General features: G+C 35.5%; 7 protein-coding genes and 1 long non-coding RNA gene across 12 annotated transcripts; 4 read left to right on the forward strand and 4 right to left on the reverse strand.

Annotated features, from left to right (window-relative positions):
* Positions 1 to 11981: 11981 nt before the first annotated feature.
* LOC111009477 (uncharacterized) lies at positions 11982 to 36609 on the forward strand. 3 transcript variants are annotated; one of them, XM_022282567.2, is made up of 25 exons: positions 11982 to 12327; positions 12527 to 12592; positions 16132 to 16212; positions 16363 to 16462; positions 16699 to 16783; positions 16864 to 16913; positions 17625 to 17704; positions 18676 to 18735; positions 19759 to 19858; positions 19953 to 20030; positions 25668 to 25735; positions 25922 to 25990; positions 26058 to 26135; positions 26208 to 26303; positions 26439 to 26509; positions 30732 to 30809; positions 30915 to 31008; positions 32931 to 33029; positions 33493 to 33707; positions 33821 to 33935; positions 34311 to 34442; positions 34529 to 34636; positions 34722 to 34831; positions 34919 to 35020; positions 35455 to 36609. In XM_022282567.2, exons 2-25 carry the CDS (start codon positions 12554 to 12556, stop codon positions 35999 to 36001), a joined length of 2655 nt encoding a protein of 884 aa, XP_022138259.1. In that variant the 5' UTR covers positions 11982 to 12327; positions 12527 to 12553; the 3' UTR covers positions 36002 to 36609. The 3 variants fall into 3 exon arrangements, with proteins under 3 accessions (XP_022138259.1, XP_022138258.1, XP_022138260.1); XM_022282566.2 differs by lacking the exon at positions 12527 to 12592; XM_022282568.2 differs by lacking the exons at positions 11982 to 12327; positions 12527 to 12592; positions 16132 to 16212; ... (2 more) ...; positions 16864 to 16913; positions 17625 to 17704 and having other exon boundaries at positions 18695 to 18809.
* Positions 36610 to 37379: 770 nt separating this feature from the next.
* On the forward strand, positions 37380 to 43138 carry NRPB9A (RNA polymerases M/15 Kd subunit). 2 transcript variants are annotated; one of them, XM_088124510.1, is made up of 5 exons: positions 37380 to 37618; positions 37739 to 37814; positions 40594 to 40650; positions 42412 to 42570; positions 42855 to 43138. In XM_088124510.1, exons 1-5 carry the CDS (start codon positions 37590 to 37592, stop codon positions 42933 to 42935), a joined length of 402 nt encoding a protein of 133 aa, XP_087980636.1. In that variant the 5' UTR covers positions 37380 to 37589; the 3' UTR covers positions 42936 to 43138. The 2 variants fall into 2 exon arrangements, with proteins under 2 accessions (XP_087980636.1, XP_022137993.1); XM_022282301.2 differs by lacking the exon at positions 40594 to 40650 and having other exon boundaries at positions 37389 to 37618.
* A 513-nt stretch (positions 43139 to 43651) lies between these two features.
* On the reverse strand, positions 43652 to 71007 carry LOC111009483 (WD40/YVTN repeat and Bromo-WDR9-I-like domain-containing protein). The gene is made up of 25 exons (XM_022282575.2): positions 70673 to 71007; positions 70378 to 70487; positions 67946 to 68306; positions 67103 to 67257; positions 66628 to 66867; positions 61915 to 62024; positions 61751 to 61828; positions 61557 to 61657; positions 54448 to 54545; positions 54231 to 54346; positions 53964 to 54067; positions 53808 to 53885; positions 53119 to 53197; positions 52790 to 52958; positions 52370 to 52440; positions 51358 to 51438; positions 51193 to 51263; positions 50119 to 50215; positions 49955 to 50014; positions 47549 to 47603; positions 47057 to 47457; positions 45126 to 46961; positions 44431 to 45012; positions 44289 to 44347; positions 43652 to 44137 (listed from the first exon to the last, which is right to left on the reverse strand). Exons 3-25 carry the CDS (start codon positions 68299 to 68301, stop codon positions 43942 to 43944), a joined length of 5193 nt encoding a protein of 1730 aa, XP_022138267.1. The 5' UTR covers positions 68302 to 68306; positions 70378 to 70487; positions 70673 to 71007; the 3' UTR covers positions 43652 to 43941.
* Positions 71008 to 73087: 2080 nt separating this feature from the next.
* UBC32 (ubiquitin-conjugating enzyme 32) lies at positions 73088 to 75592 on the forward strand. Its single transcript, XM_022282542.2, has 5 exons — positions 73088 to 73367; positions 74086 to 74217; positions 74419 to 74503; positions 74678 to 74841; positions 74952 to 75592. Exons 1-5 carry the CDS (start codon positions 73257 to 73259, stop codon positions 75351 to 75353), a joined length of 894 nt encoding a protein of 297 aa, XP_022138234.1. The 5' UTR covers positions 73088 to 73256; the 3' UTR covers positions 75354 to 75592.
* A 1966-nt stretch (positions 75593 to 77558) lies between these two features.
* On the reverse strand, positions 77559 to 79802 carry LOC111009491 (Adenine nucleotide alpha hydrolases-like superfamily protein). The gene is made up of 4 exons (XM_022282583.2): positions 79566 to 79802; positions 79322 to 79431; positions 79108 to 79226; positions 77559 to 77939 (listed from the first exon to the last, which is right to left on the reverse strand). Exons 1-4 carry the CDS (start codon positions 79741 to 79743, stop codon positions 77852 to 77854), a joined length of 495 nt encoding a protein of 164 aa, XP_022138275.1. The 5' UTR covers positions 79744 to 79802; the 3' UTR covers positions 77559 to 77851.
* A 2169-nt stretch (positions 79803 to 81971) lies between these two features.
* On the reverse strand, positions 81972 to 87298 carry LOC111009362 (UPF0481 protein At3g47200). 2 transcript variants are annotated; one of them, XM_022282422.2, is made up of 3 exons: positions 87199 to 87298; positions 83875 to 85206; positions 81972 to 83547 (listed from the first exon to the last, which is right to left on the reverse strand). In XM_022282422.2, the coding sequence occupies exon 2, from the start codon at positions 85174 to 85176 to the stop codon at positions 83875 to 83877; it is 1302 nt and encodes a 433-aa protein (XP_022138114.1). In that variant the 5' UTR covers positions 85177 to 85206; positions 87199 to 87298; the 3' UTR covers positions 81972 to 83547. The 2 variants fall into 2 exon arrangements, with proteins under 2 accessions (XP_022138114.1, XP_022138112.1); XM_022282420.2 differs by lacking the exon at positions 81972 to 83547 and having other exon boundaries at positions 83783 to 85206.
* Positions 87299 to 89176: 1878 nt separating this feature from the next.
* Positions 89177 to 99912, reverse strand: LOC111009381 (Nucleic acid-binding proteins superfamily). Its single transcript, XM_022282444.2, has 13 exons — positions 99572 to 99912; positions 98078 to 98264; positions 97678 to 97750; positions 94564 to 94702; positions 94366 to 94475; positions 93974 to 94114; positions 93761 to 93902; positions 93513 to 93653; positions 91850 to 92010; positions 91632 to 91703; positions 91302 to 91440; positions 90359 to 90625; positions 89177 to 89628 (listed from the first exon to the last, which is right to left on the reverse strand). The coding sequence occupies exons 1-13, from the start codon at positions 99857 to 99859 to the stop codon at positions 89470 to 89472; spliced, it is 2019 nt and encodes a 672-aa protein (XP_022138136.1). The 5' UTR covers positions 99860 to 99912; the 3' UTR covers positions 89177 to 89469.
* LOC148211185 (uncharacterized) lies at positions 94786 to 98214 on the forward strand. The gene is made up of 3 exons (XR_015790898.1): positions 94786 to 97374; positions 97500 to 97746; positions 98074 to 98214. It is a non-coding gene; the product is annotated as an uncharacterized LOC148211185 (long non-coding RNA).
* Positions 99913 to 106064: the final 6152 nt, after the last annotated feature.

The raw sequence follows: 106064 nt of genomic DNA on the forward strand, positions 1-106064 counted from the left end.
TTCAAGTATCTCGACAACAATGCAATCATTTGCTTTGTTAAAGAACGGACCTAAATTGTGGTCTCTTTTCTAGGGAAGTCAATGTCGAGGCATGTTTTATTTTAAAAAAAAATCTTCATATTTAACTCTCGGTCCAATAAATAAAATACAAAATAAAATATAAAAAACACCCCACAGATGAGTAAGGAAAATAAAATTTCCTTCAATAATTGAGATAAGGGGTAATATTACATTCTTACAAAAACAAAGTAATATTACACAGTTATACCTCGTACTAAGTCAGTTTCATATGGGCCTGGCCTAACCATCCTAAGGGTCAACTTACGTTGATCCTCCAAACTTTACATTTGGATAGTTTGACAAATTTCGTTGACCCGTTTATCGCTCTAAGTAGCACTGAATTTATTGACCTGTTTATCGATCTAAATAGCACTGAGACATTCAAATTCTTTCCACCAAGGTTGGTAAAACGACCTCTATAGGATACTTACACGTATATTTTCATACGACTATTATCTGACATGTTCATCCCATAAAAGATGATGCTCATTCGATAAATTATGGACAAATTCACCTTCATATTTATGACCCCATATGAAGACCTGAATTTAGAATTAGAGATGTTCATTCGAAATGTCGGATGATGTGACCCCATTTAGATGCGATGAGTTCTTAGCTATTGATGTAGACATAACGAGAAAAAAAATGTAAAAATGCATGATGTCTGCAATCTTTCAACCGTCAGCATGGTTGCCTCCCCTTCAGAGGTTAGCTTTCGTTTTCAACGCCGGTAGAAGAGAATTACATCATATTATTCTGGTTGTGAAGGGAATAGGTTGCTTGGTGAAAGGTTTTGATGACCTAATGAAATTTTCTCTAACTCTCCGAACGATATCTTCTGTCGGGCATCATTTCTCTCCATAGTTGTTTGGATCTTTAAGTCTCTCCATAACATTGCAATCATTTGCTTTGTCGAATAATGGACCAAAATTGTAGTCTCTTTTTCAGGGAAGTCTTGCAAAATCAATGGCTAGTTGATGAGTTAGTGTCAGGGAACGAATGAAATTTTTGAATTTGACCGAACCGTGAGCAATGTCGAGCCATGTTTTACTTAAAAAAAATCTTCACATTTAACTCTGGGTCCAATAAATAGAATACAAAATAAAATATAAAAAGCACTCCACACATGAGTAAGGAAAATAAAATTTCCTTCAATAATTGAGATAAGGTGGGTAATATTACATCTTAAAAAAACAAATGTAATATTACACAGTTATATATCTTTAACTTTCTAAGTCACTTTCATATGGGTATGGTCTAACCATCCTAAGGGTCATGTTAACCCTTCAAACTTTTCATCGGAATAGTTTGACAAATTTCATTGACCCGTTTAACGCTCTAAGTAGCATTGGGTTCATTAACCCGTTTATCACTCTAAGTAGCATTCGGTTCGTTGACCCATTTATTGCTCTAAGTAGCACTTGGATATTTGAATTCTTTCCACCAAGGTTGGTGATTGCAGTTTCAAATTCATGCAATAATTTCACCCCAACCGTGATCAAAAAAAATCTTAAATTTTGAAAATTTAATATTATCAATATATGATGTAAACATGACTCATCTATTATTCTTCTTCTTTTTCAATAATGTTGAGAGAAATCCAAATAAGTTATTAAAAATGTTTAGAATTTTTATTAAATTAAAAAGATTGATGACATTTAAAAAATATAATTGGATTAGATTAGACATAAAAAATTTAATTGGAAAAAGATAACTAAGGAAGGATTAAGAAAAAATAGTGATCATTTTATTTTTTTTGTTTAATCTATTAACGGAAGAAATATGAAAAAAAAAACATAGATCATCTATTTTGATATATTGTCAACCATATTCAACGATGTATAGTAAAAATAACTTGTCAAAGGTTATCACGTGATATAACATTTGATTATAGCTCAAGTGGATAAAGGTACATATTATTATTCATAAGGTTCATATTTCGATCTCCCATCCTACAATTATTGAACTAAATAAAATACGATGAGGTAGTTAATGACTCCTTAGTATTTTAAGGGGAAAAATTGATACCTTAAAACTTTGCAAGTTGTATCAATTTTAAATTTGAAGTTTCAATTTCATCCAATTTAATTCCCAAACTTAGATATATGTTGCAATTTTTACCATTTATTCAAATATCTAAATTAAATCATTTCCCCTCTCTTATGCTTTCTAAACTCCTCTAAAAAATCTCTCCCCATTCTCAGCCTATTGTCGACAAAGCGTCCTCTTCCTCCTCCTCTTCAAGCAAGCAAAAATCAGAAAATGATTTTTCAAAGATTTTAGCCGAGCATAATTCAGCTGAAGCCCATTTGGCTAAGGTTGAAGATCGACTCAAAAATTGGTCTATCCCCAAGATAGATCCAAACCAGGTATACAAAATAAATACCTTCAATTTCTCCCAGCAAGACGTCATCGTCATCACCGAGGAGAATGTGGCTATGAAGGATGAATTCACGGAGATCACTCTTTTCCCTGAAGAAACCCTCTTCAAAGTCAGAAACAAGTTCAAATACCTCCATATTGGATGTGTTCAAGTAGCCTTGAAACCTCTCTTCAGAGAAGGCTTAGATGTTCCAGTTTATCTCGCCCTTCGAGATAGGAGACATCTCAACTTCACTCCCTCTCTTCTAGGGATCGTCGAATCAAATCTGGTTCAAGGACCAGTTTACTTCAACTACAAACTAGGACTTACCGTCTCCCTCCAGGACAAGAACATTATGGACGTACTATACCTAGATGTTCATTCCGAAGGTCTGGAGCTAAAAGATGGATCTCTTCCATTTGCTGTTTCATATCGCATCTATTACAAATTGATGCATACAAACCTTTCTCCAAAAGCACTTGGTGTCTCTCCGAAAGGCTACACCATGCTAATGGAAGTCAATCTCGAAAAATCTTCGATGACCATTCCGAAGACGCTTCAATGGGATGAAATCTCTAGAAACACTATCTGGAGACTTCAAGGAGTATCTGCCCCCGCTAGAAGAATTAATACGGAGGCATCAATTACCTAATTTCCAGACGGAAATGTCGAGGTACAATTCAATTCTGAGGCAAGATATCCCAGAATTAGAGAAGTTATGAGTAGCCGCCCAAGTATATCTTCAGATACTAGGTCGGTGAATACTGCTAACAGATCTTTTAAAAGATCTGAATCTATGCGAGCGTCAGTAGATTTCACTCATCCAATCCCTGACGTTCACTACGAAGAAGAATCACTCTCTCCAACCCAATCCGATATGGAAAGGAGAACTGAATCTGCCTTCAATCAAATAAACGTCATCTCAAAAACAGAGGAACGTTATAAAGAATTATACAGCAAGTACATCGACATGTGGATTGCTGCTCCCAAAGAAACAAGGAAACCCGTCATGACTCTTGGCGATTTCACCTCAAAGATACAAGACGAGAGCTAGTAAAAAACGAAGCTCTAGTAAAAAAGCTCCAAGCTGATGGACAGGTAGCGGTCATCAGAAATGGCACTGTTTGGGTAACTGCCAGAGGCAAAGAGATAGCTTCCACCTTTCCCCCGGAAGAAGAAGCTACATTCTCTCACCCGGTGATACCTGTCATAAAGATGGTGTCTTCACCCTATAAAACAATAGATGAAGACAAAGTCCAAAAAGTTGGTGTTAGAGAAATAAAAAATATCCAGCATCAACTCAACTACTCAAACAAGATCCTCTTTGAGGTATCTAAAGCTGTAGAAAGAATTGAGAATCCAGTTCTTCCTACCGTCTCTAAGATCCCAGGGATCCCTCCAGTAGACCCCTGCCAGCCAATCTTTCGACCAAATAGTTTTAAGATTGGACCTCTCAAAGAAGACCCCTCAGATCTTTTTGCTGAGATCAACAGAAGACTTTCTTCTTTATCCCTTAATAAAGGAGAATCTTCTCAGAAAACCGAGGCGGCCAAAAGTATAAATGTAGTGACCACCATACCCACTACATCTCAGGCCTCATCCTCAACAATACTTCCGGTTACCATGCACACGGAAGTAAAGAACCATTATCCAAGACCATCTCCTCCAGATATGGGATGGGACGATCTCCGCCATGACCAACGGACTTATGACGGATCTTCTATAATTACTTGGAACATCGATGGGTATTCTGAAGCTCAAATGATGAATACTTTTCAAGAAATGATGATGGCAGCCACTGCCTTCAGCACCAAGAAATCGATTTTACAGACAGCCCACATCCTTATCTCGGGCCTTTCTGGAAACCTAAGAAGCTGGTGGCATAACCAGCTAACCGACGAAGATAGAACGAAAATCCTGACGGCGACTAAATCGATTGTCAAGCAGGAAGGTTCTAATGCTATGCAGATTGATGAGCCAGATATGGTAAATCAATTAATCTATGCTATGACCAAGAATTTTATTGGTAGCACTCAAGTATACTCATATCTCAATGCCGAAGCTCTTTTAAGCCTTCGATGCCGAAAGATGAGTAACTACAAATGGTATAAAGACACCTTCCTGGCACGTCTTTACACTATTACGACATGCGAAGCAGATATCTGGAAGCAAAAGTTCGTTGAAGGACTTCCATATTATATTGCTCAAAAATTCTACCAAACTTCGGTAACAAACTCTGCAACTAATCGTATCGATTGGGCGGAGTTAACATTCAGAGACATTAACGCCACGATTCAACAGATATGCGTTAATCTCTGTCTTGAGAATAGGCATACAACCAAAGTCATCAAAGATCCCGACTACCGAAAGGAATTGGGAACTTTTTGCAAACAATATGGTCTTGACAATAGACCTGAAGAAGAACGGAAGAAGAAGAAGAAATCTTCCAACAAGCGACTCTTCAACAGGAGCAAATCAAAGGATTCCGAATTACCAAGGCGTAAACGAAAATATTACAACAGGAACAAAGGAAAGAAGGATTATTCTAAGAATCGTCCTCATAAGTCCTCTGTTGTCTGCTACAGATGCAACCGCAAAGGACACTATTCCAGTAAGTGCCCTTTGAAGGACAAAATCAACTCTCTGACTATAGATGAAGAAACAAGACAATCTCTTCTCTATGCCATCAGAAGCGAAGAAGAAAGCTCTTTGAGTTCCGAATATTCTACCGACAATGATGAGATCAACCTCATAAACGAAGAAGATTCTGATGAAGAGACATTCTATTCTCAAAGTGATTCCTCTGAAGAAGATGGAATTATTCCTTGCACTGGCCATTGCGCGAGAAAATGCCACGGCCATATCAATATCATCAGTAGAGATCAAGAGGTCATCTTTGATCTAATTGATAGACTACCCGATGAAGAATCCAAGAGAATGTGCCTTGTGAAACTTCGGGAAAGCCTTGAAGCAGAAGCTCTTCAAAGGAAACCAGATTATAACCTAATAGAATACTCTTTCCAAGATATTCTAAAAAGGGTCAAAAGAGAACCCAAGAAGCCGATCCAAATTGAAGATCTTCACACTGAAGTGAAGGATCTTAAAAAAGAAGTTGCTAGTAATAAGCAACGACTTTCTACTCTTGAATTCGCCTTTGGAAAATTCCAAGAGTCAGAAGCAACAGAAGGAGAAACCTCATCATCAAGACCTGAACAAACTTTACAGATTGGTTCACCAAACGGGATCAATTACATCAGTAAAGTTCAAAATCAGAAGTGGATGTCCAAGATTATGTTCAAAATCCGAGACTTCTAATTAGAGACGTTCGCTCTTATCGACTTTGGAGCCGATCAGAACGTTATCCAAGAGGGATTGGTCCCTTCAAAATACTTTGAAAAAACCAAAGAAAGTCTCAGCGAAGCCGGTGGAAATCCGTTGAATATCAAATACAAATTATCAAAGGTCCACATCTGCAAAGACGACGTGTGCCTTATCAATACCTTCATCCTGGTCAAAAACCTCAATGAAGGAGTAATTCTAGGTACCCATTTCTTGACTCAATTATATCCTTTTTCAGTCACTGATAAAGGAATTGTGTCAAAGAAGTTCAACAAGGAAATTATCTTCGAATTCAGTCAGCCAATAATTCCAAGATATATTTCGTCCATTGAATAAGACATTAGTCTTTATATCAACAGTATCGCCAAGAAGGAAAAGCAGATTGAATTCCTTCAAGACTATATAAAGACTTGCAAGGTGGCAATTCAAATCAACATGCCATCCGTTCAGCAAAAAAAAAAATAAAAAAATTTCCTGAAAAAGCTAGAGAAGGAAATTTGTTCAAACATCCCGAATGCATTCTGGGATAGAAAAAAGCATATGGTGAATATGTCATACGTTGATGATTTCAAAGAGGCCGAAATTCCTACTAAGGCTCGGCCCATTCAAATGAGCAAAGATCTGGTAAAGACTTGTACCAACGAGATAACAGATCTTCTAAAAAATGGGCTAATCAGTCCTTCCAAAAGCCCATGGTCATGTTCGGCCTTTTATGTCAACAACCAGGCCGAAAAGGAACGTGGAATTCCTAGGCTCGTTATAAACTACAAGCCTCTCAACAAAGTCCTAAAATGGATTAGGTATCCTATACCTAACCGACAGGATTTGCTAAAAAGGATCACTTCCGCGAAGGTGTTCTCAAAGTTTGATTTAAAATCTGGGTTTTGGCAAATTCAGATTCATCCAAACGACCGATACAAGACGGCCTTCAATGTTCCATTCGGACAATATCAATGGAACGTCATGCCATTCGGATTGAAGAATGCTCCATCCGAATTTCAGAAGATAATGAACGATATCTTCAACAAATACCAAGAGTTCACAATAGTATACATTGATGACATTCTGGTATTCTCAAACACTGTGGATCAGCACTTCAAGCATCTCCAGTTGTTTCTCAATATCATCCGAACAAATGGTCTTGTGGTATCCCAACCAAAGATTAAATTGTTCCAAACAAAGATTAGATTCCTCGGATATGATATTAATCAAGGAATCATCAAACCAATCGAAAGGTCTCTGAAATTTGTGGATAAATTTCCAGACGTTATACAAGACAAAACACAACTACAGTGGTTTTTGGGTTGTGTGAATTATATTGGAGACTTTATTAAAGATCTCCGTACAATCTGTTGGCCACTCTATGACAGATTGAAAAAGAATCCAAAGCCTTGGACTGTAGAACATACACGCGCAGTCCAATCCATCAAAGCGCTGACAAAAAGCATCCCATGCTTATCCTTAGTGGAAGAACAGACGCACCTCATTATTGACATCGACGCCTCAGAAATCGGTTACGGCGGTGTTCTCAAACAGGAAGTTAACGGAAAAATCTCCATAATCCGTTATCATTCAGGAATATGGAATAATGCCCAGAAAAACTATTCCACGGTGAAGAAAGAATTATTAGCAATAGTACTTTGCATTCAAAAGTTCCAGGGAGATCTTATCAACAAAGATTTCACTGTACGAACTGACTCAAAAGCAAGCAAATACATCTTCGAAAAAGATGTAAAGAATCTTGTCTCAAAGTAAATCTTCGCAAGGTGGCAGGCGATATTATCTTGCTTTGATTTCAAAATTGAGCCTATAAAAGGAAGTGAGAACTCCCTTGCTGATTATCTCTCAAGAGAACATCTCTTTAAGAACACAAATTCAGCACTGACCTCCCTTCCTCAAGATGGAACCTCCTCCAGGCCGGAGACGGCCAAACTCTCAGCGGCCTCCGCCGCAAAACACCCAGCGGCCTCCGCCGCAAACCAATCAGCGACCTCCATCGCCAAGAAATGATTCAAACATTTCTCCACAAACAGTAGCATTCTCTTCAAGGGCTGCTATCTCAAAGGGCAAAAGGCCAATTACTCAAACATTTGTACCATCTCCGATGAGTGCATAAAATTATGCTATGGATATCCAGTTTGAAACGGTATCCAGGCGTCAGCAAGGTTCTTCCCAGAGAGCCTTGACTATTCAAACAGGCCCTCCGAGCCTTCCAACCCCTTCAAGCACGTTGTTACGCCCTCGCGGCAATACAACGAGGAACAGGCGCCCTGCTACGACAGCCGCTGCTTCCAGACCTACGATTCCGAGGAACCCTTCCTCGTTTTCTCAAATAGTCAGGCCAAAGGTTTTTCAACCAAGGCCTCCCATCACTGGTTATTTCACCAAAACTACCCTGGTGGACTCAACCATTTAACCAGAGTTCGATGGACCTTCGGTCCAAGAAGTCTGCAAACAAATATTTCCTCATGGCTTCAATTTCCTGTCAGGATCTTCAAAAGTCCCGAACTTACTATGAGTTTATTCTGGTAGATTCAAAGTCTGCAGAAATAACTCGTGTTCCAGACAGAAATGATCCTTCTTGGACCATTTACTCAAAACTCAGGATCTTCCGCATTCTTACCCCTTCCTCGTGGAAACATGGTATGTTTGTAGGGAAGAGACTGTCAGTAACCTTCCAGCCTCAAACATACAATTACCGAGACTACATGAAAGCTTGGTATATTGTTTTCTGGTTACAAGGTTACAACCACTCTTGATTTGTGACATTCTGTAAGCAAGCTTACAAGTCTCACTTTCCAGTTTGGTTTCAAACTTGGTAGAACTACTTTGGACTCTCCGACGAAATTTTTTCGGTAGAAGTTCAGAGATCTTACCACCTATTCCAACAAAGTATCTATTCGTCTCCCCTCTCTAAGACGTTTAGATTTGCTTTGTACTTTCAAATACCATGGATCTTTTGTTGGAATTTCCAGCTAGGACCCAGTGGAAACTTCAAAGCGTTGAGCAAAGCTTTACGCATCAAATTGTGGGAAAAATTCGATTATTCCTACCTAGAATCAGACAAGATGAAGGATTGGTTAAAGACCAACGTTCATCTACAAGACGTCACAAGGCAAGAAGATGAAACCTTCCTTCTGGCGAAGAATTCAATCATGAGTTCACTTGCTGGAGCCGGATCTCAAGCCGACTTCAACTCGGTCCTCAATACCGTCGCAGTTCAGATCTCTGACCCCGACGATGTTCAGACGGATGTAGATTCCTCCGCCTCTGTCAACGATGATGCCGTAGACAACGAAGAAGACTTCGATCCCTTCGAAGGATACGACATCAACGACCCATATCTAGATTCTCAGCCTAGCTGAAACTAGATATTTCAATTGTTTAATTTAATTTTATTATGTAAATTAATTTGTTTAAATTTCATTTAGAATTTTGGATAAGATCATTGTATTCCGATCTTATCATCACTATCCCAGTCTGTTTTTGTGAATGACTTGCAGAAGAAATCATGATACAGTAGATGACATGCTTCTGATGTGGAATAACCAACCACAAGGCAACGCAGGTAGCGTATAGGATTGACTCAGTTGAGAGGATTCCATATCTCACAAGGCAACTCTAGTCGAAAATCTATGGTGTTCCTTGGGCAGTGAAAGGCGGGAAGCCGAGAGTAAGACCTTGGATGGAACGGCCTAATTAGAAACCAGAGAAGCCTTTACGATTGATATACAGAATCCGCAATCCTCGCTAAATCAGAAGAAGTCGGGTGACTTCGTCAGATTTCTAAAGCAAGTATCCAGTCCATCAACAGTCATATCAGCCTTTACTTTAAGCCTTTTGTTTATTTTGTCAGTTTGTAATGATTTTCGCTTTACTTTATTTCTTTTCCTACTTTTTCAAAGATAAGATGCCTCTTGTCGGCCATGCTTATCTTTACTTTTTTAAAGTAGATTCCAAAGAGATAAGATGCCAGTCAATGACTTGTCTTGTCGGCCAAACCTTATCTCTTTAGGTTGTATCAAATTATGTTGAGACAAGTGTCAAGACAATAATAAGAAATCAATAATTGTACCCTGGTACAATAATTGGTTCTCTTCTATATATAGCACTTGGCTAATATTTTGTGTTTTTATTATCTCATGATACCATTTGTGATTTCAAGGCGTCTGTTTCATAACAATTGACTTGAATAAAATCAACATCGATATTGTAGAAAGTAAATAAATGAATAATTATTTAATGAGAGATTTAATAGTCATTTGTCTGAAGTCATCATTAATTGTGATACAAATAATCGAATAAATTATAGTATATAAGTCAGACGGTACAAAACAAAAATCATGCTAGTGTTTGCCTTAAGCAATATCATAACATCAATGAAATACCAAGAGACTTATTGAATAGAAACTAAATATAATCCCAATTCAAAATATTATATATATATATATTTTTTTTTTTTTTTACTTTCAAATATTAAATATACCTAACTAAAGTTAATGAGGGTAAACATGTAGTTTAACATTTTATTAAACAAACAAATATTTGTTAAATCAATCCATAATTAAACAATAAAATTCAAAAAAATATTATCAAATAATCATATAAAAAGAAAAAATTGAATCATTTACTGTGCAAAACCTTTTTTATTCACGAGTTTTGAAAAGAGAGACATTAGAGATAAAAGTGGAAGAGAGAACTACAAAGAAAAAAAAAAAGTTATATTAGCACACGAAGATTCAAAATTTTTATTTTTTCGTCCAAATAAAAAAAAAAAATCAAACCGCATTAATTCTTTGCAATCATCTCATTGGCCACCAATGATTGGAGGGAATTTTTCACCATCCTCTCCTCCAAAATTCCCGCACGTGTTAATCTCATTTCTCACGTGCGAGCAAACCACGGAAACAGGAGTCCGTAACGCTGTGGGACATGGGCCCCACCCATCCCCACTGACTTCCGACTTTGATTTGATGGCAAAAAGAAAGCGCGTCAATTTTCGAGGATTCATTCTTAGTGGCACGTTCGACATTTCATAGTCTCACCAATGGCAAAACCGACCAACCATACAATTTATTATTATTATTTAGAGAAAATACTTTTTTTGTTTTTTATTTTCCGGAAAAAAGGAACAGCGGGGAGACCACACAACTTCACCGGTTACGGCAGCAAGAAGACGGAGAGAAAAAAAGAATAAAAAATGCATCACAACGTGATATCTTTTTACAACTCAGTTAGAAAAGTCTAATCATCTTCTAATTGATGTTTAGGAATCATTTAGAAATAATTTTAATTGACCAAAATATCTATTTTAAAACTTTAAATATCAAATCAACACATATTCTAAACTTTATAGATTAAAAGTATTCGTTTTTTAAACTTTAGAGACTAAATATTAATATCTACTCTAGACCTCACCAAAAATATATTTTTTCTTATAACCATTGTTGTAATTTTTTTTAGTTTAACCATTTTGCTTGGTAAGATATCTAATCATATTAAATATGAAACTAGCCATGCCCAAATTACATAGCTCAACTTGGTAAATAATTAATGACCTCTCTTAGATTGGAGCTTCAACCAATTCAACCAAAATATGATAAAGGTACCTATTGCTTTTCTTGAAGTTTTAAGGTTCAATTTTCCACCCTCGTATTTGTATCTAAAAAAAATTAATTTTGTGTCAATTCGAGCATAACTTGAATAGACAAAATATACCTTAATACTATCCCAAAGGTTAATGGTTCGATCCACCGCTTCACAATTATTTAAACAAAAAAATCCATTTTGTACAATTTTTTACCTTTAATAAATTGATAACATGACTGTGTAAAGAGTACCCATAACACACATATTCAAACTAAGGTCAAAGACAAGCATTGAGTAAACATATGTTAGATGATAAAGAACATAGTAAATATCAAAATGATTAGTTTTCAATATACATAGCCACCTAACAAAACTCGACTGGATTTTTAGTACAACGTTCGAGGATGGTTAATGCATATATCAAATTTCTACCGCCACCGCTATAGAACTGCACAATATTAGAATATGCATAATAAAAACATATACTGAAAATTTTAATAAGGAAATAAATAATTGTAAAGTTTTAGGAACTAAATGGGAGAGTGGAAAATGAAATTTAAATGTATATTATTATTAAAAACTCTGGGTTGCGTAGTAGTTCGTTCGGGGGATGGGACGGCCGCACTGCCACAAAATTATAATTTTAAAATTCTAAGAAGAATAAAAGAGGAGCGAGAGAGAGAGGGGGGAGAGAGAATAGCCGCGAGAGAGAGAGAGAGAGCTGCGAAGCTTCACACTGCTTCTTCGTCTACGGCTGTTTTAGGGTTTTTGTATCGACCCCTCTCCCCGTTGAACTCTTGTTTCTCTTCCAATTTCCTCTCGTCCCACCTCTTTCTCCAAACCCTAATTTCAAATTTCCCCTCTGGATTCAGTTCCTTCTAATTCGTCTTTCATTTCGATAGTCGGAGCCAAGTTTTCTTACACGACGTACAATGGGCGCGCTGGAGAGATCACAGACCAACTCCAATTCCATGCAGGTGAGCTTTTCTACACTAAACTGATAAACCTCTACTTTCGGTCTCTCCAACTCAAGTTACCCTATCTAGCTTCCGTTTTCCCGTTTTGGAGCTTGAGTCTGGTCTTTCAGTGTCTTATTGTAGATTTTAGTTTCGTTCTTCTGCTCCCTTTTTACGAGCTAGCAATTTTCAATACGGCTTAATTTAGACCTTTTTTCAGTGAACTAGCTGTTTGCGTGCGGTTAGGATGGCTTTTGTGTGGAACTATGTGCTGGCGCTTCTCAAAGTTTGTATTTTGGTTAATCAGGGTTTTACGTAGCATAATGAATTGTAGTTGGTTGAACTATGAATGCTATTCTGGGTTGTGAAGATGGGTGGGGGTTCCACATTGAGGAATGCTTGGGAACCACTAGATATATATCTATATCATACAATTATTATATCAGTTTGAATTGGTCGGCAATAGTGCAACAAGAGTAGAAGGCAATCTGGGTTTATGGTGATGTCAACATTGTCAACGATAATTTTGGCAGCATGTCGAGATTGAGAAGTGGCACTATACTCTTACTCTCCCTCTCGCATTCCCCTTTTTTAGCTCAACTCAGCTCTCCTCTCTCTTTAATTGTCTTTATTGGCTCGAGTTTTGTTCTTATTCTTTAGGATTTGGTTGTTTAGCTCTAATGGCTTGAAAGAATTTTATCTCACTCTTTTAGACGGACAAGAGTTCAGAGTAGTCACAAAATATGAAAAAACATAAGATACCCATTACTATTATTAGTAACGAACTCCCTACTCGCTTTACTAAAAAGGGACCGTGGAAAGAAAGAATAATGCCTAATAACGTTTCATTCCCAATTGGAGGACATTAGGCAAAGAAAGACTTATAGCTACCTTATGAGGGTGTTGTAACAGAAGGGTCATCCTTGAATTGATTTGTCGGGATGGTGATTATACCTACTTATTGGGGGTGTTGTAACAGAAGGGTCATCCTTGAATTGTTTTGTCAGGATGGTCCTGATGCCTACTTATGGGAGAATCATTGGGTGGGTGATAATTCTTTGTGCTCTTTATTCCCTCGTCTGTATCACTTATCTGACATGAGATTGCATTATGTGGCCATTGTGATAGAGTCAAGGGGGATTGAGTTGTCTATTTCATTGGGTTTCAGTTGACCCTTGACGGACAGGGAGTCTTTTGAAGTTTATGCGTTGCTCCTTCTGCTTAGAGATGTTCCTTTTATTCGAGGAAGGAAGGATTCTCGAGTTTGGTCCCCTAGCCCATCCAAGGGGTTCACTAGTACTTCTTTATTTCATCTGTGTCTCTCTCTCTTCCCATGTGTGGCTATGCTTCTGTGCTATTTTGTGAGGGATTTTGTTTGAGAGAAATAATATAATCTTCAAGGGGGTGGAGAGAACTAGAGGGTATGTTTGTGAGCTTATTAGATTTAATACTTCACTGTGGGGGTCGGTTTCGAAGTTGTTTTGTAATTATCAGGAGTTATTATTTTGGATTGTAGCCCCTTTCTTTAGGTGGGCCTCCTATTGTTGGGCTGGTTTTTTTGTATGCCCTTGGACATGTGTTATTTTATTCATTTTTCTCAATGAAAAGTTTAGTTGCTCATAAAAAAAAAACAGAATGTTCATCATTTTGCTATCTCTCATGACCTTGTCACTAGAAAATTGGAAGGCAAAAAATCCACCTCTATAGTTTCAAATGTGAAACGGTGCTAAAGCAGGACTCATGACTACGAAAGGTGATTGCCTAGGAAACACGGACACACATTTTTGGGCGAAGTATCTGTGTCGGACACGTGTCCGACACGGATACGCCCGGACACGTGCCAGACACGTATCAGACACGCATTTTGGCGTGTCTGATTTTTTTTTTTTTTTTTAAATCGGACACGGCTGGACACGGTATGGACACGGGATGGACACGGGATGACAGTTTTGTGGGTTTTCTGAGCCCAAATAAGAAGGTCCAATGCCCATTAGTAATTAAAAAAAAAACAAATAAATGATAAATAAACTAATATCCACCCACGAAAATGAAACACACCACCCACTCCACGAAGCCGACGCCGACGACGCAACCCTGCCCTCTGTTTTTCTTTTTTGCTTCTTAGGTAAACCTAATAACCTAACTTTTTTATTTTTCAACCCTCTGTTTTTCTTTCATTTTCATATACTAAAAACAATTCTCATTTTTTAAACTGCTTTTTGAATTTTGACCATTTTATTTCACTAAATTTAAACTTTATTTTTCTTAGTACCTGCATTTTGTTTCTGTCCCTTTCTTTTTTTTTACAAGGACTTGGTCTCTGTAAAAAAATATTAAAAAACTTTTACAAGGACTTTTTAAATATTTTTTGTGTTAAATTTACATATATCCTAAAAAAAATTAAAAAAAAACGTATCCCAACGTGTCCGTGTCCTAATTTTTTAGGAATTGACGTATCGTCGTGTCCTATCGTGTCCGTGTCCGTGTCCCGTATCCGTGTCCGTGCTTCTTAGCTACTCAATCAAGACTTGAATCACCTTGAAGTAAGTCCAGAGTGTACATGATTATTTTTTTTCCTAAGTATTACGAGGGGATGAAAGTGGGTCTAAGGTTTTAATTTCAAAAGACCATGTCTATAGTATATGGGCTTTATCAAACTTCTTTATTGTTTGGTTTGAAGATGCTTTGGCAAATTTGGGGATCATTCCAACCACTCTAAGATCTTCATAAAGATATGTGCTTGTTTGGATTCTTATGGGTTGGAAAAATCATTACTCTTTCCTTCAGAGTGCAGACTCTTCAGTCTTCACATAAGACTCAATCCCAATAGATTTCTCCAAGGATTGGTCTTTTGAACTTTGGTCAAGGAGCCTTTTTCTTTTTGCGTGTGTGTGGGGCTAAGAAACTGATATTTCATTGATGGTATGAAATATACAAGAGAACTCCAAGGTTGGATTACAAAAAGACCTTCTAGCTTGATCACATTTAGACTAATTAGTAAAGACACCTTAAAGCTCGAATGTTATAAGAAGTTTATTTGGTGGTGGTTGAGAAATGTAGGGCTTGTTTGGTAACATTCCCGTTTATGTTTCTATTTTCTCATTTTTAATAAAGAAAAATGTAAGAAAAATAGAATTGCATGGTCCCAACATCCATGGATTTAAGAATGACAACACTATATTTTTATTTATGTTTTGGAACTAACTGGAAATGGAAACAAGAAACTTGTTTTTGTTGTTTCCAAAATTTATATACAATTTTGAGAATGTTTATGTGAAACAAGAAACATAAATAGTTGTCAAAGGCTTAGATTTCTTAATAAAATCGGAAACGAGAAACAAGAAACGGGAACGTTACCAAACGAGCCTATAATAACTAAACATCTACATTTGTGTTGAACAACTTTTAGCATAGGAGGGCCTTAACATTGGAAAATTACCTTTGTTGTTTTTAGTAATTTCTTTTTCATGATGATTGGAAAGGTAAAATGCTCTTTTCTCTCTCATCTCCTAGGAAATTTCTTTCCTCATTAGCAGCTGTTCATCGAGATTGATTTTAGCTTAAGGTTTGAATCAATTTAGGTAAAGTTCAAGACTTGTTTTCTTTATGGATTGAGCGGTTGAATTATGGAAATTAATAGGTGTTGTATTGAGATCAAGCATTTCTATACTTGGATTGAAAATGAGTGTTTTTTTTAGTTCAAGATATGATAAAATGTAATCTTGCCTCTCCAATTATCTCATTTAGTGTGGTTTGAGAAGTTATTTGTTGAGTTGATGCCATGCCAATAATTATTAATTTAAAAATTTGAAAACACTTTTTCAGCGTGTTAAGGTATACCGATTGAATGATGATGGAAAGTGGGATGACCAAGGAACAGGCCATGTCACTGTTGACTATATGGAGGTTTGTTGATTTTTTTGGGTCTGATTGATGTTTCTGAAATATTGAAGGGACCCTGCTGCACTGTGGATTTTTTTATATAAAATTTGTAATCATTACAGATTCTTCCACTTAGCCAGATCTTTTGTTTAAATTTATATGTTATTATCATAGAGATCAGAGGAGTTGGGGTTGTTTGTTATTGACGAGGAAGACAATGAGACATTACTTCTGCATCGTATCAGCTCAGATGATATCTATCAAAAGCAAGAAGGTACTTCTAAATTATTCCCCAAGTTGAGCTTGTTAGGCACAATATAAACCATCATCCAAATCACTCTGGTTGTGGTTTGGAGGTTGTGGCATATTGTTCCCCTTTCCCTTGTTAGGAATACTATGTTCTTATTAAAAAAAAGAAAAGAAAAGAAAAGAAGCAAACCAGCACAATGAGTCCAAGGGGTTAGAGTTAAATGTGGAATAACACAATTTGAATAAATATTTGATCTGCAGATACTATTATTTCATGGAAAGATCCAGAATATTCAACAGAGCTAGCACTTAGTTTTCAAGAGGCTACAGGATGCTCTTTCATTTGGTGACAACTAATTTTCCCCTTTTACTTTCTGTAAATTTTCTCTTTGCATTAAGTATATTTCTAATATGCTCTTTATTCAGGGATAATATCTGCAGCGTACAAAGGAATCTTCATTTTAGTACTCTTAGCAGTAAGTGTATATAATCTTAATACGTAGCCTTCAAATCTCGTGTACCTTGTATTAATCACCACCATTTTAGCTATTGCTGTTCAGGTGCTTTCAAGTGAATGAATTATAGGTTGATCTAATTACTAGTAATGGCTATCTGATCTTTCCCTTTGTATGAGTCTAAATGTTATTCACATATATGTCTTTTCCTTTGTATTAGAATTTAATATCTTCAAGACCATGAGATATTTAAAGCTCCACTAAGATTCAAATAGTTCGAATCACCATGGTCAACCTAATGGTTATAAGGTCTTGTAAACTGAGATGTTTTGAATTCATGGGTTGAAATTATGACTGACTCCTTATTGAGGATATTGTATTTTGTAGTTTTTCATTTGGCATAGGCAGTTGAAGCTAACGCCCTATAGATTGAACAAAAAAAATTACAAATAGTATCTTTCTTTGCATTCAAAGGTCATAAAAATAGAAAGGCATGAATTGCGCAAGAAGTTGTACGTACTACATCTACAATTACCATTGGCACTAAACTTGAATGTTTGTTGTTACATCATCATCATCTTCTCCGTCTTTTTTTTTTGGTTTTAATTTTTGTAATAATGCGCTTAATGTTTTATTATTTGTTGAGAAATAATGTACAAAATATTAATCTTTCTGTTTATCCTTTTTCTTGATGAGCATTATGTATGCTAGTCTGACTTTTGGTATGTGCAGATGAGACATTTCATAGTGTGAATAGCGAGCTAAGGGAGCTTCCCGCCGTTGACCTAACTACACTTCCGCTAATACATAAGGTGTTGACAGATGTTTCTATTGTCTTTATTTTTCTTCTCCTTGGTCTTTTTCTCCCATCTCTCTTCTTTTATGGATGAGTAGCATGCATTGTAATTGAGGTTTAGATAATGTTGATGTTAAACATTAGGATTGTAATTGCTAAGGGACTATCTGATGGTTATATTGTTATCTTTTTCCTGATTCTAAAAGATACACGTTCCTGCGATGATGTCCTTTAGGGTTGTTTCTTTTGTTTTTTAATTTTTAGTTTCTCAATAATTCAAAGTTTAATAATGATCATAGTAATATTAATAATAATAATTATTCTCTTTCATATTTTTAAATAAGTTTTTGAAATTCTAGCTAAGTTTTATAAATGGATACAGATTTTAAAATATTTTTTTAGTTTTTGAAATCTGGCTAAGATATCAAAAATGTTTCTAAACTATAGATTGGAAAGTAAAGGAAATTACGGTCCTAAACAAGAAAATATTTAAAAACAGAAAATAGGTATAAATTGGCCCTTAGTGATTTATGTCCACTTGATAGCCTTGGTTTTACACTTCTTTTTTTTCTCTATATTTTTAACTATACAGTGTTTTAGAATAGCTTTCTACATATAAATTTCTGAGGTTGTAATGCTCTCTCTATCTGAATCGAAATATTTCTTCAATGTTCAAAATTGAATAAATACTTACTATACCAGCATATTATGAATCAATGATTTTTTGGCCAGTGTGATTTATTCGGTCTTTCCATTTGGCAAGCATTACTAGGTTCTTTCACAATCTTCCAGTATTGGAAAAATTTATCTAATTTTTTGTTCCCATTGGATATGTGTCTGTATATACATGTGTTCACATATATACACATAGAGATAATAAATATTGCAATATCAAAAAACAACCATATAGTTGTGTTGAGATTTTATTGTTCAGTAACTAATGTGTACAATCCTTTAGTTTAATATATCAATATTTATTTTGTGTAGACTGTGGTTGAGAGTGGAATTGCAGATCAAATGAGGTTGACAGAACTCTTATTGAATGATGTAAGAGCTTGAACTCTATGGATTTGGTACTTTGGCTGTTAGTTCATGTCAGTTTTGAAGAGAGCATGTTGGTGGTAAGCAAGCTGCCTGGTTTAGGTGTGGTGTTCGGTAGATAGATTCTAAAAGATCTTTTTGACAAGTTTCTCTATTATTTCTTGTGAAGTTAAAAGGATTGAGGGATTATGTGGAAGTATGTAGTTTGTTTTGCTTCTCTTTGGAGTTCTTGTTCCAAAACATTTTGTAATTATAATCTCCAAGTGTTTCCAATTGAAAAGCCTTTTCTTTTAAATAAAATTTTTGGGAGGTTTTTATCATAAATCAAAATTACATATCTGCATGTCTGCATCTGTTGATGGGACCAAGGATGTGTTTGGGAGTGATGGTAGAATGAGTGATTTTGAAAAAAAGAGATTTAAGTATAATTGATTTTCCAAAATCACCATCTAAGTGATTCCTTAAAAATCAATTTAAAGTGATTTGGAACTTCCATGAAATCAAATTTTTAATTTGCTAAACATGATCAATGGAAAGGGAAAGTGATTTTGACAATGATGGCCAAAATCACTCCCAAACATACCTCAAGTCTTTGTGAGTTCCCATAACCTTTTTATGTCATTGAGTTGCATGTCTTGGATGCCTAAATTTTTTTATTGATAGGTTTGTGAATGATAATAGACTTTGGTTTTGGTCTTCTATGGATTTATAGGCATGATATAACAGTTGTGGTGATATAAACCTTTGACAATACCGTCTTTAAAAGTTTTCCTGTGATGTCACAGATTTTGCGCTGAAGGAATTAACATGTGATTTGTGAAAATATAATTTCCTATCCTCCTTGGCTTTAAATGTGTTCATTCTTTTCACTGTTGGGTCTATGAATTTTTGTTTTCTGGGTTTCTTACTAGATTAGTTTCTTTTTTTAGATAAAGAAACTAATGAAGCTTTTTTTAGATTAGTTACTAGATTAGTTTCTAATTAGTATTGTGAAATTTTTCTGAATGAAACTACATTGTCATAATGCAGCAAGACTTTTTCAGAAAGCTGATGAACCTTTTCAGAATATGTGAAGACTTGGACGATACCGATGGTCTTCACATGATATTTAAAATAGTTAGAGGAATTGGTTAGTATGAGTTTTACCTTCTCTTTGTTATCATGGCTCATTTGGTGCTGGTACTGATAAAAAGTTTTTTTTTTGTTTTATTTAAACTCTTCAGTTTTGCTCAACAGTCCACAAATATTTGAGAAAATATTCAGTGATGAGATGATCATGGATATTATTGGTTCTCTTGAGTGTAAGTTCTTCTGTTGCTGAAAAACCTGACTGAATTTTGAATATTTCGAGTTATTTGGGGTTGGTAAATAATGCATTTGGATGATGCTGTCACTGTCATGCTTTTGGAATAGTCATTTAATTAAATACCAATTACCATTCTGTATTCAAAGGTTTTGTATGCTTCCTAACCTACAGACGACTCCCCTTTTTTGGTAAATGATTGATGATATATGCCTTTGTATCTTCATATCTTCATAATGATAACTTTTCAAATGTTCTTTGAATTTGGTTTCAAAAGATGCGCTGAGGTTTTACTAAAACTAATTTTCAAAAGTTTGAAGTTTGAAGTGTGAGTTTTTTGTTTTTTATGTGAATTTGGAATGTTTTGTTGTGTTTTGAGGTGGTCATGCTTGTGGACCGTGGTGGATGTTCCTTCACTTATTCGTTCCATTTGTTTGCATCTTTTTCTACTTCTTGTATTGACTGATTGCTCTATTTTATCTTTACTTGTATTAGGTAGACCTTCCTTGTAGGACCAGGCTTTGTTTTACTTTAGATTGCTTTACATGCCAAAAAAAGAAAAAAAAGAAAAAACAGAACAAAGAAGAAGAAGAAGAAGAAGAAGACAGCAGTATATGCATGTATTGATTGTGGGGAACGTTATTACTTAACTTCCATAGTATTATAGTAGTTCTAAAAAACTGACCATGGAAAAATGCTGCCACATCACTGCCAGCCTTTGTTCCCTTATTATTTAAGCTTTCTTGCAGACTGTACTTGGCCTTTACTGGCTAAAGTTGGCTAGAGGTTCTTCTGGCTTGATCCCTGTTAATGTTCCTGGCCTTTTCTTTTTCTTTTCCCTCTTTCTTTTGATTCAGAACCGACACTAAAATATGTCTCTTAATTAAGATGCTTGATGTATTGTTAGCCTTGATATTGAAACCCATGGCTATTTTTTAGTTATTAGAACTACGACTAACAATTTAGTTGTTAGGCTTTAACGGACTGTGTTTAACTTGAATAAAATAGCTAGCCTACTGCTGTAACAAAGGATGGATTAATTAATAAAATTTTCCTGTCCTGGTTTACACCATTTTGGTATCAGAGCAGCCTCGATTCTAAGGGCCTGATGGCAGAAAAAAACCAGCAAATATGTTCGGAAAAGAGGCGGATATTTTTGGATTGGGGACATCATCTCCACTCACAATTATTTCTCCAAGGACTACAACCAATCACATGCTGGTTGTTGAGGAATTTACGGATTCCAAGGACTGCTTCCAATTGCTTGCTGTTGGTTGAGGAATTCGTGGTTGAAATCCAGTGCCTACTAAACACCATAGCTAGGCAGATTGACCAATTAGTCCTGAATCAAACAAAACATCATCCACAAGGAGTGCCAATCTGAGTTTAGGTTGATTGGTTAAGACACTTATCTCTGATCGAAAAGTCGTTAGTTCGAATCCCTACTCCCACATGTTGTTGTATTAAATACAAAATATCATCCACAAGAAGCAGTAGAAAAGGAAGCCAATAATGCCCAAAATATTAGGCTGCAAGAAGATTTCGAGAATAAGTAAATAATCCATCAGAAGTTGTTAGAAACCATCCTCCTTATGAACAGCCAATTGGACGCAACAAAAACCAAATCTTTGATCAAGAATCCAATTCTTCGAGTGACGAAGATTTTTTTTTTGTCTCTGTAGAATAAGCTGGTCAAGCTTGTTGCTTTGAAATTAAGGGTTGAATCTTTGGATTGGTGGGAACAACTTGAAATAAATCTCGTTGATATGGGAAACGACCTATATGTAGCTAGCCACACATGCAAAGATTGATGAAAGACCATTTCTTGCCTGATAAATTTGAATTGCTACTTTAATACCAATACCAACAGAGTCAACAAGGAGTAGATCCATTGCTGATTATACTCGAGAATTTCAGCATAAGAATTTCAGTGGTTAAGTCTTGAAACAACATGGCTGAGAACGAGAATCATCAAGTCGGAAGCTTTGTTGATGGCCTAAAGGAGGATATTCAAGATCAAGTCGATCTTTAACCTATAAGTTATCTATCCAAAGCAATAACCTTGGCAACCATAATTTAAAAGAAGCTTAAACGAAAGCAATTAGCCCAAATATCAAAACAAATATCTTGGGAAAGACAATATAGAAAGAATTATACCGATATCACCAAAATTTTCAAGGTTCTACCTAACCAGCAACTGAAGGACAAAATTCCCATACGACAAAATCAAGCCACAAATATCCGAGGTGTCCAGCCAGCAAAGAAAAGTAGTACACATCAATAGAAGGGACCCAGTTTGGGAAAATGCTTTCGATGTGGACAAGTAGGCCACCTTTGAAGGGACCCAATGAAGGACTCCTTGAATGGTTAGTCATGCCTTTTGGTTTGTCTAATGCCCCGCATATATTCGTGAGGTTAATGAATGGGGAGAAGAAAGACTGAAAGAAAAAACAAGACCATTATGGTTGGGGAGGACCTAATTTCATGAGGGCTGGTGGGATAATTTTTTTTGGTCTTTCTTCATTGCGTATCCCGCTAGTGTCCCTGTTGTTTCCCAATGTATGCCCACATGTTCGATTTAGAAAAAAAAGGTGGACACTCTTATTTAGAGTGTCGGATGTGTGTCTAAGTGTGTCGGTGTCCGACACTGACACTTCAACTTTTTTAACGTGTTTGTGTTACCTAGAGGACAACAATAAAATACTTTCTTCTCTTTGATTTTACACCAACTTGTATAAATACCTAGCCTACTGCTGTAGCAAAGAATAGGCATTAATTAATAAAATTCTCCCTTCAAACCCAAACTCCTGTCTTATTCTAGGAATTGCATATTACTCAATGTATCTATTATTTTCTGATAGAACCCTAAATATATTGAAAGATAAAAGATAAACGAACTACAATAGCTACCAAGTATTAGAGGTACTTGGGCCCTCCCCTCTTGAGATATCACTCAAGCCAAAACCATACTCACTCATTGGATACCTTCATCCTTACACCCACACTCTATTTATAACACTCTCCCTAACTACTTTCCTATCTAATTACTAAGGTACCCTCAATACCCTAATAATATCCCTTTATTACCCTACGGACCAATCCTATCATTTTCATCCCTTGTTCTTTAACCTTCAACAATTTCTAGGTTGCTAAATTATATAATCTAGGGAACAAATCAGCCAACAACCTATTTTTTGTTCCTTTATCAAGCCAAAAAAGAGTGTTATTCCACTCCCTAACTTTTGATCTCAATTCAAAAATTAAAGAGTCCAACTTTGTTATGTTTATTCATGTACTCCTTTCTTTTGACCATACTCTTTTTCAGAAGTGAAACAATGTTCTACCATCTCATTAATACTCTCAATTAGATTTCTCTAAAGTGTTAGAGATACACTTTCATTACGCCACAACCACGTAGCGAATCGATTCTTATTTCTCTTTGGTTCTACTTATGCCAGACCACCTTGAGTATAGGGAGGACACACTTATGCATTTAATGCAGTCTCCACCAAGTTTAGCTCCCTCCCATTGAGAATATCTAATCAGCATGTTTATCTTGAAAGTGACTACATTTAAGACAGGAGTGGTTGGCTAAAATAGCCTGAAGGTTAGGTGACTTCCTTTTGAACAAATATATGTCCTCCATTTGGTGAATCTTCAAAAATTTTTTTTGAATCAGTCCCTAACAGAGATTGACTGGGGAGAATTCTCAAACAACATAATTTCGGAGTAGTTCATGAAGACAACCTACCTTGCAAGTTGCAACCTCACAACTCCTCTATTGTTTGGGTTTTTCTTTTACTGATGTTGATACCAGCTGATACCAGCTACTTCAGACGTATCTTTAACCCTGAAACTACCTCACAGGTCTTTTCCAAACCCAGAAGATTTTTATTTTCTCTTCATCCAGAAATTGGAGGTTTTCAGGCCCCTCTTATATCATAACCATACACTCTTATACCAATATCTTTTGATTGCTTTAAAGAAGAAGCTTATACTTTCCTATAGGCTTTAAGCCCGCCCAAATATTTCTTCCTTAAAAGCTTCACTGGGATTACCACCCTTCTGACATTAAAGTTCATCTGAAGAATTTTAACTCTCTTATAAAATTAAATCCTTCCTCTCTCTCTCTCTCTCTCTCTCTCTTTTTTTTTTGAAAAGAAACTATTTCATTGGTTGGAATATGTATACAAAAGGGAGAGACCCATAGTGGGCTACAAAAAAGCTCTCTAATTAGATAAGAGAGAGGCATAACTATAGTGAGGGGAGCATTTACACCAAGAAACAACCAATACAACTATAGAATCAAATAGATGATGAGAAGAGTGCTCCCTTTCTTGAAAAATTCGATGATTTTGTTTCAGCCAAACAGTCAATAGTAACGCCTGAACAAATGAAGCCAAAGGCAAAGCATTTCCTTTTTGAAGAGGCGACTAGTGAGAGTATAAGCCAATAATTGAGGGATATCCTGAGGTAGAGCAACCGACCATCCAAAAAGAGAGAGAAGCTTTTTCCATAAACTAATGGCTAAGTTACAAGAGACAAATATGTGTCCAATGGATTCTCCATGTTGCTTGCATAAGGTGCACTAGTGAGGGAAGATATTTATAAAGGGGGCATCCTTCTTTGTAGCTTGTCTTGTGTGTTGATAGCATGGAGGCTAGATTCCCAAAGAAAGAACTTAATCTTCTTGGGGTAGTGATCCTTCCAAATAGTGCTGTACAAAGAGGAGGAGGCCGGTGTGATAGCTGATCGATGGATGTCTTTTAGGAGGGAGGAGGTACTGAATTGGCTGTGAGATTCCAATCTTCGAATGACAGCATCCTTGTTGGTTGAGAGATGAGATGAGGAGAGATTGTGCAAAAGAGATGCCAACTCCACAATCTTAGCCTCCTTGAGATTCCTTCGAAATTTGATGTCCCAAGAGCTATCAGCAGAAGACCAAAAATCATGAACCGCCCCCGATTTTTGGTTATGTAAGGCAAAAAGATGGGGAAAAGTGTTGCAGAGGGGTTCATTAGTGAGCCAAACATCTTCTTTCCAATCACCAAAAAGGTAAGAAGACTTTGAAGGGAGAATATGTTATCACATTTAAAAGATAAGGACTTACCTCACTTTAACTATCCCATATTAGAGGATAGTAAGACAATAGTTAGAGTTAATTATAGGGGTGAAAGACCATCTAATTTCCTAAAACTTGTCTAACAACCCTTCAAGAAATTGGGGTATCAGGCAGTTTTCATAAGATCGTTTAATTTTCTAGAACTCGTCTAACAATCCTTTAAGAAATTGGGGTATCAGGTAGTTTTTATAATTTTGGTTGTCTAGCGATTACTTCATCTTTTTTTTTTTTGTTCATTATTGCTCTAATTACCATGTATAGTAATTTGCAGACGGTCTCGTATTGTATTAGGCAGTTTTTCTTATCTTGCTCTAGGTTGATCTTTTATGACTTTGTTGCTATGTCTACCAGTGAGTCCATGCAATTTTTGAATGAGGTATAAGTTATCTCCACATTTGTTCATCTTGTTTGCCCCATTCTAATCGATAAATTTTTTGAGACATTCAATCCGTGTTTTATAGTTTCTTTGTTATTTACTAATATTTGATTGATTTTTTCTGATGTGTGTTACAGACGATCCTGAGGTTCCACATACGCAACACTTTCGTAATTTCTTGAAAGAGCATGTTGTATTTAAGGAGGTGAATCTTTGATACCTTCCATGTCTTATTTTGGTGGGGGACCGAGGGTTGCATGGAATCATCATGCTTGAATATTTGAAGTGCACTTTCCCAGATTTATCTTCATCTAGGAATCATCATGCTTGAATATTTGAAGTGAACTTAGTTTTCAGATTTATCTTCATCTATTTGCAATCTATCTTGTAGGCTATTCCAATTAAGAACCCCCTTGTTTTGTCAAAAATACATCAGACGTATAAAGTTGGCTATTTAAAGGTATGGGCCCTTGAACTTTATCTTTTCTGGCCTCTTTTGTCATTTAATTATTTCCCATCTATTTCAGGATGTTGTTTTGACACGAATATTGGATGACTCCATGGTTGCAAATCTGAATTCTATAATTCATGCCAACAATGCAATTGTAAGATTTAGAAGGTTGATTAAGCTTATTAGAATTTTTTAACATTGTTTTGAAGGCGGTCTTCTCTTGCAGGTTGTTTCTTTATTGAAGGATGATAATACCTTCATTCAGGAATTGTTTGCTAGGTTGAGATCGCCCGCCACATTTGATGACTCTAAAAAGGACTTAGTGAGTATTGGTTATATATCATTTGCATTTTTCTCTGGGTGTTATTGTAGTCTCCTATTATGCATTGATGTCTCAATGGATAATCTTGCACGAAGTTAAAATATGTTATTCTTCTAATATGAGTTTATGCTTCAGGTATATTTTCTGCATGAGTTTTGTAGCTTAAGCAAGAGCCTCCAAATGGTACAACAGCTCCGATTGTTCAGGTAAATAGTTTTTGTGGATTATTCAAGAATTGAAGTCGAGTTGCTTTATAAAAGAAGATATCAGGTAAATAGTTTTTGATTTTAATGTTACAAAGTTAAGTGACCTATCAAAGTTTTTCCCATGTAACTCTTCTCTCTCTCCATGAGAGTCGGGAAAGACCCCACCCTCATTGTGACGGTAGAGAGAGATTTGTTTTAGAAGGAAAAATTTAGGGAGTTGTGGGGTAAATTCAACAAAGTGAATTTCTAGTTAGGCTGGTGGCATGGGCAGAGAATAGAGAGTGGAGTTCAACTAAGGTTGGGTGACAATTCTGGATGTTCCTGTCACCTTATAATTCAAAAATTTGTTTGGAGTTTGGCGTCTTTGTTGAGGCCTAAAGGGAGAGTAGGAAGCCATTTTCATGGGTGAATTGTGGGAAGAAGATATCTGAATCAAGGCCGCTGGAAGAAGCGACAACTTTATACTTGAGAAGAAGGGTTTAGAGGGCTTCCTTGTGGGGAGAAAGAGAACTCGTCCGTTGCAGTTGCATTTATAATTCGCAGATGATACTCTCTTCTTCTATTGAGAAAAAGAAAGTTCCTTTATTATTATGAACTGTTTGCTTTTGTTCTTCGAAGTGATTTTGAGTCTTAAGATTAACAAAGGTAAGAGCTCTTAGAATTATGGCCTAAAGGAAGTCCTAGGCAAGAAGATGAGAAATCTTGGATCTCAAACCCACCAGGGATGCCCAATAGGAAAGTTTGGACTTTTGTTGTGGAAAACGTTCAAAAGCGTCTCTCTCCCAACTTCTTATTTTTCTTGTTAAAGTATATATTAGTATGTTTTACATTCTTTTAAATAATATGTATTCATTTTTCCTTTACCTTCCCCTTCTAGGATTTGGTCAACCTTGTATATTTGTCTATATATAGACTTTAGTAATAAGAATGAGACGTATCAGGTTCTCTCAAACCTTAGTTTCTACATGGTATCAGAGCTCTAGGTTTCTTCTAAAATTTTTTCTGCCCATTAGGGTTTTGATGCCCATTAGGGTTTTGTGCACATTAGAGTTTCGTGCCCATTAGAGTTTTGTATTGCTATCCAGCAAAACTCACTACTACCACCGCCGCCGCTGCCGACCACTGCCGACCATCGCCGCCGACCACCGCTGCCGTCGCTGCTGCCGACTGCGGATCACCGTCGTTGTCGTCGCCCACCGCTGATCATTGCTGCCGCCGCCGCTCGCCGTCGTTTGCTGATTCGCCAACGCTGCTGTTTTCCAATTGCTATTTGTGGGTTTCGTCTCGCCGTCCTTCGCATCTTTGTCGCCGCCAGTCGTCGTGCGCTTCCGTCATCGCCAATCGCTTTCGCCCCTCTGGTTGTTGTGGGGTAGCACTTAGGGTTTTTGGTTTCAGAAAACACCTGATCCGGTTCAAGAGGTCCAGTTCAACCGGTTTGGTTTCAAGAGGTTTGGTTCGTCTGGTTTAGGTTAGGTTCGGTCTGGTTCGTCACATTCCGATTCGGTTTGGTTGATTTATACCGGTTCTGGTCCGGTTCGTTTGTTTCGGTTCAATTGGTTTGGTTCACTTGGCTCTGTTCGATTGGTTTGGTTCGATTCCTTTCCTCCTTCAGATTTGGTTTGGACTGTTTCAGTGTAGTTTTTGTTTGTGTCCATATTGTTGAAGTTATGATCGAGAAGAAATTAATGATAAAGATAATTCCAACAGTATCAAGAGTCATTGATGGCATCATCCTCTAATCCAATTACTGTCATTGCTGATTCAGGTAATACCAATAAATGTCTTATGTCCTCCGCGTCAAAATGGGTCATTGACTCTGGTGCTATGAATCATATGTCAAGTAACTCCAATTTATTTGCTATCTTTTCACCATCTACATCTTTACCTAATGTTACAATAGCGGATGACACCACTTCTCCTGTTCTTGGCTCTGGCACACTTCATCTCTCCAAAACTCTTTCATTGACCTCTATTTTAAATTTGCCACAACTTTCTTTTAATTTGATCTCTGTCAGTAAACTTACTCGTGATCTCAATTGCTGTGTCTTATTCTTTCCTGGTTATTGCTTATTTCATGATCTTACAACGAAGAAGATTATTGGTAAAGGGCATGAATCTAATGGCCTCTACACGTTTGATACACAAATACCTACAGCCACCGTTCGCACTCGAGTGCCAACTCCTTTCGAAGAACATTGTCGTTTGGGTCATCCATCTCTTTCCGTGTTAAAGAGTCTCCGTCCTCAATTTCATAGTTTACATTCTTTAGATTGTGAGTCATGTTAATTTTCTAAGTTTCATCGTCTCAGTTCATATCCTAGAGTCAATACACGAGCTAATGCTATTTTTGAATTAGTCCATTCTGATGTTTGGGGTCCTTGTCCTATTGAGTCCAAAAATGGATTTCGGTATTTTGTTACTTTTGTTGATTTCTCTTGTGTAACTTGGTTATATTTGATGAAACATTGTCTGAGTTACTTTCTCATTTCCGTAACTTTCATGTTGAAATTCGAACTCAATTTGGTGGCTCTCTTAAAGTTCTACAGAGTGATAATGCTAAGGAATATTTTTCTGGTGCTCTTGGCTCCTATTTAAGTGAGCATGGTATTATTCATCAATCCTCATGTGTTGATACTTCGTCTCAAAATGGAGTTGCAGATAGGAAAAATGGACATCTTCTCTAAATAGCAAGGGCCTTAATGTTCCAAATGCATGTTCCAAAATACCTTTTGGGCTGATGCTGTTTCGACGGCTTGCTTCTTGATTAATCGTATGCCTTCGTCAGTTCTTAAGGGTGAAATACCTTATCGTACTCTTTGTCCTACGCAACCTTTATTTCCTATTAAACCTAAAATATTTGGTTGGACTTGTTTCGTTCGGGATGTTCGCCTCCAGCTCACCAAATTAGACCCTAAGTCCTTGAAATAGCAATGGATTATATTTTAAAAAATTTATTGATATTAATTAATAATAACTTCATAAAATTAAAAAATTAAAAAATTAAAAAATTAAAAAATTAAAATCAATTTAGAATATTTTATAACAAAATCACATTAACTAATAAAAGTTGTATAAATTTTTATTAGAAGAAAATGATTAGTAGTATAAATGAAAAAGAAATAATCAATGTATAAAATAATTAATTAAAAAAGTTATAGATCTCGTTAATAAATGAGAGAAAAAGTAAAAGTAGTAAAGTAATTATAATAAATATGAGATCCATAGAATAAGGAATGAGAATGAGATTGATAAAGGTGTAGATGAGGAATGAGATTGTCCCTTTTTAGGGAATGAGATTACCAAATTTGAGGTGGGTTCTATCATTTGGCTCCATTCCTACTCATTAGTGAAGAATATTAAAGGAAATATCAAAGGAAATGAAAAGATTGATTCCCATTTTTTGGATTTCCATTCCCTTCAATGGCCTTAATCTTTTGATTGTTCCCTCACTTTTCGCTAAAGTAGAAGTTTCAATAAAGATCAAGTTTTTTGCCTTGCAACATAAGAAAGTTAATGTGTTGGACCGTATTCAGAGATGTTCTTCCTTTTTGTTGGGTCTCCTATGTTGGGTCTCCTATGTTGTGTTCTTTCTAAAAGTGCCTTTGATAACCTTGACCATATTCTGTGGAGTTGCCACTTTGTCCAGTTAATTGGGGTTGGTTCATGGAGTCTTTTGGGGTTTCCTTGACTTATAACTCGGAGTGTAGAGTAATGATGAAGGATTTGTTAACGTTTCCTCCTTCTCGGGATAGAGGAATTATCTTTCGGCGAATTTTCTCTTCTTTCTCCTTTTTCTTTGTTTCTTTTTATTTTGTGAGGTATTTGGCTTGGGAGGAACACTAGATTTTTTGGGGTTGAGTGGTTTCGGGATGAGATTTTGAGATTGTTAGATTTCATATCTCTATGTGGGTGTCATGAACGCTTTTTATAGTTATTAGTTAGGTGGTATTCTTTTGGATAGAGGTCCCTCCTTATAGACTTATTCCCTTTTGTCTTTTTTTTTTTTTTTTTTTTTTTGTGTATGCCCCTTGTATTTTATTTTATTTTATCTCAACGAATCAAAAAAGTTCTAATGTTACAAAATTAGCTGCTGCCTGTTGGTTTCATCTGAACTGACATAGGCATGTCCCATGCACTTGATGCTGTTCTAGTTATAACTGATTTCTGAAATCCATTCTTATTGGTTTTTGTGTTTATTTGTCTTGAACTCAAATTTCTATAGGGACCTTATGAATGAAGGTATTTTTGACATCATTACTGATGTATTACAAAGTGGAGATGAAAAGCTCGTTTTAACTGGGTAAGTGCTATAATGACCGAATTTAACCTTCCTCTTGTCTGCATTTGATTCTTAATCCACTATTATTTTTCTTCACCTAGTAAAAATATTGGTTTATGGATGCAGGACAGATATTCTCATTCTTTTCTTGAATCAGGATCCAAATCTTTTGCGTACTCATGTTGTTCGACAGGAAGGATTTCCACTTTTTGGACTGCTGGTATGCGCGATGAAAGTTTTTTTTCCTCATTTTAGTGTGTGAACAAAGTTCTTGGCCAGAAATTTAGTGCCTGCCTAGCAATAAAAAGAAGGAAACACATTAGTTGTCAACTAGGTAGCATGGACACGCTAAAAATGTCAAAGTGTCAGTGTTTGACACACAAGATTACAGTGTCCGTTTTTTTTAATAATCAGACACGGGGAGACACACTGGTGACACAGCTGTGAAGGACATGTAATTGCAAGAAAAAAAAAAATCAGCCCACAACCACACGTAATTAAGATATTTTAAAATTTGAACCCACAGCCCATTTGGCCCAGCCTTGCCTACTCGAGTTTTACTTTTTTCTTTCAGTCTTTCTCTTTCCTCTCAGATTTTATTTTTTTTCATTTTCCCCCCTTTCCCTTTTTCTGTTTCTTCTCCTTTGCACCTTCACCTTGTGATTCGGCCATTTCTTTTTTGACATCCACAAAAGGAAAACAAAGAAAGCAAGGTATTTTTTTATTTTACTATTTTTTCATTCGTATCTATTTTGAATATATACTGGAAATAGTATGTTAGTTTAATTTAGTATTAGATACTGGATATGTCTACTTTAAAAGAATTAAATATTAAAAATATTTCAAAATATGCGTGCGCGCACACATATATATGTTCAAAAAAATTAATGTGTCCTAGTGTGTCGTGTACTACTTTCAAAATAGATACTGGAAATAGTATGTTAGTTTAATTTAGTATTAGATACTGGATATGTCTACTTTAAAAGTATTAAATATTAAAAATATTTCAAAATATGCGTGCGCACACACATATATATGTTCAAATAAATTAATGTGTCCTAGTGTGTCGTATACTACTTTTTTAGAAATTGAGTGTCGTATCCGTATCTGGGCTTCTTAGGCTGTTGAACTCAGAAAAAAGAAAGTCTATCAATAGTTCTATTTTTCTTATTGGAAAGAAGTTTCTTATAAGAAAGAGGTGAAGGGTTCATCAGATGGGTTATTGGAATGTATTTTTGTTTATTTTAGTAATTCTGAATCAAGTTTCTGTGTCTGCTGCTCCAAGTTCTTTAGTCAATTGTTTGTCAAGGATCACAGTTTTCTGATTCATTCTTGTTAATTTACACTATCCATAGATTATGTGATTAAGCAAAAATGGCAATCTTGTTCTCCCTTGATTAAGGATTTTGGTTTTTACATGAATGATTTCATGATTTATTGCTTCTAACAAATTGTTGTGCTCATTTTTGGATATTGTAATATATAGATTGTGGTCTCTCGGGCCCATAAGTGGGAATATTCCCAAAACATTTTTTGATTGAAGAGCCGAGACTTTCATTAGTAAAAACTACAAAAAGAGGGGTAGAAAAGCCATCCACCCACTGAAGTCAATGTGTAGGAAGCTTACGAAAGTTGGTCCAATTAGCGTTGGTAAAAACAAGAATAGAATGACGAAGTAAATTTGAAAGGCAGCGTATGAGGAACCCTGAAGAGATGATCTCCCAGATTTTTTTGATAACTGCTTGACCTATTCACAAGAATATGGTGATTTTTATCCCTCCAAACCTCCGAAATTGGTTTTTTGATTGCTGCAGTCCAAATTATCTTAGACTTGTGCCTAAAAAGATGTCACGTAAAAGTTGCTAAATTCTTGTGCTTAATTTTAGTCAGCTAGCATCAAAGAGACGAAGTACTTAGAAACGTCTTAACATATGCGAGCAAAGGGGTAATTAAAAAACAAAATGGCCTCCTTGGAAATGCATCATGCATGATAAGGTAGGATTGTTCTTCAAGTCATTGGGAATTGGTCTTTCTGAATCCTCTGACACCCAGTTCTTATTAATGATGCTTGTCACGTGCAGAAAGAGTTACCAGGACACTCTTTTTTCTTTTTAATTACGATATCATCTTGTTTAATTGCAGGTTAAAGGCATGGTAACAGATTTTGGGGACAACATGCACTGCCAGTTTCTTGAAATTCTCCGCAATCTATTGGATACATATGCATTGTCTGGAGTTCAGGTGTCTTTTTTAACATTTTCTCCCAATAATATCCTATCTAATTTTATTTGAACGTAAGTGTAGTTGAGTTACGTTTTAAAAAATCCCATCCTGTTTTGCTTAGTTTTCTATACTCCAAGTAAGTATCAGGGCATCCCACTGCAAATTTGTTGTTGCTGATTTATGATATATTGATTTTTAAACTTATTTAGTTTTTTCTTTTAATCATAACGGATATATTATGTTTGTTTCGAGTCGCAGTGGCAACACATTTGAGTTTATTTACGCAGGTGTAACATTTTGATTGCTGATTTCTATTTTCTTATATTTCTGCTGAAATCTTGGAAAAACTTGTCAGTAAAACTTTCATGTAAGAAGTGGTTTTTTTTTTCTTGTTCATCTTTTTTTGTTTTTTTTTTTTGCGATTGCTTCAATTGTTCTCCGTCTATTTTGTCATGGAATATGCTACTGTTTTCATTTGCAGAGAGATACAATTATTGAGATTTTCTATGAGAAGCATTTGGGCCAATTAATAGATATTATAACAGCATCGTGTCCAACAGAAGGTTTTCAATCAACAAAGAAAATTGAAGGCGCTGGTGTAATACTGGGGGATACTAATAGCGTGAAGCCTGAGATTCTGTCAAATATATGTGAATTACTTTGCTTTTGTGTTCTCCAACACCCGTATAGAATTAAGTAATCTTTATACCCTACCCTTCTGCAATTAATGAAATTGAGTTCCCTCTACCATCTATTTTTTATATAGTTCTAAAACTACATGAATTATTTTTCTTATTCTTTTCTTGCAGGTCTAATTTTCTCCTAAATAATACTATAGATAAGGTGGTGTTACTAACACAACGAAGGGAAAAATACTTGGTTGTTGCTGCAGTTCGGTTTATTCGTACTATTCTTTCCCGCCATGTAAGTGTGAAGGTGTAATTATGAATCAAAGTCATCAAAAAGCTATCCTTTAAATTTGTCAACCAAAAATGTCTGGATTTAGCACATTACGAATCTAACCATCCCACTCTATAGTTGAAGTGGTCGTGGAAAGTATAGACAAGGAATGATCATTAGTGCCAATTTATTCTGTTAATATGTATGAAGAATGCTGATAATATGTATTCCGTTATTCCATTCCTTGCTGGATGAAATCTATTTTTCATCCTAGAGCATCCCCTTGCTTTTCTACTTATTGTCCTTGATATCTTTTTTATCCATCTCTCGCCCAATTGGCAGTCCATTAGTATTTACCGTGTGTAATCCACCTAAATCTTTTACTCTGTTAATCTGCAGGATGAACATCTAATAAATTATTTTGTCAAGAACAACGTTCTCAAACCTATTGTAGATGCTTTTGTTGCTAATGGAAGTCGGTATAATCTGCTTAATTCTGCTGTTCTAGAACTTCTTGAATATATAAGGAAGGTACATGCCTTTTCATCGTTTTTCTTTTTCTGGAACTCAGTTTGTCTTTTAAAGGACCGAACATTCATGCCTTGTATATCATGCAGGAAAATTTGAAATTATTGGTTAGATATATAATTGATTCATTCTGGAATCAGTTGTCCCAATTTGAAAATTGGTCTTCCATTCAAGCTCTAAAAGTTAAATATGAGCAGGTAAACTGTCGTCCTGCCTGGTTGGCTCCATCTCTTCATGTTATTTAAATTTATATTTCCCCCCATCTGATATATGTGCTTGCAGTGCCTTGAAAATTGTGAAACAAAAGGCACCCCAAACACGTTAGATCCTCGAAAAAGAAATGATGAACGTGCTCTAGAGAAAGAAGAGGAAGACTATTTCAATGAGGACAGGTAATCAATTTTCTTGGTTCTCACTGTCTCAAACTAGAGCATTTCTATCAGGATTTGCTTCCATTTGACTAACCAATCCCGATGCAGTGACGAAGATGATACTGCATCTGCATCTGTTGCTCCCAAACAAAAAGTACCATCTCAGCCTGCTTTATCTAATGGCGTTACTATAAGCTACCCACCAGCAAGGTATTGTCATGGTGTCCCTCATATAGTGAGTTTAGGATGACTTTAAAGTAAAATGCTTATTCTATACACCTTTTGAAGCACTAATAAAAGACATTTTGTAAAAGCACTTCTAGTGCCTTTGTAAGACATACTAATTAAGTGCTTTTTTCAGGAAGAAATTTAAAAAGTGCTAATGGACTTCATGTACTTGTCACCTTCCAAAAGTCATCCATGCGTACCTTAGATATTTTTTGAACTCTAAAATCACATTTGACCATATAACCGAACACCATGAATATTTTTCAAAATTCTCTTAATTGGCTAACAGATCTCTTCACTTTTTCAAAAGACACTCCAAACTCATCTTTAAGCTATTGTCAACGTTGTTATGCTGGTGAGCCTCAAGAGTCTTAACTGAAGCTATATACAACTCACTGCACTTCTTTTCTTTTCAGTCCAAGGTCGGGTGGTTTGGTAGATTATGATGATGATGACGACGATGAAGACTACAAACCACCCCAGCGGAAACAACCTGACACTTCAGACGAAGACAATGAAATGATGGAAGCCCTCAGGAAGAAGCGGAAGTTGGCTCCTCAAGAGGAACCTGAGATGGCGAAGAAGCAGCAACTGGTTAAAAAGCACAAGCCAAAAGATGGTGTATTTGCTTCCTTGTGTTCGACATTGAGTCAGGCTGTCCTACCTGGTAAGAAGACAATGAATGCTAGTCACACGAGTCCGTGTACGTCTTATGAGAACAAAAGCTCGGCTGAAGAAAATCACAAGACAGATCCTGCTATTTCTAGCAGCTCTTCTGATAGTAGTAACTGCAATTCTGATGAGGAAAATCACAGGGAAAAGGAGTCTGCAGCTTCTAGAAGTTACTCCAGCAGTAGTGTCTTGCATATTACTTCAGAAAACCGACAGTTGGGCGGTGACGATTATCCACTAATACCACCAAAATCCTCGCCTGAGATGACTGTGAACGGATCTTTAAGTTAATATTAGCATCAATCTTCTATCTGGTGACCTGCCGTAGTATTTTGATCTGTGGCTCATGGTTGTGCTTGGTGGTGGAAACTACTTGGTCCTGAGATTATATTAAAAGAGTACCAATGCACTCCCCAAAAGAGAAGTCAATCAACAGAATGGGAATGGAGTTAGTTTCCGGGCTCTCGGTTTCAGTCGAAGATGAAAACGTCTTACTGTATAGTGCGACTGAGCGGGGAAAGATGTCCACTCTCTCTCAATTTACCTCTTAGCTTTTTTACTCTGTAAAACATTTGGCCGTATTAATTTTGCTGGATAGCATTGTCACCTCTCCTCTCTGTGCCTCTATTTACTCTCCCTCTGCTCTCCCAACCCCGCTCCCTCCCTCGGGGATTACAGCTTCATATAATTTAGTTCTATCAGATTTTGAACTGTTATAGAAAAGGGCATAAAATTTTGCCCCATATTACTCTCTTTGAGATTAGGGACTTGGTTCTGAAAGGTAGAGATGAATATATACGTGTAGTCGATTGGAGCCAAAATTTTTCAGATGTAGAGATGAATAACAAGTGTAAATTAATTTTTAGTGAGTTCAGTTCTAATTTTGTTTCTGGTTGAAATTATTTGTTCTCAGATTTATTTTAATTCTTTTTAAAGGTTAAATAGCATTCTTGTATCTTCTAACTTTTGTTCTTGTATTTTTAACTTTGTATTTGGTCCTTATTTGCAAAATAACACAATTTTTTATAATACAATGGAAATTATTTAATGTAAAAGCTACATTTTAAAAAGTATAGAAATCAAAATGAATAAACATTAAAAAAACAAAATTCAGAATATTGCAGTCCAAAATTTTAAATTAGAGAGACTGAAGATCTTGACAGCCAGTGCTTCTCCTCATGGGTTTTAGCTATGCCCCTCTTCTTTCATGATGTTCAACTTCTGTGTTTGTTTACATATATATAATTACATTAGTTATTTTAAAATTTATAAAAGAGTTAGTAAAAAATATATATAATTACATTATTTTCCTTATATGTTTGTTTTATTATACATTTAATATTTTGGATATATAACAAATATCAAATGGAATCAAATTTTAAACTAAATATGAAATAAGTATAGTTTCAAAATTTTATCCATAATAAATATCTCAAAAAGAAAAAAAAAATCTGATGAAAGTGAGAGGTAATTTGGAAAGAAAAGAATCTCAATTTAATGCCCAAGTGACGATGAAGTTTACCATTCCTCCTCTTGTTAGCCCTATTTATTTGGAAAATCAAACAAATGGGCCGAAGTTTGAGGCCCACAAAAAGTTCCTTTGGGCTTTGGGACTGGGAACCCAATGATTAGAACTGCGAGCAAAGTTTCTCCCGCCAATAGAAGAAAACTGCTCTCGCTCGCCTGATCGACGTTTCTAAAACCGCAGCCCATTTGGGATCGTCGCGCTAACTGAGCTCTCCACTCCTTCAAAATCTCTCTCTCTCTGTCTAATTCTGTGTATTAGATTATAGCGCAGATTCCTTCTTCTTTTCAGCTGCTAAAACCCTAGGAGAAATCCAACTGTATTGAGCTCAGGGTTCATTCTATCTTCTGCAAGATGAGTACCATGAAATTTTGCCGGGAGTGGTAAGCGTTAGCATATCCGCACACTCGCAACACATGAACCCATTGTCGCTCTTGTTCTTCTGTATTAATTAGTTGAAGTCTATGGAAAGCGTTGAAAATTTGGAAATTGTTATGTTTCAGTAACAACATTCTCTACCCGAAGGAGGACAGAGATGAGAAGATTCTTCTCTATGCGTGTCGCAACTGCGATCACCAGGTACTTTGTATTCTTCGCCCTTCTCTTTCTTTAGTTTTCATCGTTTAGTTCTAAAAGTTTAGAAGATTTTAGATTGGTTAGTTTGGCTTTAATTTCTAATGTTATAGTTGCGACTTACGAGCACGATAATTTATCTTTCCGTTTCCTGTTAGGTTTCTATCGTTTTATTTCTGCGATCAAAGATAAATAACATTCTGTTTCTGTCTTGCTTTGTATTAGTTTTGACCTAGGACAAGAATATTTGAATATGATGCATGATTGTTGCGGTACTTATATTATCATTTTATCTCCTTTATTTTTCAACTTTGTAGTTGTACACTTGTCTATATATCCTTTAGGGAATGGGATAAAGTGGACTGATTTTGTAAACCTTTAGTCTTTAATGGTATCAGGACACTGGGTCTTTTCCTAGGGCAACTAAGATTTTGGGAACCTTAGGGTTTTGTGAACTTTGTGAGCCTTTAGGTTTGATGTTTGGAACACTTTCTTAAAGTGTTTGCCGTTCCATCCTCTTTCTATTCGTGTATGTGTGTTGGTCATACATTGGTCAGGTTGCGGCTTTGAAGGAAAAGTGATTCGGAATTCTTTGGATTATGTGATTCCAATCGTTTTATTTTTTCCATTTACTTCAGCTCTGAATCTGTGTCCTTGCCTTTGAGGCTATGGGTTAGAAGAAATCAATGGCGACGTTCGAGATGGTTCTGATAATGTCAACAATCCAGAAACTTAAGTTGAATGGATCCAACTACTATGCATGGAGAATAAATGTTTGTCATGTTTTACGGAGCATCGATATGGACGATCACATGACTGAAGATCTGCCGACTGATGGCACAAGAAAAGCTTGGTTGCATGATGATTCTAGGGTAATTCTATAGATCAGGAATTCTCTTGAGATTGAGATCGTTAACTTGGTTTATCATTGTGAGTTTGTCAAAGAATTACTTGAATACTTCGAATTTTTTTATTCTTGGAAAGAAAACATCAATAGAACGTTTGAAGTATGTAAATCCTTTTACCAGCCTAAGATGGGAGAGAAATCTCGTACGAGTTATTTTATGGAGTGCAAAAGAGCATATGCAGAGTTTAATTCATTGCTACCAGTTAGTACTGATATAAATGTGCAACATTCCCAACGGGAACAATTAGCAATTATGAGTTTTTTGGTTGGTCTCCCACCTCGATTTGATATGGCCAAATATCAAGTGCTCTCCGGTTCAAAAATCTCGTCATTGGAGGAGGCATATACTAGAGTACTTCACATTGAGAGGTCACAAATAGTCCCATCATCCCAGTCCAACAGTGATTTGGTTGGACGAACAAATGAGTATCAAGGTAACAGAAGAAAGTGTTCTAACAACCAAAGACAGAATTCTAACTCTCAAAAACCGAATTTGGGAGAGGTTGTGTGTCACTATTGTAATAAGTTAGGTCATACAAAGCATGATTATAGGAAGTTGTTGAATAAAGGTCGAAGGACTCAGTCTGATGATCCCAAAAGGTTAATTAAGATTTCTTCAAAAGAGTTCGCTAATTTCCAACAGTATCAAGATTCATTAGCGGCATCATCCTCTAATCCAACTATCGTCATTACTGAGTCAGGTAATACACGTAAATGTCTTCTTTTATCCTCATCAAAATGGGTCATTGACTCTTGATGCTACTCGTGATTTCAACTGTTGTATCTTATTCTTTTTTGGCTATTGCTTATTTCAGGATCTGACGATGAAGAGGACCATTGGTAGAGGGCATGAATCCCGAGGTCTCTACATGTTTGATGCTCTAGTGCCTACAACCATGACATGTACTAGATTGTCATCTCCTTTAGAAGAACATCGTCGTTCGGGCCATCCCTCTAAATCTTAATTTCACAATTTGTATTCTTTAGACATGTCAATTGTCTAAGTTTCATTGCCTAAGTTTGTATCCTAGACCCCAAGTTCGTATGATGATGTTTGGGGTCTTTGTCCTATTGAGTCCAAAAGTTTTCGGTATTTTTTTACTTTTGTCAATGATTTTTCTCCTCGTGTAACTTTGTTATATTTAAAGCAAAATTGTTTCGAGTAGCTTTCTCATTTCGTACCTTTCATGCTGAAATACAAACTAAATTTGGTGGTTTAATAAAATTCTACAGAATGATAATACTAAAGAACCTTTCTCTAATGTTCTTGGCTCTTATTTTGGCTAACTTGGTACTTTCATCAATTTTCTTCTCTTGATACTCCATCTCAAGATGGAGTTGCAGAATGAAAAAATAGACATCTCTTCATGTTTCACTTGCATGTTCCAAAATACTTTTGGTTGATGATGTTTCAACAACTTTTTTCTTGATTAATAGCATGTCTTCCTCGATTCTTAAGGGTGAGATACATTATCATTCTTTAGGCCCAACAACCAACCTTGTTTTCTATTAAATCCAAAATATTTGGTTGTACTTGTTTCGATTGAGATGTTCGTCCCTGACTCAAAAAATTGGACCTGTAGTCTTTGAAATACATTTTCCTTGGTTCCATAGCCAACAGCTAGTGCTACAACGACTTTTTTTTTTCCTCGCGTTCAAAAGGGTATCAGTGGTATGTCATGATCTCTATAAATATTTCGTCTGTCCTAACATTACATTCTTTAAGGGTTTACTTCTTTCTTTTCATCATCTTTTGAGTAATAGTCTAGGGGATCCTCTAGAGGAAGATAATGGCTTTCTTTCAATTCAATTGTCTCTTCTTGTACAGAAGTGTCCTATAGCGATACATCTCTATATATGTTTGCCTTATGTGAACAGTTTCTTCGTCATTATATCCAAGAACAAGCAATGATCTTCCTATTGCATTTTGCAAAGGTAAACGTCATCGTACTTCTCTTGTTTCCTCTTTTTGTTTCATATAACCATTTATCCTTTCATACTTGTTTATTCATTACATCATTTGAGTTTTTATCTATTTCTAAAAGGAAAATTATTCGTGAAGCCTTGTCTCACTCTAGTTGACGTGTTGCTATGTTAGAGGAGATTACTGTCTTAGATAACAACGATACTTGGTATTTTAGTTTCTTTTCCTATAGGAAAGAAGCCTATTGGTTGTCGTTAAAGTTAATCCTGGTGGATTAGTGATACGATTAAAAGCTTGTCTTGTTGCTAAAAAGAGAACTTATGGAGTTGACTGTTATGATACTTTTCTCCAATTGCTAAATTGGCTTCTTTACAATTTGAGGTAGAGTATTGTAGTTCAGAAATGAGACTAAATACTCATCAAAAATGAAAAACTAGGAACATAAATACTTGTCAAATGCTTAAACTTCTCAATAAAACTAGCAACAAGAGACAAGAACGTTACTAAATGGGCCCATATATCCTCCAATTTGAGGAGTATTGTAGTGCTCATGTTATTATATTTTGTATTATAATCCCCTCAAACATGCATGGCGTATTGTAGTGCTTATGTTACTAAACTCATACTTTAGTCTTTACAATGATTATGGCCTCAAATGCTCTCTGGTCTCTCCCTAATACAGTTTTCCTTGTGGCATTATATTATCTCTGTTTCAGAGCTTAGGCTTCTCTGAATTTCGATAGAAGTATTATTCCTTGCTTTATCCATGGCTGCTTTCATAGTTCATTTTGGTTTAAATAATTTTCAGGAATGGAAAATTTATGTAGATTATGATCTAACTATTTTTATTTTTAGTAAAATGTTTTATGTTGTACTCAAAGGAAAAAAAATTTATGCTTTACTGTTATTATTTAGAGAAATGCATTTACCTTGGAAAGAATATATTTCTAGATGAATGCAAGAAATAGCCCATTGACGCATCAGTGTGTTCCTTGTTTATATTTAATCTAGGAGAGGGAATATAACCTTTAGTTGGATAGATAAATCAGCCTTTTTTTTTAAATTTTTTAGGATAATATATTTTTTTATAACGAGAAGTAGAAGCTTTGCTCCCTTATACCTAGGGTATCCACATCAAGGGTTTTTGATATTAAGCTCATCAGTAGGATCGAAAACTTGAGACCTCTAAGTCAGTATGACCAGGAGACCCCAAGCCTTTGTCAACTGGGCTGCCCTCGAGGACTAATTTTTTAGGATAATATTATCGTTCCAATTCTAGAGGTTGGAAGTTTAATCTAATATTTGATTGATAGTAGTTATCTCTCTCCATGGGATCTTGAATTCATTAAAGTTACTTCACGAGTTTCATTTGGATTCCCCAGTTATTTTGTATTTATTTGCATCCTTATTTTATTTTTACTCTGCATATTATCTAGGTGGAGGTTCTGAGCCATTGTTCTTTCACCAATTGTGTATCTTCTCTACTTCTGTTCATTGCATATTTTCCTCATGGACCATTTGATCACTTCCTTTCTGTTTCTGAATTTTTATGAAACCAAATGAATTTCATTTTTGCTACTGGAAGATAGACCTGTTTTTGTATCCAGAGATTGATATCCCCCCCTCACTTCCGTTCCGAGTTTACTTACAGTCAGTGTATTGGAATTTTACCTACTGGAAGATAATGACTTGTATTTGTTTCTAGAGATCTTAGTCTCCTCTCCTCTGCTTCTGCTCTTTATTGCCCATTTTCTTTTGTATTGGGTTTGCAGGAAGTTGCTGATAATAACTGTGTCTATAGAAATGAGATCCATCATGCTGTAGGGGAACGGACTCAAGTTCTGCAAGATGTTGCTGCAGATCCAACTCTTCCTCGCACTAAAGCTGTTCGATGTGCTCAATGCAACCATGGAGAAGCTGTCTTCTTCCAGGTTTACTTCCTTTTTCTTTCCCGACATTGTCTTCCGTCTCAGTTCATCAGTGTTCAGCGATTTTCTTTCAACACATGTTTCATGCATTCTTAACTCCCAAAACTTTTATTTGGTTCCAAATTTCATTCTGCATTATCATCCTAATACTGCTGTGGATACTGATAAGAGTTCGCTTTTGTTGAATTTTCTGTCATCCTGATAAGGGTTACAAATTTGGTTCCCATCATGTTCATAACTTTGATACAATATATCTGGCCATGATCTCATTGTGTAACTGAATGCAGGCCACTGCCAGAGGGGAGGAAGGTATGACATTGTTCTTCGTTTGCTGCAATCCAAATTGTGGCCACAGATGGAGAGATTGACGTCAAATATATGCTGAACTTGTATTTCCTTTATGCAATCAAAAAGTTGTATTGGCGCGTAGTGTGTCGTCAATTGTTTGAACCATCTTATGCTTAGAGACGTCATCTTTTTTACATGGGCGTAGAATTGTGTCAATGTTGATCGATGAGAACTGCCAACCTTTTCTCAATGGATAAGACATAATTACTTTCTCTGTGTCAAAGGTTGGATCTATTATTAGCTAAATTTAAAAATTAAAATTAATTTTTCAAAAGTTGTTACTTTTTTTTAGTTTTCAAAATTTGGTTTAGAATTTGAAAATGTTTTAAAGTTCAGAACAAATATTAATAAGCTTAATTTTTCTGCTTAATTTTTAGAAATAGGAAGTAAAAGGTGTTAAATTTTCATCATGTCAATATTTCTATTTGTCAATGAATGTGACGTGAGGGTTGGTTGACATGCACACAACATTACGAATATAAATATAATATTAATATTAGTAATTTATAATTTATTTAAAAATAAAATACTTATTTATTAATTCAAATATTTATGAATTTTTTATTTTTATAGTTCTTTCAAAAATATCCATAGGCACCAATATTTCATTGATATTTCTATTAATATTTTTATATAAAACTGATACATCGACATCTTTGAATCGATGTCAATTTTACCTTTAATTATTTTTAGTATTTGAAGAAAATATTTTACATATCTCATCGACCAAAGCAGATATCGGGAATGCTGAATATTTTGATTGATTTGTTATTGCCGTGGATGTCGTATACACAAATGAATCCCTTTCCTTCCTTCCCTCGCTAATTTCCTAGTAGACCCTCAAATCTTCCATATCTAAAGGATATAAATGAAACGTATTCTTTTGATCAAATTGGGAAAAGAGAAAAAAAAAAAGAATTATCTACATGCTGGAGATGGAGAAATACCCAATGGGCATCTTCAACCTAACATTGGCCAATAATTCTACCAAAATTCTTAAAATGCTAAGAGGTATTTTACAAGAAGCTATAAAGGCGTCACATTGCGATTAAACCAGTCCCACAAGCGTCTGATTTTCTTCGACATATCTTCGTTCTTTGCCACGAATGATTCGAAATTCGATAGCATTACCATGAAGTCGTGCTTCCAAGCTTCCAAGCTTCGATAGTAATCGTTCTGTAACCTTTCCTGGATAATTTCAAGGCACAAGGGTACAGGAAACCTATACAAGAGACCAAAATTATAAACATATACCATATACACAGATCTGTCGGTGGAACTGTAACGTGATAAAAGACAGAATTAAAGCTTGATTTAGAGAGCTCAACATGATGGGTCAGCGAATTGATAGCAGGAGGAATCTATTAAACTACCTGTTCTTATACTGTGTCTTCCTTGAGAGAAGCATCAAATCTTGAATCCCATAACGACCCTGAGATTTTAAGGGCAACATCAGAATACACCTATTATATGCATAAAAACAGAAAACATAGCAATCTTGAATGACCAAACTACCTGCATAGAGGTCGACATTAATTTGTCAAAGGCAGTTAATAACTTAGCTTTGTTCTCATCATCTATTCGAGGCTGTTCCCACTGAGTAACAGTATCATAAAGTTCCCAAGGACTGTGTAAATGTGGTTCTGCAGGATCGCTCCTATACTTAATCGTGTACCTCTCCCAAGGACTTTCTGGAAACTCTGAAGACTTTGCCTGCACGGACACAATCCGACCATCCCACCAACTACCATCTACTCCAACGTCGTTTTTCCACCACACTTTGCACTTATCCCTGAATGTCCAATTCCTCTGCATTGCTGCTTCAAACCGAGTTCTTTCAACTAAGAAGTCAGGGAAACTAGTCAACTCAGGCAGAGTTAACTTGAAAGATTGGAGGTATACATGGGAAGCAGGATCTATGAACTTAAGCAGCATTTTACAGCAACTATCTCCAGAACCTGCAGAAGTGGAATAATCAAGCTCCACAACCTTACAAAACTCAACAGCTCGAATGGTTCCTCGGATTGAGGTCCAAGGTCCCATTTCTTTTGTGTGACAGTAATTCGCACAACAGTGATCTATGTATTCTTGATGGCCCTGTCAGGAAAGTATTCACATTTCATTAATAATTAATGGAAACCATAATTGTCACAAAATTAAGAATGAATGTAAAAAATCAGGCAGAAGTAAGCCATCCATGATGTACTTACCTGCCTCAGATACGCAACTTCATCCCCAAGTTGGGGAATATATCTGGAGCCACCCTCATGTGCAGGCATCATTAACCACGACCCTTTTCTGGTATATTGAACTGACTTTCTTCTGTCTATTGGATTTATATCTTGGGTATAACTACCCCTTCTGTTTCTAGTGGATCTCGATCCAACTGTCATCCTTGAGCTTGATCCCCACTCTTCACATGGCATATGGGATCTGTTTGCAGAAGAATTACCGGAACGTCTTGACTTCTGTTCAGGTTCTTGCTCTTCTTCCGATTTTAGATCATCGCCCACATTATTTATATCATATGAGGAATCCTTCAACCTTAAAGATCGTGTCTTACGAAGAATACTTTTGTGACTGTCTGCTTCAGCATGTAGACTTATGTTGCCCAAAAATGAAGCATTTTCCCCTGAGCCACAACCATTGCTTTCTACATTGCTCTTTCCTTTGTTTGACTTAGATCTTGTATAGACCGCAGTGTACATTTTGTTTGTCTCTACTGGCAGCTCTGATGAGTTGCATAAGGTTGACAATGGTTTTTTATCGATCAAAATGTCCACATCTTGAGGGCAATCATTTCCATGATCAGAATAAGTTCCATTCATGACATTATCCTGCAGCCCAATTAGATTTTGTGGGCTTCCAGATAGTGTATTGTATTCATCATTCTTCGATCTTTCATCTAAAGATTCAATTTTGTGCTTCAAAGAACGTTCAGGATCCAAAGAAATACTCTTGAACCTTATCTTTGTACACATTGGTGCAATATTTTCAGTTTGCTCAGGAGCGGAAGTCCCGTTTTGTATTGATGTGGTGGTTTCATTAGAAGGAAACATACAATCTAAATGATTTGACTCATCATGATCACATGACTTGCTATTGCTAAAACAGTTAGGCTCTCCACCATTGACCATCTCCCGAAAATGCCCAGAAGAATTATCGTCCCAACCGTCTTTCAAATCCAGAAGGGATACTGTGTCCATTTGACCTGCACAATTCTGTATATTTGAAAGTGGGGACGGTACACCAAATTGATTTTCTGATTCTAAATATTCATGGACAGTATTCTCATTTTCATTATGATCATCGCTGGGAAACGAACTAGGCCCTTCATATGCATCAGAAGGCATAGTTTCAACCAACCTTATACGCTTGGATGAACGAACCCTGGACCCTCCCCATCTTATGTTCCCATTTGTGTAGACCTCCATCAGTTCAGAACGTCCTTCAGTATTTCCTAATTGCCTCTCTGATCTCATAAGATTCTGACTGGCTTCAATGACTTCCTTTGGTGATCTTGATGATGAGCTAGCCACATCAGCCATGTTGGAACAAGTAAGTGTTGTGGTTGAAGGAGGATCCACTTTATTTGGATTCTTAAGGGAGAATTTAAGGATCAACTTCTTTCTGTTTCCAGCATCGACACGAGATTCAGCAACATCAAGAGATTTTACAATATCCTCAGTTTGATCTAGGAATACTTCTTTCCCTTTTGAATGCTTATTTCTGATTTGCAACGACCTTTCATAATCATCACTCTCAATGTCTGACTCTTGTAATGTAGATTCACTTTCTGAGCAATCACCTCCTGATTCATATTCATCCTCTCCATCCGTAGATTTCCCCTTAAATGATGATATCCAATTACGCGCATTCCGTGCAGCAGCTCTTTGAGGTCTTAACAACTTCAGTGTTGATTTCTTTTTGGAAGGCTTATGGCCAGATTTTGTCTTCCGACTTCTGGAACTCCTAACAATATCACCTTCAAACTCATCCATATTCCGTCTTTTAACACGCCTGCCTGAAGAAGTCATGACCTCAATCTGAAATGTTGGTGAAAGGAATATATCAAGCAGATAAAAGAAAGAGTTCCATTTCAGAGGGAAAATGTTAAAAGGAAAAGTGATACAATACTCACGTCTGCTTTCAGCTTTTTCCTTTTTGATCTACGTAGACCATCAGCAGGAGCATCATCAATCCCTGTGTCATCAGAGCTGCATTCCGGATCAGTTGAGCAATTAGAGTTAGGACTTCTTTGCTCCCCACCAGTAGAATAATCTTCAGTGACATTGTATTCTGAATCAGTATCGTCACTTTGTACTTCATTTTCCGGTCCCCAATCCATTGCATCTACAATCTCAGGCAGTGGTTCAATCAACATGTCTAAGTCAGCCAAAGGCAGCAATTGGTAGTCTGGGTCGAGATTGAAGTCAGGCCCAACAGAAAGTTTTAGAGAAGAGGGACGCCACTCAAGACCCATAGCACCTAAACGTCTTTGCTGGTAAGCAGTCTGATAAGGTTCTGGATAAGGTATCATGCCTACCATTTTTCACCGCACAAGAAGCAAACACAGATTGAATTAAAACCAAAGTGAAAACGTATTCCAACATCAGTTGGGGTAGAGGGAAACCTGAGTCAGAAAGGAGATCTTGCAAATTCCGTCTGTAAGTACTGAGTTGGGTTTCCTGAATCAGATATTGGCACAATCAGTATAATAAAACATCATTAGAAATAAAATAAACATGAAGGATAAAATAAAAGAAAAGAAACGAAACTGATTCCATAAAAATCATGCTACAATGCAGGAAGTCTCTCTAATTTAGCATAATCTTTTAGAAGGTTGCTGTTTGATAGGGGTAATTTTTTAAGGGATCTTTTTTGGGTAGTTTTCTTTGGTCTTATAGAAAGTTTAGAAGAAGGGGGTTTCAAAAGGAACATTTCTCGTGCATCAAGTATAAGCAGCTTAAAGGAAAAGAGAGAGGAGTGAAAAGAAAATGAGAGAATTGAAAGAACCAAAATAGAAAAAAGAACGAAAAGAAAGAGAGAGAAAATGGCAAGGGAAAGAAAAGCAGGGAAAAAATAAGTTAGGATAAAAGCAGAAAAATTTTGAGAAAAAAAGGAAAAAGGAAAAATGCAATCAGAAAGTTACTTCCTGAAGATTTTTCGGGTTTTAAAGAATTGAACTACGAAGGTTTAATCGAGTCATATACGGGCAGCTTCGCATTTTAGATTGGTTGGTGGTTCTGGGTTTTAAAGCTTGTGGTCTTCAAAGGATCTTCACTCTGCCTTCTGGTGGTGTTGTTTGTAAAGTTCAATACGAAGGTTTCTTCATACATCAAGTTCCTTCCTTCTGCTGCAAACAAAATGCAATCAGCAAGTTCCTTCCTTTCTGGAGAAGTGAAGTTGCTACCATCAAGATCTTGTTTTGTTTTGCTATTTGTCTAGAGTTAATAGCTGAATTAAGATTTTTAGGCTTGCTCTCGTGAGTTTGGTTCAGAGTTCTGTAATTCAGTTTATCTTTTAGATTTCCTTGTCCCTCATATGTTGTTGGTTCTCTCAATTAATTTTTCATTCCATGAAAACTTCTATTTCTTTTCCCAAAAAATAAGACTGTCTAACAGTCTTAAGAAGTAGCATTAAGGTGGGGGTTAGAATCATGCCACGGGTCTCAGGATTTGAATAAAAAAGTCTGATCTTAAAAAATACATTTTAAGCTTATGGCTATTGGCCCCAAGGAGGCCTGTTGGCAAGGGCTAGGAGTCTCCTCTTAGTCATACCGATTAGAGATCTCAACTTCGATCAACTTTCGGATGAGCTTAATACAGAAAACCCTTGGCGTCTCCCGGTCTAGGCCCTAAAGTGGGTGCGAGGGAGGGTGCGGGTGCCCTGGGTATAGCGGTGAAAAGTTTCGACTCCCGGTTATCCAAAATAAGTAAATAAATATATTGTGGCTATTCAATTGACCCCTCCAAAAGGCTTCAACCTATGAATTGGTCTGGATAACTAAATAAATATATTGTGGCTACTCCAAAAGGCTTCAACCTATGAATTGATCCAAGCTGGATCTGAACTTTGATCCATTGGACCAAACCTATAGATTTCAACACGAGTAAGTTTTTGGAGATTGGACTAACCTAACCCAACCCAACCCCAGACAGTACGCTTCTATTGGGCATTGACCTATATTTTCTCGAAGGTGAGGTAGGCTAGCAATATACATTTCAGGGCTATGGTGGAGTAGGGGTTGCTTTTGTCCCTCTTTTCGAGATATAGGGGCCATGTAATTTGTGGGATATTTGAATTGAGAGGAATATTAGAATCTTCCGGGAGGAAGAGAGGTCTTGGGAGTTTGTTTGAGATGTTAGATTCAACACTTCTTTATGGATGTCTGTTTCTAAGGCGTTTTGTAATTACAAGTTAGTTATTATCCTTTTGGCTTGGGGCCCCTTCTTGTAGGTGGATCCTCTTTTGGTGTTTTTGGTGGGCTTGTTTTGTGTATGCTCCTTGTATATCCTTTCATGTTTCTCAATGAAAGTTCAGTTTCTTATCAAAAAAATGAATATATATGTGTGTGTGTATGTATGTACACATACATACATTTTTTTTTTTTTAACAAGAAACAGACTTTCATTGATAATATGAAAAGGAAGAAAAATGTTCAAGGAAACACTCCCAAAAGGAGCGAAAAATGAAAGAAAAAACGCCCAATAGAGAACAAAGCTGTAGAAGATACAAGAAAGTAGAACTAAAACCAAAACCACGCCCTCCAATCTGCAACATATACATACATATATACACACTGTAGGGCTCACGTTTCTGATGTGTTATTAATGAATGAAAAATATTTCAAATACAAACCACATACATCAATACTATGTCAGCGCAGGAAACTGAAAGCAGCCAAGATATTATTTCAGAGATGGCATGAAGACAGAGGAAGCACATGTATAAAGCATGCACAAGTAATCATCGCAGACCAGTAGAAATCCCTTCATCACATGCCATTAAAACAACATAATATACAGAGTTTTCCTACCTGGTCAACTACATTGCCGGAAGGATCCTGAATAAGTGGGCGATAGTCACCAAGAAAGAACTGCAGTAAAGGCAAGACAAGCAAGCATTTAAAACAGTAGCAAAACATATGATCATGAAGGAAACCAAATCAGTGCTCAAAAAATTAGCAATGAACTCAAGTACCTGATCATATTTGGCATCCTGTTGGGATTCTCCTTGCCCTGTGCTTAATATATATAGCTGGCCAACATCATCTGAAAGTATAATTGATGTCCCGTCTCTATATCACAGAGACAAAACTAAGACATTATGGTATAAGCATACGTGAGGGATACACATAGTGAAAAAGTAACCTCTTGTATTAAAAAAATCTCAATATAAACAAAACCGATCTATTCATGCAGTCACCTCAATACATATGTTCAACAATATGAACCTATTACATTGGCAATTATAGTCGGGCAAATATTGACTTGTCTACGTCCAATACTCCACTAAGTTTGACGTGCTTTTTAGATATTATCCAACTTCAGCATCCTGTATCACTCAATTATAACTTCTGGATTCGTTATATCCACAAAAGCATGCTGGAGATTCCCAATCTTCAGTATAAACACCATACTTTATGGCACATTGGGTAATCAAAAGTTCTCCCCAATTTTTTTAAAGTGTGAGGCACATGGAAGTGCTATAGCCGTTGAGGCTTAAGAATGGAACGCCAAAAAATAAGAGGCAAAAGAACTAGGCTAATTTTGCATTACATCGCTGATGTAAACTAACTCTACTTAAGTTAGTTTAGTTTAAGTTGTTTTGGTAGTTAGCTCTTTACTGTTAGGTTATTTCTTTTTACCCATGGCTTTCCTCTATAAATAGGAGCCTTGTAAACCTTTTAGGATAACTTCACTCTCAATAAAGATTTGATTCCTTTAACCACACTAATCGCGCTTCCACAAATTTGTTTTGTCAACTATCCCACATACTGAATACAACTATCGGAAAACATTAAGCATCACTCTACATTGACAAAAAATAACAAGACACATCATGCCATTATGCTGCTTTATTCCAGTAATGCCTTTCGAACCTCTCAAGCAGAAGCACAAAAAACTACCTCAAGAACCATATCATGTCACAAGACAATATGTCTTATTTAAAAAAAATGTCACAAGACAATATGCTTTACAAAGGTGAGAACATTAAATTAGAGAGAAATCAAGAATATGAAATTCAATTTGACAACTTTTAATATGAACTTACGATGAAAACTTCCCATCCACCAGTTTGAAATGAGAAATTTCATATATCCGAATTGGTGTGCCTTCCCAAATCTAAAATAAAAAACATAAAACAAAAGCCCTCATGAATAAGTAAGAAATTGAAAAAAACTTCAAACGAAAAACTGAATAGGACCCAAAAACTCACATCCCAAACTATTGTTTTCCCATCATATCCAGCACTCATAGCAATCCTTGGATTAAAAGGATGAACATCGAGTACATATGTCTGTCAAGGATATAAATTGATCTTATCAGAACTTACAACTCCAAAGTGGATATATTTGGGCCAACTAGCCAATTAAGAATTCTCAAGCAATAAATGACAACTGTTTTTTCAAGAGACAGAAACTGCTAATATTGTTCTAGTACAGTTTTACTCTTATTTTCTTCATTTCATGTGGCGGATACATTAGTGATCCAATTTTCTTAGAATGGTTGACATTTTGACTCATGGGCTAGCTAGTTTCAACTTTCAAGTAATAGATGATCAACAATTAGCATGAGGTATTGCAATATTTAGTTTTGGGTATGATAATTCCTCGTTATTAATCTCAATCTCTTCTGGTTAGTGAATCCAGGTTAGCACCTGAAATAAAATTACATGTTAATCCGTGTGAGAACCTGAAACACGAGTATGAAACTTTGGTCATAAATGTACTAGATTGTTCTTGTCATAAATCTTTCTGCAAGTAATCTCATCCTTTGAAACCAAAAAGAACACCCCCATCTTTAATTCCATCCTTCCTATCATATCTAACATGTCCTGAGTTAATCCTAATCAGATTGGGAAATCACCCGAATCGACATTTTTTCAACTCTAGAGTAACTAAAAAATAATAATGAGACCTTAATTGATTTAGCTCCTTCAACTAAAACACAATTTCATCCGGACTATATCTACCATTTAACGACTTACCATAAAACCCTGGACAATATAGGTGCTGCTTGGAACAAAGAAAACATAAATGCAAGGACGAAATAAGAAACTATCTTTATGAAACTATGACTAATACCATATAATGCAAAAATAATCTTAAGAGACATGAATGCAACGCAACTACTACATAGGACTTCATAGAAGTCACTCCTAAACTTTCTGATAAAAAGATCACGTGAACAGGCTAATCAAAAAATTCTCAAATAAATAAACCACTTACTGATTCAGTATGACCTGTCAAAGAGTGTACTAAGCTGCCATCTGAAGCGTTCCAAACACAAATTCTACAATCTGTATAACAAAGGCAAAACACTGCTAGGTTGATAAAATCATATATAACTTAAATATATACAGAAATTATATATATAAATATATATATATATATGTGTGTGTGCGCGCGCGCTATAACGTACTATAAAAGAAAAACTAAAAGATTCAATAGTTGATTTTTTGTTTTGTATAAATTTTGATATTGGAATTAATTTCTAGAGAAATGTTTTCTTTACTCATGTCAAAAATGTAATCGGGAACATGTTATAGATACAATCAAATTTCAAGTTTCAGGTACCTAACAAAAGAGACTCACAAAGGTATTCTACATTCTCTAATATATTTGATAGTGAGGTAGAGAAAAGCTGACCCATTATAGCTGCCAACACAAAGCGGTTATCTAGGCTCCAAATTATCATATTTACACCACGAGGGGTAGGAAGAATCCTCTGACGAGGGCCACCTCGTGCAGGTTGTGGAGGCATTGGTGGAGGTGGGACTTTCAAATGGTATGCACGAGTCCAGCGACCAACCTTCCCCTGAAACAAAAATATATCATTAGAAATCAGAGAGATATTAAAGATATAAAATAATAAAACTATATCTAATGCACCCATTGAAGGAACCTACAAAAACTCCTTTCCATCACATCACGAGGAGTAGAGAGCAACATAAGCAAGGAATCGTGTAAAAACTTACATGTGACCTCCGTGATCTTGGAACCCAAATAATTGCACTGCCATCACGAGAACAAGTAACTATATTGTCATAAGTGAACCTGGAACCAGAGAGGAACTTAGGATAAAGATGCTCCATAACAAAGGAAAAATGCACAACCGATCTGGTATTTTTCTTATTCTACTACTAAACCCATATAATATTTTCCATTTTCCACCCACACATAAGCAATTTTTTTTAGTACCACATAAGCGATTTTTTTAATACCAATCCACAATCCATCTGGTATTTTTCTTGGTCAAATTTTTCCAAAATTAAAGATATATGTGTGTCATTCACATGGATGCCAATGGTCTCTCATTAGACTTTCCACCAATTTGGTACAGAACTTAGTGGTTTTCACCCAATAACACACCAAATGTGAAGATAATTGAAAAACACACACGCAAAATCAAGGAATATTATATAATGAGAGACTTTACGGCCTACATCCGTAGGTCAGAGAAGTACTTTTGACAAGGCATGGAGAGGGATCATGTAAGTCCAAAAACCTTAGTACAAAGGACTACAAAATTTAGAACTCCAGGAGTCCAAAAGCAGAATTGGCAAAAAGAAAACGAAATTATCAGCCGTTGTTAACGATATCTTATTATAATCAATTATATCCTCTAGCTCTACAATCTTTTCCCACCAGAAATAGCAAAACGCACCATGAGTTTTTAAACTTGTGAACGTTGTCTTCCTTCGCAATGTCAGTGGTTGTAAATCTTGATGCTACTGCACATCCACTGCAGAAATATAGCAAGAGTAGATTAGCATGAAACTTATAATAATATAAAAGAACCTATACAATAAGAGGTTCTGACCTGAATTGCACATAATTGACATCATTTTCATGACCAGCTAATACATCAATCTCATGATTCGGTTGTTCTGGGTTATCATTGTTTCCTTTATAGGCACTCCAAACCTGCTAGGTAAAAGATCATGTGAAGATTAGTTAACAAAGTATAACTGATTTGTCTAGACTATTAGAACTTATCCTTGCTTCAAAGCCTAAAAGTAAGGCATGAAAATAACTCAAGGGTTAAACCAAGATTAGGATTTTATTTGAAGAAAACAAATTAATTTACCCTTGCTAGAGTATCTGAACTACCAGTAACAAAAATAGTTCCACAAGCATTAAATGCACAGCAAAATATTTGATGGCTCTGCGGAAGAGTACTGACGGAAGAGACTCCGTTTCTTGCTGCAGCCCAAAAGTTATTGCAATAAGTTTAAGAAAAACAAGATATCAATGATATCGACAGAAATATAAAAGCAAAAGAACTTGTAGAGTTGGAATCCAACCAGTCACAGAGTCCAAAGGCCTCGGAACATAAATTCGAGGAGCATTCTGGGAAGAGCTCCGAGCATCCCATATCCTACATGTCCCATCATCTGACGATCTACACAAAACAAAAAATCCTACAGAGTTATTTCATACAAAAAGTACATATTTTTTACTCCTTAGTGGTTACATGCAGAAATTGATCATTAAGTCCAAATAAAATATAAAACTGCATCTAACAAGTTTTTTTTTTATATGAGAAACAATTTCATTGATGGGTGAAATTACATGAAGGGGGAAAAGTCCACAAAAAACCAAAGGAGTTACAGAAAGCTTCTCCAATTGGTTAATAGAGAGTTCATATTATGTGAATGAAAATAGGGGATGCTTTACACCACAAGAGACCCCAAACCCTTCCCACCATGAAGCTCCTTGCGGGCACATTGGGGGCACAGTTTCATCCATTTAATAAATACACCAAATATAATGTCATCTTAGGAGAGGGGATGAGAAAATGAAGGCTTTTTCTATACAAGATAATAACTCCTCATTGATAAATAAAAAGGAACAAGAGAGAGAAAAAACAAAATAAAGAAAAGAAAGGAAGCAAGAACCCCATGGAGGGAAATACAACTCAATTAAACAAGAAATATAATAAACATTAATACGAAGAAAAGCTTTAGCCCGAACCCAAATAGAAGATTGTCAAAGTCGACGACAGCCAAACCGATCTTTAAAAAAAAACACCTCAAGAATCTCGACTTCAAGCACAACATCAAAAACCAAGGCTTTGTACTTCTTAAAAAATTTAGCATACTTTTACAATCTCAGGCTCGAATTTGGCTTGCACCTCAAGTTTTCTTCCTACGATGAAATTCTAAGCAAAAAGCCATTTCTTTGTGAAGCATTTCCAATTTCAGATCTAAATGAGCAATCCAGTCATTGAGGTCAAGAATAAAGTGGCCAGATGACTCATTATTGGAACCATGTGAAGAGTTGGCAGAGACTCCATTGAAACACTCAGAAGAAGGAAAATGTGAATTCATTTGATCTTAAAAAAATGAAAACTCAAGACTCAAAGATCCTTCAAATGAATAAATAATCAAAATAGAAACTTTTAACTTCCAAGGGAGATAGAAAGACTGCAATCCTAGGGAACCGAGATGAAAATCAGTGAACACACGCCACAACTGCACCCAATAGGAATCTGCCTACAAAGAAATAAAATTAAACTCCCAATGCAACCAATTAAAAGCTCCAGTCAAAGAGAGAAAATACTTGGGCTATGATATGACCATTGAAAACCCAAGGCACAATTAAAATCATATCATTAAAGCAAACATATGGCCTTTCAGGTTCAACTTTTATAAAGAATGCTAATCCTCGAGGAGGGAAGATGGTTAAACTTCTCTTTTTCCTTTTTAACAAGAAATGAACTTTGCATTAGTGTATGAAAAAGAACAGAAATTGTTCGAAGATACAAACTCTCAAGAGAATGAAGTGAAATAAAAAAATAACATAAAGTAAATGATGATTATATAGGAACGATAGAAGCGCCACAATCGGAACAAATGAGATTAGGAGAATGATTCTCAAAAAGAACAGAAAGAAAACTCCATTAAGAAGCTTTAAACTTGACTAACTGAAGCATTCGAACGAAGATTTGCTCTTGCCCTCGAAGATCCAAAGCTTTCTTTCGGACCATAATTCAGATAATATAGCTTTGGTAGCGTCAGTCCAAAGGAGGCAAGCTTTGGAAGATAAAACAGGGCCACATAATAGTTCGAGCAAATTATCCACAACTTCTGAAGTGAAAACACATCCTAAGTTGAACTCACCTTTTGACAGGAAACCTAAGATAAATATATTATAAACAGAAGAACCGAAACAGCCATAAGGAAAGGCCAGGGGTAGAGAGAACCCCCTCCCAAAACCACTAAATGATGGTTTTCCAGTTGTTCACATAATAAAACCAGCCGTGCAAACTGTAGGGGCAATGAAAAAAGAGATGGGCCTGGCATTCTCCATTGGCAGCACATAAGAAACAAATTGAAGGAAGAAGGTAGCTTCCTTTGAAGAACTTCAGCTGTATTTACTTTTCCTTGTTAGAGAATCCAGATGAGTATGCTAACCTTCATTGTACTCTTTGATTTCCAAATAGCAGTAAATAAATCCTTAAGTAAAGAAGTAGGAATACATGGCCTGCATAATAAAGCAACCGAAAAAACACCCGAAGGCTCCAAAATCCAACATCTATGGTCTTCTTCATTAATGAGAGCGGTTGGACTTAAAATGGACAAAAGGTCTACGCATTCTTCTATTTCATCGTCGTTCAGAATCCTCCTTGTTTCTACTTTCCATGATTAAGTGGTTTGATCCCAAAAATCAAAAGACTGTACCAAGGGCTTCAAAACAACTTTGATTCCAGAATTTGAGTAGTAAGCCCTTAAAATCAATCCAACCTCCATACCCTACTTACTACAACCTCAGGTTTGCTATACTTTGCATGAGAGCATTTCTCAATTTTTATATGGACAACACCAATTTTCTGTCATTTCCCATTCACGCCAAGATCCTTTAACATCCTCCCATCCTCCATTCTCCATAGAGCTTTATCAGCCATAAACAGAATTATTGAACATTCAACCTCATATTTCTTTTGCAAAGCAATGGTAATCTCTTTCCAATCATCATGGGCAAAAAGCCCAGAGATAACCATCATTGATTTCCAGGTCATCTCAACAACCTATACTTTTTGACCCTATAAGCTTGTTGAAAATCCAATCTTGGCTTGAATGGACCAATACACTCCTTAGTTTTCTGACTTTGAATCTTCTTTGCCTTTATATTCCTAGAACTTGATGTAGAGCCACTAGTGAATGATCCATTCTCAACTTGTTTCAACAAAGTCCCAGACCATCCTCTCTGATTATTATTTTTTTTTATAAGAAACAATACTTTCATTGAGAGAAATGAAAGAACGATACAAAAAATGGAGGGCGAACAAAAACAGCCCCGAAAAAAGGGAAACCCTAAAGAAACGGGCTCCAATCCAAAAGAATGAAACCTTAGAGACCGAACCCCATAAAGAAGTGTTAAATCTAATGAGTTCCCAAACGAACTCCACAAAATTCTCCACCCCCTAAAAACCCTATCTAAATATTCTATCTAAATATCCTCCCAAAAGTAAGTGTTCAGACCCTCCCCCATTGAAACCCATAAAGACTGAGAGAGAACAGGAAGACACGAAGTGGGTAGTCTCCGTCGGGGTCGAGAAAGGGAGTCTAGGAGCCTTTGAAGTGGGTAGGGAGAAAGTGACCCTCTCTCACCTTCAGTTTGCAAATGATACTGTCTTTTTCTGTTCTTTTTTTGTTCTTTTTCTGTTCTTTTTTTGTTCTGATAAGGACAGTGCTTTCAATAATCTTAACTGCCTCCTTGGTTTTTTTGAAGCTCTTTCTGGCTTTAAGATCAATCGAGGCAAAAGCTCTCTTTTGGGGGTGAATTGTGACGTGGGTAAGCTTAGAGAGTGGGCTTCCCTGGTTGGGTGCAAAGTTGGTGAGTTTCTTTCCTCCTATCTTGGTCTTCCTTTAGGTCTTAACCCTAGGAGTGTGACTTTCTGGACGTCGGTGTGTGAAAAGGTGCAGAAGCGCCCTTCTTCTTGGAAGAAAGCGTATTTTTCTAAAGGAGGGAGACTTACATTAATTCAATCTGTTTTGAGGGGAATTCCGTCTTACTTTAAGATCCCAGCGGCTGTTAGTGAGGGACTAGAAAAGATCATGAGGGATTTTCTTTGGGAGGGAGTAGAGGAGGGTGTGGTACTCATCTAGTCAATTGGAAGGTGGTTACAAAGCCTCTAGATGCGGGGGGTTTGGGCATTGGAATCTTGAGGCTTAGGAATGAGGTGGCTATGTCGCTTCTTCTATGAACCTAGGGCCCTAGGGCCCTATGGCGAAGGATCATTGTGAGTAAATACGGGCATCACCCGTTTGATTGGGTCCTTGCAGGTGGTCTCAAGGTGAGCAATAACAATCCCTTGAAGGCTATCGCTTCGTGTTTCCCTGCTTTTTCTCGTTCTCTTCATGTTGTTGTGGGGGATGGTCAAAATACTTATTTCTGGGAGGATTCGTGGGTTGGTGATAAACCTTTGTGCCTTTCTTTCCCTCGATTTTATTTTCTATCTGAAAATAGGCTTCTTTTGGTGGCCGAGATTTTGAATCCTGGGGGGGAGGTTAATTCCATTTCTTTAGGCCTCTCTCGTCCTTTGACGGATCGGGAGTCTTTCGAGGTGTTCGAGTTGTTGGTATTGTTGTCTGAGGTGTCTTTATTTGCTGGGAGGGAGGATGTGAGGGTGTGGTCCCCCAACCCCTCGATATGTTTTTCTTGTAAATCTTATTTCGATATTTTGATTACCCCTTCTCCTTCTTCCCCTTCAACCTGTTGGTTCAACTTTTTTTGAAAGATTAAGATTCCGAAGAAGATTAAATTCTTCGGGTGGCAAGTTCTACTTGGGAAAGTCAATACTTTAGATCGTATCCAAAGGATGTCTTCCTTTTGTCTGAGCCCGCAATGGTGCGTTCGCTGTAGGAATGCCTCTGAAGATTTGGAGCACTTGTTATGGATTTGTCAGTTCGCTCAGGATGTTTGGCTCCGTTTCTTTGATTGCTTTGGCTTGTCTTGGGTCCGTTCCAGAGATTGTAGGGGGATGATGGAGGAGGTGCTGTTACACCCCCCTTTTTCGTGACAGGGGTCGTTTTTTGTGGTAGACGTGTTTTCTGGCTGCTATTTGGGGAATTTGGTTAGAGAGAAATAATAGGCTGTTTAGGGAGGTGGAGAAATCCGTTGATTATGTTTGGAATCTCATTAGATTTAATACTTCTTTATGGGGCTCTGTTTCTAAGGCCTTTTGAAATTATCCGTTAGGTCTCATTCTTTTGGATTGGAGTCCGTTTCTGTAAGGGACTCCTCTCGAGGTTGGTTTTTTTGTAGGCCCCTTTGGTTTCTTTTGTTTCTCTTTTCATTCTTCTCAATGAAAGTATTGTTTCTTATCAAAAAATAAAAATAAAAAAAAAATAAGGAAGACACGAAGCAATAGCCTTCCAAGGGTTACCTTAGACACACCTGCTAAACCCAGTCAAACAGATGAAACCCATACTTGCTTACGATAATCTTTCGCCACAAGGCATTAGGTTCGTGGAAGAAACGCCCAAGCCATTTAGCAAGGAAAGCCTCATTCCTAGTCTCAAATTCCCAATACCCAAGCCTCCTACCTCTAGGGGTTTAGACACCTCTTTCCAATTCACGAGATGAGCCCCACCCCCCTCCTCCACGCCTTCCCAAAGAAAGTCCCTCATTATCTTCTCTAAACCTACACTCACTGATACTGGGATCCTGAAAATGGACAAAAAGTAGTTCGGTATTCCTCTCAGAACCGATTGAATTAAAGTGAGTCTCCCACATTTCGAGAAGAAGGCCTTCTTCCAAGACGAGAGGCGTTTCTGAAACTTTTCCAGCACTGGCGTCCAGAAGGTAGCAGGCTTAGAATTATGACCTAAAGGAAGACCTAGATAAGAAGACGGGAATTTGCCAACATCACAACCAACAAGGGACGCCCACTCATTGCGCTTACCATCTTCACAGTTGACGCGCAATAAAGAACTTTTGGCTTTGTTAATCTTCAGGCCTGAAATAGCTTCAAAGAAACCAAGGATGCAATTCAGATTCTTAAACGCACTAGAACCATCCTCTCTAATTATTAGATACCACAATACTACTTCTCTTTCCATAACTAGATATAGAAATTCATTCAAGATTCCAACCTTGAGTATTACAACTCTTTAATTATCACAAATACCAAACTCCCCATGCTTGTCTGAGAAAGTTCGCCTTTAAAAGATAATGCATTAAATCAATACAAAGGCTTCTTCAATCTAGTGATGTTGCCTTCTTCAATCTGTCCATGAAGCAAGGACTTTGAAGTTTATGTTACCCGTAAGAATAAGATGTTACGAACGAAGATCATATAATTGGGGACACTACATACTTCATGCTTCCAATATATTGCTCTCTTTGCGTCAATGTTATAAAAGCTTTATTGTCAAAATTATGGTTCAAAAGAAATCAAAGGATCTTCGAAAACAAGCATAGATCGACAGGTGATTGTATTTGAAGATTTTTCTCCTTCTATCATTTATTCTAATTGCGGAGCTTTTCCTCCCATTTAATTTCCTATTTTGTTTCCATTTATGTTCTTAGCTCTTTCTTTTTATCATTCACCATTTCGAGAGTTTGTATCTTTGAACAATTTTTGTTCTTTTTCATTTATCAATGAAAAGTTTGTTTCTTGTTAAAAGAAATATATATATATATATATATATATATATATATATTGCTCACAAGGAGTTTCCACTACAAATATATAGCACCAACAATAGCTCCATCTGGATCTTTTCAGTTAACTCCATGGTATAGACTCTTAACATTTCTTGTTCAATGTCTAATGCTTGGCTCATAATTGTTTGGAAGTCCTAGAGCCCAAGAAGGAAAATATTCTCATACAGATTTTTTAAGATATAGCAGATAGCCTTTGGAAGAAAATTCCATTGTAGGCCTCGCAACCTTCAATTAGCGTCCTTTGTATGAAGGCAAATGAAGATTAAGATCATATTTCCTTCATCCAGTCATATGCTTGTTGGCAGCTCTAGTTGCAATTTTTTAACATGCAATGGTGTTCAATAAAGAATCCAGGAACAAAATTCTCAGCTACTATGTGGTGTCAAGCTCAAGTCCGGACCCAAGATGATTTAGGAAAATGTGAAATTTAGTCGGAAAGAAACTCAAGGATCTTTTTTAACACGTTACTTGAGTGGTGTGATAGAGATGTAGCTAAAGCATCTTGGCAGTGGTCTGGTCACTATCTTTCGTTTTTGCTAACTGTTCCTTAAATGGCATTTGTCAATAGGGGGCTTTTTTGCAACTCTTATGAATCTTTAGATAGAAGGGATCCATTTTTACTCCTCCCTTGTAACTTGAACATATTTGTAACGTTTCACAATCATCAAAGTAAAGTTTACTTCTGGTTTGGAAAAAAGGAAAGAAAGAGAGAAAAAAGGTGAAAAGGAATCAGCCTTACGAAAGAAGCTGATATGCAGCTCTGGGACTAAAAGCAATTGCAGTAACAGCACCAGTATGTCCTCTTAAGACCGAAATTGGCAGCCCATCAGGCAAACGCCACTGTAATATACCACAAAGAAAAGCAAGTAAAGTTTTGATTTTTCCACAATATAAAAGTAAACAGAAATGAACCTGTCAGCAAAGTGAACTTACAACACGGATTACAAAATCATTTGAAGCAGATGCCACCACAGCATTGTTAGAACTTACAGCCAGGTCGGTAATATCACCCTTTTGAAGCACAAAATAGAACAACATATTAGCACACTCCCCTTCCAAAATATGTCGAGTATTTTTGTCCAAATAATTAATCTCACCTCATGTCCTCGGCAGCTTGCCAAGCAATATGCAGTTTCCATTGACCAAATCTTCACAAGGCGATCATCTGAACCAGTTATAACATATCTTCCCATGCGATCAAAGATTGCTGTCAAAAGTGAAATGAAGAGTGAAAGCAAGACCTACCATTAGTTTTAAAAGAAACTATTTGAAACCGTGGGTTGGGATTAGAGGCAATATTTTAGTCTCGCCAATATCATACATCCTTGGAAAGGATGGGGTCGGAATTGTGGTGGCAGTATAAAACTCTAAATTTCGTGGCTCACAAATTTTATTGGCTAATGTGGAGAATTTTGTTCGAAGGTGTGCATTCCATGGGAGTTACCCTTGTGGGCATTCCATATTTCCCACGGGAGTTACCCTTGTGTGCATTCCATATATTTCTTATACCAGGGAGGACTTGTCAATGAATTTCCTTTTGAAGTTGCCAAGGCAAGCAAGTTTTGACCCTGCTTTGTCATTGGTACATTTTGTTGTATTGTTTCAAAACACCAAATGCCGTGAATATTGCAAATATATTTTTTTTTTTGAACTTCATGGAATCCCACTCGAGGTACATTGTCTCATATAGGGATGTTTGATTCAGGCATCAAAAAATTTCATGCACCTTTAAAACTTATTACTACAAGTAATCCTTAATCTAATGGACAAATGTAAGTGGCTAATAGAACCCTTTCCAACTTTATTAGAACTCTTTTTGGTAACAAACATAGAAAATGAGACTATAGTTTGGTTCAAGCCAGGTTTGCTAATAAAATAACTAATAGGTCTACTAGAAAGCCACCGTTGAATAATGTACAATGAAATTTCCTTGGCTAACAGTTGACCTGGTCAAACTCCCTCAAACAGTTGAACCTAGTATGGGAGTAGTGGATGTGACAAAAAAGGTCAACTATTCATAGATACTTTTTTTTTATATTTGTGAGTGTCCAAGCCAGCTTACATGCACCTCAACTAATCTCACGGGGCAGCCACCTGACCCAACATTTGGTATCATGAAACACATGGGAATTAATTCCTAATATAGATGGCCATCATGGGGTTTGAACACATCCCTCTCAATTAACCCTAGTCCCTTTGGACCAATGAGGCACCCATGATGGTTTCAACTATTAATAGATACTAAACATCTTGAGAAGGCTATTTAAAATGTGACCTCGTGCTTTGTTTATTTTTTTTATTATACTATTATAAGAAACATATTTCTATTTTTACTTTGATAGGAAAAAAAATATCATTGATGGTATGAAATATAAAAACAAAAAATAGAGAGAGAGGACCAATTAGCCAAAAGATCATTTAGATTGTAGTTAGTAAAAGGAAGGTAACATTTACACCAAGATATTTCAAGAAACAAAAAACAAAATCTGTGAAACTATCAAAAGAGAGGGATTTGTTGTTGAAGGTTCGGTTATTTCTTTCAAGCAATAATCACCAATATAATGCTTCGGCAATATGGCCAAAGATGCCGTTTTCCTTCTTAAACGGGTGACCAGCCAAAACCAAGTTGAGGAGAGCCTTTATGCACTTTGGGAGAGCCACAGTCCAACTAAAAGTAGCTAAAAGCAAAGATCAGAATCCATTAGCAAATGGACAAATGTGGAAAAGATGGCTTGAACACATAATGCACTGACTAAGGGATAGAGAAAAGTATGGGAGCTCTTTTTGGATCACAGTATGTGTATTGATGCTTCATGACTAAGGTCTTAAAGGAAAATTTGACCACCACTGGGCCCTTACCATGCCATATATGGTCGTAGAGAAGATGTCAGGGTGGTCTTGGTTGCTAATAAGTTAATAAAAAGAAAAGCGAACCCAGATCGTGTTTGTTGGGTCCAAAGGTCATAGCCAACAATCTGTTCTTTCTGATGGTTTTACTGTGGAGAGCATGTTGGTTAGTGGGGACCATGCTTCTATTTCTTCTTCCTTGAACAGCCTTCTAAAGCAAAGATCTCAACTTAGGGAGCAGGTCCAAGTATCCTTTTTAGAGGATGATTTCCAGTAGGATAGGGCGAACAACCTTGGGAGCCTTGTTAATAGTGTTGTCGGTTGTGCTTACTACAGCCCATCGGTCATGTCAGAAACTAAGAGTGGAGTCGTGACAAACCTTGCCAGTAGCTCTTTCTCTAACAGGATATACTTCCATGGGGCTTTCTCCATTAGCATCCAAGAGACACACACCTTCAATGTAGCCATGAGAACCAATCCTGAACTTTTCATCTTTTAGATTTCTTAAAAAATTAAGGTTCCAAAAAAACAAGTTCATAGTCCATATTTGGGCTATGGTCTTGAAAGAGCCAATATATGTAGCATAAAGATCGGAGAAAAGCAATACTTCTCATAGCATGAGGAACACTAAAGCGCAACAGCACTCCAAGGCTTAAGCGCAAGGAGATGAAAAAAGAAAAAGGAAGGGCTCTTTCCACGAGGCACACAACAGAAATATGTAGATATCTTCTTATATATAAAATAATTAATGAAAAGGATTGAGAAATTAGAGAATTTTTTAAGAAGTTATTTAGAGAAGAGACGATTTTAAAGGATATTTATAATTTCTTCACAAAAAATTAGAAAATAAATAAGAACATTTTTAAAATCAAAATTGAGGCAGTAAGGCACGTGTGACTTTGCAGTGAGTCGTGCACCTTAGAGAGGGTGACTCACCTCAATTTGGGCTTTTTTGTGGACCTAGACATGCTTTTTAAACCACTAGCGAGGAGAGAAGCATGAGGGTACTTCCCAGCCAATTATCCTCGCAAAAGTTGGTATTGAGGCCAGTCCCAACTTTAAAGGAATCTTAGAAATGATGAGAGCTTTTGTAGTCCAGATATCCCTCCAATGGCCTTCAGAAATTTTAACACCATGAACATCGGGCCACCAATCACTAGGGGAAGAACCAAAATTAGCCACAGTAACTTTTCTCCAAAAGGAGATCTTCTCAAGGGCAAAACTGCAACTACATTTTGCATGGAAGACAAGGTTTCATTTGGAAAAGATCTCTAATCCCCAAACCACCAGAAAGGAGAGGGCAAGAGGTTTTTGAAACTCGTTCCTTCTCTATTACTGCATACCAACTGTTTCCATAGAGCTTTTCTTTCAACCTTTTCAAATTAGCATGCTATCGTCTTCTCTATTATCTAGGTCTTTAGTTATATTGGTCAAAGAGACTTTCCATTTTCCATTTGGCTAGGTCCCGAGAGGCTTATGAGTTCTATTACACCACATGGTAGTAACTTGAAAGAAACATAGGCCCAAATGAAGGTACCAATCTCCAAGATATTTGAGGTGGTTTGAGGTGGTTCTTAAACAGTATCATTTTTTTCTTTGTGAAAGAACCAATTTCATTGATAGCATGAAATTACAAATATCCCACAGAGGATTACATGAAGCACTTCCAATTGGCTATAAGGGAAGAGTAACTATAGTGATGGAAAAGAGGAGAGCCTTTGCACCGTGTAATAACTAGATAAACTATAGCATCAAAAAGCCTCTCATAAGGGAGAAATTTGGCATCGAAAGTTCTTTGATTTCTCTCTCTCCAAATGAGCCACAATAAAGCTCGAATGCAATTCATCCAGAGTAGCTTCCTTTCCTTTTTAAAAGGGTGGCCGGCAAGTGTTGATGCAATGAGGAGGGGAGGATCTGTTGGTAAGTTGAGGATGAAGTCCCAAGTCCCAGAAAACTGATGCATATGGACATGTGACAAAAAGATGCTGTTGGGTCTCCAAATTAGATTGGCAGATTGTGCACCATAGGGGGGATAAAGTCATATGTGGCAGCCTTCTTTGAAGTTTATCATTAGTGTTTATGACACGGTGACTGAGCTCCCAAAGAAAGAATTTCACCTTTTTGGGGCAGAAATCTTTCCATATGACGTCAGCAAGATGGGGTGCGGGGTCGGGGTTTTGGTGTGTTAAGTCCTTCATCAGGGAATTGGTGGAAACAATACCATTAGTTTCTAATTTCCGTACCATGAGGTCCGCTCTTGTGGACAAATGAACAGCAGAGAGCTGCTGGTTGAGAAACACCCAATCAGCAATTTCTTCATCCTTTAAGTGTCTTCTAAGACCCAAATTCCAGCAGACCCAAATCCTTAAACCATCCATTCGATTACTTGATCTCAAAGAGAGAAAGGTTCTCTATTAAATCATTGAAACGCCTAATGGAAGACCAAACAGGGTTTTCACCCCTGATTTTCATGATTCTCTGGTTGAAATATCTCTTTAGACCAAACTTCCGACAAGCCTCAAGCGTTTGGTTAATAATTAAAGAGACGAGCTGAAAAGTTGTAAGCCAAACTGATATATTCAAGTTGCTGGAAATTTTTTATTAATCTTCAATAGCTTTCAAACAATTAATTAACTAACTAACTATAAAGCCACTAACGGCTATTAAGACTTCCAATGGCTATAAAAGAAACAACTAGCTCAAACGGCTAGTTTACAAGTGAATTTTTTTAAAATAAAACCCCTACATGACAAACACCTCTGAAATCTTGTTCAAGTTTAGTCACCAATGCCAGATATTAAATATTTTATAGGTTCCTGATGGCATGTGGTCAAATAAGGTGAATTCTCGTGAGATTAATCAAGATGTGATTAAGCTATCTCATATATTCATATACAGGAGGAGAAAAATCAATTTGCAAACAAATTAAATTGTAGCTCAAATTCCTTATGATAAAAAGTTACCACAATAGACAGCATTCCGATGCCCCCGTAGCCTCTTTATGTTTTGCATTTTCTGCACCATGGTTGATGGCTTTGCAATTGCATAACATGCTGCACGCACAGAAGGGGCACGTTGATGTCGGGAGAAACCACCTCCAATTTCTCTCAAACTTAATCCACGCACTGAATCAGCTTTCATATGAGGCCAACGCATGTGTGTTGGGGGACCACTTGGTTTGTCAACTCTTTTATATTTATCATCTGGGAATAATCAAGAAATTTTCCATATAGAATAAATGAGCAAAAGTACCTCCACAAAACAAAATTTGATAAAATGGTAAGTTTATAAGTTCCAACTAAATGATTGGATAGTGACCAGAAACAGTATAAGAAGGACTTATTGTTATAATAACGTAAATGGACTTCATAAATTCCAGTAAACAGCATAACATAAAAACGATTTGACAAGAAAAAGGCGCAAGAAAGTATCACTTACAGCTCAGAAGTGAAAATGTGCCCGTTCCCAATAATGTAGGCACATCAGCTGCATTTGGGGCAATTCCACCATTGATACCTCTAGATGGAGGGGCCTTGTTAAGTATCAACTGCTTCAAAAGTTTTATCAAGTGGTCCTTATCGACATGTGGATACCTAAAAGGGTAACAACAAGAAAGTAATAATTATACCATGGAAGGCTTTGAAAAAATAACATAACAAGATAGATTTACTTCTGCATGCATTGAATCAGATTCAACATTGAACTATGGAAGAAGCAAATAATAACCCAAAGCCCGGTGTCTTATTCCCCTTTCTCTTTCAATAAGTAACAGGAATTTCGTTAGTAGTCTGTTATAAGGCAAAAATCCCACCATAACGCCACAAAAGAAAATATTCAAGAATAGGAAGCAAAAACAACCCAAGACATCAATTACAAAAGACCCCTCAATTATCTCTAATAAAAAATAATAAAATAATAAAAAGTAATCTTTGAAAAATGAGAGACAAAGGTTAAAAACAAAGACACATAATGCACTAAATTTCACATCTTCCGCAGGAAGAGACTTGCGTTTTTTAAATGAGGAACTCAACTTTTAGAAAGGACATTGAAATTACCTATAAGAGCCATGCAAGATTCAAATTTTGGAAATAACTTTTTTTTTAGGAGAAAACGAACTTTCATTGAGAATAATGAGACAAAACTTTGGGAAAGAATATTCACTAAACAAATTGGTAAGGCCATATAGACAGTGGGGCCCAAAGGGCAATACAAAGATAGAAGATTTACTACCAAAAACTCTTACTGTCGTGCTCCAACCAAAAGCTTAAAAGATATGCATACCTCTCAACTAAGTGTTGGTAACTTAATGGAAATGACAAGCCATCGTCATTGTCATGCCCACTGTGAATTCCATTTCTTGAATACCAAGCATGGTACCGTCGAGGTAAAAGCTGATGTTCAAAAAGTTCATCCCAGAGCAACCCACAAGTTCTACGACATGGCCCAGATGAAAGAAAGTGCATAATAAGAAAATAAACTTCTCTAAGGTCAATTTCTACATCAGGCTCCGACGCATGGTTAATCTCTGGTTCTTCAAATTGAGTTTGCTCATGCACTTTAACAGGGAAACTTGAATGTTTCAAGTTAATAGAAGGTGTATCACCACAAACAAACTTCCGAAGAGCCATATTAATCATAGAACCTACAAGTAGAAAATCAAATTTTCATCAACCATCATCTCAAAATCAGAAAAACGTGGCCAAACGAACATTGTGAAAAGTAAATGTTACTCAAACACAGTTATTACAGAAACAAAATTACATAAGCAAGAGAAATATTACAAGAAAAAAGGGATGGGATATCTTTTGATTAGCTTGATTGTCGGTTGAGGCTCCCTCCACCATCTGTAAAACAACCACTAAGTTATCTCTCCACATTAAAATTCCTCCTGAAGCCCCAACAACGTCTAAAGCAGACCAAGCTATATCTCTGGAAATAACAACCACATCCAAATTTCATTTACAAATAGCATCTTTAACCACTTACCTCTTGACCTGAACCCAACATTCCATGAAATAACTAACATAAAGAATCTGACAACCACTAAAAAGAACCCTCACCATACTCAAATCTACCCTTCTCCAATGGAACTCTTCAAATTTCTCAACTCCCTTTCACCAATTCACCTTTAACCTTCACATTACTGCTAGCTCTCCTTTTACTCCTCTGTTTAAAGGGGGCAGAAATTGTTCTTTTTAAGCCATTTCATCGTGGCTAGGTCAATCTAGTCAAAACCACCCTCCCCCCTCTTCACCGAAGACATGGACACTGAAGTTTGAAGGCAAAGAACCACTTTCCCGTGGACACACCTCTTCATCCGACCCGAGATGAAGACTATCAATGAACAATGTCCTATGGGATCACATAGAAAATCCAAGGAGTTGAAACCATTACACATAAAAATCAAAATTCATGTGTATCGGTGTCACCAGCAGAACTCAGGAAATATTTTTACCCATAAAAATGAGATGAAGTAAAAAAAACTCTACAATTAAAGCATCATAGAAAAGTAGACACAATAGTTGCATGCCTAAGAGCTTAAACCGTTTACTTTGATCCCATAGCAACCAAAACTTTACGGACAGCAGTGTAAATTGTAGGACGTTCTGGAAATGTTTACTTCCATATAAATGAAAATGAAGCAACAACATCTATGAATTAAGACAGCCTATTTAGTGATTTAACAGTAGTTACAACAAAATATTGATTCCTGAAAAGTGAAATTAAGTAATAACTTCTAGAAATATATACAGCACAAATATGACCATTGAGAATCTCCCTCTAACTCTCTCTTTGTACACTGTACATACATAAATAAATTAGTCTACAGTGGGAAACCAAAACACATTCTACCTAAAATTAGTCTACGGGTGTATATATAGTTGAAAACCATATCTAAGATAATAACACTTTTTGCCACAATAAAACTAAATGCGGGAAAGAAATGAAAAGGAAACAAGGACGAGTGAAAAGGAAAAGAGACTCAAAGACCACAATTAAGTTTTACTTTTTAAGTGTAGTCGGCTTACATGTAAACCTTTATTAAGAATTTTAAGTAAAAACTTTCATTTGAAGTTCTCAAAGCAAATGAATGCACAAGGGAACTATTTTAAGTGCAGACCTGATTGATCCAGATCACTTCAGAAATATAATAGCTTTACAATGATATAGGGAATTGTGTAATAAAACATTATCGTTAAATCTTCTAAAAAATTTAATAAAAGACCACCCACTTCACAAAAAACAGAAACAAGAAGAAGATTAGCGTTTCGCACGTGTGAAAATAATAAAGAGATAGTGAAAGACTCAAGTATCACCTTCTTATTTTAAACAGTGGTGGAAAACAAAAACGTTTGCATCTAAATCAGGAAGGGTATTCTGGAGATGAGTTAATATAATTCTTTATCTCAACCAATCAATGCCGAAATTAAAAGATAAGATAGAAGTCCAGAGTGAATTTGGTGAATTGGTGTAGCCTTTTTATTCTTCTATTTTGTCTGTGGGGTAGGGATGGGGGGATGAGAAAGATATGAGAGATAACTGGCATTAATGCAGTTATGCAGTTATGCAACTATTGCATAATGTCGCTGAATATTTATAAATTTCACAAAGTATACAAGGAAACACCCAAGCCAAAGTGAAATAAATTATATTCTAACCCTAAGCCACAAGGAACCGCAGACCAGAGTAATGAATCGAAAAAAAGCCCAGACCTACTGAACTGAAGGTGTGACAGAATTCATCCAGATGGGGAGTCCCAGAAATTCAGAAATTCCTTTTTGCACCTATGAAATCCTGACCTCTCAAAATCCATTATGCATCCCTGTTCCATTCGAAAAACCCCAATTCAGTTCCATTGAAACTCTCACAAGACAATTAAACTTGAGAAGTAATATACACAATTTCATTCCATCATACCAAATTCAAGAACACACCCACGCAATGGACAAGCCCTACCCAATATCCACATCATTTACGAACACAAGAAGACTCCCATTCAATAAGTACCTTCAATGGAGTTAGCTGCACACACCAAATGAAACTTTCCCGGTGGCCAACTGCATCTTCAGCTTCAAAGATTGGAAGACTGTGCTGGATTATGGATCAAGAAACTCAACAAATTTTGCAGTTTAAGATATCGAAACAATTAAATAGAATGAAAACTATGAAGAGTGTGGAGCGAGAACGGAGATTATAGGTTTAGATTCTTGGAGGGAGCTCCGAAATTTTCATTGGGATTTTTTTTTTCTCCTTCTCTTTTTTCTTTTTCTTTTTCCTTTCAGTCTACAGGAAGAAGAGCAATACAAAAACAGCGAGACGAATAAAAAGGAAAGCGGAAGCGAAGCGAATAGAGAGAAATCGAACGAACGAAGCGTTTTGGATTTTAAAACCTCCTCCTCGACAAAATTAATTAAAAATAAAATAATAACCCACGCGCGATTCGGCGTCGTTTTAGCCTAGGGTGTCTAGGAACGACGCCGTTTTACGGAGTCCAAGGGTGATCCGCATGATAAATTACAAATATAAAATATAAAAATATATATATCGAAATCTTTTAGTTGCAAAAATACCCGCGAAATTTTAAATAACCTAATTTGCTCCACCATCGGTTATATGTTTATGATGTCCCTAATGTAATTAGGGTTTATGTAGGGAGGCTTTGCCTTGAGGAAGTGGTGCCGGTAATTATATCTTTTAATTTTAGAATGTTCAAAGATTCAAATAAGAGAGCGGGATTCGAACTTATGATGTTTGATACTGTTATATTGATGAAGTACTTAGTTGAGTTACATTCGAGTAAGTCGATTTGTTAACAAATAGTCGATAGGTAACTAAGATCACTAAGTGAGTTACATCTCTGGTTCTATTATAGAAATTCTAAGAAATATGACAATTTGATTGTTATATATTTGTTCCCGCAAAAACAAGCTAAATAGTTGTATATAGAGAAATATGTAAAAAAAAAAAGTTAAATACGTCTTATAATCATTTTCTATGATGTTCATTCGAGTGAGATGATAATTAAATTACGCTGAGGACAATGGATGACCAAGTGAGTTAAGCTAATGCAGCCATTGACTAATTTCACGAGGCAATTTCAACATCTTATGATATACCATTGTTAATAAATAATCATATTTTATCCTATGTAGGGGGTGACCACCATTAGATTTGAATCCTAAACTTCTGAAGTCCCTCTTTTCCTCGTCTAAATTCTAATGGGTCGACATCTGGTAATATATAAATAGTCACTTTCAATATTGTATGATAGCATTTTGAACAATATTATAAAAATATAAATATAAAAAAAAGTAGAGAAAAAAGTCTCATAGATATTTGTTTTGTTTGTGATGGGTATCCCCAATTGCTACGGGTCATTGACACCATTGAAAGTTGCTACATTAATGGTCAATACTTAAAATAAATATTATTTGTAAAACTTCAAAAACTAAAAACACAATTGGTATATTTTGTGTGTATGCATACACTTTGTTGCCAATACGAACATATTCCAAAAGATTATAGATATTGTTCATTCCTGATAAGTCGGATGTCCAACCATTACGTTTATTGTACTAAAATAAATATTCATCATAATTAAATTTCGACAATAAATCAAATACGAATAAATTTTTTAAATTGTTCTACTTTTCATCTAGAGCTGATCGCACGACATTTTTTTGCTATTTTGAAATATCTATTTATCCGTTTAACATTTTTCTATTTTGAAAACAAAAGTAGATAAAATAAATACAGTAAAAAATTTGTACGCTCCAAAATCAACATACTTACCACTACACATAAAAGAATAAAGTACCAAACACATTCAATAATTAAAAAGCTAATTTGAAACACATTCAATAATTCATTATCTATTACCATTATTATTTTAAATCAATAAAATATATCGTGTTATTAGGCTGACATAGTATAATGTAGAACAATGACATGAAAATATGTTAAATTATAATTGTATAACTAAGTTTTGTTGCATTACAACTCTCAATTTCACGATTGAATACACGTGTCTTAATCCACTGAATTGGTTGTTATTCCTAAACTCTAAAAAGTATATGATAAACTTAAAAAATTTCAATTTAACCAAAGAATATCATGTTGTTAGAAAAAATCCGTAAAGTCAAAGCGAGCAGAAGCGATAATTGACATAGATGGTGTGAGTTCTAATCCCCTCCCAATATGTTGTATTAAAAAAATTGGAAAAAATCCAACAAAATATAAAGTGGGACTTCTTGATGAACCAATAAATGACGGACACGTCAACAAACCAGCAAAGTGTCGAGGAAAAAACAAACCAGCAAAGAATGACGTGGCGCATTATTTTTTAGATTTTATTTTGATTTTTGCAAAGACACGTGGCACATTATTACCCCATTTTGTTAGCTCTTCGTTCTTCCTCCGTGCAAATAAATCGCGTCTCCCCTTCATCTCAGCGGTTTGGCTTGGATTTCGATTCAAATCGTCTCGTCTGGTTCTGGGATCGCTTTTTATCTTCTCTCTCGATTAGGTAATTTTAGTCTCTTGATCGGGTGGTGATTGCAGTTGGTCGGATCTGCGAGTTACTTGAACAGCGATGGCGGAGGAAAAGTACAATCTGAAGAATCCCGCGGTGAAGAGGATCCTTCAGGAGGTCAAGGAGATGCAGTCCAATCCTTCTGATGATTTCATGAGTCTGCCTCTCGAGGTTCGTTGCCTTTTCATTTCTCTGTATTTCCCAATTGTCGCTTTGAAATTTACCTAGTGGTTTTTTTTTTGTTGTTCCTGTTTGATGATGATTTCGTTGGTCTTTGGTCGGTTTTACATTCCACGGTTTGTGTATCCTGTTGAATGAATTGATTCCTCGTGATTGGTCCGGACTATTGAATTGGCCTGATACCTGTGGGAATGGGGTCGAAACAATTATTAATTTGGTGTTCTTTGATTTTTCTTACCTGTTGGGATCTGCTATTTGCTTACGAATGTTCTAATATGCCTCAAAAGGAACATAAATTGAATTATCGACGAGTTTTTTTCTTAAAATTTTAATTGGGAATTCATTTCTGTTTCGTATCTTTGAGAATTTTTATATAGCTGACAATTCGGTGTAGCCCTTTGTCTATTCCCATATTCTCTAGTTAGGTTAAAAATTGCATTGTTATCTTGACGGGGTCTGAAATTGATTACTGATTCTACTAAATTTTTCGACAGCTGACAATTCCGTGCATTTCCTCTTGTACAGATTTTCGTGCATTTCATGTTGTTTTCATGTGCCTTGATTCTTATAATTGCACAACTCTATTGCATTTGGGAAAAGGAAAGTACCAGCTATGGGAAATGTTGCGGTGGTACACCAGTTTTGGTGCTAATCGCCTAATTTTAGTTATTAATATAATTTTAAGGCCTTTAAATGTTGATTTTTTCAGGAGAATATATTTGAATGGCAATTTGCCATCCGCGGACCCAGTGATAGTGAATTCGAAGGTGGGATTTATCATGGACGGATCCAGTTGCCAGCTGAATATCCATTCAAGCCACCTTCATTCATGTTGTTAACCGTAAGATAGCAGCACCTCTCCATACTTGTTTCCCTTTCTGTTGCGTGAACTCAGAATATAACATCAGAAATATGTAAAGATTTTGAACCTACATTTATTAGAGGGGTAGAGATGTCATGACCACTAAGCTATAAGCTATATTCTGGTTGACGACTTAATATTTTATTGATGCCCTGACTAATATCAGTTCCCTTCTTTCAGCCAAACGGGCGCTTTGAAACCCAAACAAAGATTTGCTTAAGCATATCAAATCATCATCCTGAGCATTGGCAACCATCGTGGAGCGGTGAGTTCTGTGAATTCTTTATTCAACTTGTCTTGATACGTTAGCTCATAGGATATCCCACTGTCTGGTTTCCACATTTTTCATCTTGTTGCTTCAGGTTCCACATGCTCTGATATTTTTTCTTCTTCTTCTTTTTCTTTCCTCTCCCCTTTATCGTTGTTTGCTGTTGGTTAGTTCGCACTGCCTTAGTTGCATTAATTGCTTTTATGCCCACAAACCCAAATGGAGCTCTCGGTTCCTTGGACTACAAGAAGGAAGAAAGACGGGTGTTGGCGATCAAATCTCGAGAAGCACCCCCCAAATTTGGCAGTCCTGAACGTCAAAAGCTAATTGACGAGGTACTCCTGAGTTCTGCTGATGTTTCATACGCTACTGAGTACCGAGTAGTATACTGAATCCCCAACATATAATATGATATTGTTCATCAATGAGCTTCTTTACACCGCAGATTCATGAATATATTCTGAGTAAGGCGCCACCCATCCCTCAACCGAGTCCTTCAGATGCTGATGTCCAGGTAACTTCTGAACCCGCTGAACTTGCAGCTGCAGGGGAAGAGCTGCAGAATCCTCCCGCAGGCGACAGGATCGTCGAGGAGGCAGTACCAGAGGAGGTAACCACAAATGCTAATCCCCAGCCAGAAGTGGTGAGAGTAGCAAGAGAGGTGCCATCTAGTCGCGCTGCCACTGCTCAGGTGCAGATGAGGGCGGAGACGAGGGTTCCTAAACCAGCCGACGACCGATTGTTCACATGGGCTGCTGTTGGTCTCACTCTTGCAATTGTGGTTCTTTTGCTGAAAAAGTTCATGAAAGCAAGCGCTCATGGGTCAGTGTTCATGGACGAATCTTAGATTACAGAAATACGTTTGTGGTTGATAGCCTGCTTTGTGAGGCATAACAGTCGTATATGTATTATTAGTTTTAGCGTAAATTTAAATGACTTATCATCATTCGACAGGGAAAAAGCAATCCTTTGTTTGTGATGCTGCCTTCTCCATTATTTGTAGTTAAAAAATAACACATAAGCAAAATCTGCTTGGCTTAAAGAGTGAACCTATAAATACAAACCTTTTTATCTCTGAGTTTTTAATTGTATGGACTCAACTGATTGACGTATATATTATTTGATGTTCGAATAATCTCTATGTTGTTCAACTAAAAATATCTTTAAAAAATCTTCTAAAAATTGAAATACTCTAGCTTAAGTGGAAAAAGAACACCAATTAAGTATTTAATAACAATAATAAAAAGTACTGTGATTTTGAAGTAATTTATAATTTTTAGTTCTTAGATTTACTTATCAATAATATTTTAAGACTACCATTTTGGTTGGATTGAGTATAATATGTTATTGTCTAAATAATTTATTCTCATTTTCACCATGTTGGGAATTTTGTCTATATTTGGGATTTTTTTCCCCACGAGGAACGTATTTTAGATACATTCCATTTTCTTTTTGAATGATTTCCTCATTTTTTAATGTTGGGGAATTATGGGAGATTCTGCATATTATTGATAAGAAACTTTATTTTGCTTTGTCCAAATCCATTTTTTCTGGAAAAGTGGTCTATGGGAAGGGTAAATAGAGGTCAATTAGAATTGAAGAAGTTACTTAAAAGAATTGTACTAGAAATTTGATACAATTTAGTTAAAATGTTAATTTTCAAACACAATACAATTTAGTTCAATACAATATATTGAAATTTATGTTGTGCGCGAGTAAAAAAAATATCAATATTGACTGAGAAAATGATGAATAAAGATAATTGAACCTAAAACATATCATTTACGCACTATTTGATATGAGACCCCGTTTACTTATTTGCAATCTCTAATGGTGTTTACCAAATTGTTCGAATGAAATCAAATAACGGGATCCGCCTCAAACTTTGTAATCTCATTCGCATTCCTGACTCTGTGCGCCCACATATTTATCATAATTAATTTATAACCTTTACCTTTTCTTTCTCATCTATTAAATATGAGAAAGGGATATGCTAGTAATTGTTATACATCGATTCTAATTTCAGACAATTTTAGTAAACAAGGAATTTTGATTACGATTCCAGAAAATTTATGGTAAATAACATCCCCATTCCGATTGATTTTTATTGCATGAAGATCAGTGTGACTCTTGCCACACAGGCTCCGATGCTTAAATCAGAATTAGAGTAGTTGAGTATAAAATGTAGAGTCTTGTGAGCATACCTTTAGGGTTTGGGTTTGGCTTACTTCCTTATTTATAGAAGTTTTAATCCTCAGTATCCCAAGAATTCGATGATACAACTATGAAATAAATAGAGAATTTCACATCCATAACAACATAAAATGAATAATATCCTCGTTCCGATTGATTTTTATTGCGATTCATTCCTATTACGTTGGTAGGTAAGTAAACGGGGCCTCAAGTGTGTAATAAATTTCTATGCCAATGTGTTATTTGATTCACACGCAAAGAAAGCTTGCGCTCTAGATGAATTGAGTGACACATAAAAAGAGTCCTTATTCTTGTCGTTATTATTCTGTTTACCGTTAGCCTTCAGGTCCATTCTTTTTTCATTTTGCATTTTTGTGTACTGTTTTAATTTTAATTTTAATTTTTTTTTAACCAAAACGTCATTTATAAATAACAAAAATTGTTATTTTTATTCACTTTTCTTCGTCCTTATTTTCCCATTATGATTCTGTAATTTGTTTTTTAATTTTTGAGAAGTAATTTTATCGAGCAATAGTATAATTTGTTTTTTAATGTTTAAAATATTAGTGTAATTTGAAAATTATATTACTCTATTATTTTTATTATATGGATTGCTTCTTAAACTTAGCCATTCAAAGTTATTATAAAATATTAAAAACTCTTCCAAGATTGTTTTAATCAATTTAATGGGTAATTTTATTAATTACTATATATTTAATCCATAAAAATTGATTCAATACTAAATTTATTCAAACGTTTTAGTTATGATATGTAACTAAACTATAAAATTATAATTTCGAAGTACAAAGATAAGTCATAGATGAAAATAAACTATGAAAAAAGAGAGAGAATAACTTAATAACAGTCTAATTAAACATGTTTCCACTAAATATAATTTTTCAAAATTCTCAAATAAACAGAAGATCATTTGCAAGAACACTTCCAAACAGCTCTAAATTATCCCATTACATTACAGCCCATAAAAGGCTCCCATTATTTGACAAACAATTAAACAACACAGAAACTAAACCCATCAACATATACATTAGCTTCCATTTCACAAAACACAATCAGTATCTTACAATCAGAAAATTTTAATGAGAAAATGTAGATTTAGGAATTGGGAGTGTTATGGGGCTGATGAGGTGATCATTAGGTCTCATGATCTGCCTTCTTCACTACAGTTACTGGACAGGATCCATTGTTCACCACATAGTTGCTGACACTCCCCAATATGGCCCTGCAAAAGTTGCATACACAAATCTCATCAATTTATTTTCTTTGATAAGAAACGAGAAATGTATTCTGTCACAAAAGAAGCCGTAGACATCCTACGGGTCAAACCCCGTCTAAGGAACTCCGTAAGCAAAGCCTTCTAATCATTGCTTATCAACCGATGACTATAATTACAAAAGAATTTATTGTGGTTAGAACACCACTGAGAGGTAGTAAGTTGAACACTATTACAAAAAGAATCCACTGAAATTCACTTGTTCTAAAAAATTCTTTGGTTTCTCTGTGTCTCTCGATGAGTTTCTATCAACCCAATCGTCCACCGTACACCAAACTCTCTCATCAAAATTCAAACAGCAAACTTGATTGATTTGAAAACAAGGTTAGAAACTGCATTCGATTGAAATCCAGATTGACTTATTACGGATCTCATATCTGAAAGATCAAGGGATTGGCCCTAACAAGATTTATAAAGATACGTAGGCTATTTCTCTCATTGTCAATTAATCTTGTTAGGATGGTATCAAAGCATTCGAAAATGGTCGCTAAAGTTTTAACTTGTAGCTTTTAAAGTATCTACGGAACTTGTAGCTTTTAAAGTATTTGGGGAACTATTATGAGAAACAACTTCCTATTTTATTTTCCAATCCGTTTCTGAGAAACTTTTGAGTAAGGATCAGAATCTGGTTAAAAAGTTATCCGAACATAGTTTTACTTGTTCCGAATCTATGAACAGTCAATTAAAAGCCGACCACTCTACTATTCGGAATCATTATCAACATTCAATCTATCTCATTATATGCTCAAGGAAACAGAAAACTTTTTTTCATAACAATCCCAAACATCTGTCGCCTAGAATTCTAGCAACCAGAATTTCACTTCTATTCATAATCATATCTTCCTCCCCAAAATGAACAAAGCAAGATGACAAATTCAGTCCATGATAAAAGCAAGTATAATAAGATAAGATCCAGGGACTGCTTAATATGTTCTCTACAAAACAGTTCTTGAAAATTGTTCTATGTAACAACTCATTTGGTTTCTTCTAAAACGCAATATTTCTGTACTACACTCGTCATCATTTTCGAAGAAAGAACAGGTATCATGGTTGCAAAAACAAATTCATCCCCAGCAATATATATTATCCAAACTACAAAAAGATAATTCGGTCTCACCTCTTAATCTTGCCAAGGCCTCTGTTTCCAATGACAAGGCAGGTAAGAGGGACGTGATCAATTGCCTCACATAACTTCTCACGAGCATCTCCCCAATAAATCTTAAGCAACACAGAGATCTGCTCCAGTTACAGAATTTTCCAATGTCAGTGCCATGAATTCCATTATCATCGCAAAAAAATGCTAAAAAAAATCACACAGACAGAAAGATCACCTCCTTCTGCGCAGTTGCAGTCGTCACAATGTCCATAGTTTGAGCATCAGGCTTAAGTCCGTACTTCTTCGTGGTGAGAGGATCGGAGAACTCAGACAGAGGAATAAGCGCTAAGAAACGCAAAATATAGAACGGAAATTAGATCATCATAATGGAAACGAAATAAAACGATCGAAATCGAACTAGTGCAAGCGTTATCTCCGGTGATCGGAGGAAGAAAACGATGAGAGATGAAGAATATTACGAGATCCGGTGGTTTGCCAGAGCTGCATCTCGCCGTCTTCATAATCGCTGTCGGGACGAACGGTGACAAGAACAAGATAATCTCCCTTCCGGATTATGTTGTCGATGGCCCATTTCAGCGCTTTTCTGCTGCACTCCGAGAAATCCACCGCCACTCCAACTCTCCGTTCGGCGTCCATTTCTCTCTCTCTCTCTCTAGAGCTCTGAATTCTGATAGCTTTTTATCAGATGAATTTGAAGATGGGCGCAACTTCAGGGGCGGATGGATGCCGTGTTCAGAGAGATGTAATCGTCTACGGACGGCTGTACGGAGTGTTGTGGTGTAAATGCGGGACAGCCGGTGGATGAAGGGGGGAGTGAAGTGTGATCGTGATGATCGGGATCTGACGGTGAGTGATTTGTTTGAGATATATATCCTGTGGTATATGGATGCTCTCTCCCTTAATGATAGACAAGAGGCAATGATTTCTGGTTATGTGGTTGCCAATCAGTGGACTTTTATTATATATCGCTCTTTCCTATTTTTTCTTATTTTAATTTCTAAACTTACTCATGATAGAATAGAACATGTTTTGAATTAAAATACTATTTTTATTCTGTCTACTAGACTTTAATTTATTTTAACTTTCCTTTCAATTTTTATTCACTTTAAGTTATTGTATTGTTACAAATTTATTTTGACAATGGTACTAGAAGAAAATATTTTTGTCCCTTTTTGTAACATTTTAATACAAACTCTTTAATAAAAGTTTATTACGAATCTCATCTAAAATATAGTAGACTTAACAAAGTTTATAAATACAGGACTATTCTTCTGAATGTTAATTCAAAATGCTATCAAAACCCAACAAATTCAAGGAAGTATCTGATCCAAAAAAGAATCCGACCAAGATCGATAAGGAGGGAGGTTATGGACAAGGATGAAGTTCTTCTGAAGAAGGAGGGAGAAAGACTAATTATCATCAAAATAATACATTTCGCAAAATCGTCATAGAAATATAATCAGAAACTTAATCACCATATCATCTTAATATTAATCAAATTTTAGAGACCATTTAGAATATTTTTCGAAACCACAATTAAAGGTATCCATTATAAAATTTAAGGAAACCAAATAGATAAGTACTCCAAAATTACATAAAAAAAATATGTCAAAGTGTATTTTACAATTTATCCTTCTAATAATTAATAATATTTTTTGTTTTGACCAATTTTTTAATAATTATTATTGGTTCATGGGTGCCGTTTATCCAATTCCTGTGCATCTTGCCTGCGCTTAACACGTCACACTCGAGGCGTATTCAACTAAATACTTTTGACATTTATTGTGCTGTGTTTGTCATACATCTTTATTTTATTCCATAAATGTTTAATTTTATTTATTTTAGTTTTGAATTTTGAAAATTTGTCAATCATAATATTTCAAAATTTCAAAAGCAACTATTTTAATTATTGTTATATTCTTTGCCATCTAAAATTTATTTACTCAAATCTTTGTTTTCAACTTTTAACTCGCGAAATCAACTCGATGACAATAGGGTTTATGGTTGTGATGCTCCTCTTATTATATGTATTTTACAGAATATAACTAGTTTATTATTGTTTTGTTGGTAACTAATTACCTTCTAGTTATTTTCTATTTTAATTAGCCATTTCGTATTAATTGTATTGTATTGTACAATTTTAATTATCCATAATAAGATTTTAATTCACAAATTTGTGAATTATTTCATGGTATCGGAGTAGACTTACGTCGTATATTTAGAGTGAAAAAAGCACAATTATTGTATTGATAATTTTGTCTCTCTTCTTAACTATGAAAAAAACCAACAACCAAATTTGTACTTGAAAAATATATTGAAATCTAAAACCTTCATAAAACAATAGCCAAGTGCTAATACGAACATAGTTCAACAACAAACGTTTATTTATTTCTTTAGAGTTTGAAGGGCAAATTCTCACACCTCATAACCAACATGAACATAGTTCAACTGATTAGAACATATATCTTCAATCAAAATGTCTTAGATTCAAGTCCTCACCCTCGCACGTTGTTATACTAAAAAAAATCTTGACACCTAGCAAAAATTTTTGGTCTCATTTACTATTCTTTTTTCTAAAATATAAATAAAATTATTATTTCATTATATTGACTTATAAAATGAATATCAAACATAAATATAAAATAAAAGTGTGAATATTCAATTTTAAAAAGTTAATTTTCATATAAAACTTACTCTTTCATTTAATATTTAGAGAACAAGAAACTATAAACAAAGGACTAAACATAATTTTGTTTTTCTAAATAAAAAAGATAGAACAAGAAATAAGAACATGAAAGGCATTCTGTTTTTATTTATTAAAAAAAAAAGAGAATAACGAAAAATAATTTCGAACATGCATTTATTTATTTGTTTTTTTTTCTGACATGAGGCATTGAGAAATTTCTCTAGTACAAACAACAATCATAAAAGTGTCGGGGAGAATGGGAATTGTATTAAGAAAAAAAAAATCAGCGGTCCAAAAATCAAGCTGGGCACACAAAACGTGAACCAAAAAGGAAAGAAAAAAAAGAAATGAAAAATTAAAAGGTTTTTTTTTTTTTTAAGAAAGAGTAAAAGAATTAATAAATATGTTTAAAAAAAAGGGAAAATTGACAAAATAAACGTTCTGTAGGTACCTTTTAAGTTTTCTAATCGTCCTCTTCAAAACACAAGTATGATATTTCATGCCCCTCTTTACTTTTTTTTTTCTCCTTCAGACTCCATCTCTCTTCCCCCTCTCCTCCTCTCTCCTCCATTTTTTAGATTTGCTTGATCTTCTCCATGATTTCTACACAACACACACCAGTTTTTGGCGTCTCCGTTAGGAATTCAACGAGTGGAGGTCCTGTTCGGTTGCCGTCCGTTGCTTCCATCTCGAGCTCTTGCGCCTCCTTGGTGGCCTCCCCGGCGACACTAGTGGCCTCTTCGGCGACATTGTTGAATGATGACAACATTGCCGGCGGTGAGAAAGAGGGAGAGAATAATTTGCATATGAAATAAGATAAAAATTTCCTTATTATTTTTCTCAACTCTTTCACCCTCACTTCTAAAATCAAATTTTCAAGATTTCAAAAACTTTCCTTCTATATCTCTTGCACGTCCCGGACTATCTTCTTCTCCATGAAACCAAATGCGTCGAGGGGAGAGGAGAGAGGAGAGAGAGGGACAAAGCGAGAACGAGAAGGACAGAGCGACGTCATCGATAGAGTGAGATCGAAAAGGACAGAGCGAGACCGAGAAAGACGGGATCGAGAAGGAGAGAGCGAGATCGAGAGAGAGGTGAAGAAGTGGTGATAATAACGAAAAAAAATGGGATGGTTAGGAAAAAAGGGATTGTTTTTTTTTTCTTTACTCCACCCAATTGAGTTAAATTAAATTTCAAATTTAGGATTAAAGGAGCAGAGTAAGAGATTAAGGAAAAAACAAGATTTTTTTTATACTCCCAGGAGGACTACCTAATTAATTATAAATTTGAATTCTAATCCTAATCAAAATTAGGGGAGATATTAAAGAGAGATTTATATTAATTTTTCAAATCATTCCTTCAAATAATTAAAGAAGAAAAAAACAATTAAGAAAACAAATCTAAATTAAATTTCAAATTTGAATATAGTAAAATTAATCAATTATAATTTTAAATTTTAGTTAAAAAAATCTTCCATGCTTAGTATTTTAAATTTGAGATTTCGTTTCTCTCGATTCCAATTTTTAAAATCGTTTCTCGCTCAATCTCGCTCACTCATCTCTCGTTTTCTCTCTCTCGCTCAATTGTCTCTCTCTTTCAATTATCTCTCTCTCAACTTTCTCTCTCTATCTCCTTCCCCATCCCATCGTAACTTTCTTCCTCTCCTGAGCCTCTTTCCTTGACGAACGACCTCCCTCGTCGGGTTTGATGCATTCGTTGCTGGCAATTGTTGAAGGTCACGGGAATTATGGAGGCTGCTATTTAAAAAATGGTGAGAGATTTAGGTTTTTTTTTATGGTAGAGTAAACAAGAAAAAACTCATGCTTGCGGAAGACATGGAAAAGAGAAAGAGGGAAGAAATAAAGAAAAAGAGAAATAAGGGAGGAAAACCTAAAAGGGAGGAAAACTAAAAAAGGAGGAAAAAGAGGGACATGGGGTCATTTGGCAAAGTATTGTGTTTTGAGAGGAGCGATTAAAAAATTTAAGAGGAACTCAAAAAAACTTATTTTGTCCATTTTCACATCGAAAAAAAAGATTAATAAATAAGAATGTTCTTGAGGTAGAGCCATGAAACTCCATACTCATCTGTAACGGCGCTGAAGGAGAGAAAGTGCAGAGAAGAAGGCCGCCACGAAGATCACAACCAACGCCCAAACTGCGACGACGCCGATGGCCACCGGATTTCTTCTCAGCCTCCGCCACCATACTATGAATCGGTCCGGCGGCTCGTTTAATTTCTGAACAACGCCGGCGAAGTACGTTCCCGACAAGTTGGCCTTCTGCTGCCTCATCCATTTCAGATTCGCGATAATCTGCGTCTCATCCTTCTCGAGATTGATCAGGATTTTTCGTCCGCAGAGCAGCTTCATGTCCTCGTCCGACTGGAGAAGGTGACTCATGAAATCGACATACGATTTCACTTGCTGAGCGCTTCCGATTTGACAGATCTCGTACGCGATCAGATTCTTAAGAATCGTTTCTGTGTGCTTGGACACTTCGAGAGTGGGAATTTCGAGGCCGCCGTTCTGAAATTTGATGTCCAGTACGCTCTTCGGAGTTACGGCGTTCTTGAATTTGATTCCCGCAGATTTAAGCTTCGACGCACGAGGTAATTCTGCCGTCTTCGATTTGTTGTTTTTCGTTTCGATTCGAGGATATGTGGAGAGGAAACAAGAGTGCACGATATCAAGCAGATGATCTGCATCTTGCTGGAAATTGTCGTAAACAGATTGCCGTTCTCCGGCAACTATAGTTCTGAAGAATCGGAAGGCGAGGTCATTGAGAGGCATATTTTCCTCCCTTGAATCTTGCACTTTTTCATAAACCTCTCTCAGAAGGAAATACGGAATCTGATTTTCAAGCAGTATCAAATCGGACTTCAAATCGAGGAGCAAACCAGGAGTAGTGAAAACAGGATCGTTCCGGCGTTTGAGCCTCTTTATCGAGAATCGCAAAAGCAGCTCGAGAACGAAGCAGCAATCGAGCACCATCATCCGCGCGAACTTTTGGCTGTCGAGATCATGGAACTCTACCTCATAGCATTTTCTCACTCGGCTCTCTGATTTTGCAACGAATTCGAGAAGATCATCTAAACCGACAGACGGATTGTGCTTGAGGAAAGCGCACAAGTAGTTCCACTTCAGATCTTCCATGGATTCCAGATGTGGAGCGCCGTGGTGGAAAGGGCCGATCGAAACTTTGGCCGGGACGAAGACTTCTCTGTTGTCGATACTGATTTCGTCTGGAACTTTGAAGATGATAATTGATGAGCAGAAGGCTTCCATTTTTGCTTCCATGGAGCATAGGAGGGATTCTTCGTCGGATCTTTCACGTGAGATTGCCGGAATATCAATCGCATGAGAAAGTGCTCTTGATGGATTCATTTTTCCGGCCAGAGATTATCCACAAGCAGCCTTATTTACAGACGGCCAAGGTAAATGGTAATTATATAATAAAGATTATCTAAAAATTGCATCACAAAAATTAGGAAGCTAGACATGAAAACAACAATAGTTCTCTAGCTTATTATTACTATCGATGCTGTAATTGGAAGCTGTCCATGACTAAAATGGGAGGATTCATGTTTTAGTTCTCTAGCTTAAATTTAGTTACGAAATTTGTGTCACACATTTGTTGAAATTTTTAATATTTTTTTTTCTATAGTAAGAAAACATAGGTAAATTCATTATTCATTAATCACGTTAGTCCTAAAAGAATATAATCTTTTGGAATTTATACATAGCTAGTGTAGTTGTAAATAATATTCGTGAAATGTAAAAGATTCAAAATAATTATAAAGCTAGCCTACACCCTTCCATTTCACGTTTCTATTTTTCAAAAAATTGACATTTTTTTTTATCTTTATAATAGGGACAAAAAAAAAAAAAAATCATATTTTAAGAAATAAAATATAACCGCAGTTATATATCGTTTAATAATAAATTTCAAAACTTAGTAAAAAAAAAAAATTCAAAACAAATATAATTTAATAAAAAAGTTATATTAAAATGAATATGCAACTAAAAGACATTAGATCTCTCAGTCTTTTCGATTACAATTGAAGTTTAAATATCGATGAAGATGTCGAGGTCTCAATTCAAAAAAATCGATAAAATGTCAATGTCGGTTGATAGCTTTTAGAAAATTATAAAAATAAAAATTTGTTAAAATATTTAAACTAACGAGTAAGCATTTCATCATTTTCAAAATAAGTTAAAATGATTAATATTGATATTATGTCTATATCAGTGATATTTTGTTGATATATATATATATTATGTTTTGTCGATTTTTTTGCAATATTGTACAAATGTCGATTTATTTCACATGTTTATGTCGAACTCATAAACACATGAAAACATCGATAAAAAAAAATATCTACATGTAGACGGAAATTTAATACCCGATTACAATAAATTAATATAAAGTATAAATAAGTCATTTACAAGTAACAATTTTTAAACAACGTGGTTGCATGAAAAGTTGTCCATATTACTATATATTTATAGTCATATTAATAACGTTAAAAGAATAAAAGGGAAAACCCACTTTTAGATCCGTGATATTTTGCTCATTTTCTAGAGGTTAGAAGCTCAATTCCTCATTAGTCATTAGTCATCCATACGTGATAAAATAATATTTCTACTAGTCAAACGATCATATATTAATAAGATGAGCTAACGTGACCTCTTACCTCCACCTCCTCTAAGATATCGTAAGATTAAATTCCCACCCTATATTTATGATGTGATATTTTTTAGAAAATGATGGGCTAAATAATTCAAAATGCTCGGAAAAATTTAAGGTTAGTTTCAATTATACTATCATTTAAAAAATTTCACAACTATGCTGAACTTTTGAAACTGATTCATATATGTTTGTAATAGAAATTGACGTGATTGTTGCGTGGTAAATAGGAGAGACAGAGACATGACTTTTAAAAATGAATGACAAACGTAAATATAAGGTACTTGTCACATTTTTACTGCTCTATGTATGCCACTACTCTATTTACCATCAAAGCAACTATGTCAATGTCCATCACTTATTTGTTCAAGGCATAATTTAAACCAAGATAGAAGTGAAACTTTTTATACAATAAGAATATAACTAAAAGCAACTTCATAACTGAAGTGCATTTTAAATAATTTAGCCAAAATAATATTTACTCAAATATATCTTAAGAGGCCTAAAATCTCAAAGTACCACGGGAGAACAAAAATTGACCATGTGCCAACTTCTAAGTTCAAGTGCATTTTGAATAATTTAGCTAAATCAATATTACTCCAAGTATGTATCTTAAGAGGTCTAAGATTTCAAAGTGCCATATCGAAGTGGAAAATTCAAAGTTAAAAAATTGATCACGTGGCACCTTATTAACTTCAAAGTACAAAGTGTCGACGTACCTTAAGAGGCCTAAGATCTCAAAGCGCCACACGGGAGCGAAAAAGAGGTTTATGTAAGACATAAGAGGAAGGAGGAAGATGATATATAATAAGAAGAAAGAGAATAAAGGGGTGACTTGGGGAATTGGCTAAGGAGAAATAGAATTAAAAAGCTGAAGTAGAAATAGACCGAAAGCATATAAAACTTTTGCTAAAGACCAACAAAATTGACAATTCATTGCTTCAAATTTAATTTAAGAATTGCTAGTACAATCCTATTCCTAACCACTGCATTCCAATTCCAAAAGGGGATGAAATTAGGTTTTATTATTATTATTATTATTATTTTTTGTTTCAATTTTATATAGATATAAGTAGACTCTTTAAAAAACCTAATGACATGAATGGTTTAAATCTTGATAATTTACAGATTTGTCAAAATAGAGATGCTCGAATCCAAATTATAAATAAGTGAAAAACCAAACCAAAATTTAAGCCATATGGCATATTTGATTTTTGTTCTAAAGTTAAGAAACCCTAATCTCTTTCTCTCTCAGAATTTACATACAGCTCTTAACTTTACACATCGAATGTATGGAACTCTGACATGTTTACCTTACGAGTTAGCATTGTGTAATATAAGGTTAAGATGTTGAACTTATATTTAAAGTGTTAATTAGAACGTCAAGTGTGAAATCTAAAATTTAAATTTTAGTGTGAATCTTGGACTTGAAATGTTACAACAGAACAAACTACAGCTATTTGCTTTATCTTACTTATGACATTTAACTTTACATTTGTATGGTACAAAATTAAAGTATTTTGGCTTATGAGTTACACTCGTATAATTTAAGATTAAGATGCCGAACTTATATTTAAAATGTTTGGTCATGGGAATGCTACCTTAAGAATTAGTAATTCCTGTGCTTTTGGCCAGGACACTCACGTATATAAAAAAAAGGTTTGAATCATGGGCTTGAACATTACAATGGAGAAGTGGTTTACAAAACCTTCTATTAGTAATATGCAACACTAAGTTGTTAACCTCAACTACATAAAACCATCTATTATTGCTTAGAAGGTCCAAGAGCTATGCGGAACTAAAAAAGGAAAAAAAAAAAAAAACTCAAATTTAGGGATCTTAAATGTCCATCATCTAAGATATCAAGAATTTTTAGATGCCTAGAAATATAAATATCCGACATTTTTAGATAGGCGTGTTGTTTTGTAGAAAAATTTATAATGACGTTTGGAAATATTTGTTTATTAGTGAATGAGTATATTGATTTATTTAAATTATAAAATTAAAAAAATAAAAAACGAGGGGTGAAAATGTAAAGCGATGATGCCTTCAACATATTTCAAAAGAGCATCCAAAATATTTATGCATCCCGTATGGACATCTCAGAGTATCCCAACATGACTTGTTCCCGCAAAACAAAGGTAGAAATCATGATTCTCGTCCAACAATCTTGAATTCTCACAAAACAACCGTCCCTAGGTGTTAGTAGTCACTTTGTCTCTCTCTAGTTCAACGTGCTGCTTCTGAAGCTTTAGGCTCTCTCTCACATAGCCCTATCACTTTTTGGCTCAAAGCAAAGCCTTGGATCGTTACTAAAAGGCTACAAACTATGAAAATATAGTGGGTCATACACTCTTATTCTATGCTTAAAAACTTTTACAATAATTTAGTTTTTCTTCTTATATATATTTTTTCATTAAATTTCTAGCCTTCAAAAGGCAGAAAGCAATTCAATAATTTACTATTTAGACAATTGATTATAACGTATCATAAAGAAAACATAAAGATAGAAATACTATTTAACCATGGTAACAAAAGTAACAAAAAGATAACAAATCTTTAGATAATTCTATGAACCATGACTTTATCCACACCACACCACGACACAGATAACTTTACTTTTGGATTTTTTACGAAAAGTCTCGTATCAATAGAGATATTATCATTTACTTATACACCATGAATGAAGCTCCCCAATAGTCAATGTAAAACATTAGTGAAACATTATTTGCATTCCAGAGATTCAATTCGAGACAATTTTCAATATCAAAGACCTAAATCATTATATTTACAAAAATACTAGACTAAATCATTACAAAACAAAGTAGAGTATATAGTGTGGTTCATCTAGAGTGATTTGGGCTCTTCACTTGGTTTCCTGTTGGTGAACTCACAATTAAATGAAAATCGTACCTGGGTCTTGGAGTTTTTGACCTCTTGCCACAGCAATTGTTATAAACATTGTACCAAACTGCAATATCATTCACAGTTCACAGTTCACATTTGAGTGCACGAGTAATCTCCCACAAAACTGGATCATTAGAATGATCGAAACTATCTGCACGTCCGCTGCTCCGAGTCCTGCAATTTACTATTGCAACCACAAAACTTTCATTCTCGAGTGAAGATGGATACATTACTTGTTCTTCCTGCAAAATTGGAACCTACCCTTAACAACACTTGCGTTGGAAGAATCTGACAAACATAAGACTTCAAATTGAATAATGATTCTCATGATCAGATCATCATACATATATGATAATGATTTGTACATGCTTCAGCATGATATATCGCAATGTAAACCATAGAAAATGACACTGCAGTATTTAATCATTATATCTCATCTGCTAAGCTGCATCCTCATTATTTGCTAGACAAAAAATTGGAAACAATACTAAGTACTTAGAACCGTTTCTACAAGTTTTGCTTATAGACACTAAGCTCAGGGACAAAAAGAAAAGTATAATTTGCCCTAAAAACGACTTACAACCTTTTTTTGGGGGTATAGTTTTCACTTTTTTTTAAACACTTTTAGAAATTTATATGATTTATTAAACAATCATTTTTAAAATTTTTAAAATTTGGATAAATTTTTCATAATGTTTTTAGGGCAGATTATAGATATAGCTAAAAAAAATGGTTTTTAAAAAATAGAAAACCAAAAACAAAAATCTTATCCAACAAGCAACAACTATCCAGACATAATAATAATAATATTTCATGTTTCAGCGCAGAAATCTTACCTATTGGCAACTTTAGAGAAGTATACTATAGCAACTTATTATCTGTTCTTAAACAAAAACCATTTTCCCCCTCAAATGGCTATTCTGAAGTATAAGCAAAGATTAAAGAAAGCATTATTTTAAGTTCAGCCTCTACCTCAGGTAGTTCACAGAATTCATCGGGAGATATTTGCAGCAACTCTGCAGCAGTTTGACCTGTACACCATGCAAAGATTTTGGCACTGTCGTCCGCAAGGGTGATTTTCAGGTCGAATGTACGAACAATCTCAGACTTGCATTCATAACGACAGAAGCTGCACTCAATTTTGCCAGGTGTCTCCTCGACAAAATGACCACAGATGGAATGCAAAAATTTCGTACTAACATGACAATGTGAAACTTGGTCAAGTCGAACTCGACACACCTGGCAAGGAGATTTTGGGAAACAAAATAAAAATCATAGCACATACAGATTCCACAACTGCATTGAATTGGGTAGGCAGAATAAGTAGATAGTCCATTTAAGATCTGATATTATGATCGGAATGAATTAAAATTCTCAAGAAATAACAAGCATGTGATGTAAGACTACATCAACAAATGAAAATATTCTTAATCTATATTCGATAAAAATATGATCGTGTTAACTCCATTATTAGATTACCAGGGTATGGCAAAATTTCCCTTCCCATTTTCCACTTTGGGAGGGGTATGATTGATAAACAGAATTATCAGGGAATAAATAAAGGGTCAATTCTAAATAACTGTTGTCTTCTTTAAAAAAGAAAATTCAAAATGAGAATGAAAAGAGCACACATTCTTGGAAGGTCGCAAAGTTGTGTTTTGGGAGCGTAGCCATGATGTTTTAGAAGAAAAATATTGTGGGAAGAACATTCCTAATTTTGAATATTATTTTAGGATTCAGTTCTGGAAGCGTAGCATGTGAGTCGGGTGTCCACAAAAATTAAAATTTCCCCGAAATCCCAATAAAGGTTGCCAAAAGAGAAACCTCATTGGGCTCTTTCTTTCAAATGTAGTTCCTTATAACACATAACATAATACAGAAAGAAAGAAAGAAAAGGAAAAAAGAAAATCTTTACCTTTGTACCATGAGCGTTACTGCTTAGATCAGAAAGTTGAGAAAGTTTATGAAGACAAGATGAAGTTAGCAATGCTGGCAAACAGCTAAGGTTGACAAAAGAAGCTCCGACATGATTCTCAATCCATAAAGCCTCCAACCTTCACAAGAAAAAAAACTCAAATCACATTAAAAACGCCATTAAGAAATTGTCCAAATATCTAAAAAGAGAGAAATCTAACACTCCAAGTCGAAGATAAGTTATTAATGCTACGTCTGGAAGCATTTCAATCTGCTCAAGACTTCCAATTTATATCCTAGATAACTGAATATAGAGTTTGAATTAGCTCACCGATTCTTGTTCGTGGTGCAAGTCAAGCCACTTATATATACTGTATGTCCAACGCCTACCCTTCCCAATGACCTTTACAAGAGGGGGCAGAAAGAAACGGAAAATGAAATTGGAACTCAGAAAATGAGTAGAATTTTCTGTTATTTGAAGAGCTATGTAAAAATCAGACTCATAAAACCTAGAAAATAGAAGTTTCTAGGCAAAGAAAATGTCGATACCAAGATCTCACGAAGTGTAACTTCGCGGAAATTTCTCCTGTGTTATCTTCTATTCTCATAGAGAAAACAGCTTCTGTGGTATTTCTTTCATTAACTATATCTACAATGTTACCATATAAGCTAATGCCAGTCATCTTGTCTTGAAGGTCGATCACAAATGACTGTACACTTCACAAATAGCATGAAAAGTTAAGCAGATTCATCTCCATAAAGATCAGAAACCAAACTATAACAAGACAGATTTCAAAAATAGGAAATAACTAAAAATCAAATGATAGGAACCAGAGAAATATATTGATAATAAAAGAAATGCAAAAAGATAATTACCAAGTAATTCGAGTTACTTAGACCCTCCCAGTCCCTTCTCTTGAATATTCTTAATCAAGCTAAACCAAACCAAACAGTTACCTACCTCAATCATTTCCCACTTATTCTATTTAAAACAAATCCCCCTGACATCTGTTCTAAATAATTACTAATATATCCTTAATACCTAATAATATTCCTAGTATCCTAATAGCATTCCTATTACACCACAATTACAGTAATTCCAGTTAATTGTTTTGCAAACAAAGAAAAAACAAACGCTTGGACGATGGGGGATTTGAAATTTAATATTTTAGCATTGCAACCAGTCATATATAAAAGGCCAAGTGAATCGTCCTCAGTATTTTAACATCAGAAATGGGTTGGGCACAAAATGGCTTTTACTTTTGCATCTTCAAAACTTGAAAGTATGATGATGCTAAACAGGGACTGCAAAAAAATGACCGAGGCTAAGATTGCAAAAGGAAATGGTTTCTTGTGAAGAGGCTCGGGTTAGAAGAAAGTTGGAGCTGCAATCCGAATGGAAGGAGCTAGCCATTGTTTATGTCAAAACTTTTGCAAAATACAAAGCTTTGGGTCTAGAAGATGAGCCAAGAGTTTAAGTATTATTGAAGTTCGGTCTTTCTAAGGATGGAGTTTTTTGCAAACAAGTTGAAGTTTTCTACTCTGATGATGTTTTTGCTTCCACCAATATTGAAGGGATCGGTTCAGATTCTTTTGGCGCATCTCCTTGTAAAGTCTCTTGGTTTTTGTTCATCAGACTGTTTTATCTTGTATCTTCTGTTTTTTATCGGTTTATTCTCTTTTGTATTTTTTTATTACTTTCTTTTGCACCTTTTGGGTGTTTGTTTCCCTTGAACATTGTATTTCCTTTTCATTTCTCCAATAGAAATTCGTATCTCGTTCCAAAAAAAAAAGACCGAGGCTACATGTAGGACCAAATCAATCTGGATGCATATATAATACAACCAAAGTCAGGTTTGGTTGATACAGGGATTCGGAAAGAACTGTAACTGTACAAGAGATAATGGGGACGCAAGAAACGTTATAAATGTCAAGGGTCCATCGTAAGTTTGTTACTCCCATTGTTGGGCTGTAGTTTGGGTTGTTATTTTGTGTGTAGTAACTAGGGTTGGTTTGTTTTATTGAAAGTTGTCGTTCCTCTCATTGTAACTTTTCATCCTATCAATGAAAATTTCAGTTTCCTTTTTGACAAAAAGAAAAAAGAAAAAAATGTCAGGGGTCCATTGAACTACTATCTAGTTATTAAAGAAAAAGAAAAAGAATACAATGCAACCCGAACATTAACTTTATGAGAATCTTGAAAAAAACTCACCCGGAAAGGATAATTACCAAAATCAATTGTCCCATGTGAATCGCAGGGCAAGGAAACTTGAGAAACACGAGGACCCTGAGTAGGATACGTTGTACCAAGTACCCTTGAAGCTTGGTTCATATTCTGTGTTAATACACATACCTGTGCAGAATACTTGCGTATTTATAGGATCCAAGAATCAGAAAATTCTTTTTGTTTTGTGTGTGCGCTTGTGCGTGGTATGGGGAATGTGGGGATCTACAACTCACTTGCTCCTCGTGCTGAATGCAAGGCACCAAATATAATTGTGTAGCACTACCATATTCAAGACAAAGTTCATCATTTGTTCCAATGCCATTCTCGTTTACACTGGCAATATATGGTCTATCAAGTGCAAGCAAGCTACCAACACTATTGAAATGAAAACTGTTATACAGATATAAGGATATGATTATGACAACTGATCAAATTAAAAGATTCACCTTAAAAGATTGGCTAGCAAAACTTGTTCACCCCATAAGAGAAACTTTAACTTCAAACCATCGTTATCAACAAGAATGATTTGAATACTCTGTATGCTGTTAATCTTCTCATGAACTACCAGTGGACCAATAGACTCAATCCTGCAAATATTGAAGATAAGGAACCCATCATTTAGTTCATAATCAGACATCTAAGATCCATCTTACTGATTTATCTGGTCAATTCAGCCTCTTAAGTTTAAGCACTGACCACTTCAGGGAGGGGGAAAAAACAAAACAAGACCAACATAATACAAGAAACTCATTGCAGGTAAAGAAATCAGTTTAAATAGAGATTGGATAAAGCTGAAGAAAGGTACGAAAAAAGAAAAAAGAAAATCGTTATATCTTACTTTGCATATAATGAATATGTAGCCCCTTTATCGACAGCATCAAGAGAAACAGAGGCAAAGGAATCAGAACAAAACTGGGCTCCTAAAAGTATTACATCATCGTCCTCTTCCTACAATAAACAGAAGATATTAACTGTGTTATGAGCAAAAGAAACTGTAGTACTGATTCTGATAGTTAGGAAAACCATTTTTGACAACCTCATCTAACAATGTGATGAAGTATTCAGTTGGTAGAAGTCGTGGATGGCCAGAACCACCACCGGCAGCACGAAGATAGCATCCAGTTAAAAATATTTGCCTCCCTTTCTTCAGAATCCCATTCACTAAGTCGTAGAATCTGCCATCGAAATATTCTAGTTTTACTTGTTCATGTTCTGCCATGAAACATGAAGACTGCAAGTTCTGTGCAGTTTGCAGAGTTGTAACACAACCTTAAGATCAAGATGAAAATATGGAAATGGAAGTTTTTTTAGTACTACATGTGGGAAACAGTAGGCTTTTTGAAGATAAGAAGTCCGTGGTGGATTCTTTTTGTGTGAATATACAACATATGGCTTCTTGGTGGGCTACAATCCATAAGAAGGCTTTTTGTAATTATAGTCTTCAAATAATTATACGATATTGGAAAGCTGTGATTGTATACATCTAGGGGAGGGTATCTCTACCCTCTGCCTTTAGGTTGCTTTTTATTGTTTAGAAGTTGAATATAAGTTGACCGTTTCTTATATAAAAAAAAAATATATGTCAATTACTGCTGAGTTATGCTCGCTTTTGTTACGGAAATGAAAGTTGATTTTTAGGGATAAAAACTAAAAAAATGTGATTCATGCATATACATCTGAGAGGATATTAAAAACACTACTTTAATGTCCAGATGCTATAAATAAATAAATAAAACCCAGCGTTTCCAGCCTTCGCTTTAAATGGAGAACTTGGGTTGGGAATTTTCTTCGATACTAATTTTTCAATCTTGATAAATGGCAGTCCGAAGGGGAAATCTCTTGCAACCAAGGGCATCAGATAGGGAAACCCTCCTTCTCATTTCTCTTCTATCATTGTGGTCGATGTTCTCCATCAATTGTTAATGAGATGAATGCAAGGACCTCATTCAAGGTTTTAATCATAAGGGATTATGTCGACCAGTTCGCTGATGATGCTACTTTTTTTTTTTAATTCAGAGAATTAGTCTTCCTATAACCTAACTAGGAATTTTCTGTATTTTTTAGTTGACGTTGAGGCTTAAAGTAGATAGGGAGAAGTGTTTCATAGTAAGTGTTAACTGTAACAATGTTAAACCATCGAGGTTGGCTAATTTATTTGGTTTCAAGGTCGCTCCTTTTCCTAAGGTGTATTCGGGCGTGCTTTTAGGTCATTACCCTAGAGTTTATTTTTTCTTGTACTTGCTGGTTTGTAACATTTAGAATGTGATCACGTCTGGGTGGAAAGCCTTTTTCTATAAGGCTCACTTCGGTAGCTGGTATTGAGGGGTACCCGTACCCCACTGTACTTTTTATCTCTTCTCAAACTCACAAGGTTGATTGAGGAGAAGTTAGAAAAGGTCTTGAGAGACTTTTTAGGAAGGGGTTGAGGAGGGAGGTGGCCATTTAGTTAATTAGAGTTTTGTACTTTTGTGTCAAAATCTTGTGAGGAGGCCGGTGTGGGGATTAAGAATCTGGTGAGTAAAAGAGTATTGCCCAACTGGATAAATGGTTATGTATGACGATGCCCTTTGAACCTCAAATATTAGCACCATGGAATGCAAGTATGAGATTAATTCCAACGGTTGATTTTTTTTTAATAACTGGGAATCGGATCCAACAGTCGATTCTTAAATCCTAAAAAGGTGATCTTCCAACGTCATCCGAGCTTTCCATCTTTCATTACATTTTCTACGGGATAGATATAAAGTTCGATTCTGGAAAGAACCTTGGCTTTAAAATAGATCTCTTCAGCCGTACTTTCCCTTTTATTTTATAGTCCAATTAATAAAATTCTCTGGTTTCCTTAGTTGTTTGAAAAGGTGAGTCCCTTTCTTTGATTTTTGTTTTTGCATAGCCTTTCTCATTCGAGAAATAGATGAGTTAGTCTCTCCCATTTCTTCCATTCAATCAATCAATCTTCATCCAGATTGTAGCAATTGTTGAATGTGCTCTATCGATCCTTCTAATGTTTTCACTAGCCTGTCTTCATACATTTGATTGATTTCGTCGTCTTATTTTTCTCCAACGCACTATTTCTTTCTCTAAATTGAGGAAGATAGAGCCTCTACTCTACAGTTGTCCTTGGTCTGAATTGGTGAGTCATGTGCAAGTAATGCAAAGGATCTTATTGCCTACCATGGCCGTCCCTTTTGCTTCCAAAGTGTGGGGTTGTATGTGGCAGACTTTTGATATTTCTGTTGTTGAGAAGTAGAGCATTCAAGGGATGATGGAGGAAATCGCTTTGGATCCGTATTTTGGGGGAAAGGTCGTATGCTTTGGCAGGATAGTTTTTTCATGCTATGTATTTGGTAGGTAGGAAAGAAACCAAGAACTTTCATGGGGAAAGGTTTTGGGACCAGATGCGCGGTCCAACTTTATTCTTAGGTTGATACTTCGAAACTTTGTTTTGCAATTATTCTTATTTCTTTATTATTTATCAACAACTGGGGGTTCTTTTTTGTAATTTTGTTTTTAAGTTCTCCGATTTTAGTCAGCCCTTTTTTCATTAGCCTATATCTATACTGTAATTCTTGATTCTTTTGAATGCAAGCCGTTTTTTTCATTAAAAATTTTATATATTGCAACCAGAGTTATAACGCCCTCAGCCCAGGATTCGGAATCCAGATTTGACACCTCTCTGCCCCGACATCCCCTGCGATCCGACCGCGTCACCGTCTAGTTTTGAGCTACTTAGAAGAGCGTAGGCTATCCTTACGGACCAACACGAGTCCTTTCAACATGCTTTGTCCTCACTCACATTCTTCCTAGTAAAGCAACTAGGAGGTCATCCAGCCGAAGATTGCTCCAGGTCAAGCACGCTTAACTTTGGAGTTCTTACGATTGAGTTACCGAAAAGGAAGGTGCACCTTGTTAGTATAGGTAGTAACTATCATTTATTTTAAGCTTTCTTAACCATACTTTCTATGGTCCCAGGATCCCTCTCATTCAGATGTGGTATCGGTTCATTCTAATCGGGCGTTACAAGAGTGCAGTGGAGTAGAGGATCATATAATTAAGCAAACAAATGGCCATTCAGAATACATTCTTTCCAAATGGTTTTATTGCATGAACAATAGACCATAAAGGTAGCATCGCATAATAAGTGGCTTACCTCCGATGGAGATAAAGATCAATCGTATTAGAGCTCCAAAAGTCCCCCAAAGTAAGCATGTGTATATTTGTACCTTAAGAAAAACATGTTAAACATGTTGATAAAAAAATTCAGATTCATGTCTGTAATGACATCTGAACAGTTGAACTCGGGAAACAACATCCTGAGGTTAAGTAATTCAAATAATAAAAAAAAAATCTAAAAATACGTGAAGTTATCAATTCTTGAAAAACAATACTTATTGTGTAAATTTAATAAGTACTACGAATCTTTATCTATATGTTTCAGTTTCTTTAACCTTTTCCTCAAGCTACAAATATACTAGCTTCATTAATCACGTGTTCTAATTTGCAACTGCAACATCAACAACATTTAGGCTTAAGATGGGAGAAAAAGGTACCTGGAAGAATAAACTCATCGACAATTACAGCTTCCAAAACGCTACTTAAAGATAGAAAATTCTTCTCATGTATGGAGTCAATAGAAACTGTTTTTGGGAGCTTCTTCCTCCTAATCTTCTTCTTCAACTGATTAATGCATTCTGGCATTTTCTTGGGAGCACCAACTCTGTGTTGCTCATACCAGGCCTTCAAAACAAAATCAGTAGCAAAATAACTTTGTAGAATAGGACTGTAAATGATTAATTTAGATTATCTTAGTAGGTAACTAGAAGTGGAACCAGCCATTGCTTAATGCTTAGTTAAGAAATTTAGTTACAGTCCTTATTCAGCTTACTGAAGTTTTACAATATCTGTCAACAACTGTGTTTTGTCTTAGTCATCTAAATCAGGTGCAATCCGTTGATCCCTTAACTTGAAGGTTAGATCTAGCTGTTCAAGGGTATGGATTGCACATTATGCATACTTCAACTAGATCATTTCCATCCCAACACTTCTCTCAACATCATAGCTTTTGTGGCTAATCCTGACTCCCTCAAGCATCAGATGACTCGAGCTAATAACCGCAGGGTCTAGCAGAGTGTGCCAACTGAAACAAACATCAGTATTCCACCACTGAGAAACCTGGTGAGTCAGGTTACATCTGTGGAAACTATAGAAAATAGAAATAATTCTATGCTTCGGAAAAACTTATTCATCCCATGCTAACGAGTTACAAGCTAGAGGGGCACTTGACAAGAGCGAGAAAGAAATCCAGTATGTATTTTCTCCTAGAGAATAAATTAATTCCTTGACCATCAGTGTATTTCTTATTCCCAATCAAGAATATGAAGCTTGGGAGGCAATCGAATCATTTCTCACTGGGATGGTTGAATAATTCCATGACAGTTGAATTAGCCTCTCGGCTGATGAGATACTGAACTGCAAAGGAACATTGGGATGATACTAAGAAGCTTTATGGGAAGTTTATATTCGATAGATGCAGCAGTAAACAAGGGTGGGAAATTTAAAAATGGAGAAACACCTCAACACTATGAAAAGATATGCAGTGACTCTTGCACTGGCTATAAACTCAATCTCACGGACTAAGAATCTATCTGGGGAGCAATCTAAATCACTTGAATGTGGCCAATATGGTTATTCCTAATACTTCAAAAATAATTGAATTACAATTGAACCAAGCAATTTCTAAGGAAACATCAACTTCAAAAGCCTAGAAGCAACCTATGAATACTGATAATTCAATCTTCGTTAAGAATAAAACATGGGTTCTCGTACCACCCCCTCCTCACTTCGATCAGATTAGTAATAAGTGGGTGTATAAAATAAAAATAAACTCAGATGGCCTATGCTACGATGCCAAATATGGTGAAATATTTAGCCTAGTTGTGAAACATTCAACAAATCAGGCAACCAATTTAATATTTTAGTTCGATTACTCAAAGTATCTCGAAAATCGAAAGAATCAACGTTAGAGAAGTTTGAATTGGCGGTACCTGCGAGAGCTCAGATAGCAAAATCGCAGGGGTGACGGCACTCGAATAGGCGATACAAGTTTTAAGGACGCGAGAGGCGATCCAACTCCAACCAGGCGCACTGGTCTCCGCTCCATTAACATTTGGATCGTAGTCTTCTTCGTCTTCGAATGCTAGCACAGACCTCGCGTAGTCGACAAATTTAAGAAACGGATCATCTTCTTCTTCCTGAAGCCGCGGGGGATCAAACTCCATGGCTGAGTTTCCGCCGGCGCCGTCGGAGTTCAAACGCCGGCCACGAGAAGCCATTCTTGCGCCCTAAATTTTTGAGGTTCACTTTCAGCGGGAAAGTAGGCTGGCAATTTGGCGCGGATTTTAAGGCATATACTTAATAATAAATATTTTGAAATTAAAGAAATAAATAAATAGATAGTTTTAGAGGAAAACATTCTCGTTTCTTTCATTGTCTTTTTGTTTCTAATCTTTTGAGAAATTTTGAACAACCCAATCGTTTCTGTTTTTAATTTTTTTCAATATAAAAGTATTTTTAATTAATTTTTATCTACAAAATGCCCTAATAAAATAACATAAATTTTTAAATATTTAATTTAGAAAATTAATTTTTATATAAAACTTGTATATTTTTTTTATTAAAATGTTTAGAGAACAAAAAACAAAAAATTATTATAAAGGCGTGGTGTTTTATTTTTCATTTTTAATTAAAAAAGAAAAACAAAAAACAGTTATCAAATACAATTATATTTTTATTGATTAAAAAAGAGGAAACAAAAAATATGAAAGCAACTAATGGAATATAGTTCAATTGATCGATATATTAAGCCAACACAAGCTTAGCTGGGTGGTTACATACCTCTCTGACCAAGAGCTCATGAGTTAGAATCCTCGTCCCATTTTGTTTTGTTTATTAAAATTGAGGGTGTGTTCAGTAGGAGATCCCTCCTTGTTTGTGGCTCGAAAATGATGACCTATTGCTAATGGGGAGATATCTTTCATTAGGGTTTGATACTCCTTAATGGGGATCCCCAGAATAATAGCTTGCTTGTGGAACCCTTTGTCCTTTCCTTGGCGCACTGCCATCGAATCTACTAGTCCTCCTCAAAGCCAATGGGATAGAATTCGCATTAATTTTGAGATGGAACCCATGAATATTGATAAAAATTCATTTGATTCAGTCGTCTTTTACCTACAAAGAAAAAAGGGTATCTTGATACTTTTTAACTATCAAATACCAATAAATTTGACACTTAAAAGAATACATCAAGTAACAATATATACCATAAAAAACAAGTTGTCTAAAGCTTGTAACTAGTGTCAATCATCATGTTAAAATGAAAATTCACTTCAAATTGAATTATCAGTAACTTTTGCAACCTTTTTTATTGGTTATGTTTTGAAGAATTGCCTAATAGATACAACTAAGTGTTACATTATTGTATGAAGGATGATGTGTAGTTGATCTATCTTTTTTTTATATGTTCGAAATAAAATACGTGTATTTGTAACTTGCCTACATTTGTAATTATCATATATCTCTAATCTAGAGGTTGCGAGTTCAATCTTCCACCCCACATATTGTACTTAATAAAATATATTTTTTTTTCATAACGTAGTCTTAGGAATAAAATTTAAAAAATCGAAGTACATTTGATTTATTTATTTTTATCATTATTTTTTTTTTGAGGGTGGGGATATGTTACATGAAATAATGAATGAAAGTTTTGTTAACTTCTTTGTCTTTTTGCCTTTAACATTTTGTTATAATTTTTTCTCTATAGAAAATTTTGTCTCATTGTGTCAAAACATGGCTTTGTTAAAGTTTGATATGAAACATATTATGACATTAAGTGATACATATGAGAATTGTATATTATGTTATTCAGGTCTGAGTGTAGTGTTGTAGTGATCATGCTTGACAAGAAGATTCCACAAGCAAAACAAAAAAAAAAGCTATTTTGAATGGTAATCTTTTCAGATTATTAAGAAACGTTATTTGGTCTCAATATTTAAATTCAGTTGAGAAAAATTTCAAGTACAAAGCAACAATCAATTATATCATGTCAGGATAGAGGCGTTAATCTACGAACTTGTTTGACACATTAGTATTTTTTTAAACCACTTGACACGTTAGTTAAAACTAAAAGAGTAACGAATACAAAAAACTAATGATGATTTAAAAAATAATAAAATAATATTTATAAAGATTTTTCATAAGCTAAAAGTACGATCACATCAAGAACATTGAAACTTGTTGAAGTGACAATCGATCACGGATCCCATAACAACAAAAGAGATAGATCAACTACAACATCATTCACTCAACTCGATTCGACGTTAATTAGAAGAAAGAACAAAACTTAAAACACAAATCTCTCTAGATTCTATGTTTTAAAGATATATAGTTTTAATAATGAGATGGTTCACAAAAGGGCACCCTAAGAAAATTCTGTGGAAGTAATTATTGCAAAGAGAAGGGATGGACCTACAAAAAGTAAAAATTGTAGAGTGAAGAGAGTTTGTCAGAGTAAGTCAAATCTGAAAAACAAGAAATGAAATGAAAAGGGCAGTTGAAATTTTGTTGTTAGGTTGATATAAATGCCCATGAACACTCACCTCACATTTTTCATACTTTATTCTATCATTGTTCTTTTTTCATATTTACCAAACAAACCCTCTCAATCTTTCATGTCAACTATTGACCTTTTCTTGTATGTTTCTTTTCTTCTTTCTCGACATTAATTCGATAATATATGTCTTAACCACTCGTTGATCAACTATATATTCCAAGTTGATCGTTAAGAAATAGTTACAACAATAGAAAATACGGCTACAAAATGAGATTACAAGTTCTCACCATACAATATAAGATAATTATGATACGCTACTTGATAATTAAGTCATTTTCAACTTACCAAACTCGGTTTAGTCTAATTTCAAATCAAAAAGTTATTTTTTCCTTAAAATTTTGGAATACCCCTATCTCCTAATCAAATAATATAATAGCATCACACGTGTGTATTCGAGAAAAGCGATATGATTTTTTGTTGATTGAAAATATAATTAATTTTATTCATGTGACTGATGAAGGTCAATATCTTATTTATTTATTCCTATAATTTAAGTTGATCCTTAACTAGTTAGCTACGTTCACATTGACACACCTGATAAGATGTCGGTACTCCAAAGTTGTTTAAATGATAATATTCACTATCTTGTTTAAAATCTCATGGAACAAATGCAACCTTAAATGTACAAATTTTGCACACTAATAATGGAGTTTAGACCCCACATTAGGGAAATTTTATAGTATTAGATAATAGTACCAATTATTTTCATCTATATTTAAGCATATGATTATTTAATTATTCATTATTAAATAAATTAGGGATAACAATAATATAAAAGTAATGACATGGTTGACATTTTGTTTGGAAATTTATATTCTTATAGTTGAACTATAAAATTAGATTATTCCAGCCCCTTTCTATTTTCTACTAAAATAACGTCTTAAAACTTGATCGAAGTTCACATTTTTTTATACCGCTATGAATCCTACCTCCATTAAAACATAATATCCTATATTATAGAATATTTAATTTAAATTTAAAAACATAATATCCTATACTATAGAATATTCAATTTAAATTTAAACTTGGTATTATTTTACAACTAGCATTATTCTTTTCCAACAAAAAGAAAGTTCCACTCCCAAATTTACCAACGGTTCAAGTTTGGAGTACACCTTCTCAACAACAAAACTAATGAATCCACTCTAATAGAGGAAAAATAGATTTCCTTCCTCCCAACACACCATCAAAATTAAAGAAGCTAATCATTAAATAAAATAACTTTGTTAAAAGTATGTTTCTCAATGCTTTATTTTTGTCGTCAAAGGTTACTTTTAGAACTTAATTAACTCAGTAATACTCTGTTTATTGACAATCAATAAACAGAGCGCTATTGACAGTCAACCAATAAAAGGAGTACTAGCTATCAATTTAAGTTCACAAATTATAGTTGAGCAAACTCGAACTATATTGTAAGCATGTCATAAGACAAACAATTTCACAACAAAATTTTATTTTCGTTGGAGGTATATTTCTCAATGTCATTGTTTTTTTTTGCCAAATGTTATTTTGCCGTTGAGAAATGGAAGTCGTTGGCGAAAGGGTTTTTCTCGTCAATAAAAAGTTATGCTGACGTTTCTTTTATAAATTGGGACGAATGTTTGAAATTTCTTGTGGCGACCTTTCACCAGGTAAGTCATTAAGATTCTATTTTCTATACTCTACCTAAAAGACCTCATACTACTGGCGATCGATACACATCTAACGATCTTTTTCAATTCCAACCAAACTAAGTTTCGAATCCCAGAAGACACACCGATACAACACTCGTACTTATTATTATTTTTCTTTTCGGTATAAAAGAACAAATAGAAAGAAGGCAAGAAAGATTTTTCACGACCAAGATATGAACAATGACGATAATTGCAAAAGCATCATCATCACAATGACTTCTGAAAGACCCTGAAAAGAGAGCTTGTCATAATTAGTTTATGAATGTGTGATCAAATTTTGACATCATCTCCAAACCATTGACTCTATGGTAAAGATAGGTATAAAATATTAAATTTACTCTAATCAATTCGCTTAAAATTTTAAGTTTATTGGTGATTTAGCATGGTAATTCCTGTGTATTCTCGAACTCTTGTATTGACATTTTTTTCTTATTTAATATTGATTTCCACTTGTTGGATCTGGTGCTATAATTTCTAAGCCTATAAATAAGAGGGAGTGTTAAGATATATTTATAAAAATTAAATTTACCTTGACCCATTAACTTAAGTTTTTTTTGCATTAGTAGTTTTATATGGTACATTTCAGAGTAGAAAGTCTCGTGTTCTCAACTCCGATATTGTCATTTTCTCCCTAGCTATTTAATATTGATTTCCGGCCTTGTGCAAAATTTTAAAGCCCACAAGTGAGATTAAGTGTTGAGATATCTATAAAACATATTCTAAACCATCAGCTTAAGTTTTTGGATTTATCGGTAAGTTCACATGGTACCAAAGCAGGTATATGCAAACTCTTTATATTGTCATTTCCTCTCTATTTAATATTGATTTCCACTCATCGGGCCACAGACTTCTAAACCCACAAGTGACGAAGAACGTTAAAAATATATATAAAAGAATCCGCTCAAGCTTTCGAATTCATCAATGATTTTGAACACTTTTGTAAAGTTGCAAAACACACTAAGAAAGAAAAGAAAAAGATGCTAATTCAGAGAGACATAGAAGAGATGTTGCAGATCAGAGCAATAATGGGTTGAAAGACCAGATAGTGAGTGAAGGACAGTTTCTTCACATGGCCTCTCTAATTTCTCTTTCTAAATTTCTTAGACAGAATTTGTTTTGTTTTTGGTGGGCATCAAATCCATCAGTGAGTTTTCAGAGAATAAAACTTTACAGCAAAAACAACAAACGAATATTAAGTAATCTTTTCTTTTTCCTTTTGCCCTTTTTCCCAGCTGACTCACTTGCCTTAGCTAGCTTGCATCACACCAAATACAAAACTACTTCTGCTGACTTATCCATATGAAAGGCTTTTGTGTTACAGCTTAGCTATCTAGCTAGCTCTTCTTCATTTGTTTTTGGTCTCGAGATGAAGACGACGACGATATCGACGAAAACAAAACTAGATAAAATGATTAAAAAGATTCTCGAAATCTTGTTTGTAATGTACCGCTTTGTTTTGTTTTGTTTTCTTTAGAGATGATATATATAACGGTTAAGTATGAGTTCTTCTTAGATGTGATTTGAAAGTAAGATGTAGTGTGAAAACCCAGCATCTAAGAAAAGATGATACGTTAGGGAGAAAAAAGTTGTAATTTCTCTATTTTTACTATTTTTTATATGTATTTGGTATCAAATCTAGAATGTTAAATAACACTTTTGGTCCCTATACTTTAGTTGGAGTAACGATTTAGTCGGCTTTCAAAAGTTACGATTTAGTTAATGTATTTTCATATTAGTAACAATTTAGTCTCTGAAATTTAGAAGGTAACAATTTAGTTTTTGAAGTTTAAAGTTTGTAATGATTTAGTCTTCATTGTGAAATTTGTTGTTAAATTTCTTATATATGTAGATTGATAAAATGAATATCAAATTTATTTATAAATTACAAAAATTAAATTGTCATATGATAAAAATTTACTCTTAATTTTGATGAGGATATTCGTGGTAAGAATTAAATTGTTGCAGATTTTAAATTATAGAGACTTAATTACATATTAAAGTTCATACACTAAATTATTCCTAATATGAGAGTACAGGGACTAAATTGTTAAAATTGAAAGTTTAGGAACTAAATCGTTACTCTAATAAAAAATACATGGTCCAAATGTATTTTTTGACCAATCTAGAATATGAAAACATTACAAATACTACTTGTTGTTGAGTTCTTACGCGTTCATCGAATTATATAAAATAAAA

This window comes from Momordica charantia (assembly GCF_013281855.1).
Source record: "Momordica charantia cultivar OHB3-1 chromosome 5 unlocalized genomic scaffold, Mcharantia_2.0 BLBB01000005.1, whole genome shotgun sequence".
In the NCBI taxonomy this organism is placed as follows: Eukaryota; Viridiplantae; Streptophyta; class Magnoliopsida; order Cucurbitales; family Cucurbitaceae; genus Momordica; species Momordica charantia.

Coding starts and splice junctions, on each gene's coding strand:
- LOC111009477 (XM_022282566.2), top strand. CDS start 12,283: ATGGGCGCGCTGGAGAGATCACAGACCAACTCCAATTCCATGCAG. Junction 17,705..18,675: donor CACTTCCGCTAATACATAAG/GTGTTGACAGAT, acceptor TATTTTGTGTAG/ACTGTGGTTGAGAGTGGAAT. Junction 25,991..26,057: donor ATAAAGTTGGCTATTTAAAG/GTATGGGCCCTT, acceptor CATCTATTTCAG/GATGTTGTTTTGACACGAAT.
- NRPB9A (XM_088124510.1), top strand. CDS start 37,590: ATGAGTACCATGAAATTTTGCCGGGAGTG. Junction 37,815..40,593: donor GTCGCAACTGCGATCACCAG/GTACTTTGTATT, acceptor TTATGTGAACAG/TTTCTTCGTCATTATATCCA. Junction 40,651..42,411: donor TCCTATTGCATTTTGCAAAG/GTAAACGTCATC, acceptor TTGGGTTTGCAG/GAAGTTGCTGATAATAACTG.
- LOC111009483 (XM_022282575.2), bottom strand. CDS start 68,301: ATGATTAATATGGCTCTTCGGAAGTTTGTTTGTGGTGATACACCTTCT. Junction 61,829..61,914: donor CAAGCTGCCGAGGACATGAG/GTGAGATTAATT, acceptor GTGCTTCAAAAG/GGTGATATTACCGACCTGGC. Junction 54,347..54,447: donor GCCTTTGGACTCTGTGACTG/GTTGGATTCCAA, acceptor TTTGGGCTGCAG/CAAGAAACGGAGTCTCTTCC.
- UBC32 (XM_022282542.2), top strand. CDS start 73,257: ATGGCGGAGGAAAAGTACAATCTGAAGAATCCCGCGGTGAAGAGGATC. Junction 73,368..74,085: donor TCATGAGTCTGCCTCTCGAG/GTTCGTTGCCTT, acceptor TGATTTTTTCAG/GAGAATATATTTGAATGGCA. Junction 74,842..74,951: donor GTCAAAAGCTAATTGACGAG/GTACTCCTGAGT, acceptor TTTACACCGCAG/ATTCATGAATATATTCTGAG.
- LOC111009491 (XM_022282583.2), bottom strand. CDS start 79,743: ATGGACGCCGAACGGAGAGTTGGAGTGGCGGTGGATTTCTCGGAGTGC. Junction 79,432..79,565: donor CTGGCAAACCACCGGATCTC/GTAATATTCTTC, acceptor TGCGTTTCTTAG/CGCTTATTCCTCTGTCTGAG. Junction 77,940..79,107: donor GGCCTTGGCAAGATTAAGAG/GTGAGACCGAAT, acceptor CAACTTTTGCAG/GGCCATATTGGGGAGTGTCA.
- LOC111009362 (XM_022282422.2), bottom strand. CDS start 85,176: ATGAATCCATCAAGAGCACTTTCTCATGCGATTGATATTCCGGCAATC.
- LOC111009381 (XM_022282444.2), bottom strand. CDS start 99,859: ATGGCTTCTCGTGGCCGGCGTTTGAACTCCGACGGCGCCGGCGGAAAC. Junction 94,703..97,677: donor GATCTTTATCTCCATCGGAG/GTAAGCCACTTA, acceptor TTTCGATGGCAG/ATTCTACGACTTAGTGAATG. Junction 92,011..93,512: donor TTGGTAATTATCCTTTCCGG/GTGAGTTTTTTT, acceptor TGAAGTGTACAG/TCATTTGTGATCGACCTTCA.